Genomic DNA, 143,406 nt, shown 5'->3' with positions numbered 1-143,406 from the left:
TTATTTAATTTTTTCCGATAGCGATTTCGTAGCGTATGTACTTATTTCGTATCGATCTATAGATCGAAGCGTGCGGCGACACTTATACGATTCGACGGAGAAAAATGGGATGAAATAGTACGGGCGGAACAAAGAGACATTTTATAATCAATATACCGGTTAACATTTTTTATGTAATCTTAAACTATTATACAACTTTTTAATAAAAAGATATATTGTATTACGCATCTGTGTGGTTTTCCCTAGCGAGAAAATAAACATCTAGGCGACTGCGAAAATCTTGTACATGTTCATATTATGTTTTTCTCCGTCACACACCGACGAAAGATTGATAACGCTATGCCGTTGGGCTTTCTTCATGGCTAAGGTATTTCGTGTAGAATTCTTTTCTCGCCGATATACGTCAATTGAACTGCGTACTATATAGCACAGAAAAAAATCTATGGCGGATAATTTCTATTAATTAAACATGGGGGGATACGCTTAAAACGGTTTGAAAATGTACACTCTCTGGAGCAATTTGATGCTAAATGAATGTACGCAAGGGGGAGTTTATGACGAGAGAGAGAGACAGAGAGAGAAAAAAAAGAGAGAGAATTATGATTAGCAACAATAATCTGTTTACGTTATTTAAAGACAAAATCTCCTCAGGCGGAACTAATCATTCATGAAAGAGATTGAAGATTTTAAACCCAAAATACGGCATGTTTCTTGAACAAGGTCGTGACTACAAGCTATATATCTTTTTGTACCGCAAACACAAGAGGCAATACTATTACACGACCAAACTTTCGTCAGATGCACCAAGACTAAAATGCCGGGGTTTTTTCTACAACGCGGGAAAAAACGCTCTTTCCCTCGACATTTGCAAATAATTGCAAATCGTGACGATCGTTTATCCTCTTATATAGCTGCCCTGACGGAAAAGCGATATCGCTTGAAGAGCACGCGCGGAGCTCTTTTTTCCAGACTTTCAAATGACGCAGATTAAAATCGGTGATAAAAAAGCGGGTTTCTTCATAATTGCTATCAGAATGCACCTCAACAACGGCATCTAATGAAATCCCGCGCCAACGATTTTCAATCTTTATTAGATTTGTCGTAGCAATTAAACGGTGTCTTTTGAAGCGATTAGTTGTAATGTGCACCGGCCTCAGGTAAATTTGTTGTGGTAAATATTGATTATTTACGCCCAATTTTTACGAAAGATATGCCCATATATATGCAAGGGAGTAAAGTGCAAAACTCGATAAAGTCTATTTTTTAATCTGTTTTAAAAGTTTAAAAGGAAATAATTTGTCGTAAACGGGAAGCATTGAAATAAAATATACAATCCGATTTGCTCCTAAAATCGTTAGCTAGGTTACGTAGAAATTATTCTTTATTATAGAAAGCTTTTTTTTTGTATTCAGAGATAAAAGAAAGCACGATTTTTGCCTCTATAATTGCTACACGAACAATTCTTGTTTATCTTCTTAATCACACCCGGAACAATTTATTCCGTTTTCCGCCCCGCTTTCGTTGACATCCAATGCCTGCCGGAAAGACGGCTAGATGCATTACGGAAATAGATATATAAACGCGGAAGATGCGATTAACGAATACATAATCCGCACTTCAAAACAAACATTTTTCATCCAAAAAAATTCTCTGTTAAACTTTGACACTGTTCAAATTGGACGCAATAGCTCTTTTCTATTTGAATTTTGTCGCCTATGGACGAACATTAATAAAAAAAAAATTGATTTAACTTTCAATACCTCACGCATTCTTTATCCTATTTTTCTCTCGAACATTCACGTGTTTTGTCCAAGTTCGGCGGGAGAAAATGCCATGGGGACGCCGAGTTTTATATTGACGGGAGAAGTGAATCGGGGGGTTTTTACAAGACCTTTCTGAACATTTTTCGATAATCGAATCCATTTAGAACGGAAACACAATTATGGAGCGAGAATTTAATCTTTTATTTATTCACGGACCGTCCAAAGTTTCAGCGCCGTATCAGCAAATGCACGCGAAGTTTTAGATAACTCATTAAGATACACACGCACTCGGTGTATATTTATATATATACGACTCTTTGGGCCACTGGATCCAGCTGTCGCCCTTTAGTAAATTATTAATACACTGCCTTTTTCCATGATGGCATTGGGTTTCATAAAAAAGACCCAATATCTACTGGCTTGTGGTAAGATAAGTTAAACGAATAATTCTAGCGAAAAAAAAATCAAGTTTTTACATGACGGAAAAAGCGGATTTTCATAATTCCTTGTCAAATTTATAAAATCTGTGATTAAGAAATCGATTCGCGATCATTATCTCTTCGTGTTTGGCTAGTGGCCAGAGGGGGGAGAAAAAGTCAAAGCTAATTTCACAAGCGGAAACGATAGTTCGCATGGAAATTGAAAATTGTCATGAAAATATAAAACTAAATACATTATTTTATTCCGGTTAGAGACACGGCGTTTTTGTCTGTTTTCATTTGACTGTAACAAAGTAAAATGAATGCGACACGTCACGCTTTTTCACGCGATGCTTAGAAACCAAGAACGACTTCCTGTGGTATGTCGATTTCACAAAGAAAAGCTTTAAACGAGAAAACGGTGTTATGTTAGCTTTCGTGGTAATGATATGTATACATTCCTTTTTGTTTGATTTTCGTAATTCGCCGGCGTTCATAGAAAAAAAGCTGTTTTGAATTATTGATTCGAGACAAGTACAAGACAACACCCATAGCCATTTTACTAAAGTTCGTCACGGAGATAGAAAACATGCGAAACAACGATGTTCTATTATCAAACTTTTTATTGATTTATAAAAAAAATCTTTGAATTTAATCTCTACGAACACGCACAAGTGATATATACAGAAAGAAAATCTTCTCCTTTAATTAATGATGACGTATGCAGAAAAATTTAGTCGAAGCCAATTATGTTTCCCAATTCCGATCGTCTTGTGGATTTTATTTTATACATTATATTTTCTTTTCAAATCTATAAATTCTCCTTGCGTATCGTGTAATTTTCTCTGCCGCTCGTAAAGCCAAGTCATATTATTTCAGCACGGCATATTCGTAATTGATGATATTTATAAAATTATTGCGCGGAACCGGCGAACGTGCACAGGGAAATGTAAGTGCCTAATAAATAAATATTTGCAACGACGACAGACGGCGCGTCAGTTTTTCTCCGTTTTTCGCTCGCTGTCCGAGAGAGCCGGAATTGATTCTACAATCGAATCGCGACGGCTCCATTTCCCTATTGTTTCCACCTTAGGATTCTTGGATCAAACCGCTGTATCGAATGGTTAGTAATTATGTGAAGATACGGGCCGTAGCGTGACGTTCTTGCCTCTACAAATCAGACACGATTTCTCACTAGCGCACACAGAAAAAAAAGCGGTTTGTTTACGGAATTTCTATCGTCTGTCGGCGGAGAGGCGAAAGTCGTAACATATATAATATCTACGATAACACGTTCTCCTTGCTTTGAATAATATAAGCAAAAAAAAAAAAAAAACCTATCGCTGCCTAGCCTGTATATTTATAATTGTAAAAAACAAGTGAGATATGGTTAATATAAGGCATTTTAAATATTTGATACGTTTTATAACATTAGAGGCTTGTAAGAAAAAAAAATTGTGCACGTTCGTCGCAGTCTTGGGTCGGGGAGGAGTCGTTGAACTAAGCCCTTTTTCAGATGCCTTCTAATTGATCCCCGACACGCACGATAGGCCTTATCGGGGTGATTGATAACGTAATATTCTCCAATAATCCAGATAGATTGGGTTTCATTTCTTTTGTATTGACCGCGTTTCAAAAACGGAACCCGATTAGATATTGGTGACACGCCACAAAGCGTTGCACGTTGATAAAAAAAGAAATGTCCATAAGCCCCAAACCCCGGTTTTTTGAATAAACTAGATCAGTCCGATCTTCGAGAGACAAAAGAGAGGAATTTCCTCTCCGTTTTTAAAATAGCTTAATACTTAATGGTACGAAAATCCGTGAATATCTATTTAAAAACAGCGATTATATAAGATCGTGTTGTACATGTACATAAAGTTAAAAAAAACACAATCAAGTATTAGACTTCGTGTTCACGCTGCTTTTGGTAAACTCTTTAATTATAAATAGATCCTCGGGGCTATTGTCACGAGGCGCTGTACATCATATGTTTAGGAACTTGAATTATTATTTAATTTCTCCCACCTCTCTGGCTTTTTGTTACACTATCGCTGAATGTTTAATTCATTTACGGCCCGGTCGTTTTATATCGGCCGATCGATGTAGTCTCCTGTGGAAAACTAAGTCGATTTTCATTGTTAGGACAGCCGTATTCTTCTGCTCTTCAATCGAAACATTTATCGCTTGGAAGACATTAAACGGGCTTAATTTAACACAATAAGCAAAATAGTCCTTAACTGCGAAAAATGACGATGTCGTCTGATGATAAAGGCCTGAAACTGCGCTTTAAATACAACCATTCTGAAGCGGTGTTCTATTCTGCGCCAACAAATACTACGATATCTTCGTATTCCCCAAAGAAATTTATGTTGCCTGTTTTTGCCGCCCGATCTTAAGCAAAAAGCTTGTATATATTGTTTGAACATACAAGCTTAGGGGAACCTCTGTCGGAGACAACGCGAGCTGCGTCTGTATATAGGAATGAGTCGAACGAAAAACGTTTACGAAATTAATAGGTTTCTAATTTTGAAAATTACAGGGTGCGCAACACCGACGGAGCGAATGCTTGTTTTGTTTTCATTATTTTGTACTTTTGAACAAAAGAGTCAGCCTTTGCGTTATTTAGAATCAGAACCGGAAGGCGAACAAGGGCAAATTACGGTAGCAGACGGATGAATGTGCAACACACCAACGCGGTTTTTATCTCTGGCGCGAAAAAATGTGTCGCGCTTTTACAATTTTAGAGCCGGCGTCAATATTGATTTGGATTTAAATTGGGCTTTCAAGTCTCGTTTACCTGTTTAAATATTCCGCAAGGGATGAAATTTATATACGATAATTTATCACCCTGAAAGTAGTACGTGACAAACTGAAATATTACGGCATCGCCAAAGTTATTAATTTTGTTTGTTTGTTATATATATATATATATATATATATTTATTTTTTTTGGAAAGAATTAAATGATTGTGCAGAGAGTAAAACTAGAAAGAAAAATCGTTAACTGATGCTGTAAGTAGATTTGATAATGAGAAAAACCTCGTAGAAACGAGAAATTGATAACTTGTCTTAAATATTTTAAAAGACGACAAGAAACGTATTTAATTTGGTCTGTGTCGAGTCATTGTTTGAAACAATAAATGAGAGAGAGAGATGACTTTTTTCGTAATTTGCCTCTATATTATCCATACACATTCGATCAAAAATAAATCGCAGTTGACTTTAGAGGATAAAAAATGACGCACGGCACGAACTGAGACGAGGAGATAACATCAATTCGAACAGCGAGACCAACGTGATAATCGGGGACTAGAGCGACATTAAACATAGATTGAATCGGGAGGAAACTGAGGGACGATTAAAAAATAAACAGAAAATCGTTATAATAATACATTATTTAAAAGCGCACTATAGAAACTCATGCACCAAGACGGGAAAAATTTAAGTGATATTTGATTTTTCTTAAAGATGAAGAAAGGAAATAAAATAAACACGTGTGCAGTGTATGTTTCACCGACCGAAGAAAACACCGGATGTGAAATAAGCGAGATTTTTTTTTTTTACTGGTTTCACATCTGTCGTCGATAGTCGCGGGTTTAAGTTTTATGCTAATAGTTTTGGCAGACGCGAGTTTGCATTTCAATATTAAATTATCTATACGTCGCAGTTCATGCATTAAGATATGTACGTCATTCAAAAGATAAGCCCAGCTAAAGGGGAAAAAAGTCGCCTCTTTTTATATTACAAGGATAAAATTGTTTCTCATGACCATATGTTTAACATAATGAAATAAATTTGTTGTAATTATAGGACTGTAACATAAATAGACAATTTTCCGTAAATACGGAGTTTCATGGATTTGATCATTTTGTTACCTCATCTGTCACTACGGAAATGTCAAAATTGGTTGTCTTGGCAACTAAGGATATTGGAAAATGTCTTGACGTATATTGTAAATTTTTAATTATCATATTACCCCTGTATTCGGCGCCGTAATTTTGTTCATCCTTAACTTCCCGGGCATTATTTGATGATTAGGTATGAAGACTGTACTCAGAATAGAAATAATGAATTAATCGGTCATTCTATTTTCTCTTTATGCAGATGCCAAAGAAAAAAACGAAGTCGAAATTGGACAAGAAAAAATGCAGCGAAGAAAATGTTGTTAACGGTGAAATGAAAAACGCTTTGGTTACGTGTCCAGAGGCGGAAAATAAAGAAAATGTACAATTGGAGAATAAGAGCAGCAATGATTCTGACGATTTGAAAAAAGATGGCGTCAAGTCGTCAACGGACGACGACACCGAGAAAGAGGAGAGCTGGGAAGGCGGAAGTGACACGACAGAACCTGTCGATTATGATTTCGACAAAAGTGGATTTGACGAAGTAACATCGAATCTAATCTCCGAATGCGACGCGATTAAGGCCGTGGCTAAATTAAAAACAGAAGACGGCGACAAAACGAAATCAAACTCCGTCGTCTTAGATGAAGTCGCTCAGAAAATAACTCCATCAAACTCCGATAAAATTCTACAGAAAGAAGGGGATGACTCGGAGCGGAAAGCGGAAAGTTTTGATTGTAACCACATTTCTGCGAAAATCAATGGCGGAAAAAACGAGAGCAAAAGTGAAACGTGTTCAAGTGATAACAAAGCAAAAGATAATGACGTATCTGATGAAATCAAACGCTCGCCATCGGAAGAAGCGAAACAAATCTCGGCTGTTCCTGTCCTAAAGATAAAAAAGAGGAGAATCGCTAAGAAGAATAAAACGAAAGATCTGGACATAAAACATTCCAAAAAAGTTACGACTGAGAAAATTAGAAAGAGAAAGCGTAAATTGTCGGTATCGACCGCCAAAGCTGCTAAATATACTGAAGGCGAGAAACTTGCGTCAGAAGGCAGCGACGAGGGAGCAAACGGCGGGAAGGCAGCAGACGACAACTTTGAGCAGAGTGACAAAAACGACAACAGTGTTGTAGCGAATGACAAAATTAGGTAAACAATTATAAGCGCTTAGATAGTCGCAGTTTTTTTTTGTCTGTGTAGGATGAAGTACGTCATACAGCGACACTGACTTTTAAACTTGTCGAGTTTGTCTAATCATATTGAAAGATATTAAAACACGGGTTCAAAGGGACAGAAAAATTGAACGATGTAGACTTAGCTTACACACGAAGATATTAAAAAATCGTGCAGGAAACTAAATCGACGAATATTGACATTTTTCGAAACAGAAGGAAATACTTTCACTACATACTATATAACAACGAAAAAATTTTCGGCCTCGTAGAATTAAATTTCCTCGAATGTCCTTTAAGATTGGATTACAAAGATTACAGAAACGTACATTTCAGAAATGGGTTTGACATATATCACGTCCATAATGATAAAAAGATGGCGAATGCTTTAGTCGGCAGGCATGCACACGAGTTTTATCGCCCAAATGTTTACCCTATTTTGGTACACTCAAGTGCGGCGAGCAATACTTCTTTCCTTAGTGTCACTTTTTATAGCATAATGCAAATACAGTTTAATGTAATTATTTTTTCACGTTTGAAATATTCCGGAGTATGTATTTCCTCGTCACAAAATGAGATCGTATTTATAAAAGCGTGCGGACTCTTATAATGTAAATTCATATTAAAGACGATTTTGAATAAGCAACGTAAAATGACTCGCTCTCTCTTTGTTCATCGCTGTGTTTTATTGTATCAGATTTTTTATTGCGTATTTTCTAAGCGAGAAATGATATTTGGGAGTATTTGCGTTTTAAACGAGTTTTTATTAGACACATAAATAAAATTGTTGTTTAATATATACACCTTTAAGTACAGTATTGATGGGTCTCGTTTTAGCTGCTCGAGAGAGTCGAGACTTGGAAGCATAATTAATCAACTACGAGAAAGCAAAGAGAAGAGGAAATCGGATCATTATGACGAAGATGTTACCATGGCCGACTACAGTTCACCTGAATCAGGTACAAAATGAGGCAGATTGGGGATTTGAGCCGGCGCTCCATTTGAAATTTAATATTGACGCAAAGTTAGGGAGGTTTTTACACATAGCGCTTGTCAAGTATGATAGAGCGCCGATTAGTAGATAATATCATTGACAATGCTGGACCTATCTGTCACACGTGCGCGCCGACGATATTTAGAAACTTCCACGCGTTTTCATTGTTGTGCATGCAGATATCGAGTCCGCGCACTCCCTGGCATGCCTTGTTTTCTAAATTGTTTTATCACGCTTCATTTTGTGTGTTAAACATTTGCGCAGTAAAAAATGAGTTACGAAATGGAGGAAAAATACGTTATGTGTACAGCCGTACGCTGTTTGTATCAATTCGGCATAAATAATTTTACTTTTCAACGAAATATCTTTACCTTTATTCTTCTTTAATATCTTGTGGAAAAAATCTTTGAAAAATTAATTTGTATGAGGACGAGAGGCAAAAAATTGCAATTGTGGCGTTTAATGAGAGCGCGATCACCTGCGTATTGGGTAGTAATGCACGGTTCGGCATTGTTCCCCTGGCGGAGATTGTAAAATTTCTTCTAACCACGCTTTTGTTGTTGTATTGATTTATTGGGCTGATGGTTGCTTTGAGAGGTCGAAAGCACGGAAGAAATAAATCGAGCTTTAAAGACCAAACGACCTTGGTTAAACCCCGATCTTGCGATAAATTGCTTGAACGATCGACCGATTCTGCCGTACGACCAAACGGTTTTTAGTAATTTTGGGGTATTATTTTTTTTTAAATTAGTTTTTTTTTAAAGACGTATCAGATTGGCAATCCGATGACAATCAGAATCTAGGATGCAAATAAATTCGTTTTTGTGGTGTATAATATAATGAATAATGAAAACCTCAATTAAAAAACTTTTTTTGCTAAATTTTGACGTACTGCTAAATGATTAATGCATGAGAATTACAAGATAGAAAAAAATGCATTTAATTAATTAATTATGAGACTATTTATATCAATGATTATCATTTCTTTAGAGGAAAAGTCGGAAAATGTCATTACCAGCATTCCTACTTCAACCGAAACAAAGAGTGGCGAAAACGGCGGGAAAAAACACAGCTCTAATCGAGAGAAATCTCCCCGAAAACACAATCAAGTGAAGCGATCGCCCTACTACATGAAAAAGGAAGCTAAACAAAAGTATCTAGAAATATTCGAGAGAAGTACGGGGGCTTCTAGTGCTGACAAGAGCGAAGAAAAACCAGCAATAAACAACCCAGATACTGAAATGTCTCCGGAATCGCGTGTCAGAAAAGAAACAGATTCCACTTCCGTTTCAAGTCCGGGCCATTCAGAAAGCGCGCCAGTTGCCCCTACGGAAAAAACGGATGAAAATAGAAATCAGTCGTCAAAGCCGTGTAAACCATTCAGTATCGATAGCATTATATCTACAGCTCAACATTCGGCGAACAAATTCACATCAGTTCCCGATTCAACGAAAACAACCATACCAACCATTTCCATTCCGAGAACGCCTGCGTCATTATCATTATCATCATCCAGTTCAATTTTCTCGCACCATAGTCCCACCGAATACAATGTGTTTAGGAAATCGCCCAATTCCACTTCACCAAACAGAACAAATTCTCCTCTTTCAAGGAAAGAACATATCTTGCAAAGGACTGGTAGTCCCAGAAATGGAGAGAGGTCGCCGTTGCCAAACCCAAGCGACCCTTACAATGAATACATGAAGGCGCTTGCGGCTACATATCCCATGTAAGTCTTTCAAATTGAAATATATTTTCTGAGAATTTTTTTCCGCCTTTTTAGACTCTTGTTACGATATTTCTAGAACCTCAAAAAGGGTTGAATTTTGAATTGATTATAAATTTTGATTTTTAATTTAGATTGCCAGGTCCAGCGTTCTATGACCACTACTTCAGATCTCCAGAAATGCCACTTCATCCAGGATTCGTTCATCCCTACATGTTCCCCGCCTTTGCAGAACACAACCATCATCTTCAGTCCCTAGCAGCTGCGGCGGCGGTCCGCCCTCAAACGGCGAAATCAAAGTCCGTCACGTCCCCAAAGGTCGCCTCTCCGGCAGTGTTAGACCTGACGCGATTACCACACATGATGACGTCATTACCATCATCATCTTTCACCACAGCTAGCACAACGCCATCCGATTCGTCAAAAAGAGCGGGAAAACGTCCATCGGCGTCGTCTGGTGAGTCAGTTTTGGACCTCTCCGTCAAGCGACCCAAGCTCCATACCAGCAACATTTTTGACATTCCAAAGTGCAGTGTTGAAAATCCTTTCAATAGTCATGCATATCGTCTTCATCAAGAGCTATATGGTGCTTGGCAAAGCGAACATTCTTCTCTGTTGAATTCAAAACATACGCATGTCAGCAATGGTAAAGTGTCAAAGTACGACGGAACATCTTGTCAGTGTGCGGAGAACGTCTCCAAAGATGTCCGAAATTGGTCCGTGGAGAAAGTTGGACAATTTCTGAAAAGCTTGGATGGTTGTTCACCGTACGTTAAGGTAAATGTCCTATCAATTAGCGGATACGCTCAGCAGTAGACAGCAGCGATAGCGTCATAACTATCATTGTCATTGTGATAATATATTATTGCTATACTTCATTGTCCGTCTCAATGCAGTTTGTAAAGGTCGAAAATTTGTTTTGCAGATTTTCCAGGAGAGTAGAATATCCGGGAAGTATCTCCCGCTCCTGACGACGGACCAACTAGTGCAACACCTAGGAATGAAGGACAAACCAGCCCGAATTCTGTGCGAGGCCGTAACAAATAAGGTGCTAGAACTGAGGAAATACTCCATTCCTTGTGCGTACTGCAAAACGAAGAAACCCATGCAGTCTCGTGTGTGTTTTTAGTTTTTCAGCGTTTTTGTCAAATACATGTAATAAACATTTTTGTGTAGAATGATTATATTTTTTTTTTCATTTTAATTTTTCCGTGAAAATTTCAATGATCTCCTACAAATCTTGACAATCACAACACAATGTTTGTATTATTTGTTCTGAGAGAAGCATTTATAGGGAACGAGTCTCGTGTTCGTGTATGTATGTGTGTTTCTATTTGAATTCCATGAAGTGTATACGGTATGAAATACAAGCAGCAGTACATTACATAATAATTTTAACAAAATGTTGAATTTTATATGATTGTATGACGATTAAAAAATTCGCACTCACAAGAGGCCAAACTAGTGCTTAAGCCCTTTTAAAATATGTTCAAATTTAATAAATGAGAGAGTTTTTTTTTGGTCACATTCTCCTGGCGTTCGTAAGTTCGTAAATTTTCGTCCAAGAATATCTCTGTTATTCAGTAGTGGTTCTTTTTTTTCGTGAGCCGACGATTAGGACTCTGCTCACCTATAAACTTGCAATCAATTCTTCTTTGATACACAGCGAAGACAATGAAGAATGCTTTGTGGCTATATATATGTATCGATCAGTGGCTGCGGTGTAACAGAGTTAGAATGCCCGTGTTCATTACAATGGAAACGCAATCTCGTCAGTTTATATCGGCACACCAATGACGCACTATACCGTTACATATATTGGTTACAGATAATGTTTAATGCACGCAAACCTTTTTCCACAGCGGAAAAAATCCAAAAAATCAAAATCCTGTTTTTATTTTTAATCGATTTTGGTATTTTGTTTCTTTTGCTTGGTTGTTTTACCATCAAGAATTCAATTCGTTCCTATTTCGAATGTGTTCAACGACATCTTTGCAAGCTAGCTTGGCATATTTGTTAAATGAAAAAAATTGTGTATAGATTTGTTCTTGTATATTTAAAAGATGCTCTACTTGTCTTCAGCGTTTTGCTATGCAAGTAATTAAAGGGAGAGAACTCAACTCTGTGACGATAATAACATAGTTTAATGTACTAGGTTCACAACTTATTTAAAAAAATATACATTTAAGTCGACATAATTCCAGTTCAATTGGAATTGTATGTGTGTGAGTAGTTTTGTGTTGTCAACGGGATGTCGTTGTGAGTGCTAAAGTTAAATCGTACCTGATTTAATTCGTGTAGAACATGTCTTTGATAGTTTGTACATATGCAACAAAATCAATTGTTAACTGAAAAGATTGATGTCTACAAATAAAAAAAATTGAGAAAATAAGATGTTTATATTATCATTTTACAACAAGACCTTCACAATTTCTCCGTTTCGATTGTCTTTGAAGAAACCAGAACAATATATAATTATATATTGCAGACAATAAATTTCCCACAGAAATATGAGTTTACGATTTTTCGTGGAAAATTACCCAGTACTTATAACTAACCATTATCTGAGGAATACATTCGCTTTTCCTGATCTTCCGTTTTAATTGCAAGCACTAGAAATTATATTTCACGTAATGTGTGAAGGGTCTTAACACTTCAGCCAGTTTTCAAATGATATACTGATATCCAAAGCGGAAATTCTCATGTTGGTTTTTTTTTTTAAGCAATAACTCTCCCATTACATGTAATATTATAACTATATATGCAGTAACTGCATTGAAATTAAACAGTCTGGATTCTACATATTTGAAAAAAAAAATTGATTCTCTATATATAATACTAGTATATGTTGAATTGGGCATCGGAAGGCAGTGTAATAAAACACGAGCCGGAAATTAGCACTGACTTACACAATACTTTGCCTACAGTGGTCGACTGTTAATTTAATTTTTTTTTCTTGGAGTTAATTTATAGAGGCAAATTGTACGGTAATAAACATACTTTCTTAAAGAACAACACGATTGAGGACTTCATCACAAAAACAAAGAAGAAATAAATGTAGGTTCGTTTCCTCCAAATGTCCTTGGGCTGTTACGTGTCTGAATATTACCAAAAAAAAAAGCAAATGGACCTTGTACTCCCAAGCATATCTAGTTAAATTTGTAAATGAAATTCCATACATATTAATCAATTAATAGAAGATCATTGAAGCATCCAAAGGAACAATTTGACACCTTCAATATTGAGACGTACTTTCATTAGAAATATTAAAAAATACATAACATAAACCTAACTTTACTTTTTTCACAATTGAATTAATTAGATTAAGCATATGTATATATCGCCTTAGCCGCTTTGAAATTTTGAAAATGAACAAACTGTTTTATCCATAGCTCATGATGAAGTTGGAAATCGGTTTTAGATTTTATCATTTACTTTTTTTGACTTAAAATTTTATGACTCAGATTTAAAACCTATATAATTAACCTTTTTTATTTACATATTTGAAATGTTTTGAAGTGGTATTTAACAATGACTCGTATATCCATGGTTAAATCTTCAAATATAAAAATATTTAAACGATTGAAATCTATTTTTGCTGGTTAAGGGAGTCTGTTTTCATTGATATAGACCAAACTTTACAAGTTTGTGATGATATAAATCCTATGGACACGAGCTCTTTAAGCAAAGTAGTGTCCAGTGTCCATATTTTTGAGTGACAGACTCGCGTCAATATATAGGTATTTGTGAAGTGTGGTACATTGAATGTACATATTATATAATGGAAAATAATCATACATGAAACTTTTCAGTAAAAACGATATTTTCTCAGCTACCCGATACATATGTTTTCATTTTCGTTTTTTAGATAATATTAATCTGTCAAAAGTATGTTAACATGACGAAGCCCCCACGCTTTATCGCTAAATTAAATAAATAAGTGTTGTACATGATGTATTATCAAGTGTATTTTGATCATTTTTTATCATGATTTTGAGAGAGAGAGAGAAAGCACTATAAAAAAACTTTCCTTTTGAAGTTAAGGGGGCTGGGGGGTGGCTGCCATTTTAGACAATATTGATCTCCTTTAAAAGAAGAGCTCCATATAAAGGTAATGGAAAATGATAAAATTTTATATTAAAATATATGAAATTTTTCTGTAGTAGTTGATAGCTTCAGAAATCGCCTATAAAATTTTCAAATAAATCTGATGGTTTTATATTATATTATATTTTGACCCCCCAGCCTCCTTAATTACTAGTACCACAAAAGGAATTTTTCCTTCAGTTTACACGGATACTATCTGTGCTTACACACGCAAACTTCAACTACATGTAGTATGTACCTGCAGAACTGTAGAATGATAAAATTTGACAGTTCTGCACCAATTTTAAGCAAGCGTAATTTTTGCTAACGCAATCTACATTTACGGTTATTGCTAAGTTTGAAATTGATTTCACCTTTCCTATATAGCTAGGTATGGAATGGTTTAGCTATACAAGAGTTAAGTTTGCCCACTTATCAGTTCATTCCTAAACCTTCCCTGTAAGTATCTATGGCAAGACACACCTATATATGTTTTGGAGAGAGTAAAAATCCACATTTCCTGTCAAATGCTTTTTTTGTACATAGTTCAATAATATGAACATTTTTAGAACCATAGACTTTTTGGTAAGCAAACTTCCTTTTCATTTTAAACAAAAGTTCTTGGTTGTCTTTCAGAAGTTAACAATGTTTTTGTCCGTCCAAAAACCTTTATTGCAAAAATCACAAATTGTTAATGTGTTTGGGTCTAATTTGTTCATGCAGGTTAGGCGCCAGAAGACAAAGTAAAAGAGATGGGACTCTAAAATGAAACACAATCACATTCTTCTAGTTTATCTTCAAGATCAATGTATATAATAACGTTGGCCAAGTCTTTCAGGATTAATCACGCGTTACTGTGTGTGCTTCAAGGAAGATAAATTTAAATGGATTTTTACCAAAACGTTGAAAAATGATTTCCTCGTAAGGGTTAAGCTTGATTATATTTTTAGAATAGCGGTTACACCTTTTTTTTGACCAATTTAGAGAGATGTACATGTATAGATGCATGACTGGTTTACCAGTAGTATAAATACATGTACCAGTAATCAGATTATACTGTTAGATATAGGCTATTTAATTGTTAACTTTATGCATGTACATTTGAAACTATTTGTGCACCAGTTTAAATATTTTGTATTTTACATTGAATATTTTATTGTTTTCTAAAAGCGCAGAGTCTAAATATTTGAATTATTCAGAGATTAACGTAACATAAATTACCGTTGTCAATGCGTGCAGTTGCTGACAGAGTTTTCTACGCTATTATGTTTTAAGGTTTATGTAATGGAAGAACTGCAAGAAGTAAGGCGCACTCTAACGTTATGTATTAATCAATGTCTTCAATGATGAATTTCCCGTTTCATCTCTTATAACTGCGTATGCAAAACTTAGTTACTTAATATTTGTTTTTAGAATATCGGGGTTTTTTTTATAAAAATAGTAATTCTATTTTAGAGTCTTAGAGGGTTTTTTTAATGCTTGTTGCAAAAAACGTGCAAAATTTAATTAATCTTATTAGTGCTAGTTTTTGTCAGATATATGTATGATAAAGCCAAAATAAATGCTACAGACAGACAAACGATTTCATATTCTTATTATTGGGTTAATAATTTTATATGTTTTTTAAAGATATGATCGCTTTTAATGGACTGTTTTCATTTTATTATTACATATTTACATTTACATGTATATTGAAGATAAGTTTCATTTCATTCTAATATGTCCATTTTACAAAGAATACCAACAAAAAATATCAAAAGTTATGCCTTAACAAGCTCTCAAATTAAAATAGAAAATATCATTTTTTTTTTTTTTGGATTTGATAATATCCACTCTATTATCCTGTTTACCTGTTGCATTTATCTTTTCCATTTTATTATTCTCGTTATAATGCATTACTTTCTACAGACTAATTTAAGATTGTTATTATTTATATGTCTACATATTTTTGTATAAACTGTATGTGTATATGCATATGAATTTCTGGTATTAATAATGCATGATGATAGACTATCTCTATGAGTTCTTTTACTACTACTGGATACAAAGTGTGCAGACACTCGTTAATTATTTTTTGTCGATTGATAGTTTACATAAACAGAACAACATATTTTTTCCTATTTGGACGGTTACTACAACTATTTGACAGTCTGGCTTCATTTCCTGCAGCAGGCACGTAGCATCGTTTTTGAAAGTGGGGGGGCCAGACCCATCCATAAAATCTTGACAAGCAAAAAAAAAAAAAAGGGAAATTTAAAGTTTCCAAAAATCTTCAAAATCCTAATCCGTGGGGGGGGGGGGGGGGGGGGGGGGGTAGACTCAAATATACTTCCAAAAAATTTTTTTTCCCTACCAAAATCTTTTCCTCCAAATCATCAAATTCCTAATCCGTGGGGGGGAGGGGGGGGGAGGCGGGGCTAACTTTAATTTGACTACTCATTTCCTTATTTTCATATGAATTTTTTACTAACTTCCAAAAAAGTTGGGGGGCCAACTCCATTATAATTCAGTTTTTTATATGTAAATTTTAAAAAATTTGTTGCTGCGAGAAAAAGTGGGGGGGGGCCAGGCCCCCCCTGGCCCCCCCTGATGCTACGTGCCTGTGCAGTTCGTGCTCTCAAAATGCTTAAAGTTGCTCAAATCATGCATAATCATCGTAAGACTAAGAGGTTTGAAATAAGACATCATTTACCAATGTACTCATTTATACTGATATTCTAAGTATCAAACGTTGTGAATAAAAGAAAAGTGCTAAATAATGCCCTCTGAAGTCAGTTATAAACAGTTTATGAGGTCTCGATGGTCGCGGCTATATTTGACTATTTTAATCTCCTAAAGAAGAAGAGCTCTGTATAATGATATGGGAAAATGATCAAATTTTAAAGTTAAATTCATGGACTTCGTCATTTTTTGTCGCAGCAATGATTTTTTTTAATCTACATATAAAACATAAAGAAAAAAAGGAGTTGCCCCCCTACTTTTTTGGGACCATGCAAAAAATAAAAAATGAAATCTCTCCCACCCCCCTCCCTTACGGATTTGGATGAGTCTGTTCCCCCCTCCCCTTTCAAAAACGATGCTTCGTGCCTGAAATTATTTGAATTTCGCTATACAAAATGTTAGAATATGGCAAAAAATATCATATGTCAAAGTTTAAGTCAGATCTGACGGTTCATTTGTTAACCACCCAGTATCCTTAAGGAATGGGTGTATTTATAGACAAACTGAGTTACGCCGTTGTTTTATCTCTCTGAAACTCTGAATCTATCTGTACACAATCTGGTTTCTTAAGAAATAAGAAAATATATTTAGTAGACAAGATTAAAAAAATAAAGAAAAAAAATAACAAATGTATGGTGGCATTCTTCTGTCCTTTGCGTGCCAGTTATATTTTTTTAATCAAATATGTCAACATGCGAGATACATTTGTTGACATGCATATTGACAATTATGTCAATATGCAACATTAATAAGTATTTATTTCGATTTGGTATCTACAATTTTTACAATATGAGGTGGTCATACACATCATCAATTGGAAATTCCAAATAAGAGCTCTAAATCAAATACAAAACACTCGGATTTTGAGATCGATGCGGTTAGCGTTTCTGACCTTTGGTAAACATAAAATCTTTAAAATGATATGTGTAATACTTAATTTCAAGTGTGGAAAAGCGGATTGTATCAAGGAAGATAAACACAACGACATTTTCTTTTTTCCCCCGCTGACTCCGTATTCTTCCCGTTGTAGTGTTCCGGGCGAGGTTTTAGAGAGTTTTCAAGCTTTCATTTCCGCGTACCATTACGTAATGGCACAATTTGCGCTCCACGATATGCTTCGCTTTTTCAAGGAAGAAATATATATAAAAATTGGGTCTCTCATTTGTCGAGAAACCTGCGATATACGATATATGTGGGGACTCACAAAAACGTTTAACGAATGATTTTAATCAGCTAGCTAAATGATTTAAATGAATTCACTGTCAAAGCAGATATTTGGAGTATTTTTCCCCTTGAATTTAATAATATGACTTAATTAAGACCAACAGCTTTAAAACATTACAATAACAATATCAATTTTTGCATATCTGAATTATGTCAAACAGTTTATCAGATAAAAGAGTGAGATTCTCCCGCCTTTGTTGTTGGGTGGTTTGTTGGCGTGTTGTTTTTATTTGTTTCGGTTATTTTGTTGTTTTTGTCTTTTGCACGCGTGTGTATGTGGTTTTGTTTTTGTTTAGTTTTGGGTTCTTTTTTTTTTGTTTATTTTATTTTTTATTGGGGGGGGGGGGCTATATTGGAGGGAGAGAGGTGAAGGGGGAAGGTAGTGAGGTAAAATCAAAGTGTCGATATTAAACAGGTGGTCAATTTCATCAATGGAAAACTTATGAAAATCTGATTTGTAGGGTTTCATAAAACGTATAGTTTATCAAATTAAATGTAAAAAAAAAAACTGATATAAACTTATCATGACAGATTCAAAAATTTGCACCAAGACAAGCTTTTCACATGTATTGTAGAAACTGAATCTAAAGACACGATCATTTTTCAGCGTAGATCATTTTTATTGCGTAATTTTGTAAAAAAAAAAAAAAAAAAAAAAAAAAAAAAAATGTCCAATACGCGCACGATGTGTTGTTTCCTTAATTAATCGAAGTTTTTACGAAACTGAAATGCTCAAACAGGAACAAAGTGCATATCTTTTTTTTTTAAATATTGAAAATCGCATTATTGTAATAATAATAATAATAATTCTCAAATTAAAAATCAAATGCTTCCTTAAATTGTGCACGCGCTAGGAGTTTCCAATACAGAGGGAAGTGCAGAGGAAGTTGTGACATACACTTATATCAAATCAAGTTTAGAGTATATTTTTAAGGCTGTTGTTGAACTATTTTTTCCTCTTTTTATTCACTGGTTTTTTATGCGTTGTGTATTCTGATTTTTATATTTTTGGTTTCTTCATAAAAAGGTAAAAAAGTAATTGTTATCAAAATCAAATGTACGTCTTTTCTGGTACATATCTATGTACATATCTATGATTATTTTAGATATCATAACTGCGAAAAGTCTACTTTTATTTTCGCCCCTTTCGCCCTCGTTGTCAGCGGGCGAATTTACATATAAGACTGGGCGAATTCCAATGTTCCATATTATATGACTTTAAACAGAACTTTGTATATGCGTATTTAAGACGGGACGAAACTGTTTGCAAGTGAATAAGGGCGAAAACAACACGGGCGAAAATAACCCTGTATACAGTATTAACTATGGCGAATTTTCTGAAAAGAAATCGGAGAAGGGTGTGGATTTATTCAAAAAATGTAATTATAATTTGAATCCAAAGTGCTCTCTCTCTCTCTCTCTCTCTCTCTCTCTCTCTCTCTCTCTCTCTATCTCTCTCCCTCTCTCTCTCTCTCTCTCTCTCAGAATAAAAAAAGTTCAGTGCATCTCGAGGACATGATGCATAAAAGGAGTAATTTGTTTCCCGAGTGTTCCCTAGATGTATTGGTGAGTGCGTCATTCTCTTGGATATTGCCAATTCTTCTCCTGCATAAATGTCTTATTTATCCGCCTACCAGATGAAAATACATTTAAAAAATAACTGCGTAGTATAATATTTTGTGAGTAAAAATTGGTTCTGCTAAATATATTTCAACTAGATATCGATTTTTCGTTTCTTTGTTCTCTGAAGTATATACTGCGTTTTTGCAGTGTGTTTTTTCAGGCATTATTTCCACGTAGAGACGAATATGCCTTAATCACGATAGAAATCGTTGTTTAACAGGTAATATGAGCAGGACAAAGCATCCATTGCCGGAGACTTTTTAGGGAGAAGTCATTATTTCGGCAAATGAGACTCATCGTTAATTAAACGTCCTTATGCAATTGCTACAGATTTTTGTTAAACATATTCCATATCTGTGTGACCTTATATTACATTATAAATCAATATTTTAAGATTTTGATAATAGCATTTTTTTTAATTTATTTATCGTAGCAGGATGAAATCAAAGTACTGAAGAACTGACGGGAGTTGATTTTGTCGATGTTTTTTTATTTTAAAATCAATGATATGTTATTTTGCATGACAAGTACATGTATTTTCTAATTTGAATTACGCACATTTTTATAATATGAATTTTTGGACTTTTTCGACAAGAATGTCGAGGAACCCCCATATGAATAATGTTAAATAATTTTAAAGATAAAATTAATTCAATCAAACTATGTATCAGTGATAGAAATATTTCTCGAAAATTGTATGGATCCAAGCAATATTGAACTCTAGTCTCGTTCAACCAAACGCTCGGCTGACACTGTAAATCTCCGACAAGGATTTACGGAGACAGCCGAGCGTCGAGTTGAACGAGACCATATTGAACTCTATCGTAGGAATACATACGACTACAAAAAATATTTAAATTGTTCGTACCATTTAAAATCTGACTATTTTCAAGGTATTAAGAAATAAGTTTCCTTGAAAAACAATGCTTTAGCATACATTACATCGAATTCATCAATTATTTTCAAGAACTAAGTCTTGTCAGCAGCAATGGTTTGTGCTGAGGTCCAAACACTGTTTCACTTTCGGTTTGTCTGAGTAACTGCATAGGAGAGTTGATTAAAACCAACTCCCAAATATGAAAGAAAAAAAGGGGGATAAAAATATAGAGAATGAATATATGCAATTTCATATTCAGGTTAAGTATCGCTAATAAGAAACTTGAACTTAAGTTTACTAAAACCTCGGAAACAGATTATGTGTGTCAGGGTGCGTACCTATTACTCAATGAACTTTGATTTTAGAACTCATGCCATAGACCTGTTGCAAAATTCCCTTTATTTCTATCCCAATTTTCACATACATTGTAGAGCTTCTTTCTCAATTTTTCTACTTTACTTTTGTAAGGTACCAAACGTATACGAATTATAAACATTGTTGGAATTTAAAAGGTTACTAAATTAAAACAAAAAACACATTCTGTAATAATATACCCAATGCGGGGGGGGGGGGGGGGGGGGGTTCGTTGTTTGTTTGAGACATAGCGTTATTTAGAGTTCTAGTTAAAGATCTCGTTACTACGAGAAAAGATCTATATGAAATAGTGCGTTTCTGAAAAGACCCCCAAGCAGGGATGGTGTCAATTACAATGGAAAGTAATTAATTAAATTACAATTACTTGCTTAAATTCTTCAATTAGATTACCATTACCATTACAAGAGTTTTCAAATGTAATTAATTAAATTACAATTACTTTGCAGATGTAATTAATTAAATTACAAATTACATTTTGAAATTCATAAATATTTAATAAAACTATAATTAATCTACAACTTTTACACATAAACAGTTAAGGAGGTATGTCTATAATGTGAATAAAATTTCGTCATATATAATCAAAATATTTTCACTGTTTGAGAATTTGCTACCTACTTTAATTAGTAACAATTTTTGGAAAGAAAAAATATAAATTTTGTTTTATTGTTTATTTCATTCAAAACGCAGGTGCCGGTAGTCACAATATGGAGGTGTCCCATACCACCTTAATATTCAGTAAACATTTGGAAGTCATATCCCCTAACCTACACCTATCATGTCAACTAAAGTAATTCCTGCATGCAAAACTATTAAATAAAAACTTTATCCTTTGCATTTTTATACACTATTTTTTGTTATAAATAAAATGCCAAAGTACAGGTTAATCTCAGGTAGAGGGCAGACTTTAATTGTTATCAAAACACAATTCACACCTGTTGTTCTGTACCTACATGTAATTATCAAATGTTTGCAATAAGGGAACACACCATGTGGACATGTTAAGCATCAAAAACTTAAAACCCATTTGAAGCCATGCATTTTAGCTCTATGTATTTTAGGCTATCACTTACAAAACATGACTTGATAGTTTATATAATTTCAATAACACTGATTTTGTTTGTGAATTAAACAGGGATGTTTTAACCTAACTAAATGATAATTGACACACTAATTTTTCTAATAAGAAGGGAAATAAGTATTTATTTAAGAAAAAAGAGATCAAGCAAATCATCAAATACATGTACTTAATTAAATTTTATGATTATTAAACTTATGATTAAATATTGAATCACTGAAAAAAATTCATTCTGAAAAATATTTCATATGATATAACTACTCTTCCTAACTTGATCTTGTACCATTGATAGTGTGGGAAACAATGGGTAGTGGACAGCTTCATATTTATATTGTACATCAGTGTGTAATTGAAAGTAATTGAAAAGTGATTGGAATTACATGCCTTTTTGAAACTTAAGTAATTAATTAAATTACCATTACATGTAATTGAAAATTTGGCCAATTACACATTACTTTCAATTACATCAAAATTTGTAATTGATTACACTCAATTACCATTACAAATTACCATTACCCCATCCCTGCCCCCAAGTCGACTGGTTCCCCCTTTTATATTATCTTTTTCTTTCCAGAAACGTTGATTCAATTTTGATTAATTTTTAAATAACAACGATCATTATTCATTAATTTCTACATAAAATGATCGGATTTGACATTTTATCTTATATTAATAAGTAGAAAGAGTTTTCAACTTATATATTATAATCCCACTCCGAAGTAATTATCAGGTAGTCCTAGTCGTAAAACAATATTGTATTAGTTACAGAGGATGACTTTAATGACAATATAGCTTCAATCATAGATATACAGAATTTACCAGAATTGTGTTTTATATGTTCATACACAACCTATTTGTATGTTGAAAATAATTGATTTTGTATATTAACATTAAAATTTTTGGAGTCTGAAAACAAAATACATGTTTTATTCTGATAAATAGTTCAATGAATTCATTAATCAATCTGCTTTGCTACTTCTTCTGAAATATATTTAAAACTGTTTGGTCCGATTTTATATCAAATTATGCATACGAGAATAGAACAATGAAACGCGCCATTTTAAATAGATCTTTTTTTCGTAATAGCGAGATACATATAAACTCCAAAGAACGAGATTTTTTTTTCGTAATAAGGTGATAATTAACTCGTTATTACAAGATCTTTTCTCGTAATTTCGAGATAATCAATTCGTAATAACGTGATCTTTTCTCGTAATAACGAGATGATTAACTCGTTATTACGAGATCTTTTCTCATAATAACGAGATCTTATCTCGTAATAATGAGATAATTAACTCGTTATTACGAGATCTTTTCTCGTAATTACGAGATAATTAATTCGTAATAACGTGATCTTTTCTCGTAATTTAACGAGATGAGTAACTCGTTATTACGAGATCTTTTCTCATAATAACGAGATCTTATGTCGTACTTATGAGATTATTAACTCGTTATTATGAGATCTTTTCTCGTAATTACGAGATAATTAAATCGTAATAACGAGATGATTTTTTCTCGTAATAACGAGATAATTAACTCATAAAGACGAGATATTTTCTTGTAATTACGAGTTAAAAAAAAATTTATGTGGCCTTATTCGTCTTTCGTAATTTTTCCTCGTAATTTCTCAGAAAATTTTCGTTCACCAGTTGTCTTGAATTCTCTAACGATAACGATGTTAAACATACAAGCATTAGCAACTTCATCAAAATGATTTAACAATTATAACTTGATTTATGAATGTTTAAAAGAGAACTAACTACCAAGGGATATGTACACATTGACCAATGAATACTGTTAAATCTTAACTTACAGACCAGTAAATAATACCATCTCACTGACTGCCATAAATATTTGGCAATTTTAATTGCTAAATAGACTACATGTAGGCATACTTCTGGAACAAACGATGCTGCTTAAATCAAGCGCATGTTAAAATTTGAGACAATGATTCACTGACATCAAACGATAGATTAAGACCCGTATCAGAGAACTAAAAGACAATATGATGCTGGTTTATAATAGTTGGTATGGAAGCAAAGTCGGAAATGTGTAATATAAAAAGAAAGATAACGCAGTCAAAACGTGAAAAAAATGACAGATTTTGCAATTGGCATTGTGTAAACTTATTGATCAGTCTTTCAGGGAATCTGTATTGTTTCGTTGAATCTTTATTTTGACAAGTTCATTAAAAATAGTTTCAATGCTGTTTGATATAACAAAAACAAAAAAATAAAAAGAAGAGGGGTGAAAAAGGCGTATAAAATACCTATATGAAGAGAGATAAGATACTGCAAGATTAAATTATCAACACATCTGATAATTTTTCTTTGAATTAATGAAAAGAATGTACATTCAACAAAACATAGGTTTGTAACCATGAAGAATGCTAAATATTTGATATAGGTTGATTTACACTAGCGAATATGTGTCAAAACCTCCAAATAGTGGCACTTTTAAAACTTCAGTTTCTTTTCTTTTATAAACTGGGTCTGAGATCCATATTTTCGTCATGTCATAGTGTAAATAAGGTTTGATGGTAATCAACCCGATTTCAATCAACAAAATAAACGTGGAAAGATGACCCACTATACTTCTAAAACCGTCAGAATCGTCATTTTGTATCCCACCAATTGAACGTTTTAGATAAATAATACAATTCTGTAAATTCGTGGCCATAGTCTCACATAAAATTTAAACAACAATCTTTGTTTTGACTGAAATGGCTCAGTCATTAGAGCACAAGACTCTACACATTTATAGCACAATCCTTATTATATAAATTGTTTCCAGGACTTATTTTGCCAAATGTCATAAGTTTAAACAAATCTTATTTAAATGGTAATATTCTCTTCCACCATTTTTACACAACATTAAAAACAGTTTTTTTAAATGATGATGATATATTCACATTTCTTCTTTAAATTATGGAAACTCTTAAAAACTCAAGATTCCTGCAGGAAATACTTTTCTTCGATTGAAAATATGATTTCTATCGGAATCGAAGAAAATCATGTAGGATATTCAATTTTTCCTATAGATAATCATATTTCCTATGGGATTTCTTATTTTTCTATGGGATATTGATTCTTATAGAGAAACATGTTACCTGTCATGTGAAACATGCTAAAGACAAAAGTAGTAATATACTCTCTAGGCAATAGTGTATCATTTTGGTATTGTATGGATTTTCACGAAAATGCATCTTATGCAGGTGCAAAAATGGCATAAATATACGCCATTTAAGCATTGAATTATTATTTTTGGATGTCACTGTTTCTATATAACTAACAAATTGAAAACCGCATGCAAGCGCGGTACCATAATTTGTCTGCACGACCTGGTGTGATTCAATGAGAGCATTTAAACCTTCTGTGTATCTTTGAATTCTGCACTGATTTTCAATTTTGATTGTTCCATCTATGAAGTTTGTACATACATGTTTTGGGTTTTTTGGGGGTTTTTTTTTTGGTTTTTTATTTGTTACATGTATATCTTCATATCTTCCTTTGTTATATTTATCACGAATGATTCAAAAGTGAATATTTTTAAGATACGTCACTTGAAACGCTTATAATACACTACAAAAACCTTCTACACTTTCATAATACAAAACGAGAGTAACAGAAGAGGAGTTTTCTTTAATGATACTATTGACAAACTCTTAATGGAACACTATTATGAATTGCCTGTAGAGATTGAACATAGATGTATCTAACATATCTATATGAAACAGTCAATTGCTTCGATGTAAAGTATTTTATATTGTATTACGTTTACATGTACATCAAATCAATTAAAAATCCTTTAACAAGCAAACAATTGTCTTTTTCGGGTCTTTTATATACACAAGAATCATCAAAAATTGGCATGGTACACTTTAAGAATATAACAATAATATTTTACTGGTTATTTTTAAAATGAGAGTTACTTCTTGTGATTTATTAATTTATTTATCTATTTATTTATTTTTTATTTTCTTTTTATGTTTGAGATTGCATTAGAAATAATAGCCAAAGAGTTACACTGAAGAAATGATACATTATATTTATACAATGTTAAGTTTTCTGCGGTAAAAAAGAGAGGCAATTTAGTAACACTGTGAAAATGATCATTCATGTAGGTATAGTAAGTATTTTCAAATCTACATAATTATAATATATATTCAATACATAAATAAATCATGATTTTAATATCCAGGGTTATCAGCTTTTGTTCTATATAAAAAAAAATGATATATAATTTTTCTTCTAAAATAAAGAAATTGATAAATACAGAGACGTTTCGTTAAGATATTCTAATTGGTTGTCAATAATCTATGCATACAATTTCATAATACAACATAATACAACAACAAACCAGATGGTCTTGATTTGTTGGTAAGAGGCACTAGATAACGGATACTCAGAGTCATTGAGAGTGTTCCACATCTTGACTTGTTCTTTTCGGTAGTCCTTGCCGTTTGTAGTATTCGTCATACTCAGTTGTTTGAAGAATTGTAAAGAAGGCGTAAAGGGACGCCATTCCGAGAGACCGGGACCATTTGGATCTCTGAAAAATTATCTCTAATATTGACAAAACTTATCTTAAAAACAGTCTTTAAACAGTTAATTTGAATATTAATCAGATAAAATAATTATTTACCCTGTTTTGGCAAAATTTGTCCAGTAGTTTATTATGTCTCTCGCAAACTTCATCTGATCTGGTGATAAAGTAAAATTAGTAGGATACATATCTTTTGCAACAAACATAAAGGCAAGTTCGGTTCCATGCACCGCTCCATGATACCACTTAGGCATATTTGTGTAAAATGGGCGGATATCTTCTGAGAATATGTACTGGTAAGTAGATGATTTTTGATTAAAAGAATGAGCTTGCAATGCAGACACAGCCGAAGAAATGAAGGGGAAATCAGACAGCAAGTGGGCAGCATTCATACTTTGGGTATCCTTGTCATTACTTGAATATTCTCTACAGATTGTCTCTGATATTGAGGAACTGTTTTTGTAATAAAGTTCTACAATGCTTGGTATTACCCCGTCACATAAAAATCGTCTCGGAATCCCGTCTTTCCTACTGAAATTGTACTGTTTTTCAAATAAGGCAGCGTATTCTGCCACATAGCCTCCTTCTTCATCACAGTTGCCCACGATCATATCAATAGACTCAAAGAATTGAAATTCTGCGGAGGACTTATCGTGGATTATTTCTATCGGTGTTTTTTGAAACAAGTCCTTATCCAGAACTGGCGAAAACACAATTTCAGTTAAGACATTAATACCAAGATTAGAAGAATAATCGAGAGTACTGTTAACGAGTGATCCAGCATCTAAATTTTGAATGCATTTCAAAAACATGCGAGGATCTTGGTCCCTGCATCCCGCATCCATCCCAATTCTGTGTCCTAAATCGGAAGACCTTTTAAAAGCAATGAGAGAATTTGCAGTTCCGCTCTGAAGAATTGCACGATGAAACAAGCCTTTATTACGTGGAATCATCATAAGTAAATTGACAGAAAAACTACCAGCAGATTGTCCAAATATTGTTACATCACTAGAATTTCCACCATAGTCATCTATATTGTTTTTAATCCACTCCAAAGCTAACATTTGATCCCAAATACCTACATTTTCATCGACGTTTGGGTTTTGCATTGAAGGGAAACCAAATATACCTAGTCGATAGTTTATTGTGACCAAAATGACGTTTCCAAAAGAAGCAAACTTAGATCCATCTTCATCTATGGCAGAACCAGCCATATATGCTCCACCATGAATATAAACCATTACACTTCTCTTTACCTCTCTTGTCATGTTACTAGGAACGTAAATGTTCAACTGTAGACAGTCCTCTGATACAGATTTATATGGCACTGATTTTAACGATTGTATGCAAGGTGGGCCAAATTTGGTTGCATCTAAAGTTTCGTTCCACGATCCATAAGGCTGAGGTTTACGAAACCGTCTGCTACCAGTGGGCGATTTTCCGAAAGGAATTCTTGCGAATCTGTAAACATTTCCTCCAGGTGAAGGATGAATCACGCCATTAACTTTACCAAGCTTCGTTAAAATCTCATAGTTTTGAACCCCCGTCACTTGAAAAACAGCCACATTGAGAAGAATTGCAAGGAAAAACTGTAAAGCCATTTTCTGAAAAAATGAATAAAATGATTTATGCATAAAAACACAGACACGTTTTCGATAATTAAATTTGCATGTATTTGATTTCGCAAGTTACAAATTCAGGTAAGATTTAGGATGTTGACTTTGCTACACATAAATATCTTTTTTTAAACTTGACAATTCAGGTAAACATTTCTGAAATTAGCTACTGTAACATATAGACTGAAAATACATGACACTACACGGGGATTTTGCAATTCGAATTATTCATTATATCAGAGAGCTGAAAGGACACCTATCTACATTATGACTAAAAATAAAACAGCCCAGCATGAGCGTGGAATGTTACTACAAGTTACTACGTCCCTACATTTTTGCAACAAGGCGGCAATCGCCAAATTATTTTGTATTAGCATCATTACTTGTAATTCTATTTAGTAAAAAGTTCTATGAGTACACATTGAGAATCCTACCATCACCCTTGTCGTATACCCTGGGTCCACGTCCTGTCAACTAGGTACTTTTAAAATATGTTCTCATGAGTACATTAAACAATCTTTAAATTTATAGGCGACATCGTTATCTGTAAAGTGTAAATTCCATTGGTGTTAACCTGATCTAAAGGTAACTTTCAATAAGGGAAGAGAAAGATAACTCTCTAAATATACTGATCATATTAGAGCAATTTTTATGATAGATAGTAAGTAATCTGAGAGCGTTTTAAACCAAGTCTCATACCTGCACGTCAATTTATGCAATGCTGTTGTTTTTGTGCTAAGTGGGATTTGAGGATATTATGACACATATATCCATGTATGAAAATTTATCCCCCCCCCCTTTAGAATACTTATCATTCTAAGAGAAAAAAGCAAAGTTACTATCTTAAATGAAGTAACGAAGTCCTATTCGTTTATGATTTTAAAAATTGGCCTTTTAAATGCTCTAGGTTTTCATCTATAGGCATGCTTTTGTGAGTTAAACGATCATTGATTTAATTTAACGTATAATACAAGGTTATTTAAACACTACCAGGTGAGAAGTGTAAACCTTGTTTTTAACGATCTCTGATCCTCAGCAATGTTCGATAACTCTAAATCATCCGGGATTTTTTTTTCATACCATATCTGTCTTTTATATAGACACATTTAATTAGTCTTGAAGTTTTAAATTACAACGAAATGATTGGCTTTGTGGCTTCACGTTGACCTACTAACTAGAGAAAAAGTGGCTGAAGCAACCGAAGCACCGGTACAACTGTTTTTTCCCTCATTTCTATACGTTATTTATTCTATTATATCCACTGTGGCAAAATTGCATCTTCAATGTGGTTTACATTATTCTATATTGATTTCAGAAAAGAGAAAAAATCTGACAAAGACATTCGTAAAGGATGGTGTAAAATACAAAAAAATTGGAATTTCTCTTCTTATTCTACATGTATTTAATGTTTGATAAATGCACTCTTACAGAATACATGAACAATCACATAGAGAAAATAAATCATTATTTATGGTTGGGATACACTGTTTACACTCAATCTTCGTAGACGTTTAGCTCCATCTCACAATTTAAAAGCCTTTGAAATGCGAGGACCAATTTAGGTACTTTTGTCTCTTTCAGCTAATCAATGGATTTTGTCAAAACCTGCTTATATGTGAAAGGAGAAAAATGTACCTCACAGTGCTCATATGTAACTTCTAAAATAAATGCAAACGTTCAGGTCCTCCCCATTATAAACCGATGTTGTTTACCAGGAGTGAAATCGCTTAACCTATCATTATAATAGTTACTTGTCTGTATCACGCGTGTCATGTGACATATATTTAGGTAAGCGTGTTCGAACTTCGACGTGCCTTTATATGGCATTTATCTTGTATTATGAGAACACCTTATTTGTAAGTTGTATTTTTAACGGATTTCATTTTTTCTGATCACTATATTTCTCCCAAAATGGTGAGTATTTGGCGAATTTTAAAGGCACATGATATGTCTAGACCGATCTGCCTAAATTACTTAATAGACATATCGTTTAGTGCAGCAAGGGCCACCCATTGTCTTCACTTTTATTCATTAGAATGACACAGTATCAAACATAACAAAATTTACTGTTACAGGGTATGCACAATCATAGATACTACGTCAATTATTACTATACACAAGTGTCCATCGGATCACATTGCTCACCTGAGCAACACTAGAAAAATAGAATCAACTTTATGCAGTCATATACAATATATCTGTAATAAAATGTAGTATAATAGATCCTGTATCCCTGGATATTCTTATGTTTATCACTGAACCCCTTTCGTAATAGGATGATTTTATAATCATATTACATAATGAGCATTGCAGCTCTCAAGAATATCTATAACAACTATATGGGATGTAAACCTACATCAAACTTTGAACCTCTTGTGAGGCCCAAGACTTGTCCAGGGGCCAAAGTCTTAACAATTTTAAAGACTTAATAGTTTGTCAAAATGTTGCATATAATTATCAGTAAAACCATATATTTTAACATTTGAGTTTTTGTGAATTATTTAAAATGTTTTCCTTTAAACCATTGGACCCAAAATTTGGCTCTAATATTTATTAGTGTTGTCACGTTTAATCGATTGGCTTAGGTGATTTATTGGGGGCTTTAGTCGAGCGAAAGTCGAGTACTCGATGATTTATTTGAAACTGTGTGTTCTTTTTAAATCAAACTATGCTACTGTTACACTGATGCACCCTATTTTTAACTCTCCTTAATACTCAATGTTAATGATACTGTATTCTAAATGCAATTCATTTAAAATAAATTGAAAAGTAATGTCCGATGCAAAGCCGAGGGCAATCTATATATATATATATATATATATATATATATATATATATATATATATATATATATATATATATATATATATATATATATATATATATATATATATATATATATATATAATTATGAAGTGCGAACAGATGCATGATGTTCTTTTATCCACGTTAAAATCTCCCGATGTCCCATACTACAATGAATATTATAAATATTGTACTTTATCAAATAAATTATACTTATGTAATCATTCTAATAATTCACGTCAAGCTCATGAAAGTCTACATTGATCTTTACAATGTATTGAATATACCATGTTTTAATTGTTTTTGTTTTATACAGGACAAATAAAAATAAATATTATGATTAAAATACACAATACATTAATATATGGCTTTAATTGATATTGCAGCAATTTGTTTGGCAATAATTATTTTCAAAGACCAAATTTTATTTATTTAATTTTTAATCATATGTTAGCGTATATTGAAAAAATGTGAAATATAACGTTGTCGTCCATAAATAATTTCTAACCAAGTTATCTCTGTTACGTAGATCAAACTATGAACGTATAAAACATCTTTTCGTATCTGGGTGTGAGGTATTGAGGTGAACCATCGTAAATAAATGAATATTCGGTCAAAACTTGCACGTGTAATGAACACCTGATCTTATGAAATTTCCATTTTATATTGCAATATTACGGTGTATTTATATATAAATGATCCGAAGCAAAATACTCAGTAAAAAGAAACGGGTGCTCGCGAATAACACGGTAATAAAAAAGGGAATCGAATCAATAAGGTATGTGCATGCATTTCTAACGATTCTGTTTAATCAATATTGAAAATATATATCTAAATATAGCATTCTTCAGAAAGAAAAAAATCACAAGCATGAAATAAAATAAATAATTTCAATGGCTGATGATAAATATCATTGCTATCAATATTATCGGGGGAAACATTTTTTTTTTCAATTCATTTAGATGTAAGGTGGTCAACTTTGGTTTTCATTACATACATCGTATTTAACTTTTTCAAAAAATTACTTTTATACACTATTATATTTGATAAAAATTATTTTTTAAGTTATTTTAAAAAAAATTATATTTTCCATGCATTCATCAAAGATTTGGTACATGTTATGTACAGTTAAGTACACATTATTATTGTGCGTTTTATACATCTTGGTCTTGGTTTTAATCTCGATTGGTCTTTGTGAGCGAGTTTATGAGAAATAAAAGAAAACATAGAAACGTTTTGTTTACATATCATGCATTTGAAAAGCATGTTTTCTATTTATAATTGTTAGATGTGGAACTTGCTTCTTCTTGCAATAATGCTGACTTTCGCTTTGGAAGCTTCATCTCAAAGAAGTGAAGTTGAAATTCAAACAAGGCTTGGAAGAGTTATAGGAACACGTCAACACACGAATAGGGGAACGTCTTACCAGTTTCTCGATATACCTTATGGAAAAGCTCCGGTTGATCAACTAAGATTTCAGAAACCCCAAGCCTTTGGTGCTTGGTCCGGAAAACTAAATGCCACAGTGTTGGGTCCTGTTTGCACACAAACTACCATCCAACCTTATAAATACCCTGGCTTTACAGAAGATTGCCTCAAGCTGAATATTCATGTTCCAAATAATGTCAACCTATCACAAAACAAATCTGTTATGGTATGGTTTCACGGTGGAGCATTTTCCTTAGGATCAGGGGGCTTTTACGACGCGTCTATGTTGTCCCTGGTAGGGGATGTTATTGTAGTTACTATCAACTATCGCTTGGGCATTTTTGGTTTTCTAGCTTCAAGAAATAGCAATGTAAAAGGCAATGCCGGGCTGTGGGATCAGATTCTTGCTCTTAACTGGGTGAAATATAACATTAAAGATTACGGAGGAAATCCTGAAGATGTTACAATTTTTGGAGAGTCCGCAGGAGGCATGAGTGTGTCGTTACAGTCCTTGATTCCTAGTAACAGGGGTCTTTTCCATCGAGTCATTGCTCAAAGCGGAGTTGCCAATTCAATGTTAACCCTTTCTTCTTCGATTCTGTCTTCGATTGAAGTTGGCAAAATAGTAGGGTGTCAATATGACCATTTCTCCCTTAATGACCTCAATTTTATCGACTGCCTCCGGGGCGTGAATGCAGAAGATCTAGTCAGAGCCACCGACTTAGTTACCAGTCAACTAGGTTTTAAATCAATTATTTCCCTCCCGTTTGGACCAATTGTAGATGGGGATCTCATACGAAGACATCCACTCGAACTTTTAATGGATAAATCGTTATCCGAGTACAATTTTTTCCAGTCTCTGGATATTTTATCAGGGACTTGCACTGGAGAAGGATCACTGGTTGTTTCTTACTTACCAATTTTCCAAAACTCTATTAGTTTTAACTTAAGCCAAGGCGTACCTCGGCGTGAAATGAGCGATTCTCTCATCCCAATGTTCACAAAAGCGTTGTTCAACAATAGTAATGATATTTCAAATATGATATGCGAGAAGTACTGTGTATCAGCAGGTATTCAAGAACAGGGGAGAGAGTTTTTAAATATGTGGGCTGACGCTGCTTTTAACGCACCTACAACGCTTTTCTTGGAGCGTCATTCAAACAACATTCAAGGGAAAGCAACGTATCAGTATGTGTTTTCTGATGAATTGTCCTACACACGACCAGTTGGGGCTCCCTGGTACACGGGTTCTGCTCATGCCACGGATGTTTTCTACTTATTTCTTTATGAACAACTCCAGTCCGTCACCAATTTTACAGATGGAGCTGATGTTTTAGTTCAACAAATGCGGTCTTATTGGACGAACTTTGCTAAGACGGGGTAAATTACATGTAACATGATAATCCATTTTCTTATATTTCATAAGATTTAGAGATATTGATTTATATCATATATTCAATTTGATATTCAAAGTCACAATTCTAAACCATATGATATTTTAAATATTGTTTACAGGGATCCAAATGGACCTCATCTTCCCCTGTGGAGACGATTTGATGACGACCAGTTTAACCCCTATATGTGGTTGGAATCAAAGAAAAGTCACCAAGAATCGAGTTACAGAAAAGCGTATGTGGATCTGTGGACCCAAGAAGTTCCACATGCTTTGCAAAATACTTGTGGTCAAATTAATTGCGCCATACCCATTGTGGGATAAAATGGAATTGAATCAAGTTTTTTTTTCTCTTGACGATATATTAACTGATTTGGTTGTTTCTCCAAATATTAAAGTAATTTAGCGAATAAACATTTATAAATTATGAATGTATTTTGTTATTCGTTGAAATTCATGCACTTTGTCACTTATTGAAAGTTTACAAAATTATGCAATGATTATTGTACCGGCTTATTTCAGCAGTTAGCAACTTTTCTTCTGATAATGCTAGAATGAGATGAAAATCGTAGTCATGGGTATCAAATTGTTTCAATGTAGTCATATGCGTTACAGATAAATAAAATGTCAGGATAATTAAAGTTGACTGATTTAAAAGAAATAATTATGCAAAAATTGTTTAACATAAAAAAAAACCAAAAAAAAACCAGAATGCTTTGTTCAAAAGTTTTCGTTATAACTGTGGTAAAACTTAGCTTTCTGTTACCAGAGAACTTTCTTATCTTCCTTTAATTTTCATAAAATTAAAAGTAGAATTTTAAGTAATAGATATAGTCCATGCTTTGTCGACTATACAATCATCTTACATTTGAATGAGTTCATTGATGAAACAGTGTAATATATAATCTATAAAGAGTACTACTTTTAAAACGCAGAAAAATTAGTAAATATGTCATAGAACAGTGCCGTTGTAATCTGTAGAGTGTAGTTATTTGTAGTGATTTTATAACAAAATACAATTAACACGTAGTAAATTAAAATTCCCTTCACGAAATGTTTTGAAACTCAATTAATGACTATAATGTTGTAAATTTAGCAAGGATAAACATTTAAAAAACATTGTCCGTCTCAAAATATTAACGTTATTTATTTTCAAAAAAAGAAAATGTTATGCGACATTTAAAATAAAGCTATGCTGAGATAAACAGATAATATATGTTAAAAAGAGAGTAATATCTTCAGACTTGTCTTATTCATTAAAAAAAACTTGGCCTTTATACGAAAAAAAGTATTTTCTTTGATTTTATCGGTGGTTTTTTTTTCGAACTGTTTTTAAAATATTGTGGGGATTTCATTCATGGAGAATTACTTTGATGACGTGATGATATCCCGGAACAATAAATAGGACACATTACAAATGTATATATTTACGTATGACGAATGCAGCGTTATCATTGAGCAACAGTGTTTGACCGGGTTTGTGACCCGTTGTTTTTAATCAATAAGTAAACAGTCAGAGAAACAGTGGGTTTATGTAACATATATGATTAAAGACCATGTACTGTCTGCAATACATATAGTCTATATCTATACAAATGTATATTTCCAAAACAAAATATCCGTGAAACATTAGTTTATTATCAAAAAGACATTTGTGATATGCATTAAAATATTAGAACAAAAACTCATCATTTGTAATGTATTTCTTTTAGTGACTTTGTATCTATAATATCGCATGTCACATTAAAATCATATAAAAGGTCATGTTACCCACTTTTGTGAAATAATAAAATGATAAATCGTTTAAATTGTTAAAAATCCGTCGTACTTTCAAAAAGAAGTTAACAAACAGAACTGAAGAAAAAAATAATTTGTAACTGATTGTAATTGGTAATATAGGCGATTGGTTCTATTTTTCAAAATCCATAAACGCTTTCTAAATTTTAAAAAAAAAGTTATAATCAGGTAGGCAAATGTTGTATTACCTCATAAAATGGGGAAAAAGGACTCAAGTTCCCCATCTTCAAAATTTTTATTTGCGCATAACAGCGGCTTGTAATTCACACACACACACACACACACACACACACACACACACGCGCGCGCGCACACACACACACACACACACACACACACACACACACACACACACACACACACACACACACACACACACACACACACACACACACACACACACACACACATTGTACATACATACATACATACATACATACAAACATACAACACATTATCCAACAATAGGCAATGCACAGCTGTTTTCATCACATCTATGTTGAAATATGTACGGTAATTTTTGATTCCAGAAATCGGTATATTCTTTTCTATAGTTTGTTCCCAAAGATATATTTGAGGCCTGCAAGTTCATGAATGGATGATCTGTGTTATCATCAAATGATCTCCAATCTGCCAAATTGGGACCATTTGGGTTCCTGTTGAGACATAAAGACTTGTGTATTTTTAATAAACTTGAATAGAAAAGCGTATAATGATCTGCTTTTGAAAACGTACATATTTCAGAAATTCGTTTATCTTCTTTAAAATTGAATGTAAAATGTAAAGTCTATCATCACCTACATATTACGACATAGATATTTGTTTCAATTAATTATAGTAAATCAATATATCCAGGAGTAGCTTTAAAAATGATAATTTGTAAGATGTGAAAGTATGATGCAAACTACATTTAGAAAAAAGAGAAATGTGTGTCCAAAATGTCTTGACAAGATATAAATGAAATAACAAATAAAACTTACCCTGTCCTTGCAAAGTTGGTCCAGTATGATCTCATTTGGTCAACTAAAACATCAGTTTCCTTTGAAAAATTCGACTCTTTTTTCATATCTTCATAATAGAACATAAAATATATATCCGATGCATGTGCCGAGCCCTTATACCATGATGGAGCATCTGGGTTAAGAAAAGGAAGTTCTTCAGAAAACACAAATTGATATGTTGTTGATCCTTGAAGACTATTCGAGTGTTGTTTCAAGACAAGAGTTGCAGGAGCGACGAAACCAGCATCTCCGTACATATTCAAAAACATCCGAGCTTGTTCTTGATTATCATTTGTGACAGAATACTTCTCGGAAATTGCAGCTGAAACATCCCTGCTGTTGTTGTATAATGTTTTTGAAAATTCGGTAATAATGCTCTCACAGAACACCCGTGTAGGCAAGCCTTTGCTGAAATCTACATTTAATTGCGACTGAAAGCTAGACGATAACCCCAAAGCTTCAGACCCATCATTATCACAGGTTCCAACCATCAGGTCCAATGATTGAAAAAAAGTAAACTCGGATGAAGTACGGTCTTTTAGCAAAATAGCTGGGTTCTTGTGGAATAGTTCCCCATCAATTACCGGTGCAAAAGGTAAATCTGCCATAAACTTTAATTCGTTTCCTACGAATAAATAATCAGTGGCATTGACAAGATTGGCTGCATCTACAGATTGCAAACATTCAATAAAATTTTGCTCATTTGTAGATCTAACGTGTGAACAACCAACCATTTCAGCGATTTCAATGGTATGTTGAGCAGCTGTATTTGGGAGTGCTAAAAAAGAGTTAGCAACTCCACTTTGAGCAATGACCCTATGGAATAGACCCCTGTTACTAGGAATCAATGATTGTAAGGACACGCTCATGCCGCCTGAGGACTCTCCAAATATTGTTACATCTTTTGGATTCCCTCCGTAATCTTTAATATTATATCTTACCCAGTTAAGGGCAAGTATTTGATCCCAAAGACCCGCATTGCCTTTTGCTTTGTAATTCTTTGATTGCAGAAATCCGAAAATTCCTAGTCGATAGTTCATAGTTACTACTATAACATCACCGTTTAAGGACAATGAACTGCCATCGTAGTCTCCTCCTGAACCGTAGACAAATCCCCCACCGTGGATCCATACCATTACTGGTTTGTTATTGGAAGACACAACTCCAGTGGGAACATAGATGTTGAGCTTCAAACAATCTTCACTTATTCCTGGGTATTTTGTTGTTTGTTGTTTAGACTGGTAGCACATTGGACCCAGAATTGTTGCGTTTAAAGTCTGGGACCATGCCCCAAAAGGTTGCGGTTTTTGAAAGCGAAGATGACCAATAGGAGGTTTACCGTAAGGTACGTTGAGAAACTGATATACTGTTCCTTTATTTGTTACTTTTTGTAACCCTATTATGTTTCCCAGTCTAGTTTGGATTTCCACTTCGTTGGCCTCTGTCAAAATTACTGTTATCAAATTGGCTAGCAACGTTGTCGCTATTAGGAACGAAGAGGTTTTACTTGACATCTGTAAATGCAAACGTGTTTATCTATTAAAAAATATGAAAGCTGTTACTTTTTACATATGCCAAAAGACACCTTATAGTAGATATATTTTAAGAAGAGGGACTACAATGAGATACAAATTATAATTAGCTCTAATGGTTTTACATTCAAAACAATGCTTCAAAGAGAAATGGATTAGGTACAAAAATAACTTTTTACTTAAAGTATTACGGCAAAAAGCAAATGAAAACGGTTATGTGTTTTCGAATGAAATTAAAGTTGTCGATCAAACTCGTTTTTAGAAAATCCCATATTTTCATACAAAAAGCTAAGAGTTATTTCTATAAATGCATACATATTTTTTTTAAAGTGTTGACCATTTTTAAGATAAGTTTAGATATAAAGTACTTACCTTGAACATAAGGTGTTGGACATTCATTCCGATGCTTTATCTGGACAACATTTTAAATATTCTTGAACACATTAGAGCCGATAAGGAAATAACTCCAAACAAGTGCTGATTTCAGTAAAGTGCGTTTGCTTAGCAACATCATGTACAACAAAGATAACGAACTCACAACATAGGGTACTTTGACATTTAGTACATGTGCATGCGAAGCTTCACCTTTAAGTTCAAAATACAATGTATATTTATTTTAAACTTCAACTGACGTTGTTGTTTTAAATTATCAAATATCAGGAAATATGATCAAAATGGTTTTCTTTATGCAAAAATACTTAATTAATGAAGCTGATCATAATAAAATTTTCAACTATAAAAATCTCTATATCCGATTTTTTGGAATCAATCTAGCAGATTTAAAATAAATGTTTAATTCTTAAACGAAATGGGAAGGAGGTAGGGAATGTATATTCACATATTTCTACCATAGAAATGCGATAAAAATAATGAACAAATAATTTAAATAAGTTCATATTTTGGGACATGTTGCTCTTATCAAATGTACATCATATATTGTAAAACAAGAGACAATTGTCATTGCAAAACTTTTTATGGCGATACCATTAAATGCCAAAAATTATCAAACATCAATTGCGTTTTATGCGTAAATACAATACAATTACGTATTGAACATGCAATACACACTTTTCATACGAACTTTCATGCATCGCCATTATATAAATAGTGCCTGTTTGGGAGGGTGACAGTTGAAATTGACATCCCGAGGAAACCATTGTCAACCGAAGCGAATGGGCATACAAATCCATTTCCCCTTTTTTTCTAACAACTGCCAAAAATGTATCTAACGGTCACTAAGTGAATTATGTTATGTCTTCTTGATATTAATTTTGCGGCCACCAAATATTATGTACATTCAAATGTTCTCGAAACCTACTTAGCTGATAAAAAACAACGATCTATAAAAGTCGGGTTGTAGGTAGGGGAAATATATTACAATGTTCTCAGAATTTGCGAACTGGTTCTACAAAGTGTATCATATGCATTCTTTAATGATCTAAATATTTACATAGGTATCTTTCTCTTTACTGATCAATACTTGTTTTTAGTTCAGGTAAACAACAGAATTTACTCAAAACAGATTACGATGTCACCACGATTTTGGATTGTTAACTGTAATTGAGTAAACATTTAAGATAACTGAATTTGAAAGGACGGGGACTTGGGGAACACGAGAATTGTCATTATATATATAAATCCTTTTACTAGAATAGAGTCATATGTAAAACCTTAATCGAACAAGCATTCTGAGATTAGAGCATAAGTAATACATGTCCCCTGTCAGCAACCGAATTTGAAATGAAATGTCGATTATGTGCTTAATAGGTTTTGAGAAAGTTTAAACAAAAATGATTATAAGGACAAACGAGATTAGAACAAGAGGCCGATGGGGCAACAAATAACAAAAAAAAATATTGTAAAGTATTCGAATTTTACACTTTTTTTGCATATACGTAATCTTTGACATTGTACCTTTATGGAATACTATTTTAACCGAGAATAAGAAAATCATACACAAGATATAAAACTAAACATTAGGGACACTGTTAACTTCCAGTTCCCTATTTTTTCGTTCTGCCCCCTTCCCCACTTTAAAAAGTGATCAAAATATATGAGAGCATATAGGTACATTTTCTTCCTCAACTACTTACTTGTTATTGTACTTTTTAAAAAAAAATATAATAGTTATTGTATTTCATCTAAAAAAAATTCCCATAGATGCGAAGAAAAAAATTGTACCTTAATGCGCTCAATTCTACAAATAAAAACATTTAATTTGTCTTCCCCGTTATAATTTAACTTATGGCGTAAACTCGTATAACCTTACTCACACTTGATTGATGAATACGTTTGAATGGAAAATGTTGTCACATGACATGTTAAAGAGCTATAAAAATCAATGTATTGACAGGCATATAACTCTATTTTACTAAGGCCCACCCATTATTTTCATTTTTGTTCTAAAATAACAAATGGCTACAGACCAGGATAATTTTCCGCTGTAATGTTTTCTTAGGAATAGCGATAATGCCTTTATCCCTGTAACAGAAGTGGAAACTCTTTTAACGGTGTCGTTTTAATTTACTCGTGTCTGAAAAACTATCAAAATTGATGTAGATTTCATATTATTCATTGTATCAAGAGGGCCCCCCCCCCCCCCAGAGAGTAGTTTCAGCATATCATTCTTTAATTTTTTTGAACAAGTATTTAACGTTTCATATGATTATAAGCATTATAAGCAAGATACAGAGCTCACAATTCTGCTAGGCGTGAGTCATAGTTTGTTCACATGAGTTTATTACATTCATCTTAAGATTTTCAACTTGGTATTTCCTATTTAGCATTTAAAATGGAAACAAAAAAATGGCCTCAGATCTGTGTACAAACGTAGAATTGTGAGCAAAGCTCTGTATCTTGCTTATAATTCGAAGCTTAACACTCACATATGGTTATTAAATAGAAATTGTAAACAATTAAACATAAGAAACATGTACAATTTATTTTTCAGAATGAATCATATATATACCTACATATTTCCGTTAGCGATATTAAACTCTATTTAAACTGAATAAACTCGAGAAAATGCTGAGCATCTCAACAAAACACATTGCATTAATCTACCATTCCGCAAAAGATCATACCGAATTACCAATAGAATGAATTGTGTTACAGTACTTTGTTAATACACCAAATTTTGCTTAATTTGTGCAGGTAAACAGTCAATTGTCTGATTTACCGAAGTCTTTGTTTGATTTGATACCTAAAAATTACAAAATACAGGCGATAGTTCCCAGGTTACAAAGCATAAATGATGAAAACGAAACGAAAATCAAAACAAGCTAACACCACCGTCATATGTGAAATTGCCAACGCATTGAAATATTTAACCTCAATTTACTTCACAAAATCGGCACCAATGTTTTTTGCATGTTTCAAATATTCCCTTCGTACACGAACTGTCACACAACAAACAAATTTATCTTTGTCAGATCGACCTGTTTAGCATACGTCATGGCTGCCTGGTTTTAAAAGTATGGAATTAAACATGAATCATTAAGTTTCTTCTTAAATAAGTCCACAAACCCGTTATGCTTTCCCATTTTACTAACTTGGAAATCAACAATCGTCAATAAATTCCAAAATTCGCTTTGTTGTCTATCAATATTTACAGCGAATACAAATATACCGGTGTGTAACATCCTGAAATTTCAATGACATTGGTTGATTATTATCGACGTAAATTGAAAAATCTCGATCTGCCCAGGCTTTTATTTTGTCATGTTTTTGCCGGCCCGGATTTGCCTACCCATTTTATCAAGACTCGTATGGAATACCGAACCCATAGCTATAAACTGATTGAAACACGCCTTTCCTTTACTATTATTTTAGTGATAACTCAGATTTGAAAAAGAATTAGCCCATAATTATTGAAATATATATCCATAAAGATTATTTATGTTAAATTACGTTGCATTTGACTCAGTAGTTCTTAAGAAGAAGATTTTTAAAAATTCGCCCCATTTTTTTTTGGCAGTTTCAAGGTTTCCTCCGCTTTGAATAAAGATCGGTCTTTTACTTCTGCAATTTATATTTGGCTTACCATAAGAAGGCTTTGTGCCAAATTTGGTTGAAATTGGCCAAGCGGTTTTAGAGAAGAAGTTCAAAATGTAAAATGTTCTATCAGCTTTCAGCTCAGGTGAGCTAAAAAAAAAATGAACATCACCCGCATATGGTGTTTTTGTCTCTTGGTTAATTTGATACGCAGGGCATGCTCTTCGTATGAACAGTTTCTAAGGCGAGGCAAGCTACTGACAAACAAGATGATAAAATAGGACTATCAACAGTATCGTTTGAAGTTATCTTTTCGTAAGTTCTATGGTCAATACAACGATCTTGTCAGCAAATACAATCTTCCACTGGGTCGCGTGGTGACTGACGTTTTTCATACTTATTGTTAGACCATAATTTATCACCTCATTGTCTACGGACTTTTCTGTTTTTTTTCCCGATTACGACAAATAGTACACGGCGGGTGTGACCGCTCAGCAGAGGTTGCTCACTCCTCCTAGGCACCTGATCCAACCATTATCTTTTTAGGGGTCCGTGTTGCTCTGCTTTGAACTTGTATTTCGTTTTATGGATTTTTGAGATAATTGGCGGTTTGTTGTTGTTATTTTTCTTCTAATCTACAGAAGGCTCTTTCTTCAAACGTACAAAAATCCAATGGTATATGTATACTCGAGCAGTGCAGATGTACTTCATTTCTAGAGTGTACTTATTTTAAGATAAAATAGGATCAACCCATAGTAAAATCCTCTTCATGAAGTGTTTTAAACTTTATAAATGATACTAAAATGATTTAACTCTATAAATTGTTAACCGAGATGAAATATCTTGACGTATTATCACCAATCTTTCCGTAAATACATTTTTTTATTTCCAAATTTTTATTCATTTTTAATCATTTTTATTTTCAAAGTAAGAAAAAGCATGCGAATATTCATGAAATTCCACACTACGATGAATAAATATAATTTGTCTGAAGAATGAAGAAAAAATATAAAATTTTTAGTGCCTAATTCATTGATACAATGTATTACTTAACTGGAATACATATTTTTTTGTTTTCATTAGGTTTCTTTTTCTCTATTTTTCTGTATTATTATTTTTTTCCCTTGACATTTTATATGTCTTAACACTCATATACCTCAGAGATAGTACAACAGATTTTTATAAAATTTTCATAGATAATAAAGAATATCAAGATTTTTAATCACGTACATTTTTGTTGATGAAATCACTTCCGTTTAGCCAATATATTCGTTTATCTTTTTAAAAAGTGATTTTGTCCTCACTTTTTCTCAATAACGATTAAGGATAGAAAATTGAAATTTTAAGGAAAGATAGATTTCAGAATTTTTGAGTGCTATCAGATGAAAACATGATCGTTTGGCACTTCCGATCTGCTAAACTTTTTTGGAAAAATGTGTTTTAAAACATTTTCAATTAAAAAAAAAAAAATACGATTTTTTTCCATCAAAATATGTTTTAAACTTATCAAATTTTAATATGAGCAGGTCGTCCGTCACTTCAAGTCGTCACCGAAAGTGATTCCAAACTTTCGATTTTTGGAATTTTAAGGCATATCCGTTTTGTAGACATTTTTATACTGAATACAAACTAATACCGTTTTAAAATAGGACAACGCATTGCAGAGATATTGAAGTTTATAAAGTACCTTTTCCGGAAATCTTATTTTTGCAGGGTAGGTCCAAAAATTGGTTTAAATGGAAGTTAATTGAGTAGCTCGTACCAAAAGTCAATATTTTGATTTAACCCTATCATTAATTTATGATCGAACGGAAGACCCACTCGTTGCTCGCAACGAGATTAGGTCTAGTATTTCTTTGATTTTTATCTATTTGTGTTTTCAAAAAATTAATTGTTATAAATCAAATCGGTGAGGGTTTTTGTAATTATACAATTGACTTTTTTATAGAAAAGATATATTTTTCTGATTATAAGAAATTTACACCTCTATATCTTTGCATTTAAAATTATCAATTATAGTTTACCTTACATTGAAAATGATAAGATGTTGAACAATATTAACTGCCATACCGTTAATTGCCAATACAGGATTTAACAAAAAGAAAGTTAAAATGCCATATTTTATAGGCCTTTGGTTCCATCTACAAAATATATGAATGCTGTATGAATCTAAATTTAAAGAAAACATTTAAAAATATAAAATTTTGAAAATGAAATGCTAACAAATACTTTTAGCACATGATATCACCATTGTATTACATAAACATAATATTATCGAAAGGCCAGCTGTTTTCATCAAACTTAAAAATGAATGCAAACAATTATTTCTGGCGCAAGACAGCGGTTTCGAACACTCAACATCGTAATACATTAATCTAACATTATCCAACAATAGGCAACGCACAGCTGTTTTCATCACATCTATGTTGAAATAGATAAGGTACTTTGTGATTCCAGAAATCGGTATATCCCCTTCTATAATTTGTTTCCAAAGATATATTTGAGGCTTGCAAGTTCATAAATGGGTGGCCTGTGCTAGCATCAAACGACCTCCATTCCGGCAAACTGGGACCATTTGGATTCCTGATTAGATATAAAGACTTTTTTTTATTAATTTGAATGTAGAAAACTTAAACTCGATTGCATTTGAAAGCATATATATCCATTTCAGTTATGACAGAAACTTGTTCATGAGAATATTGAAATAACATTTCAAAAAATACCTGTTACTTTTCGACTTGTTCAAAAAGGAATGGAATAAAAATTGAATTTACCCTGTTTTAGCAAAGTTGGTCCAGTACGATCTCATTTGGTCGACTAAAGCATCAGTCTCTTTTGAAAAATTCGACACTCTTTTCATTTCTTCATAAAAGAACATGAAAAAAATATCCGATGCATGTGCCGAACCCCTATACCATGATGGAGCATTTGGATTAAGAAGAGGAAGTTCTTCAGAAAACACAAACTGATATGTTGTTGATCCTTGGACACTATTCGAGTGTTGTTTCAAGGCAAGAGTTGCAGGAGCGACGAAACCAGCATCTGCATACATATGCAAAAACATCCGAGCTTGCTCTTCATTATCATTTGTAACAGAATACTTCTCGCAAATTGCCGCTGAAACATCCCTGCTGTTGTTATATAATGCTTTTGAAAACACAGTTATAATGCTCTCACAAAATTCCCGAGTAGGTAAACCCTCACTGAAATTTAAATTTAACTTTGACTGGAAACTAGGTGATAGGCCTAATGCAAGAGAGCCATCATTATCACAGGTTCCGATCATCATGTCCAAAGACTGGAAAAAGTTAAACTCGGATGAGGTACGATCTTTAAGCAAGATGTTTGGAGTTTTGTGGAACAGTTCTCCATCAATAGCCGGAGCAAAAGGTATATCTACCATAGAGTCAAACCCTAAACCTAGGAATAATTGGTCAGATGCGTTGACAAGATCCATAGCATCTACAGATTGCAAACAGTCAATAAAATTTTGCTCATTCATGATTCTATCTTGAGAACAACCAACCATTTCACCAATTTCGATTGTATGTTTTGCAGATTTATTTGGCAAGGCCAAATGAGAATTAGCAACCCCACTTTGAGCAATGACTCTATGGAATAGACCTCTGTTACTAGGAATCAATGATTGTAACGACACGCTAAAGCCTCCTGCGGACTCTCCAAATATAGTTACGTCTTTTGGATTCCCTCCGTAATCTTTGATGTTATATCTTACCCAGTTAAGAGCAAGAATTTGATCCCAAAGTCCCGCGTTGCCTTTTGCCTTATAATTGTTTGATTGAAGAAATCCGAAAATTCCTAGTCGGTAGTTAATAGTTACCACAATAACATCACCAATCAAAGACAACGGACTGCCATCGTAAGTTCCTCCAGAACCAAAGGCAAATCCTCCACCGTGGATCCAAACCATCACTGCTTTGTTGTTGGAAGAAGATATTTCATGGGGAACGTATATATTTAGCTTCAAACAATCCTCGGTTAATCCTGGGTATTTAGTTGTTTGTTTTTCAGACTGATAGCAAACTGGACCTAGTTTTGTTGCGTTTAAAGTCTGGGACCATGCCCCAAAAGGTTGCGGTTTTTGAAAGCGAAGATGACCACGAGGGGGTTTACCGTAAGGTACGTCAAGAAACTGATATACAGTTCCTTTATTTGTTACTTGCTGTAACCCTATTATGTTTCCCAGCCTAGTTTGGATTTCCACTTCGTTGGACTCTGTCGCGATTACTGTTATCAAATTGGCTAGCAACGTGATCGCTATTATGGACGAAAAGGATCTCCTTAACATCTGGAATTGCAATGCTTTTGACAATTAAAAATATAAAAGCTACTTCCAAGAGCTATGTTTTATTTACCAAAAGGCAACGAGCGGTAGATATATTTTATGTGGGAATACATATATCAAAATGCAACTTTGGTCGAACGGACTTAATTAAATACAATAAAGTATAAAATATAAAACAAGGGCACATTAAACATCATATCTATGAATGTTCTGTCAAATAGTAAATGCAAAAGATGATTTTCAAACTAAATAGAAGTTGTCTTACAACCAGTGAAGAACTGATCCCATAGCTTAATACATACAAACTGAGAATATTTTAGTGGATTCATTGTTTACAAATTTATACATGACTTTTTAATTTTGGATTAATTTTAAGGAGTCAGAATATACTGCTTACCTTGAATATAAGTTGTTAGATATTAGATAGAAGTTCCAGTACTTATGTTGCTTTATCTTCCCAACAATTTAAAGACTCTTTAACACATTTAAGCCGATAACGAAATAAGGTCCTACTTTCTGTTAAAGTAGGTTTGCTTAGCAACAACATGTAGAACAAAGATAACGAACCTAAAATTAAGGGTTGCCTTGACATTGAATACATGCGATGGTACAAATGTTTGTTAAAGGCACCAAGTTTTTTTATTTCAAATTATTGTCAATTTAAACTATAAAATAGAACAAACTTTGCTATAATTAATTGTCGGTACGCTACAATACGCAATAAAGAAAGTTCATGATAATTTGAGACGTTTTAAATAATTGTAAATTAAATAATAATATCGCTAAACGTATATAAAGGAATTAAGCAGTTCGGATGAGACTTGTTTACATATCATATGACTTTATGTATCGCTAAAATCTCACCATTCTGGTGGAAACATAGCTATCAAAAATGAAATCCGTTTATTATACAACTTGCAAATAAGATATTCTCATGATTGATGGCGATTGGCATATAACGTCACGTCGAACACGTTTACGGAATCTATGTCACGTGACAGGCGTGGCACAGACGAGTAACATTATGATAGGTTAAACGAGTTCACACAAAATCGGTCCATAATATGGAAGACCTGAACTTTTGCTTTTTTAGAAGTTACATATAAGTAATATAGCATATTTTGTATTATTTTCATATTCAATTTAAAGTTAGGAGCATTCATATTTTTTATACGTCTTATTTCTTATATCAGCCCCATATTGTGACTACCTTCATTTTGAAATAAATAAAAAATAAAACGAAATTTATATTTTTTCTCTCCAAAAATTATTACAGAATAGTCAGCTATTTCTAAGACAGTGAAAGAATTTTGATTATGACGAACTTTTATTCACATTATAGACATACCTACTTAAATGTTCATGTGTTGTTGCTAAATCATGATTTTAGTAAAATTTAATAACAAATGTAATTTATAACTTGATTAATTACATCTGCAAAGTAATTGTAATTAATTATCTATATTCGAAACTTCTTATAATGTAATGTAACGCAACAGTAGAAGTCGAGTTCTACTATGAAAATAATGTGCAGGTCACCACTGTGGAAACTGACAATATCGTACCAAACTTGTACATGAAAACATTGGATATCTTCAGAAAGAAGGCCCGATTTTAGAGTCACATCATCCTTCACAAATGTCTTTGTCCGAATCTTTCTCTATTTTTAAAATCTATATAGCATATCGTAAACGACTTTGATTTGGGGGTGCATGTCTGAGATATGTTTCCTTAAAGCTTACTTTTCTTCGATGTGAACACGATCTAAATTACATTCTAATTATCGGGGCGTGATGCTAATGTCAAATAAAGCTTTGATTAATCAATTGATACAATTTACCATACAGAACAATTATCATAGGTAGAATCTTTAGGGAGATAAAATTACATATATTAACAAGTTATCATTTTTATAAAATATGAAAGAATTCTATGCATTTATACCGTAATTAAAAGCAAGGTTCACACTTTTCACCCGGCAATCTTTGGATAACTAATACTTATATGTAAAATTAATTTAATGATTATTAAACTGAAAAAGCATACCTTTGTATATAATGATAAGCTAGAGCAGTTCAAACAATTTTTTTTATTCCAAACGAAAATAGGCCTTTATAGCTTCATTAACGATAGAAACTTTGCAATTATTTATTCTACAATAATAAGTATGCTATGTGGAAAAAATAAATTTCCATACATGTATATCTGTGTCATGATACCCTCAAATCCTACTTAGCGCAAAAACAACAGCATTACATAAATTGACGCGCTTGTTTGGAATCCGTTTTAAAACGCTTGCAGATTGCTTACTGTTTACCATATGCATTGATCTATTGTGATCCGTATATTCACAGAGTTATCTTTCTCTCCCCTTATTGATAGCCGCCTTTAGCTCAGGTAAACATCAGTGGAATTTACACTGAACAGATAAAAATGTCACCTGCATTTTAGACTGATTAATATAGTCCGGAGAACATTTCAAGTACTTAATCGGAAGGACGGGGACTCAGAGTATACGACAAATATGTTGGTAGGATTATCATTAAGTACTCATAGAGCTTATTTCTACCTAAAAACACGTTATAATTCGAATAAAAAAGTGTCCGTCTTTTGGCGACTAATTAAAAATAACTGCCGCGTTGTTGCAATAATGTATGGACGTAAGAACTTCTAGTCACATGCTGGTCTGTTTTATTTTTAGTAATGATGTAGTTTGGTGTCGTTTCAAATCTCTGATATTATAAACAATCCCCGCTAAGTGTCAGGTTTCCGTAGTTTTAATCAATATATAGCTAATTTCAGAAATGTTTACCTGAATTATCAAGTTTCAAAAGAATGTATATATGTATACATTGTAGCAAACTAAACATTAGAAATTTACCTGAATTTTCTACCTTTTACGTTTCTGAATTTAATTTTTGAAAACTTGTTTGTTTTTTCGATTGAAAAAATATTTTAATCTGTTTTCAGAAAATGTCTTTGCCGTATTTCATTGCAATTCTTCTTAATCTGGCTGTTTTGCAAGTGACGGGGGGTCAAAACTTTGAGATTTTAACGCAGCTTGGTAAAGTTAATGGCGTGATTCTTCCTTCTCTCGAAGGAAATGTTTACAGATTCGCTGGAATTCCTTTCGGCAAACCGCCCACTGGTAGCAGACGTTTTCGTAAACCTCAGCCTTATGGTTCTTGGAACGAAACTCTAGACGCAACAAAATTCGGGCCACCTTGCATACAATCGTTAAAATCAGAGGTATTCAATTCTGCATCAGAGGATTGTCTACAGTTGAACATTTACGTTCCTAGTAACATGACAAGAGAGGTAAAGAGAAGTGTTATGGTTTTCATTCATGGTGGAGGATATATGGCTGGTTCTGCCATAGATGAAGATGGATCTAAGTTTGCCGCTTTTGGAAACGTCATTTTGGTCACAATAAACTATCGACTAGGTATATTTGGTTTCCCTTCAATGCAAAACCCAAACGTCGATGAAAATGTAGGTATTTGGGATCAAATGTTAGCTTTGGAGTGGATTAAAAACAATATAGATGACTATGGTGGAAATTCTAGTGATGTAACAATATTTGGACAATCTGCTGGTAGTTTTTCTGTCAATTTACTTATGATGATTCCACGTAATAAAGGCGTGTTTCATCGTGCAATTCTTCAGAGCGGAACTGCAAATTCTCTCGTTGCTTTTAAAAGGTCTTCTGATTTAGGATGCAGAATTGGGATGAATGCGGGATGTCGGGACCAAGATCCTCACACGTTCATACAATGCCTACAAAATTTAGATGCTGGATCACTCGTAAACAGTACTCTCAATTATTCTTCGAATCTTGGTATTAATGTCTTAACTGAAATTGTGTTTGTCCCAGTTCTGGATAATGAATTGTTCCAGAGAACACCCATTGAAATAATGCACGATAAGTTCTCCGCAGAATTTCAATTCTTTGAGTCTATTGATATGATCGTGGGCAACTGTGATGAAGAAGGAGGTTATATTGCACAATATGCTATCTTTTTTGAAAAACAGTACAATTTCAGTGTGGTAGACGGGATTCCGAGACGATTTTTATGTGACGGGGTAATACCAAGCATGGTAGAACTTTATTATAAAAATAATTCCTCAATATCGGACTTAATCTGTGAAGAATATTCAAGTAATGACAAGACCACCCAAAGCTTGAATGCTGCGCACTTGCTGTCTGATTTTGTCTTCATTTCTTCTGCTGTGTCCGCATTACAGGCTCATTCTTTTAATCAAAAATCATCTACTTACCAGTACATATTCTCAGAAGATATCCGCCCATTTTACACAAATATGCCTAAGTGGTATCATGGAGCGGTGCATGGAACCGAACTTGCCTTTATGTTTGTTGCAAAAGACATGTATCCTACTAATTTTACTTTATCTCAAGATCAGATGAAGTTTGCGAGGGGCATAATAAATTACTGGACAAATTTTGCCAAAACGGGGTAAATATTTATTATATCTGAATTAAATCTACATTAGATAAGGCTTTATTAAAAGAAGTTTTGACAATTTTAGAGATTTTTTTCAGAAACCCAAATGGTCCCGGTCTCTCGGAATGGCGTCCCTTTACGCCTTCTTTACAATTCTTCAAACAACTGAGTATGACGAATACTACAAACGGCAAGGACTACAGAAAAGAACAAGTCAAGATGTGGAACACTCTCAATGACTCTGAGTATCCGTTATCTAGCGCTCCCTTTCAACAAATCAAGACCATCTGGTTTGTTGTTGTATTATGTTGTATTATGAAATTGTATTCATAGATTTTTTACTATCAACAATTTGTTACAAACCTTAGCTGTATATATCAATTTCATTAAGAATTTTAGAAGAAAAAATACCATTTTTCAAAAATGAACAAAAGCTGATAACCCTTGAAATCAAAATCATGATTTATTTATGTATTGAATATCTATCATAATAATGTAGGTTTGAAAGTACTTAATACACCTACATGAAAGATCATTTTCACAGTGTTACTTAAAGCGGCTTTCCCTCTTTGTCTGAGAAAAATTTACCTTGTATAAATTTAAAGTATTATTCTCTAGGGTTACCTTTTGGTTATTGATGATTCTTAAAAACATCTCAAACTTTAAAAAGAAATAATTCAAATGAACTAACTCCCATTCCAAGAAAAGACTAGCTATATTATTGTCATATTGTTAAAGTGTACCATGCCAATTTTGGATGATTCTTGTGTTTATATAGGATACGAGACAGTCAGTACTTTCTTTTTTAAAGGTAATTTGATTGATGTGATGTCTATGTAAATGTTAAACAAGATAACAAACTTTATATCGAAGCAAATTGACTGTTTCATATAGATATATTGATAATCTATCTCTACGGACAATTTATAATAGTGTTCTATTAAGAGTTCTTCAATGGTATCATAAAAGAAATTTTTTTCTCAACTTAATAAATATTTTTGTTTTATGAACATATAGAATGTTTTTGTAGTAGATTATAAACTATTTCAAGTGACGTATTTCAAAGATACAGTCACTGAACAAACGTAAACAGTATTCAATTTACTGGGATGTTAATTGATATTAAGGCATTAAATGATCTTGTTCACTGTATAATAATTACTATCTCACTAATTAATATTTATGTAAATGTAAACTGTATTCAAAGCACAATCGTTTCTTCCTGTCTTGTTTCATTATTCTAAAATGTTTCTTCTCCCATTTACAATTAAGTTTAAACTACATTTAACAATAGGAATGCAACATTCATTCTATGCATAAAGTTTTTAACATTATAAAATAAAATCTTTTTGCTGAAATTTGAAAAATATCATGCAATCTATTCAACACTAAAATATGAATATCTTATTTACAACATTATAGAATGTGTTCAAATATTTAGGGGAGTCTCTTCCAAAAAAATTAATGGCTACATATTTCTAGCGGTTCTTCGATACTTGTCAATTATAATAGAAGGGGGCTTATGTAAAGCAATTTGGTACCTATTTTATAAACCCAATACATATTTTTGTCGCTTTTTGTTTTGTGTTTGGCAATTAAAATGACACAATCAAATCAATACTAATAACTTTATTGTGTACCAGTTAGTTATCTTGTAAAAAAGCATAACTTTCTTTTATACATTTAAGTATCTAATAAACCATTTTATATAAATATGTTTAATTCTAAAAGGCGTTCCAGCATTGTGTTTCTGTTTACCTTAAAAAAAAAGAACATTAAATTATTAGTATTTATTGCAGAACCCATTCCATTTAATTATCAAACATTATAAAAATTTAAAAAAAGTTTGAATCGTCAGTTATATTATGTTACATATATTAAATGTGTTCTCTTAATATTCAAATTCAAAAGTCTAACAAGACTTTTTGATGGTACTTTAAGATATATGATTACTATAGTAATGTTTTTGTATGTTTTAGAATCAGTGTTATTTTTATTGAGAATTAAAATTACGGTGACACAAATAATGACAAAATGAACACAAACAAAAATCATGTCGTGACTTTCTTTGAACTTAGTGACAATTAGCACTGGAGATATATGTCAAGGAGTAATACATTAAAATTAAACCACTCTCAATGAAAATATAAAATACTTCCCCATTATGGAAAGACAGGATTTGTAATAATAAAAATGATTTGTATAATATAAATCACGTGACTTACACACTTTTGTTGTAAGTTAATTTTAAAGGCCTCAGCATTTTAAAAGAAATATGGAATAACAATGACATTTCTTTTGAAGGAAAGAAATACATTTTTCACCGATATAATTAGTGGAGAGGTAATCAAAACTAAAAAATAATTACCATGACTGTATTATCCTTGCACTGGGGAGGGACGTTGAATACAGATGGATCAATGGAGTAAGGAACAACATTCATGACATCTAGGTTGATGAGTGTCCCACTCCCGCTCTCTACGCTGCCAACAAAGTACACCATGTGTACGGGGTTACAAGATGCTAAATACAATAAAGGTCATGACATTAAATAAACAACAAAAAATGATGTACTACTGTGGTTTCATTAATATTCAAGGGTATCAATTTTCGTGGATAAAGTGAAAATCACAGTTTCAAGGATACGTAAATTCGTGGCCAGTGACCCTTTTAATACAAAATGTTAATAGAAATTGCGTTTCAATGAACATTTAATTTCATGGATCAACTTAACAACGAAATCCACGAAAATTGGTATTCAACGAATATTGATGAAACCACAGTATTTCTTGTATTTTATGTATTTGTTTTCCTCAATCGTACATCTTTATATTTTAACTTTAAGAATTCAAACATATGCATTTGATGTTTACTATAGACCTCACAAAATTCTAGGTGAATGGGGCATTTTTCATTCTATTTTATTTTAACAAAACAGGGACCAACATACACTTATTTTCAGAGAATGTTGTCCAATATGCATGATATTTTAACGATAATGAATCATTTATATCTATTAACACTTTTTTCTAAAGTCATTTTTATCGCTAAAAAGAGAGCTTGCAATTATTTGTTGTGTCTGCTCTACCTCGCTTCTTATAGCACTGAAATATTAAAAATGAACATATAATAAAACATAGAAAAACCAAAATACACTGCAAAAGTTACGATTTTTAGACGGGGTCACGTGACCCCGTCTATTGGTTTACTGTCAGCCGAAGTCTCAAACCGGATGGCACGCGTAGAACACATGAATTGAGTCTACCCGAAAGAAAATAGTGCATAAACTTTTCATACATTTTTGTAAAAGTATATTATAAAAACACGTATTAAATCGTTTTAAGTCCTCTATGTGTAAACCGAATTCTATAAAGAAAATAAACAAATAGCTTTATTGATCAAAATATTCTTGCTCGGGTTCAATAGTTGTAGTGTTTTGTGGAATAGAGTTACGTTCCTGAATGCACAACGCCGTCAAAGATTCTGTTGGTGAACGAGCTCATAAAATCAATAGAAGAGGTTTAAGCTTGAATCGAAAGTAAAGTTCCCAAAAGCCGAACTTTAGCATACTACATGTAGATTGAAACAAGTAATTCAAACTCATAATTTTTGGAACATAATGGAGGAAAACGTGAACAATTACAAATTCAAACTTTCAAGACCCCGCCTTACAGTACTCTCAGTACTTTGATTTTTCATGGCAATGTGTGATGATTTTATACAAATTACGGTGTATGTCTTTACCTGGTGATGTAAACTGGAAGATTGTGGCGTCAACGTGTGCCGGGATATCATCAGTGGTTGTATATCTGTAGTTCTGGACTGTGTTCCAATCCGTTACCAGGGAACCCGTGTTCACCAATTCAGCATCGTCTTCAATGTAAAAATGTCATAACATTATTAATGTTCACTATTTTCTTTCTCATTAGACACTTAAGATATGGATATTAAATTCAAAACGAACTTTTGGAAAAATTCCTTTGGATGTCTTTTTAAAACAACACTTTAAACATTTAAAATGCAAAAACGTCCAGAAAAGTAAGAGAGTTTGTTATACATGTGCTTGAAAGTCATATCCGGACCTTTTTAACCCAAATGCAAAATTTAAGTCCAAATGACTTCGTATAATCACAACTGTGGGACGGTCCGGCACCTTACTTTATGTTTTTCATCTCAAATCGGCCACTAACGTGGGTGAAAATGCCCCAAATTTAAAAGGGTATTTCAAAATTGTTTTGGCTCAGCCCCTCTTAAGGTGGAAGGCTACATCGTCACAACATGTCTGACTTCCGTTCGAAACGCCATTGTGTTCCGGATTGATAACATTATGTCGTGGTACAAAATAGCTATACACCGTTTAATTGAACTCTTCTAACTAAGGAGATAAGATAGGAAATCACCAAAACGCTTAGAAAATATGTCAATTTTCTTCCTGTTGAAAGCTTTTAACTAACATTGATTATCAGCTGTTTTGTACGGAAAACGTGGAATCTAAATAATATACAGTTTCCCTGCTCTGCTGCTATATTGGCAATACATTATTGTCATGTCATCTGCAACAGACGATCATACATATGTGACGGATTATCGATATAGGTAAGCAGATGTCAAATTTTCATTTGAACTATATATGTATGATGAATATAAAACGAAAGTACCGTAGTACGATCTCTTGAATTGATTCTAACTTTCCAAATTAAAAAAAAAACATTTGCAGTAAAAGACTTTCGTTGAAACTTTGACATTAAACTAATGTATTTTGATTAACATAAATACAGCTAGGTAGCAATAGCAGTGGAAGCCCGGATTTGCAAGCCAAACGAGGGAAAGACAGAAGTCTGAAAAGGAGCATGTTTTTCATTTCCACACATGCATGTGTATCACTATGGACATCTAATGTATGTATTAATATGCGTATGGTTGTTGTTTATAATTGCTATTGTATATAAAAAAGTAAAAGGCAATTTATAATATAATTAACTACTTATATTTTGTTTTAAAGAGTTAAATATATATAATGCATTCATCAAAAGTATAATTTTTCAGCTTCAAACATTATCAGAAGCACTACTAATCTTATATCTACATATTTAGCATAGACTTGTTCCTTTTTTTAATTTTTCTTCGTGATTTTTATTAATTAAAAAATTGATCCCAAGATATTTGAGACCATGTAAAATAAAGAAAGACAACTCTTAAACAGGATCTTTCATACCAAGATTTTTGCAATAATTAAGTATTTCCTTTAATTTTTCAATTTCATTCAATTTCTTTTCTTCATCCCATTGACCGACGAATATTGTTTATATTTTCAGGCTTTTGTGGGATTTTGTCCAGCAGTTTGCCTTAAAAGAATTTTTTTATATTTTAGTTTCATATTTATGTGGATTCCAATAAAAATCATACAAACTTTATTCATGATTATTTTGTTTTTCATTTCTAAACTTAATAACATTTCACTTTCATAAGAATTTTAAAACAGAAATGTTTAAAATTTTGATAAATAAGGGGTTATCTGGAACCAGACTGATATTTTAAAAATTCTCTAGAAAATAGTGTATTGTATTTTGAGGTCTATTATTGTTGAATAATGTGCCTAGTATTGGTAACAAATGCATGCAACAAAAAACTCCTACGCTTATTTGGTGTAGAGATCCACCTTAAATTCCATCGCAAAAATGCTGTTGCGACACTTGCATTAACACAGTTGATTTCAGTTGCACGAAGAACTATACCTGGTATGCATTGTTTCGTCATGTTTTTGATTGCGGATTTCATACAACTTCCGTCCGACCATATGTTATATTGAATACCCTGTAGACAATGTAATTTATGAATAATCTCTTGCTAAATTTATTTCAGTTTATTGAAAGCTTCTCTCAAATAATGTTTAAATTGATTGGCCTTACTTTTTTGTAATCATTGATTATGGTGGTGTCGAATGGCATGGGATCCGGAAGTAAATGCGATACTTGCGCTCCATGAATTTTTAAGTAGGTCCTTCTGTTAGGATAATCGTACGTCACTTTTACTGTCCCATTGATGTAAGAGTAAGCTGATTTTGTAGCTTCTTTCTTGTTATCACTAAACACCAATCCATAGTCAAGAAACATGTCGGCCGTCCATTCATCGACAGTGCAACATTTCTGAGAGTTACAATAAGGTAGAATTCCTGCTATGCTTACCAATATAGTTATACTGTAAAGCAGATTCATTCTAGCTGTATTCATTTACCCATCCATTTGTACTATATTTGCTGTAGACTTCATTTTGAAAACTTTATCATCTAAACAGAACTGATAATACGTACTAAAATCAACAACGGTTATTTGCACAATTTTATCTCGATTTGTATGTGCATATTAAACATTACACAAAAATTTTTGATGATACATTCGTATATTAGAAAAAGCATGAAATGTTCATTTTATCATTTACTATATCGTTAATATCAAATATAATTTAAAACTTTTAGAGAAAGCAAAAAAGGTACATAAAATGTTTTATTCAACGATTTGAAAGAATGTTTCGAATTTCAGTCTCCAATTCCAAGTACATAATCTGGTAATAATCAAATCAATTATAAATTAAGTTAGTGATAAAAAAAAATTCAGAGCTTTGAGACTTTTCATTTAAGGTGGCATTGAACATTCTTTATTATAAGGTCAAAATAAAAAATAAAATCAAGTGGTTTTTTTTCCAAAGTTGTTATTTGACAATAGGTTAGAGCTTTAAATACAAAGCTGTAATTCGTGAGGTTTCTTTTTTAATTTTTAATTTTATCTTATCGAAACATCTTACATATTATATCATATTATAATGTAATTTTGTCTACATTAATATTTACATGTGTCCCATAACAGCATAATAGAGATTATCTCAAACATTTAATATATTGATTTAAAAACTGTGCAAAGTTTCGTTCCTGTGTCTTTTATTAATATTTTCATTCGAAGAGAGGATAATAAAGTTAGGTAATTCAAGAAAAATTAAGAAACCATTCACTGAATTTGTTTTTGTGGCATTTTGTAAAACTTTTTATTATAATTTAAAGGTCATGCAACTTGAAAAGTACTAAGTTCCGAAGTCGTAAACAACGTATATTCTTTATACTCATGCTGTCATTGATTATAAGATTATTGCACACAAGTGTGTTTGAGATCATATCCTCTCTCTTATTTTAATAATATTAAGTATCTTAAAAACGGTTAAGATTTTTCCGATAACTGTATATATTGATTGCTGTCGCTCTTAATGTAGTATTCTGTAAAGCAAGTGTCCTAGGGTTTTGCAAAGAATTGCAGAACTCTCAGGTGACCATAAAGGCCCATGGGCCTCTTATCAATTGGCTTTAAATATTTTTGTTCGCAAAGTAGGTCCAATAAAATTATATAAAATAGTGCTTCACTATCAAAAGTTGTACCACCGGAACTCTATGAATATGAATCATTTCATGTAAAGTTTGTTTGGATTTCTTAAAGTTTGTTTCAATGTCTCAATTTCAGAAACGTTTTAACTTTTAAAGATTGTTAAAACATCAATATTTAAATTGATATTTTATTCAAAGCAACGCACTAGTTACAATTTTGTCTGTCTTTACATCCTGGTTGTTAATGGGGTGTGTACAGCAAGAATGAAAACTCACTGGCAAAAGATCTTTTCTTAATTTATTTTGATTCTTAAAATGCAGACTTGTCAATCATATGAAGAGGAAGGGGGTTATTTAGAACTATTCAGTGTCCTTTATCCAAGCTATGTTTCATGTACACATGTTTCGATGCCTTTTGCATTCTTTTAAATTTAGACAAATCAGATGAAATAAACAAAATCAATATTTTTTTCCAAGTTTATTGTCTCTCTTGATTAGTCTTGTGAAAGAACAAAGAAATTCTTTCATACCTTGAAGCATGTAATGAACCATTCTATATGAATATGTTCAACTTAAATAGGCGATCCAACATGGAGTTTCTTTTTACCTTTTAAAAAAGAAACATTGGTTTATTTAGATTAATTCTGGTTGCATTAAATGGTCTAAAATTATACAATTATGTAATTTGAAAATTAATTTTCAATTGACAGGTACATTTAAGACATGATTTACTCTCACAAGTATAGAAATTTTGAGGTTTATGTGCCACCTTGACTTTTATCAAAAATTAAAGTTACTGTGAAAACACAAATTACAAAATTCATATTTTGAAAAAAACACAAATACAAACATTTTCAAACTCTACTTTTTTGGTTTTTTAGATATTTAAAAATGAAATATTTAAAAATTGAGAAAAATAGATGCCCACTCTAAAGGAAAAGAGTACTTTTTGGGAGTTGATTTTTATCAACTCTCCTATGCAGTTACTCTAGCAAAGCGTAAGTGAAACAGTGTTTGGACCTAAGCACAAATCATCACCGCTGACAAGACGTATATCTTAAATATAATAGATAAATTCGGTGTGCTGTATGCTGTACCATTGTTTTTCAAGGAAACGTATTTATAAATACCTTGAAAATAGTAAGATTTTTTATAGTACGAACAATTTAATTATTTTTTTGGTAGTCGTATGTATTCCTTCGCCAGAGTTCAATAGACTCTCGTTCAACCAGACGCTCGGCTGTATCCGTAAAACATTATTTGTACTCTGACAAGCAAAGAGTCTCTCTTGGTAGTCGGAGATTAACGGAGACAGCCGAGCGTCTGGTTGAACAAGACTAGAGTTCAATATTGCATGGATTTAAACGTGTACAATTTTTAGAAACATTTCGATTACTGATACACAGTTTGATTGAATTAATTCTATCTTTAAATATTACACAGCATGATTAATATGGGGTTTTCTCGAAATTCTTGTCGGAAAAGTTCGAGAATTCATATTATAAAAATTGTGCGTAATTCAAATACAGATTAGAAACTACTTGCCATGCAAAATAACATATCGTTGATTTTAAAATTGATAATAATCGATAAAATCAACTCTTGAAAGTACTTCAGTACTTTAATTATTCGAAAGAAAAAAAGGTGGAGATCGATTAAATCAAATAATTACCATGGTTGTAGCATTCTTGCACTGGGGAGGAACATTGAATACAGATGGATCAATGGAGTAAGGAACAACATTCATGACATCTAGGTTGATGAGTGACCCACTTCCGCTCTCCATGCTTCCAACAAAGTACACCATGTGTACGGGGTTACAAGATGCTAAATAGAATACAGGTCAAAAATATACTATTTTATGTATTTTATGTTCTTGTTTTACACATACATTGGTTTAAACTTAAACTTAAATGTACGTACACATATGCATTTGATAATTATTTCTTTTAAAATATACCAGGCAAATAGAGTACTTGTCACAATCTGATTAAAATCAGATCCTTTGATCCGCTCACAAAGATCGTCACTACCTAGTGTAGCAATTTTCGTGAGCGGATCAACGAATCTGATTTTAATGTATTAGTCATTATATCTGTTCTTGTTTCATTTTTATACATTAAAAATGGGTATGGGGCGATATCTGAGTACCTTTCCCAATATGCATGATTATTAATCGATAATGAAACCTTATCATCTCAATGAACTTGAAATTTGAAAATAATATATTAGACCTGCCCCATCTCGCTTTTTAAAGCATTGAAATAATATGTACACATCAATAAAATTGATAGAGATTTGTCTTTAGCTTATGGGAATAAAATTTAAATACTTTAATTAAAGCAATTAAACAAAAAGAATCTTGTATTCAAATTGCAATCTTCAGAATCAGCCAATATAGGCAATAATGATACATTATCATTAAAAAAAAAATATAGGAATTTCTAAAAAGGTACAGAAGAAAAATATGTGTCGGCCAAGAATTTGGACTTTGAAAAAAAAATTTAAAGTGGTTTTCATGCCCTAAGTAACTGTAGTTAAAATAAGCAACAGTTAAAGTAAAGTCCAAAAATATACTTTTGCAGTTTACAACCGTTACTTGTGTAATCTAATTGTTAAAGAGAACGTGTTAGTAATTAAAGTAGATTATAACACACTCGCTGAAATTACGAAGATTGAGGATTGAAGACAATGTGTTATGAACATTTTTATCAAAAAGTGCTGGTGTTTTTCCTTACGTGGTGACGTAATCTGGGAGATCGTGGCGTCAACGTCCGTCGTGATATCATCAGTGATAGTGTATCTGAAGTTCTGGACTATGTTCCAATCCATTACTAGGGAACCCTCGCTCGTCAATTCAGCATTGTCTACAATGTAAAGCTGTCCATTAGTTCAGTTCATTTAAGTTGTATTAATTAAACACATTGTTGACGTAAAACTATACCTGGTATACATTGTTTTGTCATGTTATTGATTGTAGACTTCATACAACTTCCGTCCGGCCCGATGTTATATTGAATACCCTGTAGGAAATGTATTTTATGAAAAAGAAAAACATTTCTTCTTTTGTTGCAAGGATTGATAAAGTTTTTCTCTACTTATATGTTTAAACTGACCTTACTTTTTTATAATCATTAATAATGGTGGTGTCGAAAGGCATACTAGGAACCGGAAGTAAAGGAGATACTTCTGCTCCTTGAAGCTTGAGGCAAGTCCTTCTGTTGGTATAGTCGTATGTCGCCTTTACTGTGCCATTGATGTAAGAGTAGGCTGTTTTGGGTGATCCTTGATTGCTATCGATAGCCACCAATCCATAGTCGAGAAACATGTCGGCTGTCCATTCATCGACAGTGCAACATTTCTGAGAGTTACAATAAGGTAAAATTCCTGCTATGCTCACCATTATAGTGATACTGTAAAACAGATTCATTCTAGCTGTATTCATTTACCCATCTTTACTGCATTTGAAATAATTTTGATGCAGACTTCATATTGAAAACTTTATCATCTAATCAGAACTGATAATACGAACTAAAATCAACAACGATTATTTGCGCAATTTTATCTCGAATGGTATGTTTATCAAACACTACATGAAATTTCTTGACGATATTAGAAAAACATTAATTATTGATTTTATCATTTTAATTTCAAACATAATTATATAATTTAGAGAAAGCAAAGCAAAGATAGATAAACTGTTTTATTCAACAATTTCACTTAATGTATCTAATTTCATTTTCCATACTAATCCGTGTACATGATCTGGGAATAATAAAATTGCAAATTAATTATGCATGTAAGGAAAATTTTAGAGCTTGGAGACTTCTTCATTTAAGATGGTATGAAACACCTACATATTATGACGTACTTCGATGGTCTAATCAAAATAAACATTAAAATCAAGTGTGAATTAAATTTTTTTAGGGGGGGGGGGTCCAAAGCTGTTGTTTAACAGCGTATCGCAATGGGTTAAAGCTTTAACTACGAAGTGGTTAGTCGTTAAGTTTATGTTTTAATTTTTCCTTATCAAAACATTTTGCAACATTTAAGGTATACGTTTACTCAGAATGAAAAAAAATTCCACTGATGATAATGAAAAACCATCTATTGTGTTTTATAGACCTTTTAGAGTAGTGCTATTTTTTACTTTCAACAAAGTAGGTCAATTACCTACTTTTTGAGTTAATGGCCATTGAATATTTTTGGAAAACTTAAATAATTTCCATTAAAATTTTACGCTATGATTGAGATTTTCTTAATTGTGAAAATTATTCAAATTGCTCAACAACACTTTTAAAAATAAAATACAGTTTATGAATGGCAATGTCACTAAATAGAAACAAAGCATTAAGTTTTCGTTCACATTTTTTATATATATTCCAGTCCGAATTTCCTCTATCACTTTTCATATTCCTACCTATTTTTGATCCAATTTTATAAAAAAAAAATGGAATGATGATAATACGAAAACATTTATGGTATTAAACTTTTTATATTGATTTTATTCTGTTGGCATATTAGTGAAAATAAAAGCTAGAAACCATTACCTTTTCACTGTATATGTTTTGGTGGCATTTTGTAAGTCACAACATTTGGCCAGTTGACAAATGCCCTTGGAGACATTCTAATATCTTTATCATTCTTTAATGGTAATACAACTTATAAACTTCTAAGTTCCGAAGCCGTAAACAACATATATTTATGATACTCATGCAAAGCTGCATTATATACTTAATGAACACAAGTGTATTTGAAGTCATATCCTCTCTCCCATTTTATTAGTATTAAGTATCTTGAAAACAGTTAATATCTTCTGTCCAAAAAGTGTATACATTCCAACCGCTCTGACCGTAGTATTCTGTGAAGCAAGTAGCGTAGGGTTTCGTAAATGCCCAAGAATTGCAGAACTCTCGGGTGACCGTAAAGGCCCATGGGCTTTTTATCAATGGCTTAATATATTTTTGTTCGCAAAATAGGCCCTATAAAAGTATATAAAATAGAGCTTTAGTATCAAAATTTGTCTGTACTACCAGAACTCTATGAACCATCTCATGTAAAGTATTTTTAGATTCATTAAAGTTTGTTTCAATATCTCAATTTTATAAAAGCTCTAAATTTTAAAGATTGCTAATATATCGATATTAGATGGGCATATTCAACTGCAACGCACTAGTCATAATTTTTTATGATGAATTTGTCTTGTATATAGTGAGTGTGTTCAGCAAAAACAAAACACTCACTGGCAAAAGATCTCTTGTTAATTCATTTTGATTCTTAAAATGCAGATTTGTCAATCATATGAAGAGAAAGGGGGTTATTTAGAACTATTCAGTGTCCTTTATCCAAGATCAGTACACATGTGTCGATGCATTTTGCATTGTTTTGGACAAATCAGATTGTGACAATCACTGTTCATATCGAACACACCCGATTTTATTTTTCCCATAATTCTTTGCAACGTGCTTGGCCGACGCTAACAATAGGCGCTAAGATATACCCGGCCGAGCTGTCCAGCGATTAAGACGTGCTTAGTGTGTGAAGGGGGTATCGTGTTAGAAGCCTGTGTGGCATGTTTTAGTTTCACAAGTTCAGCATTTGACGCGGACACGGATAGCTGACCGTGGTAAGTATTTATTTAGTTTGGTGTAGTTTATTTGTAAATTTTTGCCTTTTTATTAGTATTACGCAGTCGTCCTATAAAGTCACCTTGACCATTGTTCACTGTAGAGTTACCTGTGTGTTCACTGATGTGTGACTTTAGCGAGAGTGTTTAAATGGAATTCGTCTTTTTCTATAGTACAGTTTTTGCTATTGCTGTATAAAGAAACGGTGATTTAAAGGGCTATTTTCTATGCGTTATTTTATTTTACAATTTATTGTCACTTTTTCCACTTAACTACTTGGGCGGAAGTGCGTCACCGGAAGTCTCAGACGCCATATTGTTTACTGTAAACAAATAACTTAGTTACCATATACTTACAATATTTTGAGATGTTGCCTTTAATATAATACTATTTATACATTATCATAGTTTGATACTATCAGTGAGATACTTATATGATGTATTATACAATATTGTTTTTATTATGGTGTTATGGTGTCACTTGTACACTTATTGTAGTGTCATATTGTTGATGTTGAGAAGATGACGATGTGATGGTCATGTCGATGATGATGGTGTAGATGATGTCGTTCATGGTGAAGTCGATGACGATGCGATGTTCATGTTGATGACGACGATGATGTTATGGTGATGATGACGACGACGATGATGATGGTCATGTCGATGAAGATGATGTAGATGATGTCGTTCATGGTGACGTCGGTGATGATGATGAAGTAGATGATTATGGTGATGACGATGATGTCTTTTATGATTATGGTGTTGTAGGCGATGATGTTGACGATAGTGTCGATGATTATGATGGCGATGGTGATGATGATTGTGGTGACGAAACTACTCTAGTTGTGGTTGTCCGTAGTTGGTCCAGGACTACAGCCCCGGAGATTCGGACACTCTTCTAATATATTTTTGGTCATTTGTATAAACATCATATTTTTTCTTGTTGAGTGAAAGGTGTGTGAGTGTTTGTGTGGTTTAGTGTTTATATTTCTATCTTTTCTTTCCTTCTCTTATTTTTTTTGTTATTAAATTTTGTTAAATTTAAGATGTCTTGTTGTTGTTTGGAGTAGCCTCCGCTCATCCCGTTACAATTGGTGGCAGCGGTGGGAAGAGTTGACTCCTCCAGATACTACAAGATATCTTTATAAGTGAACAGTTGCCAAGGTTTATTTTATTTTTCATTTTTTGATCTCTTTTGTAGTACATGTAAGAGCAAGTGTAGGTCGTTGTTTCCTTTTCCCTTGGTGAGTACATTACGTTAGGCAGATTGTTTTGTTAAAAGTTGAGAAGTTAGTCCCTTTATGAGATAATTTTGAGGTAAGTTGGTCTGTCAGTCAATGCACCATGTCTACTGTCAAGGAGATGCTGGAGCTACTTGAAGTGGGGACCAAGATGGGGATGAAGGATGAAGCCCTTCAACAATTCGTGAAGGACGAACAGGCCAGAATGCGGGACGAACGTGAGAAACATAGAGTCGAGAGACAGGAGGAGAGAGACCAGGAGGAGAGAGACCGCGACTTCAAACTACAGATGGAGAAAGAGCGCGCCGCAAGAGAACATGATGAGCGAGAGCACGCCCGATTGAGAGAACATGATGAGCGAGAGCACGCCCGATTGATAGAAGAAAAGAGACATCAGCAAAAACTAGAAGAACTGGAACTTGATCACAAACTGCAACTCGAGAGATCTCACATGAAGCCGAGTGTTGTGACTAAAGAGGAGAAAGAAACTTCTCAAGTGATAAAAGGACCAAAACTTCCTCCGTTTGAGGATTCGAAAGACAACATTGACGCGTACATTCAAAGATTTGAGATATACGCAACAACGCAGAAATGGAATAAAGACACGTGGGGGACTCATCTTAGCGCATTACTCAAAGGAAAGGCACTGGATGTGTTCGCAAGACTCTCACCCGAAACAGCACTTGATTTCAACGAGTTGAAGAACGCCCTGTTGAAACGATTTGACATGACGGAGGACGGTTTCCGCAAGAAGTTCCGATTTTCAAAACCAGACGGAAGTGAAACTTTTATGCAATTTTCTACCAGACTGGACAGTTACCTTGAGCGGTGGATTCAGCTGTCTAAGACTAACAAGACATTCGATGATCTGAAGGACTTGTTCTTACGTGAACAGTTTTTATTGTGTTGCTCGAAAGAACTTGCCTTATTCCTAAAGGAGAGGATTCCTACTTCGATCCAAGACATGGCGCGATACGCGGACCAGTTTGCTGAGGCCAGAACAGTGACATCCTCTTCACTTACGCAAAAACCGCTCTTTGACAGACGACAGCAGTCCGATAGACAACCGCCGTACAAAGATTCCGTGCAACAAAACCAATCTGGAAATGCAGTGAAGTGTTATGAGTGCGGACGACAAGGACATAAAGCCTTTAACTGCAACTTCCGCAAAAGTCCGAATTACAGGCCGTTTAATTCGAGCGAGAAACAAGAAACAACACCGAAACATACTTACCCTAGTGATTTTCAACGTGGGTCGTACAATAATGGGAACCATGGATATCCAGGACGCGGTAGAGGTCGCCAAGGAGCCGCGAGTGTCGTCGAGAAACATGGAAACTTACCGTGTGTTGGTGATTCGGTTGCTTTCTGTGAAACGGAAATGCCAGTTGTGAAAGGATGTGTTGGCAATAAACTAGTGACTGTGCTAAGAGACACAGGTTGTAGTGGTGCCGTTATTCGTAGAGAACTGGTAAACGATGATCAACTAACAGGGACATCTCAACGATGCAAGTTAGCAGACGGTCGTATTATTGATTCAGATGTGGCTAGAATTGATGTCGATACTCCTTACTTTACCGGAAGTGTTGATGCTTGGTGCTTTGATTCGCCTTCGTACGATCTTATTCTTGGTAATATTCGTGGAGTAAGGAAACCACATGAACCAAATCCAGCCTGGATTCATTCCGTTGAAAACATAGCAGCTGTTGAAACGCGTGCGCAACTGAAAAAGAAACAGTCTCCATACAAACCATTGAAAGTACCGGAAGCAATACGGGATGTATCGCCGGAGGATATCTTACAAGAACAACGAAACGACGAGACACTGAAAAAGTTATGGAGCTTAGCTGAGAGTGGACAGCTTAAACATTTCAGTGACGGCGGATTTTCAAAAATGTGTGAACGGAAGCAAATGTTGTTCAGAGAATTTTGCAGTCCCAAAGTGTCCAGTGGAAAACTTTTCCGACAGTTAATCGTTCCTCGGAAATACAGAACTATCGTTATGAAGATAGCACATGAAACGCTGATGGGTGGTCATCTGGGATCAAAGAAAACAACCGACAGAGTAGTGTCCGAATTTTACTGGCCAGGAATTCAGTCAGACATTAGACGGTTTTGCAGATCATGTGACGTGTGTCAGCGGACTATTCCAAAAGGAAAAGTACCTGCAGTACCGTTAGGACATATGGACTACAAGATCGATATGGGAGGCAAGCTGAAAACTTTCCACGCAAATCTTCTTAAGAAGTATGTTGAACGAGATACATTGAACTGTGGTGTTTTGTCAACATGTGCAATTTCACTCATAGACTTTAGTGACCTAGATGATGATGAACAACAGGACTCTATTCTTATGCCACCTGTTACTCAAACCGAAACAGCAAAGGACATAAAGTTTGCAGACAGACTAACACCAGATCAGTTGGAAACTGCTAAATCACTGTGTGATTCGTTCTCAGATGTATTTACGGATATACCTGGAATGACGAACTTAGTGGAGCATAAGATTGTTGTGACATCGTCTGAACCTGTGCGTGTGAAACCATATCCAATTCCGTTCAGTACAGAGAAAACAATTACAGAAGAAGTTCAGAAAATGCTACAGTTGAATGTGATTGAGCCATCATCTTCCCCTTATTCAGCTCCAGTTGTCATAGCTCGGAAGAAAGATGGAACGAATCGATTTTGCATTGATTATAGACGACTGAACTGTGCTACGGTATTTGATGCAGAACCAATGCCCAGTCCAGAAAGCATATTTTCCAAAATGACCGGAAAGAAGTTTGTGTCAAAGATAGACTTAAGCAAAGGATACTGGCAAGTACCGATGGCTGACGAGAGTAAGCCGCTTACAGCCTTTTCCACACCATCCGGATTGTACCAATTCAGGACAATGCCGTTTGGTCTTGTAAACGCGCCGGCAACATTTAGTCGTATGATGAGAAAACTACTTCAAGGTATGAACGGCGTAGAAAACTTTATCGATGATGTCATTGTTTTTACAGATACCTTTGAAGAACATCTACACATACTGAAGACTGTGTTCGAACGACTCAGAGATGCGGGACTTGCGGCCAGACCGACAAAATGTTTCATCGGATTTGACAAGATTGACTGTTTGGGACATATGGTGGGCAACAAGTGTCTAGAACCAGAACAGGACAAGATTGATGCAGTCAGAAATGCGCCAATACCACAAACCAAGAAACAGGTTCGTGCCTTCCTAGGCTTAGCAGGATTCTACAGAAAGTTTATTCCGAATTTCTCTGCGATAGCCATTCCACTTTCTGATCTTACGAAGAAGGGCCAACCAAATAAAGTTATTTGGACTGAAAGTCAGCAACGAGCTTTTGATACATTGAAACACATGTTATCAGAAAGGCCAATATTGAAGTTGCCAGAATTTAATGAAACCTTCATTTTACGCACGGACGCTGCAGATGATGGGATAGGTGCTGTGCTGTTACAGATGGAGGATGACGAGAAACTACCCGTAGCGTACGCCAGTAGGAAACTTCAACCAAGAGAAAAGGCATACGCTGTTATCGAGAAGGAGTGTTTGGCGGTAGTGTGGGGAATACAGAAGTTCCACCAGTACCTTTATGGACGCGAGTTTCTACTTGAAACTGATCACCAACCCCTGACCTACCTTAACAAAGCAAAGACAGAGAACTCCAGACTGATGCGTTGGGCTTTGCAGCTTCAGCCATACCGCTTTAGGATCATTGCAATCAAAGGAAGCGACAATGTGGGTGCGGATTACCTGAGTCGTCAGTGAGATGTATAGTAGACAGTACAGGTATGTGTATAGGTTTTATTGTAAATACGTGAGGATTTTCAAAATTCAGTGATTGTTTATTTGAAATTGCAGGACAATTTTTTAAGGGGGGAGGTGTGTGACAATCACTGTTCATATCGAACACACCCGATTTTATTTTTCCCATAATTCTTTGCAACGTGCTTGGCCGACGCTAACAATAGGCGCTAAGATATACCCGGCCGAGCTGTCCAGCGATTAAGACGTGCTTAGTGTGTGAAGGGGGTATCGTGTTAGAAGCCTGTGTGGCATGTTTTAGTTTCACAAGTTCAGCATTTGACGCGGACACGGATAGCTGACCGTGGTAAGTATTTATTTAGTTTGGTGTAGTTTATTTGTAAATTTTTGCCTTTTTATTAGTATTACGCAGTCGTCCTATAAAGTCACCTTGACCATTGTTCACTGTAGAGTTACCTGTGTGTTCACTGATGTGTGACTTTAGCGAGAGTGTTTAAATGGAATTCGTCTTTTTCTATAGTACAGTTTTTGCTATTGCTGTATAAAGAAACGGTGATTTAAAGGGCTATTTTCTATGCGTTATTTTATTTTACAATTTATTGTCACTTTTTCCACTTAACTACTTGGGCGGAAGTGCGTCACCGGAAGTCTCAGACGCCATATTGTTTACTGTAAACAAATAACTTAGTTACCATATACTTACAATATTTTGAGATGTTGCCTTTAATATAATACTATTTATACATTATCATAGTTTGATACTATCAGTGAGATACTTATATGATGTATTATACAATATTGTTTTTATTATGGTGTTATGGTGTCACTTGTACACTTATTGTAGTGTCATATTGTTGATGTTGAGAAGATGACGATGTGATGGTCATGTCGATGATGATGGTGTAGATGATGTCGTTCATGGTGAAGTCGATGACGATGCGATGTTCATGTTGATGACGACGATGATGTTATGGTGATGATGACGACGACGATGATGATGGTCATGTCGATGAAGATGATGTAGATGATGTCGTTCATGGTGACGTCGGTGATGATGATGAAGTAGATGATTATGGTGATGACGATGATGTCTTTTATGATTATGGTGTTGTAGGCGATGATGTTGACGATAGTGTCGATGATTATGATGGCGATGGTGATGATGATTGTGGTGACGAAACTACTCTAGTTGTGGTTGTCCGTAGTTGGTCCAGGACTACAGCCCCGGAGATTCGGACACTCTTCTAATATATTTTTGGTCATTTGTATAAACATCATATTTTTTCTTGTTGAGTGAAAGGTGTGTGAGTGTTTGTGTGGTTTAGTGTTTATATTTCTATCTTTTCTTTCCTTCTCTTATTTTTTTTGTTATTAAATTTTGTTAAATTTAAGATGTCTTGTTGTTGTTTGGAGTAGCCTCCGCTCATCCCGTTACACAGATGAAATAAACAAAAACAATACTTTTTTTCCAAGTTTATTGTCTCTCTTGGTTAGTCTTGTGAAAGAACTAAACACTTTCATACCTTAAAGCATGTAATGAACCATTCTATATGAATATGTTCAACTTAAATAGGCGATCCAACATGGAGTTTCTTTTTACCTTTAAAAGAAAGAAACATTGATTTATTTGGATTTATTCCGACTACTTTAAATTGTCTAAAATTATACAGTTATATAATTTGAAAATCAATTTTCATTTGAAAGGTATATTTCAAATATGATTCATTTTCACCAGTATAGAGATTTTGAGGTGTCTGTGTCACATCGACGGTACAATCAGATTTTTTATCTTTATTGGAATGTTTGACGCAGTTTGAATCAGTGTCATTTTTATCAAAAATTAGAATTACTGTCAAAACCCAGATTACAAAGTCCATGTTTTAACAAAACCACAAACAAAAACATTTTTAGACTTAACTTTTTTGTTGGTTATTTAAATATTTAAAATAGAAATATTTAGAAATTGAGAACAACAGTTGTTTATTTTAAAGGAAAGGAGTACATTTCAGTCGAAAGAAAAGGTAAAAAGCAGTTAAAGAGGTTCGATCCTCTGATTTTGGGTAGCCATTTTGTGTCACCTCTAGTCTGGAAATTCTGTGTCATATATGAATTCTACTTGTAAATTCCTTTTTTACAATGCCAAATAAACTAAATTAAATAAAATAGTGAAGGAAAAATTCCATATTTAGAGAGTGTAGTAAGGGACTATATTTTGTGGCGGAAGGTTTTTAAGAAGAAAATGAACATTTTTCATAACTCAGTTGTTTTAGAGTACCGTCATTTTGGCTTTCTTATTTTCCGTGCAGACCAACTTTTCAGATAGTTTATGCATTGGGATATCTTCGTGTTGTTTCAAAAAACATATTTCAACAATATTTCAATATTTCTATCGACATATATTGGCATATATAAGTGATATTTCATAAAAGTAAAGAAAAAAGCAACTCCAATTTTCCCCTAAAATTAGCTTATTTCATGCCATATCTCAAAATTTACATTATAGACCCATACATTTGGTTTTATTTTCTGAATATTTAAGTTTCTTTTGACAAGTCTGTGAGAATTTGAGAAAAAGTTTGAGACTTTTTAATTATTTAATTGAATGTTGAATCGTTTATGAATAAAAATAGTATTTTTTCAGTGCAAAAAGGTCAAAATATCCATAAGGTGACGTAATTGCAAACTTTTTCACTATTATAATTTTAATTTTATTAATTCTAAATAATGTAAATTTGTATTTGATACCATGGTTCATTTCGATAAAAAATTATAGAGGGAAAAGCAATTTATGTGCAATTCGCACTTTCAGTGCAGAAAGGTCATATCAAATACACCGTAGTACCGAAAGGAGCATATAGACCCCAACATTTTGTTTTGAATATTGGTTTAGATATATGTGTAGATGTTAAAAAAATGCTTTATAAAAAAACTTAGAGACTTTTGATCGCAGGATCCAACGTCCTTAAAGATCGATTAAGTCAAATAATTACCATTGCTGTGGCATTCTTGCACTGGGGAGGGACATTAAATACAGATGGATCAATGGAGTAAGGAACAACATTCATGACATCTAGGTTGATGAGTGTCCCACTTCCGCTCTCTACGCTGCCAACAAAGTACACCATGTGTACGGGGTTACAAGATGCTAAATACAATAAAGGTCAATGATTTACTATTTCATGTATTTTATGTTATTGTTTTACACATACATTGGTTTTAACTTCATAAATGTACGTAGACATATGCATTTGATAATTATTTCTTTTAAAATATGCCAGGCAAATAGAGTATCTGTCACAATCAGATTGAAATCAGATCCTTTGATCCGCTCACGAAGATCGGTCACTACCTAGTGTAGCAATTTTCGTGAGCGGATCAAAGAATCTGATTTTAATCAGATTGTATTTGTCATTATATATTTTCTTGTTTCATTTTTATACATTAAAAATGGGTATGGGGCGATATCTGAGTACGTTTCCCAATATGCATGATTACCTAATCGATAATGAAACCTTATCATCTCAATGAACTTGAAATTTGAAAATAATATATTAGACCTGCCCCATCTCGCTTTTTAAAGCATTGAAATAATATGTACACATCAATAAAATTGATAGAGATTTGTCTTCAGCTTATGGGAATAAAATTTAAATACTTTAATTAAAGCAATTAAACGAACAGAATCTTGTATTCCAATTGCAATCTTAAGAATCAGCCAATAGGGGCGATAATGATACATTATCGTTAAAAAAAAACAGCAAAAATATAAGAATTTCTAAAAAGGTATGGAAGAAAAAATATGTAACTGTAATTAAAATAAGCAACAGTTAAACTAAGGTTCAAAAATATACTTTTGCAGTTTACAACCGTTACTTGTGTAATCTAATTGTTAAAGAGAACGTGTTAGTAATTAAAGTAGATTATAACACACTCGCTGAAATTACGAAGATTGAGGATTGAAGACAATGTGTTATGAACATTTTTATCAAAAAGTGCTGGTGTTTTTCCTTACGTGGTGACGTAATCGGGAGATCGTGGCGTCAACGTCCGTCGTGATATCATCAGTGATGGTGTATCTGAAGTTCTGGACTATGTTCCAATCCATTACTAGGGAACCCTCGCTCGTCAATTCAGCATTGTCTACAATGTAAAGCTGTCCATTAGTTCAGTTCATTTAAGTTGTATTAATTAAACACATTGTTGACGTAAAACTATACCTGGTATACATTGTTTTGTCATGTTATTGATTGTAGACTTCATACAACTTCCGTCCGGCCCGATGTTATATTGAATACCCTGTAGGAAATGTATTTTATGAAAAAGAAAAACATTTCTACTTTTGTTGCGAGGATTTATAAAGATGTTCATTACTTATATGTTTAAAGTTGCCTTACTTTTTTATAATCATTGATAATGGTGGTGTCGTAATGCACACTAGGAACCGGAAGTAAAGGAGATACTTCTGCTCCGTGAAGCTTGAGGTAGGTCCTCCGGTTGGTATAGTCGTACGTTACTTTAACTGTTCCATTGATGTAAGAGTAAGCTGTTTTGGGAGATTCTTTTTTGTCATCAATAAACACCAATCCATAGTCGAGAAACATGTCGGCCGTCCATTCATCGACAGTGCAACATTTCTGAGAGTTACAATAATGTAGAATTTCTGCTGTGGTTACCAATAGCGTGATACTGTAAAACAGATTCATTTTCGGTCTAGTTTTTTATTTACCCACTGTTACTGCGATTGTAATCTTTCAGCTGGAGACTTGATTATCATCTAAAAACTTTATTATCTAATCAAAGCCTATTATATTGACCAAAATCAACAAAGATAACAATAAAGTCAGGACTATTTGCACAATTTTATCTCGATATGTATATGTAGGTTATGATTGTATGCTTTGAATCAATCTTAAAATCGAAATGATTTCATCAAGACAAATACAGAGCTATGAGACTTTCTCTTGTAAACATATGATAGATTGATTTCAATACACTGAAAAGTTACCTCCCTTTGCCTGTTATTGCATTGTTTTGATCCAAAAAGAAGACTATCAACATTGAGAATGTTATGAAATATTGTATTCAGTATTCGAACAATTCTTATCAAACAATATAATTGGTATCATGAGCTTTTTTTTTTTGGGGGGGGGGGTTGAATGAAAATCTACTCTGTGAAAACATGATTCCAGGGTCGAGATAATGAAGATATTTATCTAAGTACTGACTCGCAGCAAATAATATTCTCGACAATGAAGTTCTGGCAAAGCTTGTAACCCTAGGGGTCTTTCCAACACCTCCATCCATTAATGTTTTATCCATTAATGGTCTTATAACTAGAAAATGTCCGACTTCCTTATCCCTAAACAAAAATATTACATTTGTGTTACCCATATTTAACTGAGTTAAATATAGTTGCATGCATGTTTCCTGTAGGTCACTTTGTTCCCTTCGTTTTATAATTGGTCAAGTATCATGAAAGCGGTTGAGATCCCCAGTCCATGAATACTTGCTGCTCTATCTGTTGTTTTCTGTAAGGCAAGTCATTCCAATCTGAATCTTATTTGATATAAAACAAATGTACGTGAAAACGGTCTAGATTCATATCAATTTGGTCAAAATATTTATCGTCCTGTTTCTCGTATTTAAAACTATTGTGTATTACGTCAGGCAAACATCTTATACGACCGATGAGAGGACTACATACCTCTCATCAATGGCTTGAAAAACTTCTATTCTTAAAAATTTACATAATTAGATAGCATCATAGACAACAACACCTTACAATGCAGCTATCAAAGTTTGGCTGTTTTTTTGTTTTAAGAATTCGGAAGGTAATCTTCTGTAAAGTCTGCTTAGGTTTTTTAAAGGTTGGTGCAATTTTTTAACTATACAAAAATTATTAATTGCAAGTTTGCTAGAATACCATTACCCAGAGAGACGGTTTGCAGAGTGCGGTTGTAATAATTTGGTTTGTTTAGTCTGTTTTTACATACTGGTTGTTAACGGTGAGAGGGTATAGCAACTGGAGAGCTTTCAATTATTTATGTCATGCTTATTCCAACTGCTTTACGAAAACCGCAACCTATAAACAAAAGCCAGATGAAATCTTTAGCTTTCAGTGCCTGACATATGGTATTCTGTGGTCTTTGCACACAATTTCATTTCTGGTTATGTAGAAAGAGTGTAAAAATTCATTGAATTTTGAAATTAAAGTATAAATAATTCATACACAATTATACCATTGGAACAATAATGACAATTCCCATATGGCTAACTTATTTGTCAGACACTAAAAAGTGATTACTTAATGGAGACAAAACGATCGTCTCTCATAAAGCAGTCAAATACATTTGTAAAAGGAGAAAATATCAATGCCAAAAAATGATTGTTTTTAAAAAAAAAAAAAAGATACTCAGCTGGTGGAAGTTTATTTTTGTGCATCAGCTGCAACACTCAACCAAGTATCTGCAACGATGTCAGCTCTTCTTAGATTTCGAAGTCGATGTTATCTGATATTCTGAATATAAAACGAGCAAAAACAAGAAGCTAAGATCGTTACGTGATACACTTTTTAGCTTGTGGTTGCACAAATCCTTATTACATAAACAAATTAATTGTGCTGCACTTGTAGAAACTCTACAAAGATTACTTTTTCTCTAAAAGGGCGTGGTTACTTGATATCAAGAATCCTTTAAAGTAATCTGCAAAAATGTTTTGTAGACTTGATGAAGATCCCTTAAATCCACATTCAAAAATTAAAACATGAAGTCTGTTTACGATTGTCTTATATTTGTGACAAAATTACATAAATCCCCTCCTGACCCCCCCCCCCCCCATTCCCCCGGGCATGGGTCAAATGTTTGAAATACTATTAAATATGGATACCTGTTATTTTATATTAAAAATTACTTAATAAAATTCATAAAATTCAATACTTGTGTTTATTTATAGTTCATGAATGTTATGGTGAAATATTAAACAGCATTTTTTTCAAAGTATGTCTGAATAAACATCTTGAATTCTGCTTATTAGAATTTCCATGTGCATTTGGTTATAATAAATGACACGGGGAGTAATCATTGCGTTTTTGTGATTTTTGTTTATTTGAATAGAACAAAATAGAGTGTGAGCTTGGCAAGAAAGGTTAAACATTACGTGCATAACCTACAATGAAAGCGCCAAATAAAAATAGTCATTTAGTCTTTGGTGATTCATGCGAATATTGCTGATAAATACATGATTGTATATATACATTGTACATCACCCGCGATAGTATACATAGTAAGTAAGAACCACAAAGACAAGGATTTATTTTTAATTTTCTCTCTCTCTCTCTCTCTCTCTCTCTCTCTCTCTCTCTCTCTCTCTCTCATGATATTGATATTACATAGACGGCGTATGGAAAGTTACTACAAATTGTTAAGAAAATTGACGTTGACCTGTGGAGTTTTGCTCTCGGTGAAGCTAAGATATTGTGTCGGTAGCAAAAAATCCTCGCATATTTAGTCTCAAAATTACTATAGTAATTATTGTGAGTAATTTTAAGTAAACGTTGTCAATGAACTAAACATTGATCATTGCCAGTTTGTTAAAAGTCCATGGGACACGTATAATCATTTGCGGACGGGTTTAATTATCCAGATGTTATAATTCTGTTTTGTTATTAGCTGTATGAGCACAATGCATTTTCAATTCAATTCAAATGTTTATTGACGTCATCATGTTGGCATAGTCAAACTGAAATCGAATGACAAACAATAGAATATTATAACACAAAGGCTATAGCATGCGATACAGTTTTATACAATTCTTCACAGTCCCTGGAACTGTTTTCTCTGCATAAAATAAAGCATTTATCTAAATAGATACATAGACGTTTTGTAGTATTATACTCACATGGATTAACAATTTTTTTAATGGGATCAATGCCACAGTATAATTTATCACTAAAAATATCACAATAATGAAATCGAATATTGCCATACACAGGACAGTAAAGAACAAAATATTTTCATTTCGACTAATAATTTATAAGCATAGCTTATGGATAATTGGTTTACAATACCTACCTGTTTCGTTAAATAGTGAATGTGCACATATTCTTAATCTTGTTAGCTGGGATCTTTCATGGTTTTTTTTTTTCAAGAGAAACTTTATGTAATCTTGCAACTTATACTCGGTAGAATTTAGTATTTTACTGTAAAAATGAAGTTTTCCTGAGATTTTGTTCAATTGTTCAAAGATCATATCAACAAACGTTTATTCAACTTTAACCTCAAATTCTTATTGGAAATATCTAAAGATAATAAGTTTAGTTTTGTTGAAGATTAAAACTTTTGCTTTGCCATAAAGTATAACTTTTTTCGAAGCTAACTCTTTGTCTTCTTTAAAGGGGCATGGTCACAATTTTGGACAAGATCTATTTTTCTGTTTTTATTATATAAAATGCTTTAGAAATGCATTTTTAATAATCAAGTGAAATCTGAGAGTCAGTCGTTGAGTTACAAGCAAGATACAGGCTCACAATTCTTTGTCATGTAAACAAGGCTCCTGCCCTGTTTTTGTTTACAAATGTTCAAAATACCAGTAAAAATCTTTTTCAAGCTAATTAATCTATCTCTTTGTTCATTTTAAGCATGATCAAACAGTTCGTAACGTTCAACATATTCATTTTAGGTCTAAAACTGGTATTTTTCTTCAACGTTCAAAAGGTAAACAAAAGGCTTTGTTTACATAGGAAAGAATTGTAAGCCCTATAACTCGCTTATAACTCGACGAATGAGACTGAAATTTTGGTTCCCTATTTAATACGCCTAACTGAATCATTGTAAACATTAAAATCAAAAAAATAATTTTTGACCAAAATCGTGACCTTGCCCCTTTAAAGGCTAATACTAAAAGTGCATTATTATATATGGTATTTGATTCCATATTTTTAGTCTGATATAGTATTTAAACATGTTTTCATAACATTGATAGTAAAGTGGATAAGAACCTAGTTCAGAATTGACTGCTAAATCTGATGCTTTCCTATGTACAATAAAAATATCTTTGAATATATGATTTTGAATTTTTTCGAATGGAAACATTTAAATTTAAATCTAATTTATAGTCTGTGATCCATATTTCAGATCCATATGTTATAATTGGTACAATCATTGAATGTATAGTTTAGGTAGCACTTGAACTGAAAGGCTATAACTTCCAGGTATACTTGACTTTAGTGCATTATATGCCTTTTTTCTGAAAGTTGTTCAGAAGCAAACCTAAGCTTTTTATTTGATGTAAACACTGGTCTTAAGTATTTATATTGATCTGTTATAGGTACATTATTATGTTTATGACAAAAACCATACCTATCTTTCACTGTTGTTTTTCTGGAGAAAATCATTGCGTTGGTTTTGTCCATATCAAATTGTAACTGCCAATCAGTTCAATATTTTTCCAAAGTATTCAGACAATGTTGAAGCCCAGAAGGAGTTTCGGAAATTGAAACTAAGTCATAAGCAGAAAAAAATGCGATTAACAGGCATTAAATCATTGAATCAGGCATTTTAAAATAAGTAAAAGAAAACAATAAATGTTGTTAATAACATCAAATTTGAAATGGAGATTTTTTTATTCAAATGTAGTTAAAAATGTCGACATATTTTTTCCCAAAATTGATAACCCATACTAATAATAATCAATTATATCTTAATAATATATTGCGTATTTCCTTTAAAATGGATATAATAGTTGCCAGCGATAATAAATAACCTTATAGTATCATATAATGGTCATTACATTTCAAAAATACAAAAACTCTTTATAGTAAGTAATTTTATTTTACTTAGCCTCTTTGAAATTTGGGCCGTATTTTTTAATGTTAGATACGTTCACTTATATACTCACACCTCCACACAATGCAGAAAAATTAGTTAGACAAGAACGAAATAAGGTGCAAATGAAATATTTCATATTCAAGTGAATCAATAAAAACGGCATTTTCTTTTTAATTTTTGATGCGCTATATTGATCAAAAAGTAATTACTGTGTGTAAAGCTCAAGGCTCCGTAAAACATCGCAGCTTCTATATTTGTCTACATATGTTTAGTGTCAAGTTCTGTAGGTGATCAATACCAGGTATATGTAGAGGATTCACAACAACCATGCCACGAGGAAAACAAATCATCTCTGTTTTTTGTTTTCTTTGGAAGAAAACGACTTTAACAAAGCACAGAAAATTGTTGATGGTATGCATCAATTATTTTTCGTAGCATTGATTTGCAAAGCGACAATGGTGGCTATTGTACACAATCGCCAGAATGGTAAATAGTGATCTACCAAATCAATTATTCATAACTGTTCTCTGGGTGTAACTTTCATTGCTGACATGGACTACATTGTCAAGAGCGCCCCTTTTGACAGTACACGCAATACTTCTGTCCGCCCGGAACCTAACCACAATATATACCAACGCGTTTCCAGGACGAGGTGAAATGGTAAAATTTGTCTGGCAACTAAGTTTGCTGCTGCTGTTGCATCGGGCTAATAGTGGGTGAACTGACAGAAAACTTCGATGATAAACATGTATATATAAATACACTCATATTCTAACCTTCATCTTCAGTGTTACACATTTGTCTGTACAGATGTTGCTTCAAAGGCTATCGGTGTACAGATACCAATAAAGATGGAGGATTCGCTGTAGTACAGGTATGTTAATGTTTGCATGATGGGGTAATTATTTTTTAATTAATTATTTTAATCATAATAACTACATCTGTTCTCACAGATGAGAACTAAGATTAATCTGATTTTGCATTTGCTTGTTCGTGTTTCGAAACACATTGAAAAAGACTGTATATATTTTAAGAGATAAAAGATTTGTTTCTATGCGAAAATGTTTGTCAGTGTTTAAATTTCATCACGTTTAATATTTCTACACTTATTATACTTATTATGCATGCCAACATGTTTGAAGTGAAACAAAAAAGTCTTCATAACTCATACTTCACAAATCACTTCATCTCAAAATAATGCTTGCTGTGATCATTTAATGTTGCTTAGAACACAAGACAATCGGCCCTCCCACCTTCAAAGCTATAACATATGCGTTTCTTGCCATGGAGTTGTTCTTTTATCACAAAAGATGTATATTCTAAAGCTTATTTCATCTTAAACAATGATCCCAGCAGTGTACTACACCACCAAAGATTGTTGGTTCCTTTAATATTACTGACAGACATCTCCTTAAGTAAGAGGTGTATAGTCATATTGGAAACATTTAACAAACCTTATTACCTCAAGATCGGGGTCAGAGCGTTAATTCTGCTATTTGTTGAGCTTATTGTGTTCATTGAGTCAGAAACCAAAATTCATGGCGTCTTCTGTACGTAATGAAAAATGTTCTTGTTTGAAAGTGACTTTTCTTTTTTTCTTTTTTATTTGCATTTGATGTGTAATTGTATTTCAATGTATCCAATCTCTGTAGTTGATAAAAATATAACTCCAAAAAAGTTTTAGTTGCTATCTTTTTTTTTAGTTGTTCAGAAAGGAAAGCTTACTGCACAAATCTATTACAAAATAATCTGCAGGGTCCATGATTTTCAAGTATACTCTTTATTCGCCAGTTTATAAACGGAAGTATATCTAGTTAACATCGTGTAGTGAAGTGATTTTCTTTATGTGCAAATATGAAAAAAAAAAAGAAATGTCATGAGTTCAAGAATATTGATTCAAAAAAATTACTGCAACGTGAATATTGAAGCGATTAATTGATCATAAGACAAAAAACAATGTGGGTCAATACAATACATCGGCCTCATTTTCTGTTTGAACACCTTGCATACACACCAAATATCACGAATAATCATTAAAACACAAAAACTTTAAAAGCTTTCAAAGAGACTGGAGGGTATTATTGTTTGTTCTAAATCACATCACGTTATGCTTTTCAGGAACAATTGCTCAAAAAGCAATATTAAAATTCAAACAATAATGGCAAGTGCCTTATTGATTTGATTTTTGATTTTCATATTCGATATGCTATGTTCGATACATATGAAATTATAAAACGGAAATGAAAATTGCAGTGGATTTGTTTTTTTAGGGGGGGGGGAATTTTACAACAATCCGAAACAAAACCCTCTGTAAAGATTGCAGATGACGAAAACCATTCTTAAGACATTAGTTAAAAGCTGATTGTTTTGTACTTACATGTAACATGGTAGCCTATGTATTCAACTCATTTCTGATGACATTCTGTTATTTCTGCAGTTTAACTCTCGATGTTTTGTTTAATCATTCAAACAAAGCTTTCCCTCTAGTTATGAATCAACGATGCTCTTAATGTTTTTTTAAAATGCAAACCTGTTTACATCACGAGCTCCCAAACAAAGATAAAAAAGTATGGACATTTGCAGTTTCCAAAGAAAATTCGCATGTCTTGAAGAAAAAGTCTACTAAATGGTAAAATTGTCTGCGAGTCAAAGTACCTATCGATTTGCATCTTCGAGATTTTTTTCATCCCCTGTTTTAGAAATATTGTTAGGCAGAAAGCATAGGCTACATGGCTAAGACGTGGTTCATTACGGATATACACTTTGTCATTGTTCATAGTGTGTTATTTTTCTCTTGACTTGTCAATATTTTATGAGTGTGGCTCATCTTTAAGCACCATCTCCTTACTCTCGACAGGAATGAAGGTTTTCATGCAGTGAGTATCCAAAAATATTGACATATCTAATCTAATGTACCACAGAGAGTTTATGTCATATCTTTTACGTCGATATTGTTGCTGCAAAACCACTGTATTGTAAAGGGGGAAAACACCAACAAGTGTAAAGTGTAAATTAATTTTTTAGATGATGTATTTTTTTTATTTTTAAGCTTCATATTTTGCTAAAAATTTACGGTAAATTTGTTTTATCCAAAATGAATTCAAAAAAGTAGCATTTTTATCAAATGTATAAAAAAAATGATTCAGATACAAATTGATATAATGCAATGTATTTTAAAAAAGCTTTTACATGCTTTTTTGGATATAACAACTAAATGAGATAAAAGTGGGGGGAAACTAGATATTGATAATGCACTAGAATTATATAACTTTCCTTCTCAAATTAATGGTTCAATATTGTATTATCAAAAAGCGATATATGATATCTGGTGGTTAGCAGATCTGCACTATAATTGCCTACATGTTGTGGAACAACCTTTAAAATTCATGATTAGATAAGTTTTGTATCTTTTTCTTTGGAACCAAATGATTGCAAAGCAGATTTAAACTTTTTGTGCAGTACACCTCTCTGCTCTCAAATACCTCTGTAACGTCGACAGTCTGTATGTAATCTGTTATCAAGAAATCTACGTCTCTATAACGTAGACGTTTGGCTTCCTATTTATATTTTTTTTAAAACAGTAATAAAAGGTTTATACTTGTACCATATTAATTATGTTGCCTTAGCGCAATATTTCTCTCCTAAGCAGATTATAGTCCTTTTGAGAAAGTGAAACTATAATCTAATCTACTAGCGTTTCAGAATAAAATTTTCTCAGGAAAGGAATGCAACATTATTAAATTTAGCAAAGAAATTTTCCTTTGATAACTTGATAAATCCCATGCGTTGCGTAATATAGATGATGCTCTAAAGGTCACTTACATACTCCACTCTGCAATGTTTTCATTAATCATGATGTATAAGAATCCTGAGTCTTCATTCAACTAAGCGCAATAATTAGGTAATGACTCGGCATCGTGCTATCGCAATAAGCGGATTAAATAACACTGGGCCAATCGTCGTGCCGTCTTCATCGACACGGAATACGCTAATCAGCAGTTAATCAGGATTAATATCTCCCGGGAAATATAGAGAGTTGAGTGTCAAAAAATCAATACACTTATTTCCAAAATTGGCATTTAAGGAAATAAGGCCATAATTGTCAAAAAGAAGTTCGCAAGTTTCACCTTTTTGTTAAGGGAACATCGAAACCTCGAAACTTTAATGGACTTGCATACAATTTAATTACTATAAGTGTGACCATGAAAGCAGCCTTTTGATTAGCTTTTCTATTGCTCCCATATGAAAGATAACAAATCTTTGTATCTGGCGTGTCACTTCAGAAGTTTGAACCTTCTCGATTTGGGAACAACAAAATTTTAATGAAATTGCAATTAATTAACTTTTTAAAGGTGTGATAATGAAAGCAACCAAATTTTAAGATATTTTTTTCTAATGGAAGAATCAGAGAGAACACAAATCTTTGTATCTACTTTGAGTCCAATTATTATTGGGTATACTACATGATGACCTGCCGCTCTATCAATGGCAATCTAATGAGAGCCGCTGGCTCGTCTATTATTGAGGTGTTGTATCTATCCCCCGTGTTATTTCCTGGTAATAGAGTTGGCGGCTATATTGTGACAGAGTTGGGGAAGATGAATGAAGATGTTATAAAGGCTTTGGTTCATGTAGTTTTTGTGGGAAGAAACTTTATATAAAAGATTAAGATTGGCAACTGCTGATGAAGTGCAGATAGTGTAGATTAAAAGGAATCATTACCTTTAACTTCAAAAACCGTTCCTTTCTATGTCCCTTAGGTTTTGAGAGCCTCAACATTTGTATACAAACTTTGCTATTCGAAGCGTCGAATATCAATTTCTTTTTATATTTTCATAAAACAGCGCATGGTTTAATACTTTTCTTTGATGAAACAATATGATAGTTAAGCATTTTACGTTCCGTACGTTCTTTTAAGTTAAATAAAGTTTTGGCATTTATTTTTGAAATGAAATAAGTAATTTTCTTCATGTAACACTTAATTTTTATTATAGGTTCATAGACCCCAGAAAAAGTGCGTAGAAAAAGAAAACAACAAATTAATCTTATGCTAGGGTAATTGGGCATATTTTATCTATCGTTATATACCTTATCAGACTAAGGGGAATCAATCCTCGATGGTTTCCTTGCTGTCTGCATACAAGTGGGTCTGATTCCTGGAGCTAGCTATGTCAGCACACGTAAATTGTCGTAATTGTTTAACCTTTTATCCTCTATATTATACATGTATGCGTTTTAGAGGATATTGTAATTGCTAAAAGAAGAAAGCAATGTCCTAAAAGAAAAGGTATTCTGAAAGGTTTTAAGAACATAAAAATGTTCTCAATGCTAATAATAGTTTTAAACGAACTATTTTTCTGATAGATAAAACATTACCAAAGCTTGAAATGGTATCCGTTCTTAACATGCTATCCAAGAAAAAATCATGTAGACATTTTTTTTATCTTCATGGATAATCATTTCACTTTCTATGCATCTTTACCTGTACATAAGAACATCTGACACAGCCAAATATCTAAGTATCTCTTTACTCAATAACTTCTCTATGTTTCCTCTTTGAAATAAAAGATCTAATTTTCCAGCTGCAAGGAGAGCAACATAAACATTATAGCAAATAAACTTTTTGAAAGGTTCACTTTGCAACATCATGGTTAAACGTAAATTCAAATATCAAAGTCTTCTTTATACCTTGATGGAAGATGCTTTGTTCCAATAAATGTAATTTTGCATATTAGGTTCTTGCAATATTCATACCTTTGATATATGGTAAGGATATAATGGTTATATGATTATTAGATTCCAAACTGTATGCATTTAGTGACCGTTCGTTGAACTAGATAGATACCAAGGTGAGAGTCCAGTGTTTATATGAACAGTATGGAAACCAATATGTTTCGATACAAAATACAATAATTTCACATTTATTATATACATGTATGACAGGTTTCGGGCAAGATTGAGAACAGGAAGTATGCGAAGATTCTAAATTGTTTGCTGTAGGTGCTCGTAGGTTTTCATCGCCTAAGTTCCATCTCCTCAGAACTTGGGGAAATAAATTGACTCAATGGGCTCAATGGCCAGGATGATTACATCTGGATGTTTCTAAACCTATATTAACAATTGGGCAGAGCAAGTAATGTGAAGATACTAGAAGCTTTCTTTCATATTGCGTTTGTTGTAATTTATGATAATGTCAACATGTTTACATATACGCGATATTAAACCAATTAAGCGACTGAGTAGGGTCCATCGAAGTATAATAATCTTGAACGCTAACCTACGTCAATTGTCTCTATGTATGATGCTCAAGTCCGTATATTTGAAAATTTGCTATTGAGCTTAACAAGTAAATAACTTGGGTAGATATTGGTTTTTCGAAAGAATTTTTGCCAGTGAACTTAATATGCTGCTACAATATAACTTGTGTCTGGAAAGTTCAAATGAAGTTCGATGAAGGGACAGGATAGAAATAAGTTGGTGTTTCTTAAGCTATTTTTACAACTTTAAGAATTGACAGTATGTTTATTTAAGCGTTCACGGAATTGCACGGGGTCTAGCAGGTGGACAAACTGTGAAATTTTCCTTTTTATGGAAATAAAATTGATTTGAACATTGATTATGCTACAATTTTGGTGTTTAATTTATTCAGAGACAAACAGAACGCTGGTTTTGAACTTTACTTATGCACACATCAAAAAGCGTGGAGGAAAAGCATGCACTGAAAAAAAAAGAAAGTTAAATAATACTTATTAAATGTATCTGTTTAAAATATTATTGGATATTTCAATGTTTGGTTTTTTAAGTGAGGAATGTAGCATAAAATTAAAACAAACAAAGTGATCTGGCTGTGGGGGTTTATGCTGACTTGGTGTTATCGTTAAGAGCAAGTGAACCCAAGCAATAAACAAAAAGCAAAGGATGAGAACCCTTTGAATTACAAATTGATTCTATTCTGCCCTTGCCCTCACTGCTGTGTTATCTTCTTTATTAATAAAACACCATGGCCCGGAAATTAGAGACCTTCTGTTTACAGGTTATTGGCTTATCGAATAAAACAGAATGATTTTTTTGTCTACACATGTTGCTAAATAATGGTTTACTCTAACTACAACCATTGATTGTAAGGTGTCGACATTACGGTGAAGGAACGTGGAAAATATGATGTAAGTTTATCGTTACTCACGCTGTTTTATTATTCTTACATATTTCTATGTTTTACAGTACTGTGGTTTCATCAATATTCGTTGAATACCAATTTTCGTGGATTTCGTTGTTTAGTTGATCCACGAAATTAAATGTTCATTGAAGTGCAATTTTTATTAACATTTTGTATTGATAGGGTCATTGGCCACGAATTTACGTATCCTTGAAACTGTGATTTTCACTTTATCCACGAAAATTGATGCCCTTGAATATTAATGAAACCACAGTATTTATCAATTGACGTGTACACGTGCCTCTCCATTATTGCCATTGTTTCGTTTCTTGTTTTAGAAGCCATATATTGTCATTTATTTAGACTAAATACGTCACCGAGCATATACGAGCGAAGACAAACGTAAAAGCTAATAATGAGTGATACCATAAGCTATTCCCTTTAAAAACATGAAAGGAGTTTAAATGGGTTAAAATCATCACTTAAGACATATTACTATAAATGATTTAGAGATAAAGGGATTTTTGTTTACGGCTATTTACCAACCAAATTCACAAACAATCTTGGAGATATAGAATCGTTGGTTACTTGTTTTAAACTCTCTCTCTCTCTCTCTCTCTCTTTCTCTTTCTCTCTCTCTCTCTCTCTCTCTCTCTCTCTCTCTCTCTCTCTTCGATTGGCTCTGCTAGAAACATATACTCTATAGGTCTATTTTGAGGATACAAACTCACAAGAAATAATCTGCATTGCATAAATGTCATCAGTACTTGCCTCTTTTTCCATACTGATTACATCAAACTGTTAAATTAAAATACAAGGCTACATCGAGATTTTAAAAAAAGTTGGGTTTTATTAAACACTTAATCCTAACTCGCAAATTTACATCTACGTATTTTCATATATCCTTTATAATCTATAGGAATGCTACTATGATTGCATTATTCATCATGAAATTTAAAGATACTTCCATGTAAATTTTATACAAAAATGCAATCATTCATTTGTTTAATAATCACTTTATAAATTAACACACCCGATATAAAATCGTAGAAGCTATTATTTATTCGTGGGAATATCGTATCAATCGTATAACTTCGTACGCATTCGTAAAAGTATCGTATAAAAATCGTCTTCCATGTTTACTTGCTCGTAGGAAAATATCAAAACGTTCCTTACTTAATCGTTGAAATTCGTACATAAATCGTCACAACTCGTTCTGTTATCGCACAGACATCGTACATTGTCAAGTAGATATCGTAGTCGAGTCGTACTAGATTTAAAAAAGCACCTCTGTAGAACCATCGCAAGACTGATCTGGCGAATTATGGCGACTTTTTGCTTTTAGTAATTCGTGGGCAATTGTAGTATAAACCGTGAAAGTGTGACAGGGGCTTTACCTAAGAACAACAATAGGCAGTTATTTTAAATGTTAACATGTCCAATTCAGTTTCAATGTTTAAAAAAATCAGAAAACATGTTAAAGTAGTTTTTTTCCTAAAATTGTTGTTTGTTGGATATATTGTTTTGTATATCTGACGTCATCTTAATGAATACGTTATAATGATGATGAATGAAATTTTGATAATCTTTCTGTATTTATTTTTAACCCCCTTTGCCTAAAATTTAGAATTGGTTGGCAATAATCAATAGATATGAAGATAAAGAAAAAACCTGAGTTTTATCTTCATCTCCATATCTAGCTCATTTCTGTATTTGTTAACTGAGGTTATGAAAAAGGTACATCATATTTAAAAATTTCTCATTCGTACTGTTCGGTGATTCAACAACAAACTGAACTCTCTGAAAATTTTCGGGGGGGGGGGGGGGGGTTGCATTGTTTAATTCATTGAGTCATTGATACACGTAGATTGATAATGAGTAAGCGAATGTTCTTTGCTGCTGCGTAATTGTCCATTTGGAATACGAAAAACGCAATTTTGTTTCACGTACATTAATTTTTAATTATATAATTCTCTCATGCTATAATGGATAATGGTTTAATTTTGAGAGTCGCAGAACGATGATTCCTTTTGATATTGGTTGAGATTTTACAAAATTAACGGTGATGCTGAAAAATCGTTGATTAAAAGCACGTTGTCAACATTTTACTAGCATTAAGTCTTCCCGCCTATTCCGAAATTTGTTTAAGCTAGGCCTCACCTAAAATACTAAGTATGCTTCATCCTAATATTTATATCTAAAAGGATTGTTATTTGTTCTGTTTTACTAACAATGGACAAATTATTTGGTTATATTGCCAGCTTCAACTGTTGTTAACCGTAAACGTTTGTGTTAAATTGGTTTTGTTGTGTACAAATATTTGTTTTTGTTTAATTAAGATTTTGCAGCTTCCATCACATCCTTTCAAACTCGGATTAATGAACAACATTGATCAAAATCGTCAGCAATAAACAAAACCACCAAACCAATTTCCTCTCCAGTAATCTATCATGCAAATCTCGACTAAATCTTCATCGATTTCGTTATGTCTTAAGGGTCTCTTTGACCAACTTTGTACTCTAAAGAGCTTTTCTTTTGTTTACTGTGACATAACAACAACGTTAACGTTTGCAAATGTCTTTCCTTATATGAAACTACTGAGAGACTTTCATAGACCATCATACATTGATTTTGAAATATTATATAATATAATACAGCGTCTCCGCTTTGAACCGTTTGTTTAATCGTTCTGATAGTTTATCTTACTATGAAATTTATTTTACTTTTTGTTAAATCTAAATATAAATTCCCTACATTCAATGTACTCGGTAATTCCTTATATATGTTTAAAACTTCATAATAAATTTTAAATATAAACTCAATTATATGTTTCACTTGTCTGTTTTATTACAACTATTTACATCGTTGTTTGATTTCAAATTTTCCATGCTTGAACACTAATTATAGTGACGTGGTCTAAAATACTGGTAAACCCACATCTGATGTCAAATATTTTTCTCATAATAGAAAATATATACCCTCTACCTAGTGTTATAAGGTAGATGGTATATATTTTTGATAATGAAAAAATATATAACGTCAGCTGCCTGTGGGTAAACCCTAAACTACTATTTAAGGATTAAGGAATCATTCTTTGAGTATTATGAGATGATAATTTTGGTCGGGGCGTGGTCAAATCCAATAAAGCCTGAAGGGCTTTATCATAGATTTGACCACACTCTGACCGAAATAATCACCTTATAATATTCAAAGAATGATTACTTATAACTTATATTCATATTATTTCCAATGTACAACTACTTTTTTTAATGTAGCACATGCTATATGTATTACTACGCGGCGCAGCCAATTTCGTTTTTCGGTTACGCTATATGACACGCCCATTAATTTTTGTGTCACTCATGTTTTATGAAGTCATTGGGTTTTAGGGTTCAAATGTTATCACAGACAAAGACAGTTGAAAATGTAAATATCGAATAAAACCTTAAACACATCCGCGGCTCAGTTCTGCTGCTACCTTGCTTATGAAAAACAATGGCTTCTGTGACGAACATTTAATCCTTATACCAGACTATAAGTTATAATAGATATAAACATGAAAATGTGAGACTGCATACATTTAAGTAAATAATCAAAAAGTCGGCAAAAGATTGGGGCCAAAAAAAAAAGGAAAATAACCAGTCAACTCAAACAATACATAACATATAGTAAGGAAGAATGAAGGGATGAAGCTAGACAAAACTTGCAAAGCACACCGATTTGGAGCCAAATAGGTCATTAGTAATTATACAATACATATTTAATACATGATAAATAAAAACTATAAGTATTAAGTTCACATAAATTTGTTTATATACATGTACATCAATACACTTTAATTAACTCTTATACAAAATACTTTATGATTCCAAAATAAACAAAAATGTTTGCACTGGCTAAAATAATATTAGTATTGTTTGAAGACAACAAACTTTCATTTGTTTAGAATATGTAAGGAATGGTTTACTTTGTGTAATCAAGCATTCAAATAAATCCCCTTTCGGGACATTACTATACCATACCTGATATATCACGAATACCAAATATTTAACAAACAATTAATGTATCAGTAATTCTATTGTAAATATTTACTCATAGCAAACAAAAAACAAAAAACAAATGCCAATGAGTTTTCCCTTAAGACATACAATAAAAAAAATCATTTGTTTTTAAAGAGATAGCATACACAATGCGACAGATTGCTGGATTAAGACTCCATTTCGTTTTGCAATTTCGTGACCATTTTGATATTTTTCCTAAAAGTATGTTTGATAATAATTAATTTTAATATAAGTTTCCAGCAGTCTTGTATCAAATTCTCATTAGTTTTTCGCAAATGGTTGCTGATTTTATTAACAACGCGTCGGAAAATGTCGACCCGTATAATGTAGCCTATAATTGAATTGTTTTCAGTTTGCAAAAACATGTCCCATTACCAGCCATCTGTTATTGATCAATGATTTTTCTTCATTTTTACCCAACATCTCTGTCATCATATGAATAATTGATCTACCCAACTATTCAATAAAAATATTATTAATTACTGAGACGGTAATACCACCCTAATCATTGTGAATTTTTTTTCCAATCTCACAGGATCAAAATGAGAAACCAAGCCTTAAATAAGGAAGAATTGTTTTATCGCGTCGGATAAATTTAAAATATACGTTCGTATGACAATAAAAAAAATATCGGCCATGAAGAGTTTGTCTCTTTATTGCCTCTTGATTATCTTTTTTTCTGAGCCTTGTTTATTTATCCACTAATGGATTTACTATCTGTTTCAGCCTGGGAGAATGCTCTTTCCGCCAGCTAATTAAGATGGTCCCCTCTCGAAATGCGACTCAGATATGTAGCAGTGAACAGACAACGCAGCCCAATATAACTCAGAAGGACTCAGAAATCGAAGCGGTGCTCTATATCGTTGTAACATTGTTATTTTACTCGCTGGGAATAATCATCGGCATTATTTTGTATCTGAAGAGAGAGAAGCAAGAGATTGAGGAGGATAAATGGTATGACGAGTTTTTATCATACGCTGAGGACCCAAATACGGCTTTACGGTATTCAAGGGTTCAGCAAGTTGTGGCTAGGCTTAATTACTTGGAACAGCAGAAACTGAAGAGGGAGAGAGCACCAACAGACAAAAAATTATCAATAATGGAAAACAGACGGACGACGTGTGAAAATTTAACGATTGTGGAAAGTGAAAAAGCAGACGAGAGGCAAAATGTGTGTGACCAACAATGTTGTGTAGTGGACGAATGTGGAGAAATGGCGGATTCCAATGTATTTCAGCAAGACGGAGAGTCGATCTCGGCCGTTGTTGCCAAACTTATAGATCCCGAAAAAGATAAGTATCTACTCGAGGATTCCTTTGAAGACAATATTAAAAAAGGCATTCCATCGTCCTGTTCTATGCAGTCTATCAAGGATTACGAAGAGGAGCCGAGACGTAGCGAGCGTTCTTCTGTGTCGTCTGCCAACGAAGAAACTTTGATTGGAGAAGAAAAGACTAAGTTGCTAACAGAAGGCGACAATGTATTTGATGATTCCTGCACAGATCAACAACAGAAGAAAATCAAAGGATGTATAGTCACAAATGTTTAGCGGACGTCGATCGGACGTACCGGAGATGTCTTGAAAAAATTAAATTACAGACCAATGCTGCCCATGGCAGTTGCAATTTGTTTACGACGTTTTAATACTCGTGTGAATTTGGCTGTGCGTGTATCGATTGGCTGCAGATGTTAGATGGAAATATTTGATATGTGTTTTTCACATCGACCAATGTTAAAACGATTATGTATACACTATTTTCATCGAACGAAAATAATTAACTTCAGTAAGCAGTAATTCATATCTGAATCGAAACAACTGTTTTGTTTTGTGCATATTTTGTATGTTTATATGTTAAAACCAGTATTGATCTTTGCACGAATTTGTGAGTAAAAATATGAATGTTATTGTATTTATGCATATTTTTTTCAAAGCTTGTGAATTTGAAATGATGAGCGGTTGAGAACATTGGATTAATCCCTTTTATACCCGCAAATTTACGCTGTATTTTGCGATCGATAGCGAAAAATATAGAGAGGTCTTAATATCTTTTCTTTTTTATGTTGAAAACCCTAACTTTTTCATTAGTGAACACTTCTTAAGTTTTCTACAATGTTTTAAAAAACCATGAGATACTACAACAGTAAAAAAAATTACACAGTCTAAAACTCTTTTCCATGATGTATGCAGCAAATATTTAACCGACCTTGTTTTTTATACGCAATGAAATACATGTATGCTGTGGTATTAACATGTTCAATATTTTAATGATTTCATCGTTATGGAACAATATAGATTCTAATTCTACGTCTTAAAGTTTTCTAAATGTTTGACTGAGCGAGATTTATCTCTCCAAAATATGCAGTACGAGAAATATGCAGTAAGAAAATCTTTAATTTAAGGAACATGTTTACGTAAAATCGCTGCAAAAAATGCAATGTGAGAGTTTCGAAACAGAATAGAGCGTCTTAATTCAATTATTCTGAGAAGAGATAAATGTTTAAGACTGAAGTTAACAAAACTTGAAGTGCTTTGTATTCAGCACTAACATCCTGAAACTCTCCATTTTTCTAATGTATTGAAGATTCGCTAAATTCAGAATTCTGAACAAGACATAATTGATCTCAAAACTATCATTAGGAAGGCTACAAAAAAGTAAATGGAAGATCCATTTTAATAGAATATAATAGACTTCAACATATCTCTCTCTCTCTCTCTCTCTCTCTCTCTCTCTCTCTCTCTCTCTCTCTCTCTTTCAGCGTTTGTTCATTTTCTCAGATTGAAAACATTAACAATGTTCGTTGGAATCGAAAAAGATACAAATTAATATACTGGTATGTCAATCAACCTGATTGAACCTCATAGTTAATCAGACTACCTTGGGAATATGCTTAGATGTTCTATCAGAGGAAAAATATTTATTTTAGTATATCTCTTGACAGAAGCAGATATTGAAGAAATAAAAACATACCTTTTCTGGGTTTCTTTATTTTATTTTTTTTATCATTTTTCAATCTGACAATAACATATATATATATATATATATATATATATATATATATATATATATATATATATATATATATATATATATATATATATATATATATAAAGATTACTGGACAATAAAGATTACTGGACAATATGTACTTAACTCTCAAACACTTTCAAAATGTACATAAATGTTCGAGACACACAGATGTAATTAAAATCATGTTCGCTGAAGAGAGGTTAAAAATATATGCGATCAATTCCTATGGTGCAGGAAAATACAAATCCTACACGAGAACTTATAGTTAATAAATTTGAACCAAATATTTACATATACATAGTAAGGTTATTGTCATAAGCTTAGTATGTTCAAGACTTAATAAGAAGCTGCTTTATGGTCCTCTAATATGAATGGAGTTGATTTTCAACAAAACGAATCTTTCATTGTGCATTTTACGCTAAAACTCTCGATCTCTCAGTATTTTAAGTTTAATGTTTTAATTCATATTTCTCAAATCAGAAAAAGGTGTCACTAAAATCGTTCAACCATAAAAATATTACATTTAGAATCAATTTCTTGCATTTTCACAACAAAATCTCCCCTTTCTAGTCCTTAACAATCAGAAACACGAAATGTAAACAGGGAACAATCTCGGTTTTTCCGCGTGAAGACTTAGATTTCATTTGCTCTTTGCAATCAATAGAAGAAGAACATACTTAAGTTAAGAGAAGCCCTCGATTAATTGCGACGCAGTATCATACATCGTTCTTGATTCGGATTTTTTTTTTCTCCCTAATCGATCTTCTGAGTTTTTTGGGGAGAAAAGGCAACTGGAGCTATGGTTTACCAAACGTAAGAATAAAAACCTTTCTTCGGCAGACAAGTGAGGAAAATCTAATCATTGTAGTTGAGATTTCTTTAATGGCAAGTTTTCGGTCGAAACCATAACTTCAACTTTTTTTAGTTTTATGATCTTTTCTTCGTCATAGTCTTTTGTTTTGCTGAAAATCAATTATTTGTTCATTCATTTGTTTTTCAGAAAATACATTGCCATTTATGATAAGGAGTATTTCTACAGAAAGTAAGGCCTGTCTCTAGTGCTCAATTAATTCTTTGGCTAAATCTCAATAAGTGTGAGGAGTTTTTATAAGACAAAACATGCCTATATTAATAAAAAACAATTGGACAGTACAAATGAACTTCTCATATACATGTAGAAAAATAAAAGAATAGAAGTTCTTGCTAAACAACTAATCGATAGAATCCAAATCAAGCACACTCTTTATGACATATAACATGTTTGTTTTTCTAGTTGAACTTTTTATGTGTCGATTTTACTGGGAGAGAGGGGTAGTGTGGATGTGAATTTGTGTATTTTGGCCTACCCTGATACTGCTTTTTTCAGCAAAATCAAGTTCAACCAATCAAATATTTTGAGAATGAATTCGTCTGAGAAATAGAAATGAATGCCAAAAATAGCATCTTCAGTAAATGCTTGGAATCAAGGGTGAAGATTCAGGGTTGTCTCTATATGATTGCAAAAATGTTTCTGTTAAAAGTACAAATACGTCATTACGTTATTGACTAACTAAAGTTCGTACAAGTTAACACCATACAAGATATCTTGCTACAATTGTAAATATACAAGCTGGGGTTTTTTTCTATGTGAGTGTCCAATGTTGTTTCATAGCATTTTCATCCTTTATATTTATATATCGTTATGTTTTACCTTCATGGATATACTATATTATTTCAAATACAAACATTAAATAAAATATAAGCTCACTTAGTTTCTTAGTATGACAATCTGACACCACGCACATGTTCCCATGATAGATTTTATTAGATTTCGTTACTTAACCGACTTACATCTCCCAGTGGTCTCGATTTTATTTATGGAGTTCAACAAGTTTCCTCGGTATGACCTTCTTGTTCTACTTTGCTATGAACAGATATTTTGAACGTTCTCCGAGTGCCGCTGAACCATTTAGATATCTGTCTTTGATGGTAGTGCTTATATAACCATATATTTAGATATCTGTCTTTGATGGTAGTGCTTATATAACCATATTCAGATAGCGTGTTACATTTTCGTACACATAGCAATAAACGGCTGAAGATAATGGATTTGCATTTCATACATTTCAAACTGAAAGCCTTGAAGACTCACATATTGTATAGGTCGTGTACATAAGATTGTATATTATTTTTGATGTGCTAGTGTTTGACTTTCGAATTTCTTATTGATATCATAGTTTTGATTAATAACGCAGGTCAAATATCAAAAATGCCTTAAAAACAGTATAATTTTTAATCAAAACAGGGCTTAGAACGAAATTGTGTCTTATTTCATCGTTAGATCTTTTACTCCTACCAATCATGAATTGGGTGTAGACTCGCCATATGGTTCATGAATAAATCCGGATGAATTGGCAATAATGTTTAAGAAATATGAAAGACAACCTGATAAGCAACGATACGCGAAATAATGAATTGTAATAAAGCCCATGCAAATGGGAGAGCTGATATACCGAGGACTCCGTCTAGGTTTATCCTGTTTGTCAGATACCCCTTGGATGTATAATTATGATAACTGTTTCATATTATGTGATATTAGTCTCCAAAACTCATTACATATTTGCATAGTAGTTTGATACTGATTCTTACTCTTTTGATCTTTATTTTTGGGGGTTTTTTTCGAAAACCAGTTGCATCCATACCTGTTAGTGTTCTTATTAAAATCTTGGCAAATCATCATTCTTAGCCAAATATCTCCACAATCTAATTAAAATTTTGTGAAGCAATCTATTAGGAGCGGATCAAAGCGGATCAAAGATCTAATTTAATTTAAATTATATCTCCACCGCCTCGTTGTCATATCCACCAATGTTTGCTTTGAACGTGTCTGTAAGTAGCATTCCCACAAATATTGACTACAACTGACGTTAATAAACCATAATAAAATCATTACAATTGCTTTAAAATATATCCAATCATATCAATGGAATTCCTGCCAACATTATATTAAAGATATGTCTAGACAGTGTTAGTTGATATTAGAAATCATCGACGTATTAAATATCTTCATTTTGCAGAACAATCTCCATATGGTTTATAATTTCTGTTTTATTTCCCAAAGGGACATTGCTATGGAGCGAAATCCTACAATGGCTTGAAAATTGTACCTCAATATCATCAACTAGTCCATGCAGTCGGCCATAGAACGAAACAAGAGTAAACTAATAAACAGTATTAGACTATATGTGACATGTAAACTTGATACTTAACATTTTTTTTTCAAAACCATGGGGACCATCTTTGGCAATTTCAGTAATTTTTAACTCACCAAATCAAAGTTCATGATTAATTTCCTGCTTTTTAGCGTCTGTCGTAATTTTGAAAAAAAAATTAACGCTTTCTTTTCCTTCTCTCGAACCACTGAGTCAATTTCAACCATTAGGGCAAAGGACGGGTTCCTTCCAATGCTTTATAATTAGTTAATTAGGATGGAATGTTCAACACAAATTTTCGCCGATCAAACTCCCATTGTTATTGTACACATAGACATTTTGCATTATTGACGAAATGTCCGGAAAACAGAAAAGATCTGTCAAAAATCTTATATAAAACTATATATATGTAATTTCAATCTAGCTTGTGGGAATATAATATGATTAATACCTTGTTCATGTATTCATATTCAGCATAAACCATTTAAAAATAAAAATATGTGTTGCTAACTCTGTATCTCGCTTGAAACTTGAAAACTTCATTATAAATTGTGATTCCCATTAGAAATTATATCCCTTAACCAGGCATTGTGAACTATATAAATAGAAAAATAAAATTTAGAATTCCAGCTTCTATTGTGACAAAGCTATACAAGAATAAAAAAAACCTCTGTTAAATTATTTTTCCTCGCCAAATCCTGAGTTGAGTTATTATCGTTACAGTGAAATGCGGGGTCCATATTGTACATGTATTGCATTTACGAATGGTAAGAGTTATATAATGAGCAATTGATATCTTAAAGAGCATTTGTTATGAATAAAGGAAAAATGATATATTTCTATTTTAAAAATAAACAGAGATGCCATGGGAAATGAAGGTCGTTGCAACTTTAGTCATTTATTTTACCTTTGTATCTGTGTCTTCCGGTAATGATCATACTCGTACTCCAATCCCTCAAGGTAAGATAACCTGGAAATTAGCATGGTCACGATTTTGGTCAAATTGTATATTTTTTTTATTATCATTTACAATGCATTAGAAATGCATTTCTAATGATCGAATGACTTTGAGAGTCAGTCGAGGACTTATGAGTCAGATACAGGGCTCACAATTCTTCGTCGTGTAAAAAAAGGATCGTGTCCTGTTTTTGTTTACATAGGTTTAATATACCAGTAAAAAATGTTTTTCGAGCTGATTTCTCTATTTTCCTATGCTAAAAACAAAACTATGAATGTTGCTATTCTGGTACAATTACTACACTTTTGACTCAACACATGTGAGCTGCTTGAATTTCACTTCATATTTATTCTTAAATTACATGTTTAAATCTAAATAAAAATCGTTAAAAGACACAGCTGTTTAAAAAGAAAGAGTGTTATGCAATCATTGCAACTATTTTGAAGCCTTTGTATTCGAAGACAAAAAAATCAGACGACATAATATTTTACGTAAAAATTCATTGAGTAGTAAAGCAGAGAAGCAGATGCATGGTAATTTTTTTTATTTAGATGATATATGAAATGGCAGACATCATAAGAATCATTATTCAAAAATGCAAGAAATGAAGTTCAAACATGTGGATAAAATTAAACTACGTTATTTCACCTACAATTAAGGTTTTTGTATACAGGTATTTGCTAAAGTAACATTAAAATGATGTTGTTCTGTAAGTAATTTATACTAGATTTTGCAGATCAATATATCAAGGCTACAAAGTGAAAGTGAAGTTTTTTTCTCGGTTGATGTGATTGTGAAGAGAAAAATTGTTACGTGATATGCATATCTTTTACTAATTAACAGTTCTTAATTGTCAATGAGTCCATGACTTAATTAAATTAAAAATTGTTAATAAGTAAAAGACATGTAGACGAGTCATAACCGATCTAATTGATATCTTCACACGCATACTGTCTACTTTTATAATACTCACATATACTTTTCATCTTCGCTCATGTAACGTTATGTTTTAAAAAAGATGATAAGAAACAGTTATAATCGTGCATGGTAAAATAGTATATATACAAAATGGTTTAATCATACTTGTTAGCATTGCGTTTTACCTCAAATGTGAATACAAACTTGAACATTATTTTATTAGCTACTGCAGTTCAACGGATATGAGCATCACAATTCCCCTTCCCTCTAGGACGCCTAGAATCGCGCCGGGTATAGGACCTTGTAACAACTTTAAAACGACCAGTGACATCAGCCTCAACCCTCACCCAATGACTGATGGGTATACTCTTCTAGATACGTGAAATGTGAAAAAGGTTTTTATTCTATGTTTATATGTCTATATACTAGGACATCATTTCATAAAGCTAAGTTGTTTCTCTACAGTCGATAAGAGGTCAATATAATTATCGTAACGTTCACTGAAGTCCCTTAATTTCTTATAATAGTTTACACAACAAAATTGCCACATAAAAGAGAATCCGATTCCTCTGTCAATTTTGCCCAATATGCATTTTTAATTCTTTGATTTCTTTATATGAACAAATTAATCCTATGAAGAGATGTTGCACCTCTACTTAAAAGTGGTGAATTGAGATTAATTAATTTTGAAAATGGTTTCACTATCTTTCCATATATTTCTCTCAATTTTTTTTTACTATTTTCAGAGAAATGTCAAAATTTACGGATCAAGTCGTATCCCTACAGCAACACCGATAACTGTCGCGCCCACTGGGCTTGCAATTTTGGAAAAGCAACGACGACCTGTTGCCCAGTGGGCTTTAGATACATTTCATATCGAAGTTGCGTGGAAGACCTTAAATGTAAGGACATATGTCCCCCAACATTTCACCAAGAGGGGCAATGCGACATCAGGTTGATGTTTAACAGCCCGACAAATATGAGCAGTACGTAGACAGTTCAGGGTGGGTTAAAAACGAACAGCCTTGCGCACCAGGAACTCAAATTGACCCTATCACGTGCAAGTGCTCACAACTAATAGGAAAAGGTAAGATAAAACTAGTAACTCTTAAAAAAGACTAATGACACATGACCCATCCACCCTCTACCCCTGAAAAATCAATTCGCATAGTAAAATTTTAAATTTAAAAATTTCCAAATCAACTCCCTAGGAACTCCCGCCTCCGATTGGAAAAATTGTTGGATCCGCCAATGTGAAAATCATATCCTGTGGTTATTAAACCTTAACAACCTTTTTTTTTTATCAAACTCAACCTCTTTCTACGATATACATACCTTCCTTTTGATGAAACTTATTTGATATCAAGCTTTGTATAGCCAACTTCCAGTGTCTGGTGGCTTATCTCAATTAAAAAATTTATTTTTTTATCTTTACTTTTCAGAATGCAAAGCGGAGTTGTTTATACCGTTTTGCAATGACACTAATGACTATTCGGGAAATAACGTCCACGTGCTAAACCAAAACATCTTTATTTTTGGAAACGGTCAAGGTTACTTCAACGGTAAGAGTCGACTTATAGTCGACCTGTTCTCGAACATCGACCTATACACTGGTTTAGTGATCAGAATGGGGTTTATTCAAGACATGAATGCGGGCGGTACCCATGTCATTTTTAGCTTTGGCGATTGTTGTGATAACCCGGCTGCCATGATGATGGTCAGTAGCAAAGCCAACCTTCATTTTAAGGCGAAACAATACGACGATCGATAGATTTATTACATTTCATTTCCCAGTCCTGGTAAGATGTCCTTATTTTCATTATTGGTGACAAATTCAAAATATTTCGAAAATACTTTATACTGTGTTTACACTTTTTCTCCATTAAAGATATGTCTAATGAAGCTATAAAGTTAATTGCATGGAATCGTTGAATCGTGTCATATTAATGAACAGTTTTGCTCACTTAAAGAAGACTGTTCGGTTTTGCGAAGTCGCCTTTAATTCATGAAGAAGGCTGGTTTCTCGCCCTCGGATCTACCTTAGAATATTTAACAATGATTTTTAGCCATAAACTATATCAAAAAGAAAAGGAAAAAATTCCAAAATTTTTAGGCTTAATATTTTAATATTTTTCTATATCTTTATACAGAGCTCTTTAGTCTTGAGGAGAGTGATTAAGTCTAAGAATGACCATAGCCGCCCAGCCCTCTTAATGGTTGATTATGCTTAAGTAACCTGAAATACCTATGTATCATCTATGAATGATTATATACCACAGAATGGTAAATGGAACGGGGCGTATTACATGCTTAGTACAATGTCACTGGAAGGAAACGTGAATGGAATAGGTCTAGAAAAGAAGACGAATGGATCCATTAAGCAATCACAGGCGGCTCCTCGTATTGGATAAGGAAGATGGTTTCAGAACTTCAAGGGTTATATGGACTATGTAGCGGTGTTCCTTTGCAGACTAACGAACCTGTGAGGAAATGCACTCCAGTCCATTTTTGAATTTTGAATTTTTTTATTTAACTCATGAAAGTCGTGGTCAGAATTTAAATGAGTGCTTATAAAACATTGAAATATGTAGTCTTAAGTTGAATATCTTAAAATTTAAAAAAAACGAGTTTGTTTCTGTTTTAAACACCATCCCTTAATGACATTAAAATTGGTTTATTATCATTTTCAGTCTCATATACGGAATTTTACGTGATTATCCTCCATAAGAAAGCCAGCTGGATTTTATACATACATACATGTGTCATCCAAATAAGAAAATACACCGAACAGCACCGTTAGCCGTTCCAATCACAACTTTACAGAGTTCAATATTTGCAAATTCTCCAAATCCCATTTACGACTTTCTTGAAATTTTTGAACCAGTGAATCAGTTGGTTTTGAGTAACATTTCTTCAGTATCAATCTGTTTCTTACATATGCAAATAATTATTGAATTATTCATGCGGATATATTTACATCTATCAAATATTATTCCCTCTATTTCTTACGAAAATTTATAGTTAATTCATAGCTCTATAGAAACAGCCAGACTGAAATCTACACGCCCCGTTTATCGATTAGTCGAAACCTACAGCGACCTAAGAAAAATCACGGACTGCACGAAATAATCATGCTGGTGTCAGACTCCAATTCTCACAGGAGACGATTTGGCTGTTTCTTTTAGCTAACGTACTTATGTACGTTAACAGAAATTTAGTGAATTTTACTTACTTTTCATAATCGATTTATTAATTTGTTAAATGAAAGATGTTAATATAAACAATAAAATGCCAAATGAATCACCAAAGAAAGCATTTTATTGTTTAAATAATACACTCAGTACCGTTAAGGCCAGAGGGCTGTTTAACCCTTGGACTAGTTAAGCCTTGAGGTCATTTTCATACTGAGAGTTGTGTTTGGCAACAATAGCTTGAGCCTTTTACTGCTTAGTTCTGAACAATGTTCACATCTATCGTAATGTTCATACAAATGGATTTATACTTATTTAGAGAGATCATTGCAGAAAAAGGTATTGTTACGGTTGATTGCTTTCAGTTCAGTTTTTACTTTTTCATAAATGCCTTCAATCATCTTCCCAAGTCAAGGGTTTCTGATCCGCTCCGCTCTACATAAATGAAGAGGGATGCGGATCAGAAACTCTTGACTTGGGAAGGTGGAGCAAAGGTGCATTAAAGGAAGGAAATCGGAGTAAAATACAAAATGCACAATCCTGTAAAATAATAATAAAGATGTTTATACAAACCGATAATTTTAAGAAAAGAAAATAATGCCAACAGATGGAATCGAACCAGGATGCAAAAAAAACCCTTTTAGTATGCGACAAGTTACAGCGGTGAAAATGAGTTATTCAAACCGCACAAGATAATACATACATGTAATTATATATAAACCACTATAATACAAGTAAGTTTTAAAAAAATTGTACGGTTTTTTTTGCAAATTTTGACCTCCGGACAGGAGTGTCACTACAAAAATCCGACCTTAATATATTCCTTTTAATCAAAACCTATTAAAATATCATAGTTTTTTTTAAAGGGAAGGCCTGATGAATTTCTAGGCCAAAATTATTGCAGAAATATACCGTTTTACTGCTAAAATGATGTTTTAGCCAACTTTAAAGGTTGATTTAAGAATTACAAGCGCAATATGCTAGGTTTTAAATGAAAATTCGTTCAGTAGAAAATATCAAATGAACTTTGATTTTTAAAAGTGATTTTTTATTTTTTCCGGGAAACCGATCTCCCCTTTAGGTCAATTCTTCTGTTATATACAAGTGATCCTTTATTAAACGGCCGCCAGATGGAATATACTTCTCAACTATCAACGGGCTTCCGTAGAATTTGAACTCACTTCACGAAACATCCCGAGGAAGACACACAATTCGTGTCATGCACGAGTGATTTCCCGGGTAGACATCGAAACAACAGATGAAGTTTACAATGGAGTATTGATAGAAACAAACAGGAAAAGAGGAGGGAGGAACTATCGTTTTGAAAAGTGTGAGTGATATTGAAATGTTTAAACTGTAAAAACTCTAATAATCACATTACGCCATATTTTGTTGGGTGTCTTTTATTCACTTTTTTTAGCGAGATAGTTTGTCGGAATGGAGGAGGACTCGATTGTGATTTCTGGAATATCATGTCGGCTTCCACAGGCCGACAATGTGGAAGAATTCCACCAGAATATGATGAAAGGAAGGGATATGGTTACCCACATGAGGAGCTCACTAAATGACTCAGGTTCGAAGAGAAATCTCGTTTTAGTTGCAAAATTTCCGTGTATTTGTGATCACTTCTATCAACTTCAATTTTTTAAGTAGATGTAGACTTTTTATCCCATTTAAAAATATACAAAAATAGATATATTCCACATATGATATAAAACGCAAAGGAATTATGATTTTTTTATTTAGATGTCCACTTTTCTGATTTTATCAATATACATTGTATATAATCTAATGCTTGTAAAAAATATAACATATACAATTCAAATTCTCCATAACAACTAACAATTACTGTCAATGAAGAAATTTTATCAAAATAATCATAAGTATTTGGCTTATAAACTTGTACATAGTAAAATAACAAAAGTGTTCTCATATTTGTGTGGACTGCAGACTATGACATGACCCAGCCCTACAGTGGAACCATCAGGGACCTGACAAAGTTTGATGCAGGCTTCTTTGGTGTCCCCCCCAAGCTGGCCGATGTGATGGACCCACAGCTCAGGATGCTGATGGAGGCCACATGTGAGACATTTGTGGATGCTGGTAAAAAAAATTGTAATCCTCATTTTGATATTTAGCTCACCTGGACAAAAGAAGACAACTAAGATGAACATGTAGTAATCATTTGATATTCTCTTTGTTAGGAGTAAGCATTGAGGCAATGAGAGGCTCCAACACAGCAGTCTTCATTGGTTGTGGACTTTCCGAAGCATTAGAGGCATATGTCAGTGATCCAGACCATGTCAATGCTTATGCTCCAATAGGATGCAGCTCTGCCATGCTTGCCAATAGAATTTCTTATGCTTTTGATTTGAAAGGTAGTAATTTAAAGAATTGATATATTGCTTTTAATTCAACAAGTGAAAAAAAACCTGGAAGTATTTTTAATTGTATGTTTTTGACTCTGTTCTTATGACCATATCATAATTACATGGCAGAATTCACTGAAAAAATATTTATAGTTTGAATAACCTGATGAGTGATAGATTGTTTGTTATCTCAATTTTTTATTGCTCTTCTCTTTTCATTCTGTTTTGCTTTGGGATCCTTGTTTTCTGTAGATTACCTGGAATCAAAAACCAAATTCCTCAATAATCAGTTTGATTGGCCTTGACATGCCTAAATCATAACTCTTTAATCTATAAACAGGACCAAGTTATGCCCTGAGGAATGGAGATGCCTCAGGCTTTCTGGCCCTGGAAAGGGCAGTTCTCAGCGTACAGCGGGGTCAGTGTGAGGCGGCGGTGGTAGGCGGTAGCAACCTCTGTCTGAAGGCAGCAGCCTCATTTCAGCTGATGATGTTGGATCTTCTATCCCCTGACGGAAAATGCTGCTGTTGTAATGAAGACAGTCAGTAAATAGAATAGGGTTTAATTATCTTTTAAAAAATGGAAACTTATGTGTGTGAGGTGTATAGAATTATCATCAAAAGACAAGGCCATTACACATTTTGTAGGTTATTTTTTTATGTTATTGGTTCATTGTAATAGGTTGTGGGACAAACAGAAGTGAGGGAGTAGTTGTTATGTTGATTCAGAAACGGAAGTCTGCAAAACGGATCTATTCCAACATAAAGCACATCAAGTGTACCTCAATGAAAAGTGAGTATGCGATATTTGAATATTGTTAAATGTACCTATGTTGGTAATGAATATATTATGTACGTAAAAAATTGATAAGTTGACAGCTTTGACATTCATTTATTATTTTTTCTTAACATCGGGGGAAAATTGTTTTTGATACAGATTCATTTTATCCCTCATATGAGGAGGAGACAAAGTTGCTGAATGAAGTGTACAAAGAAGGCGACGTTGATCCGACCAAAGTGAGTTACGTTGAAATCAGCGGAAGTTGTAATGTGGATGCCGATGCACAGGAAGTGAATTCAGTTGCAGACGTCTGCTGCAAAGACAGGGAGACACCGTTAAGGATTGGGTCTGTGAAGACAAATGTAGGAAACACAGAGACAGCGTCAGGTGATGTTTTTAAATCAGTTTTATTTTCATACAATAAAATTTCAAGAATTTTGTGATAACCTGGTCATACTGTGGATAAAACATTAATCAGTCCCTTGAAATTTCTTATATTTGCTTTTTTCGTTGAATTGTCCTGGTTACAAGATAAGTTTCAAATGACCAGTGTGTTTATCATTAGTAAAACTTACATAAATACTTCAACAGTTGAAAGGATTGAAGAAAAATTGAAATCACTCTTGATAATACAGATTCTGAATCTCTCTCTCCTATTTTTACTTGATGGTTATTCTAGTATTAACCTTAATTACAGGTTTAGTCTCCATTCTGAAAGTGCTAATGGCAGCTCAAGAGGGAATGATTCCATCAAATCTTCATGTTGGGACCCCAAACCAGTGCATTGAAGCACTCCATGATGGGCGAGTAGAATTCCTCTCGGAGAGGAAAAGATGGACACCTGGAATTGTAGGCGTCAGTTGTAATGGCATGGGACACATGCACGGCCACTGTATTTTAGACTTTACCTCAAATCCTCCTGATGCAAATAAATCTCAAGAGAAAAGACTGGCTGTTTTCTCAGCTACCTCAGAGCTCGGAGTGAAGTCAGTTCTGAAGCACTTGGAAAACAATTCAGATGATTTTGCTCTTCACAGCTTGCTGAATGAAAATTCAAAGTTGCCTCCTGTTCAGCATCAATTCAGAGGATTTTCTATTCTGAATTCAAAACAAAGTTGTCTGGAAATACAAGTAAGTTAAGGGTGCCTTTTTCCATCTTTCAATTTGTATTAAGGATGAAATTGGTTTGGATGTTCATATATGCGTCATTTTTATTGATTTTTTTGAAATTGGTTTGGGTGTTCTGAAGGTACTGAGTGTTCTTGCAGAAGTGTGTAAATACTGGTAGACCCCTTTGGTATGTTTTCTCTGGAATGGGATCACAGTGGCCTAATATGGGAAGACAAATGATGAAGATGGAAGCCTTCAAGAGGTCCATTATGAGCTGCGATGCCATTCTCCAGCGCCATGGTGTATCTTTGCATGACATCATCATGAATGGAGGAGATAATGTTTATGATAAGTGTCTGAATTCATTCCTTGGCATTGTTTCAATTCAGGTGAATTGATAGTTTATGATTGGTTTGAAATTCATTTTTGCTGGCAATAAATGATATTTTTGAATGATATTGACTTTGCTGCATGCAATAATTCATTATTATTTTTTAAGTATTTTTTACTGTATACTTTTATTAACTTAATCAGCTGTATACTAGTAAAATTTTACCCCTCATGTACCAGTTTTAAAAATATCCTGTTTAAAAGATAGCCTTGGTGGACCTATTGAGAAGCATGGGCCTAGAGCCCAATGGGATTGTGGGTCACTCTGTGGGGGAGCTGGGCTGTGGGTATGCTGATGGCTCCCTGACCGTCGAGGAGACAGTGCTGGCAGCATACTGGAGGGGAAGGTGTATACTGGAATCCAACCTCCCCACTGGGGGAATGGCAGCTGTGGGTAAGATTACAGGGGAGGGGATTTCAAGAGTAAAATGGAAGCCTTCCTTGAACGAGTCATATATGTAATTTCCATATACTCTCCAAGAGTAACAGTTACTTCCCATCAACAAAAGTAACCTCCATTATTGACAGTAGCTCTAGTCAACAGTAGCTCAAAATTAACAACAGTTGAATCCCATTATCATCTGTAACTCCTATTTAACAATTGTAATCTTTGAAGTTTTAAAATATAACTTTTATCACAGTTATGTTACTGAAGTTTGTGGTTGCCTATTGTATCAGAGTCTGTGTGCAGCCAGTAAAACCTGTTAAATTTCTCTTCATACACAGGTCTGACGTGGAAAGAGGCAAAAGAACAGTGTCCCAAAGGGGTGGTTCCTGCCTGTCACAATACAGAGAAGACGGTGACCATATCTGGTCCACTTAAAGATGTGCAGGATTTTGTTACCAGTCTGAAGGAGAGAGGGGTGTTTGCAAGGGAGGTCAATAGTTCTGGAGTAGCCTTCCACTCCTACTTCATGGATCAAGTCGCCCCTTTGATAAAAGATAAACTGAGCAAGGTTGGTATTTTAACTTTGAAACATTGTTGAGATTTTTAATGGAAAGAAAATATTCTAATATTTTATATTTGTTCAATCCACAGATAATAGTTCCAAAGAAGAGAAGCAAAAGGTGGATAAGTTCTTCCATCCCTGAAAGTGACTGGTCTACAGACCTTGCGCAGATGTCATCTGCTGATTATATTGCCAATAATGTGACCCACCCGGTGCTGTTCCAGGAGGCCCTCAGACACATACCAGAAGGCGCTGTTGTCATAGAGATAGCACCACACTGTCTGCTGCAAGCTGTGCTAAAAAGGTCCCTGGATCCAAAGTGTACAGTGGTACCACTAATGAAGAAAGACCATGAGGACAACACAGATTTCTTTTTGTCTAATGTTGGAAGGTAAATGAATATCTCTGCTTGGTATGTACAAATAACAAGATACATAAAATGTTGTTACTCCAGTTTGTGTTCTGTAATTTTTTTGCAGGTGTTACAACCTTGGCTACAACATCAACCCTCTAGGAATTTCAAGTCAGCTCTGCACCTTCCCTGTCCCTCTAACTACACCAAACCTGTCCTCCTACATCAGATGGGACCACTCCGTCACCTGGAGAACTCCCCATCCAGAGGAATTCCTCAGTGGTCAGTCCGGGAGACAAACGGAAGCTATCTTTGAGGTGGACATCTCTCCTGAGGGCAAGGACCACTACATACTGGACCACTTTATAGATGGGAGGGCCCTGTTCCCAGCAGCAGGTTACCTAGTACTGGGGTGGAAGATGCTAGCCAAATCAAAGGGGATGGTGCACACTGATACGCCTGTGTTATTTAAGAATGTCAGCATCCACAGGGCAACTGTACTTCCCTCTACAGGTATAGAAGAAAGATTCTGATGTGAATTTTAATTGTTACAACTATTATTTGCCATTAACCAGTTGTAAAGTGGTTTGTGACAACTAATTTTCAGCATCCAATCCAAATTTTTTACCATTATAAACAAACAAACAAAAATTTAAAATCAAATGATTGGTTCACAGCAAGAAATGACTCTAAATGAAGATGCTCTCTCAAACCTTGTAAAATTTTCTCACATCGGAATAGATGTTGGTTTACGATAATGGAACCCTTCATGTGAAATTATTTATAATCCTAACTTTAACTATTTAACCTTGACAGGAATGATAAAGTTCACAGTGTCTGTGGTGCCAGCTACCGGGGAGTTTGAAGTGTGTGAAGGTGGTGCTATGGTGGCCAGTGGTGAAGTATCCGCCCCCTACAAGTCCCTCCACACACTGGACGATGAAAGTAAATGTATTCTATCTCCCAGGAAGTCAGCCAAAACCACTGGCCCAGACCTGATGGCAGATGAGGTTTACAGAGAGTTCAGACTGAGGGGGTATGAGTATGGACCCAAGTTCTGTGGAATTCTTCAAGCTGCAGGAAATGGTAATTTATGGTTATAATCTGTCCCTAGTTTCAATTTTCATCACTTTTTGCAAGATATCCAAACTTCATGAATTCTTTGGAATGAAAATAACCCAAGAACTCTATTCTGAATTGTTCTCTCTCACTTCTGGTGAAAAGGCACAGCTAAAAAAGTCTATAGGGAATTTGCATTACAAATTACAATTACCCAGTACTTGAAAGTACCCAAATGATAGAGTATTTCAAGAACCAGTAAATGAGTGACAGATTTTTGCATTATAAAACCACTTTCAAAAAAATTTTGTGCCTTCTGATTTGTGTTGCAGGAATGGAAGGCCATCTCCTGTGGGAGGATAACTGGGTGACCTTCATTGATGCCATGATGCAAATGACTCTCCTGAGTAAGCCAGGTAAACACTTGGTCTTGCCGACTGGAATAAGGTATCTGTCAATCAACCCAGAGCAACACCGTAACAAAACCTTGCCAACCAGCAGCAACAAAACAGGTATAAATGTACTTGATCTCCAAGTCATCTTGTTTTGTTTGAATATGTTTGAAACACAAATTTACAACGACATTTTTATTTTTAGGTATTTTGGCGACTGTGGATAGGTTAGTTGATACAATTGTTTGTGGGGGAGTAGAAATGCAGGGGCTTGCTACAAAGAAAGCACCTGCGAAAAAGGTTCTAGATGTCCCTGTCTTAGAGGAGATGGTGTTTGTGCCCTATGTTGAGGAAGGGACAGATTCTTTAGTCCCAGCTAGTCTGCAGAAGTACTGTCAAATCTGTGTGGACCAAGTAAAGCAATTACTGAAGAAGTTACAGAGTGTTGGGTTGATTAGTGCCAAGGGTCCTTTGATGTCTGTCTGCAGTGAAGAGTCCAAAGATGATGACACAAAGAAAGAAGAAGACATCAGGCAATTCAAAAAGAGCAAGAATTCTGTGCTGTTTCAGACTTTATTAAAGGTTAATGCAGTGGCATCAGATGACAATTTTATGACCAATGTAAAGAATGTTCTTTCTGCATTCAAGAATGATCTAATGAAGGACATGTTACTATCCAACCACTTGCAGGCAAGATCTCTAAAACCCTGTATAGACATGGTAGTGGAGAACTCTCCTGGTCATATCCGAGTGCTTGAGGTACAGATGGCCGAGTCAGGACTCTATAAATCAGTCATGGGTTTCCTCAAGGTCTCTCCAGGTCTTCATTTTAACTACACTCTAGCTGTATCTTCTGCCAAATCTCCAATTCAGTCAGAAATGACAGAGATGGGAATGGAGTCCATTGTGTGGGATATTCAGGAACAGTATGATTGGGATCAGGTCTATGACTTGGTGGTAGTCAGTGATGTTCTGCATGAGCAGGAAAATGTTGAAAAAGTAGTGGAAAATCTTCACCAATCAGTGAAAGACGATGGCTTCCTATTGGTTACTGAGATTACCCATAATGACATTCTGCCAAAAACTTTAGATATCCTAAACTCTGTCTCAAAGGAACATCTAGAGGGATCACAGTATAGGGGAGTGAAAGAATGGGAGACTTTATTTGAAAAGAGTGGCTTCCGCCCAGTTGCCAGGAAAAGTGATGGTCTGCTGATGACGACTTTCTTATTCAGAAAGATGGACAAGGACAAGGACTGTAAAGTTTTGTCTGTAAATGGACGCTTCAACTTGTGGCTGGACAAGCTTAAGGAGGAAATGGCTGCCCTGCAAGATGAATCCAAGGGAACTAACTTATGGCTGACAACGGACACATCAAAACCTTCTGGCATTGTAGGTTTAGTCAACTGTCTGAAAAAAGAACCTGCTGGAGATAGAGTGAGGTACGTATATATATGGTTCATAATTATTTTACAATGGACGGTAATTTACTGTAAACATATTACATTTGGCTATGTATTCTGTTTAGTGTTTTTGGCGGAATGCAGCTTCCGCTTAATCAAGTACATGGCTAAATGTTATGCATATATGTATAAGAATAGTCACATTCAGTAATACGCTAATTCAAATCAACGCCAACTTGTTCAAAATCTAGTTTCCGCCAAATGTCGTGGCAAAAAATAAAATGTTTACAGTATTTAGCACAATAGCAGTTGATTCTTTATAACTCATACTTGGATCTCTCGCTAAAAGTGACTATCTGGCTGTTCTCAGTTTTTTTCTGAACAATGGTAGAAAAGATACACCTTTATTTTAATGAAATTAAATTTTTAAGGTCATATTATATTTTATGCATTGTTTTCTACTCTTGATACCTCAAAGTATTTACTAATGACAAACAATCAATAATAGAAGAAGAAATTTAGCAAGTTTAAACTAATGAAAATAATGATTGCTATTTGATTTTTCATAGAGATTGAAAGATTGAGGTTGGTGTTCCAAATACAACTTCATGTAATCAAATTGTACAATCTGACAAACATTACTTTGATATATATTCTTTCACTACATAGGTGTATATATAACATGGACCATAATGCAACCATTGCTGAAATTCCTGTAGAATTGAAGAAAAAAGATCTGGTGATGAATATTTTGAAAAACGGACAATGGGGTTCTTTCAGACATGTTCCAGGTAAATTTTAAAAAAACACAATACCAGGTACTTGTTGAAGATATTATATCTTTATGAATTTGATTTATAAGAATAAAATTATTTCTGGTATACATATTATTTAGTCAACACAGTCGAAAATCTAGCTCCCAAGAAGAGTGAGAAATGCTTTTTGTCACATAACCAGTCCGGGAAAGGTTTTGTGTGGAGTGAGATACCGAACAAGACAGCTAGTGAGAGGGAGGAGGTCTGTCATGTGATGTATGCAGCCCTGACCTCCCAGGACCAATACAAGGACCAGACCCAAACAGGGATGGGCAAAGAGTTCTCCGGGGTCACCAGCAGTGGAAGGAGGGTTATGGGAGTGCATTGCCCAGTAAGTAGTAATTTTGATTTGATAATTTTATAATCCAACTTGTAGGAGCAATGAATTTTAAAGAGAATTTTATTTTAAATTCCAACTTGAAAGGAACAAACTTTGGCTTAAATTTTTTTTTTACCAATGTTTAAAATCAAAATTGAAAAGTGTTAAAAGGAATCTTTGTTTTGAAATAGTAAATTCTTCTGCTTAGTATATATTTTGAAATAATTGAGTAGCTTGGAGTTCAGATTTTGAATTGAAGTTGTTTGTTTTTCAGGCTGTTGCAACAGCAGCAATTGTAGAGAAAAGGTTTCTAGTTGATGTACCTGAAAATTGGACCCTGCAGGAGGCCTCTTGTGTACTGTGGTCCTATGGAATAGCCATCAAGGCATTGGTACTCGAGGAGAAACTCGCTGCGGGCACTCAAGTGTTGATTTGTGATGGTCATACAGACATTGGGATCGCTGCAGTCGCAGTGGCCATGGAGTTAAGTTGTGATGTGTTTGTGACTGTCCCCTCCACAGAAAAGAAAAACTATCTGATGTCCTATTTTGAGAGACTGAATTCAAGCCAGGTGCTTGTGGTCAAAGAAAATTCATTTGCTGAGTTTGAAATTCTGAGACTGACCAATGGACAGGGTTAGTTTGGTTTGCTGAATATTTATTAGAAGTACATGTTATCTTATCTGATAACGAAGTGCACATTGATTAACAATTACAGTGTTCACATGCACATTGTTAAAGAAATCATTATAATGTCTTTTTATTCCAATAATTTATTGTTGTAGGCGTTGAGCTGGTCATGAATACCATGTTGGACAGGTCCGTCTCCTTTGATGACACCGTTTTGTCTTCTGGTGGCAGAGTGGTAGATTTCATTCAGAACAACTCGGAAAAAAGTAACCACTGGAAAATTCTATATCATTTTTTTTTACAGCCTGTTTCAAAGATTTCACATGTAAATAAATTGTATACAGGTTTAATTAGTTTCAATAATTAACACTTGTAAAAAATATTTTACCATTTTGAATTAATCTTGAATATTTATGTTTCAAATTAAGGGATATGAATAGCCATAATAAACAAAGCCTGTTTTTAACTTAATCACTGAGAATTAATATGGCAAAAGTAGAATTAGAGCAAAAAATCCCCAACCATACAGTAAACTTAATGTTCAAACTGTAAAAGTACGAAAAGGGGGTTTTGAATCTGTGGAGCTAAATGAAATATGTTTTTATATTTATATAATACTTGTTTGTTTTGTCTACAGATGTGATCAGGATAGGTTCCTCCGTAGAGCATCATAAATGGAATTTGGAAAATATAAAGACCAAGGACTTTGAAGTGCTTTGGGGGCACTTGTCAAGAGGAATAAAGACAGGGGCCTATAGGCCCATACCTCAGCACTGCTTCCGCTGTGATGATATACAGAGAGCTATTGGAGATCTAGAGTTCATGAAAGGATACCATTCCAAAATTGTTATCAAGGTACTATACTAAAGTTTGCAGCCTTGTGTTTGATAAGTCACAATATACTGTGTCAGTTTCAAAATTTGTATGTAAATAGGGAATTTCTATGTGCAGACTTTTTGAAATAGAAGGCTACAAATTTTTTGAATTTGCTGTGAGATTATTTGGTATCTTTTTTTTTTCTAAGATTCGAGATGAGAAGGATTTGGTTGGCAAACAAGTTGCTCCACTTACCAAACCAGTCATAACCACAGCCAGATGTAATCCGGACAAAGTGTACATAATTACTGGAGGTTTGGGTGGCTTTGGTCTGGAGCTAGCCAGCTGGTTGGTGAAGAAGGGGGCCAGAAAACTGGTTCTCACATCCAGGTCTGGAATCAGAACTGGGTACCAGACAAGAAAAGTCAGGCTGCTGAAAAATCAGGAAGTTACTGTGTTAGTCTCAACAGAGGACATTACTTCCCAAACTGGCTCTCGCTGTCTGATAGAGCAGGCAACAGAGCATGGCCTTGTTGGTGGAATTTTTCATCTTGCAATGGTGAGTATGACATTTTCATGATCAGCTTGAAAACTACCAGTACGTATTGTTGTTGGAACAATGATTTGATGCATTATTTAATGCATTATTTAAATGATGAAAATTGTATGCGAGTTTTACAACTATTTTCTTGCTATTGTAGGTGCTGAGAGATGGAATGCTAGAAAATCAGACCCTAGAGAATTTCAAGGAAGTGCTAGATCCTAAAGTGCTTGGAACAGTACATCTGGACAACTGGAGCAGGACCCTATGTAAGGCCCTGGACTGGTTTGTTGTGTTCTCCTCAGTGACCAGTGGACGAGGCAATGCTGGACAGAGTAATTATGGATACGCAAACTCCTTCATGGAGAGGATTTGTGAACAGAGACAGAGAGATGGATTCCCAGGTAAATGTGATAAGTAAAACATCATCATATAAAACCTTCTGTTGATAAAAAAATGGGGCAGTTTCTGAGGAGGATTGGGGCTACAATTGTATGATGCCAGGATGTGTGGTGTCTTTGAATAATTTTATAGAGTCCTTAGATATAAACGCTTACCAGACCGTGAATTTTGATGCATTTCTTCCATTTGGTCCAGCAATGGCCATGGGAGAAGGGAAGCTGCAAATTTATGATGCTAGCTATGTGTGGTGTCCCAGAATAAGTGGGCTTACCAGAAAATAATTTTGACATCTCCCTCTTATTTGTTCCAGGTTTGGCCATTCAGTGGGGTATGATTGGAGACGTGGGTGTTGCTGTGGAGAAGTTTGGGAACAAGGTCACTGCTGTGGGAGGAACCTTACCCCAGAGAATGTCCTCCTGTCTGGACTCCATGGACCAGTTCCTCTGCCAGTCCAAACCAGTTGTATCCAGTTTTGTTCCAGCTTCAGTATCAACGAAGGTTGGGGGATCAGAGACAGAAGTTGAAAGGACATTGATGGAGTCTGTTTTGAGAGTTCTAGGTAAGACCAACAAAAACATGGAATCAAATTTTATATGAATTGTGCCTTTCTTGACTTGTTTCTTCCATATCAGTTTCAAAGAGATTAATTTTATTTAGGCTCACAGGATCCTTCTTCCTTGAGGCCTGAATCCACACTCCTTGACCTAGGCATGGACTCATTGATGGGAGTGGAAATCAAGCAGATTATGGAGACCCAGCACAGCATTGAAATGTCCCTACCAAACATCAGGACACTCACAGTCCAGAAACTGAAAGAGATGTCAGAGGCCAAGAGTGGAGGTAAAACTACCTCACCTGATGTCAACCTCAATGTGGAGAAGGAGGTCAATGCCAATGTGGATCTGGAGATGGAGAGGCCAGGTTTGTTCACCATCCCCATGGACTGTTTGGTTCAACTTTCTCCAGGACAAGAAGACAAAATGCCTGTCATCATTCTTCATGATTTGGATGGTAAGCAAAAGAAGAAGCAATAATTATGTGATATCAGTAGATCCATTTGGTAGTACATTTTATAGATCTTATTGATAGTGTATTCTTTATTATAGGTTCTTTTGGATCATGGAAAGCCCTTGGTAAACTTTTGGACAATCCAGTCTATGGAGTCCAGAGTAGTCCTACAACTCCCATGGCCTCTATCAGAGCTATGGCTGGATTCTACACTCAGGTAGAGATACAATTTCCACTGTCATCTCAAACCAAACAATATATTTACACATGCAATTCTAAAATATCTTTACCTTTTGTTAAAAGAACTATTTAAGTAAAGGTAATTTTTCATATATAGAAACTGGCACAACACTTGATGAGAGGTTGCTACCTACTGGGCCTGTCCTTTGGTTCCATGTTGGCCGTGCAAATTGCTCAGAATATCCAGACCTACTGGAAGTCTTCAGACTGTAAGATAGTAGCTGTAGACAGCAGTCCCCAGATACTTCCTGCCCTGGGGGGTCGGTCACTGCAAGAGCTGGAGGGAATGGACCGCAGCATGTGTGATGACATTATACTGAGGAGCTTTTACCAACACATTGGACTGGATGCATACGTATGGAGTTTTTATCATCACATTTATACATCTACAGCAATATAAAGTTATATTCATTGAAAAACTCCATAACATTTTTTTAAATTTTCTAATATGTTTATAAAGATTTATGGATTTGTACAGTACTGTGGCCTAATTTTTAAACCATTGTGAAAAATCTGACCTTGAATAACTTTGACCTTGACCTTGAAGGTTACTTAGTATGCTTTAGGTAAGTAAGACAGAATTCACCAAATAAAAAGCTTTACATTCACCTCGACCAACAATGATTTAACATTAACCCTGACAAAACTTTATAAAATTCATATGAATAATCCGTATTCCTAATGCCTTAAGAACTTATATTTGCATTTCCATTGTTCTTTCCCACTGTAAGCCCATACGGAGGAGCTGCAATTATTTCTCTATAATCGCAATTGCTCTGTCAGTATACTATGACGTCATAAAGGTGTAACGTTATATATATACTTTTCCATGACGTTATAGATTTAAACCACTATACGATACATCATGTGTTTTTCTCCAACTCGATTAAAATTGACGTATTTACATGTAATATTTAAGCATGTTTTTGATAACATTTTAAAGGAATTACTGTTATAACATATCATTGATTCTGTTAACAAATCTATGTGAATTAAAAAGATACATTACAGTCTGAATGTTTACTTTTGATGTAATAGCTAAATGTCAAGGTCTAGGCTAATACAGGGTATTTGCGAGTGGTAAAATGCAAATATAAGTTATAAACAACGATTATTTAGTGAACATGGCGTTATGAATAGCAACTGCTCTGCTGGCATATTTTCCATGATGCGCTAGCGCGCATCATGGAATATGCCAACAGAGCAATTGCTATTCATAACGCCATGTTCACTAGATAACGTTGTTTATTTCTTAAATAAACCACTCCCATTTGAAATATATCTGCAGGAATATCAAATAGAGACTTCTCTGGATGAGAAACTGAGACAGACGGTTCATGCTGTGATGAATGCAGGTTTAGCCAGTGGGGCCCCTGAGGTGTTGTACTCGGTGCAGAACTACCACAAGCGAGCAATGGATGCCATAAAGAGTCCAACCCCCAATGTGAACTGTGATGTCATCCTAATCAGACCTCAAATGGCTGAGCACGAGTTTGGTCAACAGAATAACGACTACAAATGGAAGGAGGTGTGTATTATTGACTTCATTAGCATTTTACAAAAAGAGGAAAGGAGAGAAATATATGTACTGTATACAGGGAAATTTTCACCCCTGTTTTATTTTCGTCCCTTTTGCCCTTGTCAGTGGGCAAATTTAAGACTGGGCGAATTCCAATGTCTCAAATAATCTCTCCTTTAACACAACTTTGCTTGGGCAAAGCGAAATCAAGGTGGGGCAAACCCGTTTGCAAGTGTAGAAGGACAAAAATAACATGGGGCAAAATTACCGGTAACTCTGTATACTACTATTTCTAGGAAAAGACAAAAGCATACTGGTACATTTGATGGTACATGTATGTAACTAGCTTCAATAAATCAACTCTCCTCTGGGTTTTTTTTTATTCAATGAAAAAAATTGGAAAAGGACATCATTACTGCAGCTAGTTTATGACAGATTTTACCATGTAATGAAATGCTACTAAATTTATAAATAGATAAAACTTCAAAATATATTCAACTTTATTATTTTTTAAAGTTTTGTATATACTGACAATACTGGTAGTATTCTACATAGATGATTAACTCAGAAGAATATTATTTTACATGTATTTTACATATATATTTTTCAGAGCTGCAGTGGAAAGGTGACCGTTCACACACTAAATTACACTCATACAGAGCTTGGCAGGAATGGAGAGACCTTCAGAGAAATCGCAAACATCATAGAAGGACTGCAGTCTGTGGAGAGTGCCTAAAAATGTTACTATGAAAGATTGTTGCACTCTATGAACCTTGAAAAACCTCTATTTACAACTATTTATTGTTGTTCAGAAGAATTCATTGTATTATGTAGGCAGAATAAAATTGTTCAATGTTTAATCTGTGAACAAAAATGTATATCTATCATTTTTGTCTTTTTCACATGCACAGAAATAAAAACTGTACATGTTCTGTTAACTGTAATTACACATGGACGAGGTCTCCTTCACTCAATATGTCAAGAGGAAAACAGTGATGATTTTTTTCTGAGCAATTATTTATATCATCCAGTATATGTAAGATTTATATTAAAGGTCTCTAGAGTTGATTTTTTGTTTTTATTGAAAGCTTTTCCATTAAAATGCTAGTTGGAAAGTGATTGGTTTCAAAGAGGAGAAGCTTTGCTGCTGTGATTCCAAGAATACATACTTCTTGTATGGTTTGGGTTTTGACAACATGTAACCTTTGTACAAACCAGAGTTTCTATTTAATAAAGTACATGACATTTAAGACAAAAAATAAACCAGAGAGTCCTGATTTAGTTTATTGCACAACAATTATGCTACATAAATAAACATATTTCATAACAAGATTTATACCAGTAAATAACTTTGGAATTTCTTGCAAATTGGATTTCATTTTCAAAAACTTAGAGATTCACAACAAAAAGTTCACATAACAAGATGTAAAACAAAATATAATAAATTATAAAATTTAGATAAACAAAATAACAAAAATGTGTCATACATTAATTGCCCCTGGAATGTAACGAATAAAATTATATGTTTTTCCAAACAGGAAGCTGTACATGTAGGATTGCCCTTTCAATCACTTCCTGTCAGTCATAACACTGTACTGCAGCCTGTCAAAAGTCACAGCATTTTTTATTGCGCAAATGCAACTATTGTTTACAGAAAACAGCTGGGTTTTTGTCAAACACGTTTACTTTTATCAACATTATCTGTCACGTCTTCTCATGCTTAACAACGAGGGGCACCAATAAGGGAAAACTCAGATCTAAATAAGAGACTTCCTAGATCATGATAGTCAATGACACCAGGTAAAATTGCACAACACTTGCCGTAGTTTAAAATTTCATGAAATTTTGCACACTGGCTGCAGTCTAATGACAAATGAGCTTTTATTTAAATGTAATTTTGTTTCAGTCAGTACTTATGAGATCCCCCATTTGACCCTCATTCACCCTGTCAGGGGCCTCTTCAACTTCTTCCTCTTCTTCTTCATCTTCGCCATCATTAAACTGATTACTTGTATCATAAGTAAATGTTCCCCTTGAGAGGTCCACCTCTATTGGGAAGACCACGGCTTCCTTCATCACTGTGTGACAGTCGTTGTGATATTTGGCCATCGCTGACACAAATCTCTGAAGCTGGAACACGATGTCTTGTACTGAAAGTTAAGTTAACGTAAGTTACTGACATACTGATTTAAAGTAATGATTCTCCTCAAATCAATTACAAACCAGGAACAATTATCAAATACTTTAAAATTTGTTTTTAGGATCAAATGCATTCTTTGAAGTCTCCTTGTTTTATGGACAGTACTGTATTTTTCTATGTAATTCTTTTTTCGAAGGGCTTTCGACTGGCCTTACCAGGTATATATCATGCATGTTGTGCAATAGATGTACTTCACAACACTAAAAACTTGCCCTTCTTCACACTTAATTTTGTGTGTTGTATTAAAATCAAGTTAAGGTATCCCACTCCTCAATGTTGTTGTATCAAGATTTTCTTGAGAAGTATATCATTGAAATCTGTAGACAAAACAAACTTAAAAAATACAAAGATAATGGGGGATCAGTATCCATCCCTCTGAGTTATGGCCCATTTAATTTGACCTTTTTGCACCTAAAATGCAATTTCATCCTATTTAGGATTTGTTGTCAGTAATTTTGATGAAGCAAACTTATTTCTTCAAATATTGTTTTTAATTATGCACAATGGTCACACTGAATAGAGGGATTACGAAAAAAAATTGTACAAAGCTGCATAAATTTTTTTGTGACCTTTTTGCACTTAAAATAGACAATTTCTTTAATAGTTACAATTGGATTTGAAATAAAAACTTTTTGAATATCAAGAATTTTATAAGATTAATCCAGTTTGCCTAAATATGTATTCAGTATCATTTTGACATAATATAACATGGGGGTCAGTGATGTCAAATTTTAGATATAGGGCTTCAACGGTAAAATTCTCGCAAAATTTGGCTTAAAAAAATTCAGACATGTTCTATATATATGCATGATTTTATGATAAACGGCTATCACATTCTCAAGATTTGATTTTGTACATGTCACACAGAACCTATAAAATATGTTACAAACCTATCAAATGTTAAAAATGTGAATAATGATTAAAGTATAATAAAAAGAAAAGTATATTGAAAATTCATAAAATTGCTTGTTTCTGTCATTTTCGTCTAAAAAACCTTCCGCACGAAAAAATAGTTCCCCTAAAAAACTTGTTTGTTTCTTGAATTCAAATGGATTTTCTTATGAATGTTGTGTAATTATGAAATAATAATCTATCTGTGATGATTAAATAAATAAAATCATATTCATTTTAAATATAATGATCATCTGCGCAATGAAATCAACACATGAGGAGTGAGATACCTTAAATGGTTAAAAAAGTCATTGGACATGCAAAGAGATGTATGGTAGTAAAATTCTGTCATAATGAAGTTTTGATTAAATACTTTTTATGATTAGAACCTGTGCATACAAAAACATATTTCACTGTATGCCCCTAAATTATACAGATGTCTTAATTCCTCCTGCAGTTCCAAGTAATATGGTATACATATATATCTTAAACTTGAAAAGGTAAAATGAAAAATTTGAGGTATCACTTTACAGCACAGTGTTTATGGCCAAACAGACATACTGGGATTTATCTAGGGCACCTGTCTTTCATACCCAAATGAAGGTCCCTAAAATTGACTAAAAACAATAGATTTGGCTGCTTACTTTTTAAAAAATAAAATAATTGAAATTCAATACCATGCTTTTGATCCAACAGTTCAATTTTCACCAACACATCAGATCTCATCTTTGCAAATCGCACCCTAGCATCCTGTCTGCATCTTAGAACTAGTCTGGAAAAAATAAAAGGGCTGCCTTTGAGGAAATAATTTAACATAAAATAATTGTTAATACACAACTGTACCTGCATAGATACAATGAATCACTTTAAATATTGATAATAACAACTGTTTTCACCTACTAAATCACATTTTTATCAAAAGCAACTGTTTTCCATGATCAATAATCACATAAAAGTGGCTGACATAACACAATACAGCATACTAACAGTGAAGCAATTTGAGCATTTACAAACAACTGCACTATATCATTTATTGACACTTGCTTTCTCATTGTTCTATTGTGTATTGGTGTGTATCAGTGGAATCATGCCTGTAATGAACCATTTATCTTTAAAGTGATCTACTCTGACATCAACTATACTTTGTCCCATAATATCCTCCATTCACACCATGCTTATTTACTTGATATTTATAAATATCTCAGGGTTCAAACCATATTTATTCAAAACTATGAGAAAAATATCCAAGATTTCTCCTTTGAAATGCCTTCACTGGCTTATTAGATTTCAATACATGGCTAAGAATATTCCAAGTGACTTTGAATGGTGAAAAGATGTCAACATTTCCCCATCATAAATTTCCATAAGAAATCTGTTTTCATTTATGTTAATTTTCCCTGAGTAAAAAATAATAATGTGTCAAAAAAAAAAATCTTGGATTTTTTTCTCTTCCATTGGTTTCTATTGTATTCCTTTCAAAGGTATGTGTATTTTTTATCAAAAATTGTCCAAAAAAGATGGAAACAATAACTTGGCACAGACTATACATGTATTTTCATCCAAAAACAATGTGTAATATTAAATTTACACAATCAGGATCTGTGATTGATTTTTACAATAACTTTTCAATATGAATAAAACACTGACCTGTATTCATAGTTCCCCGTTTCCACCCGATACAGCGGCTCTTGTAATGCAGCATAACTGTATTCTTCATCATCCATCTCCTTTACCTTCAGACAATAGGCCTACAAAAAGAAAATCATTGATCCAAATATAAAATGCCATCCAAATCAAGAACTTGACAAGAAGCACGTGTAATTTTCTTATTCAGATCAATATAAAAAAATTTATTTTTTAAAATTTAAATTATTTCATAATTGAATAAATTTTTGCTTCAAACTAAAAGGGAGAATTAAAATTGAAGTTTGTATCATCCAAGAGGGTACTTTAATGAATATAAGATTCCAAAACCTTAACAACCTTCAAAACATATCTAATCATAATCTTTGAAAAAAAAATGCCTTTTTTTAAATTTCCGTCCAAAGAGAATTTCAAGACTTACCAAATATTCAAACTTGACATCTAGGTATTTCTTAATGGTCAGTCTAGTGTCAGGTACTGCTTTGTTTAAGTAGGTGTTCAAGTCACTTATCATCTGGAAAAAAATTATCATGGTGTATTGAGAAACAGTCAAAATAAAGGGCAATAACTCTTTGCAAGTTCTTACGTTCACTATAATATTGACCTTAAAATTCTCATTTTAAAAGAATATAGAAACAGCACTTATTACATACATTTTACATTGCTGCAATCATACCCCTAACATTTGGGTGAAACTTACCGGCTTGACTGTCCTTAGCATTTTGATAGCAAATCTCTCCATATTTCTGTGTGCCTCCCCAAACTTTGTGAAGGCCTCACTGGCTGCTGGCTGGGGTTCCCTCACTCCAATAGAACTAAACACTTCTCCAAAGGCTACAAAATATGTATAAGATATACAGTATTCAAAATAGAAATATCCCATTCCAGTCTTACTCTATGCCTATTAAAAAAAGATTTTTCATATATCAAATTAAATATTATTTCTCTGTCCGTGTATACCTTTATGTGATTGGGAAAGTTCAAAGGTGGCTTTCAGCAGTTTCTTGGTGTGATCTATTAATCCTTTGTAGGTGTCTGCTACTTTTTCCAGTTCATCTAATTTCTTCACTAATCCATCTGCAACAAAGTGATATCAAATCAATAACTCCTAATCCATATTCCTACTAAATACACAATACTACTTGAAATATTCAGATTTCTGATAGACACATGTAACAACCAAATATTATACAACTTAAAAATCATTTTATATTTCATATTGGTATATTTTTCTACAAAATTTATATTCAATCATTAGAATAAAGAAACTAATGCAATACTGTAGATTCCTTATCAAACACGAGGAATTTGAAAATATCAGCGTAAAAACCTTCGCGGATTTTAAATCTTGCTTTTACTTTTCAAAAAGTTTTTAATCATATAAAATCATAACATTTTTGTGTTCACAATTTTATATTCTCGCTAATAGGGGTATTTGACACAAAATAATGAAATCACTGAATTAAGTTCTCTTGTAAAACCTACCATTGCACAGAATTGCTCTGCTTAGACCCAAGGCATCAGCCGTGTTGGAACTCATATTCTCCACAACTCGGTGTTTCACTTTCTTCAAGACTATAAGGTAAATTATTGTGAATGATTAGTTGCATTCAACGTCTAATACATAAGAATTCAATTCCAATATTTTAACATAATTCAAAAGTTACATGTATATGATTGTAATATTATAAAAATAGTGCCTGTTTGGGAGGGTAACAGTTGAAATTGACACCCCAAGAAAACCATTGTCAACCTGCACGAAGCAGAGGTTGACAATAGTTTTCATGGGGTCTTAATTTTAACTGTTATCCTCCAAAACATACACTTTTTATTTTATTATACTGAATGTTGTAATTTTAAAGAAAACTTCACTGCTGACAGTCAAAGTTCGTTATCTCGAACCAGATGGAATTGTTTAAAAAATTCAACATATCCCAGTATTCGAGATGTCGAGGGTAAAATACTTAAGAAATAAATGGTTGGGACACTCAAATCACTTTGACATATCCTCTGTATTCGAGATATCAATGTTTGAGATATCAAAGTTCAACTGTATATGATATTCACATCATGGTGAAGGAAATTTTTACCAATATCCAGTGATTTCCCTTGTTTTGGATCAGCATGAAGTTTATTGTAAGAAATAGATACTTCACCCTATCAAAGAGAGTATATAACACATATCTTTCAGCCATATCAAAATTTCAAATAAAATATCAAATAAATAAACATTATCTATGATAACAGTTTTTTAAAACAATATTTTGATATAATATTGAATTTATTGTCTTACGACTCTAAATCTGTTTGTTCAAAATTTACCTGCTTACTAACCTTGATTGACTGGATCATTTTGGCCACCTCCACTTTCGTTCGACCTTTTGCTGTCTGTCCATTAACGGCTACAATTTCATCCCCTGAGGCTAGAGTTCCATCCTTGGCTGCAGGAGTGTTGTCGAAAATTTGCACCACGTACAGACAGGGACAAAACGGTGCCCCACCACCAATGCTAATGCCTATCAAGTTTTGGGAGTCCTTTTGTAATGTGACAATGCCAGAGGTCACAGTCATTCCCCTGTGAGAAAAATTATTATCAATGAAAAAATTCTGTTACATACCATTTTATTGCAGAAACTAAATAAGCAGAGGATTTTTTTTTCAAGCTTGGCATTGTAAGCCCAATATATTTTTCGGATGGTGGCGGTCTAGAAAAGAGACAATTAAATTATATCAGTAAAAAAGTATTGTGCACAGATGCAGTTACATGATCATAGGCAATACTTAAGATTAATTAATGATCAATATAGTGCAATGTACTATCAAAAATACTGAATAAAGTGTGATGAATATTACAATATGATTAAATTACAGACAGAAAAACAAACATAAGCTAATATCATATTTTGCAAAAACAGAAGAATTTTCACTTCATGTACATTGTGTCCTCTGGCAAAAACTCAAAGTATCCATCTTCCTCTGGATCATATTCATCAGGATCAAACTTAGGAACCAGAGAGTATTCATATTCATGTATGTACTCATCCATGTTTGGCTTTTATATGTTTCAATTTGTACCCATATCACTAAATATAATCATGCATTCCTAAAAGAAAGAATGATTTCACTTTTACATATTTTCCTTATACTTGTCATGCACAAAACCAGAGTAACTTCATAAGAATACATGTGCCTCAAGATAGATATTTTTACGCCACGTCATGATAATGTCACCAATACACAATGAAACACATCTGCCACCAAGACACATATGACAAGCTTGAATGGTTTTCAAACAAAGACACCTGGGATCACATGACTAAATCTTAGCAAGAGCTACCGAATATTGACTTATCAGACCGCTTGGTTGCTTTAACTTGTCTTAAGAATCCGTGAAATAGATGAACAGCATCATCAACATGTCATAATCATGATAATGCAGATGTGCAATTCAAGCAATGTAACGTTAAAAATTATAAAATCAACATACAGTTTATCCTCCTCCAGCTCAAAATCTTGACTTCCGTCATAATACATGTTTGTAACTTAAAATTCAAACATATGATGTGTTATGGCCCCAGTGAACCGGAGTTCTTCAAGCCTATATTCCAATGTTGATATATTGGAAAAATTTACTGAAAAAAAAGAAAAACGGAAGTTGTCATTTGGATCCACACCAAATGCGCATGCTTAAAGGGGTGTGCCATTTTTGACCAATCATGTTCGGAAAGTGTTTACTGTTGACAAAATATGTCATGTTTAAGGGGTAAAAATAGTTTTTGCGTTCTAATTGCATATTCTGCATAGAAGCAATAATACAAATGTTTTTTGAAATGCTTGGATTAAAATTGTCATCTTTAATGTGCCAAGGACATACGATGTAAAAGTAAACATTGCACACGGTAACGTTATACGGCCTACCTTATAAAGGATAGATAAGGAAAACAGTTCTCAGTTTTTATTTCGACTGGCCAGGGGATTAACAGACGTAGAGACGTGTAAGTAATAATGGTATTAAGTTCGGGGAATATTTAGGCCAGTTTTATTTGAATTGACCTCTCTGTGAAAAGAATATTACATTTTGAATTTGTACCCGCAAAAATACATGTACATAATGCTCTATATGGGGTGTATTTTATACACATGTATCTAAATCTGGTGTACATGTACACAGGCTAAATGTATTCATTTTTACAAATACATTTCGTCAAGTGTTTTCATTTAAACCCATATACAATAATTTGGAACGTGATTGCATGGTCTATAATCCTATATTTACATGTACATTACAGGTGTAGCATGTTGACTGGATTTCAAAGAGAGTCTTGGGTTTGGGATCAGATTACCAAATCTCCAGAAGTTCTGCTTTCCTCTGATAGACACAGTGCATACTTTTATATTGATCCTATCTATGAAAGCACAGGAACTGCTGGTAAGGATCATATATGATTGTACAATACATGTAATTGTCCATGCAATTGAAAGCTGTTAGCTGCATGCCTAATAAGTGCCTATCGAGACTTTTTCCAAAAAATATGATAATTGGTTTTATTTCACGCATTCTTGGTTTCATGATGCCTAGTATCTTAAATATATTGACTTCAAAATCTGTATGATTTTTTAAACCACAAGCTGGCATGACTCCAAATTTTCTTTTAGCTAGATGTGAAAATTTAAGGACAAATAGTTGTTAATATCAATTATTTTTACACTATATAAATCTCTCAGTCCGCTCTCTCTAATTTGATTCTTTAAAAACTTGCAAGTTATAACCTGGTCGAATGCTCAAAACAAATATTAATTTATGTTTTGTTTGAAAAATCAATAAACTTAATACTACAAATAGTGCATACGTTTTTGTGAATTTTGCTATCTCGTTTATTTAACCCAATAATGGTCAATATAGTCACATTTAATTTTATCTCAATGTGATTTCTCTTTAGCTAGTGCAAACCGCATTTAACTCGATCCAATTATTTCAAGGTTTGTAGTACAACTAAAATACACCCTTGTTATCTGTCAATTTATTCATACAGGTGTAAGAGGAACAAAGGGGTTCACAGAAGGGGAACACTACTGGGAGGTTGTTTTTCTGGAGCCCCCATGTGGAACCTCAGTTATGATTGGTGTTGGAACAGAAAATGTAGCTCTGCACAGAAGTAATTTTGAATATATTGACCTTATTGGTAAGTTTAATAAAAATATAGAACTTGTGTTTGCTATGTGCATCTGTGTGTTTTTCATAATAAATATAATTGTTACTATGGTTAATATTATGTTGTTAAAGTAGAGTAGATTTTTAAAGGAATTTTGTTCAATTTTGAGATTGAAATTAACATACAAATGTACATGTATAATACATCAAACTTAAGATTAGCATAAAACATTGACAAATTACAGATGAAATGCTGAGGTAAAAGTACTGAAATAAACTCTTTTTTCTGGTTTCAACAGGATTTGATACAGAAAGTTGGGGATTATCCTATAAAGGGACGGCTTGGCATGGAGGCCAGAAAGTTCAGTATTGTGAGCCGTTTTTCGACAAAACTACAGTGATCGGTTGTCATTTGAACCTGTACAAAGGTACGCTTGCCTTCAGTGTGAATGGAACTTACATGGGTGTGGCCTTCACAGGTGTGAACAGTGTGTGTGGCCCGCTCTATCCAATTGTCAGCTCCACGGCCTCAGAGACCGAGCTAGGGCTGGGAGAACAGTACTGTCGTTATCTTACCCTGCAGGAGAAGTGTCTACAGACAATCAAGAGACATCTTGAGTACGATGATTCTGTGGACTGCCTACCTCTACCCAAAGTTTTCAAGTCCTCCATAAAGAATATCTGAACATGGGCGTTGATCGTTGTCCTCAATTTGTTGTTTGTTTTCCTCAACTGCTGATTAATTTGTGATTAGTTTATGTTTTTATGTTACTTTCATTTGACTTTTTGTCCGTCATTTTATAATATTTACGAATTTTCATTGAATGAGGAATTCAGTTAAATTGTTTAGTTTAATTTGAAAATAATTATACATATATTACATGTACTAGTTGTACAAATATTTGTTTAAGGTATGTGCACCTATTATTTCTTAACTTTAATTAGATCATTATTTATTTTTTCCTATTGAAATACATGTATAAAAGAAAAATAGGCCAGAAATCTGTAATTGTTAGTTTATATGGGACAAACATCTGTAACTGTATTGAAAGGGGGATAACTTTAAAATCATTTTCAAACTATGACATTGAATCGAGTTATTTCCCTTTTTAAATAACTTAAACACAATTTATATACGTAGTTGACATAAAGTGAAAAAAAATCTTTACTTACTTAAATTATTTATAACATCATGGAAAATGTGTTTTGTTTTCTAAGTATAAAAATGTTTTGAATGAACTAACGGTAGTCTTACTACATTTAATACTATGATAAGTAGCTACATTTTATGCAGGAGTGCTATAAATATATACCAGGTATATTATTTTCCATAGAGTTTCAATATACATTTTCTGGTGTGTAAACAAAACAGTGCAGTGCTATTTATGAAAAATAATTTATTTGTGGAAATGACCAAGGAAATTCATAAATGGTAATTATTTTTACACACAATAACAATAACATCAATGGTTTTGATTTTGAAAAGATGACATGATTCTTAACTAAACATATCAATACATGTACTGTTCTATACATGTCTATATCATTAACAACTTTGTACAAAAATCATAACGTAGATGGTATAAATTTTTTGTACAAAATGTCATTGTTGTTATTTTTTTTAAACAACCCTTTAACAATTTTTGGAATTTAAATCCCTGTACACAATTATAGAAGTATAAAACTGTGTCACAGTGATTTATTCTTTTTTTTCTGCTGATTTCTCCAAACAGAATATGCCTTGCATGGGCAAATTACCATTTTCATTGTAAATCCATTTTTCATTTTTTGGAGAAAACTTTGAAACTATACTGTGTAGTGAATACAGGGGTATATATATGTATAGCATGTTCTGATTGATGAAAGTTAAATTATTAGTATATAATTAGCTTGTTCTTTTTTTTAACATTTCCAGACTTTTTTAAAAAAATAATAAACGAAATGTATGGTATGATCATCTGTAAATTTCATTTCAACGTTATGCTGAAAATTATTGTTTATGGAATTTATGGAAATATCATTACTATATTGTGTTTAATGTGAGATGCACAAATATCTGGATGTCCCACAGACTTTTTCAGAGAAGTGGATAGGTATGGCCATCCATTATAGATGAATGGAAGGCTATGGCCTAAACAGAATGTCAGTGCACAAATAATGCAAGAAAAAATGTGTCATGCATTTTGATTAGTTAAGTTCTTTTCAAGATGAAAGGTTTTGGTGTTACAAATATAAAGACGGCATGAAAGATTTGATGTTTAAGTGAAGTTTGAATGTGTTAATACATTTGTAAATATGTATAAACAGCAATTATATGTACATACATGTATTTGAAAACCAATTAAAAGGGTAAAACATGCAATGTTAAGTTTTTCATCTATCATAATCAGATAATACGAAGAAGCTTAGACCACCTTCCTTGAAACTTACATGGATGACAATGATAATTAATCAGTTAGTATGGCTGTCACTCAACTGGAACCCCAGAAAAATAACTGTGATTTTTGCGTATTTATGAACAAAATACATATTGCGTGTTTGTTATTAATCATAAATTATCTCGTCTGTTGTTAAAACTGTTGTGAACAAACGGACTCTCGTCTGGCTTTGGATTGTACACCGACTTCCCGTTCCTGTCGTAACACAGGGTGTCCCCAATGTTCAGATTGTACTGACAAGTTTCGTATCCCAGATTGAAATTGTAAGAGCAAGACTCGGCGAATCCACATTCTGTGTTCACCTTGCATGGTTTGGCGGGAAAGCAGAGTCCATTTTGACAACTTCCGTCAGGGCACGTAGGCTCGCAGTGAATGACGGGATAGCAGATTTTGTGAAACGCACAGAATTCGTGTGGACAGCATCCCTCTGCACAATACTTGTACTATATGAAAGATAAAAAGAAAATTTTATATAAATATATAGACAAGTACTTTGGTTCAAAGTGAACACAGCAGTCTGATACTAGCATACAATATCCTGCCAGAGTCTATATTCTCCATCAAAAGGCCACTATCTCAGTGCCCATTTTCATAGAAATATACATGTATTTTTTTTTCATTCATACTGTGTACAGTGTTATCTTCACCCTGTGGTTTTTTCCTTGCCCTTCTACACTTGGAAACGATTTCGTCCCGTCTTTTAACCCATAATTATAGAAATATTAACACTTTAAATATAATTGGATTTCGCTTAGTCTTAAATTTGCCAGCTGGCATCGATAGCAAAAGGGACGAAAATGAAAAAAAGGGCGAATATTTCCTTCTATACTGTAACGTATTGGAATATGAAAAGCGCCATGCCAATGCATGCAAAGATGACACTCGCTGTTATATTGAAGCATGTTGAAATTGCTCACTTGATATGAACGTTTTCACATTTATAAACGAGTTGAATGGCATAAACACTTTTAAGAGCAATTTATTCCTAATGGAGCAATCGACAAATGTAGAATACATACTTGTCTATAAAATGCAAATCAGACTTACTTATATAATATATTTCATTTTGATACCTTTAATCTGATTCAGTAAGATTTGTTGTTCGTGCAAAATCAGTGTTTCATAAATTGCATTGTATTTCAAGCAAACTTTTAGAAGAGACATTGCGGGATTTGTAACAGCTATATAACGTTATACATGTACTTTTTATTAAGTTTATAGAAATTGCATTAAAACTCGGTTTCTTTAGATTTAGCAGGAGAAAAACGAACATGCTCAATTCTTTTTTTCGAAATCACAAAAGTATTTCATTTGCTTTCTTTTCATTGGGTTACCGTTTAAAACGAAGAAATTCATTATTGAATTGATCAAGAAAAACCGCCAAGGAGCTACAAGGCAGATGAGACACTTATTGGGATTCTTTGCATACACCGTATAAATATCCATTAGCAGACGGATTTGATCGGGTCTAAAGGATAACACTCATGTCAACATGGTTAGCTCGCATATTGACAAACTTGTTATAGAATTTCTTGAGTTTAGGGGAAGAAACTTAAAAAGAAAAAATCATTAAAAAAAGTCAGGAGACATAATAAGCTCGCATTTTGAGATGAATTACTTGATTGTGGGGGAGAACTTTTTAAAAATCATAATTCAACTCTATGCAGCAGCTTCTGAAAGAGACTCGAACTGGGCATACTCATGAGGTCTTTAATGTTGGAGTAAGTCTTATCATAAACAAGCAACAAGGTTTCAAAATGTCTAGTAACTACATTTGCCAAAATACCTTTTACTTCATTTCATTTTTTTGTGTGAAATTGGATCACAATGGCAATTGCTGTAACGTTGTAAACAAACTAAGTTAAACCGATGCAGTATTACACATAAACCATTGCTAACACAATCAAATTCAAATATTTTTATTTGTTGTATAAGATATGAACATTTTTGTCTTGCATTTTGGACAAAGTAACCGGGTTTTTTTTAGGTGGGAGTTGCATGTCAGAAAATTTGAAAACATGGGGTAAATGTGCAAACCTTTTTTTTAACTTGCGTCAGTTATTTTTTGCTAAACGCAAACAATACCAGTTTATCGTTAACAAACTCCAGAATTATCTCTTTCGTTTCAAAATGAGACAAACACGCTTGTACATTGATGCATATGCAGATTACGTATATCCAAGTAGTTCTTTCTCTTATCATCAAAAGTCATATTTACCAAAGCAAATATGATTTATTGTTCAACCAATATGGTGATGAACAAAATAAATTCAGCTCAAACAATGTGCGAACAATTTAACCATTAGCTGTATGTCCACAAAATTTTAAATATCCGATATTCGCTCTTTCATAAATTCCAGTTTCAAATACTGATGAAAAGCTAGCCGTTACCGAAGCACCTATATTTTATCCCACCGTGGTACTTAAAATATTGCAATAACGGATTCTGAAAGTGACTCTAGATCTTTCCTTAGTCTGACCTCGCCAAGTTCATGCCTTTTTATACTTTCTGGGTCCTTTCTACGATTACAAAGACCAAGGAATTAATAGTAAATATAAATCTTACATGTTAAGGATAGTCTGACATCATATTTCTTTAGTTACTCGTAGCAGCGACCAAGGAATTTTATACTCTATACCTAACATGACAGGGACACAATATAACAACAGATTCATTAGTCAGCAGCTCAGACCTTGAGCTCAGACGCTGTATGCTTTATCGTGGTCATTTGCTGCTTAGTGGAAGTTGAATGTCGTGGTTGTTTTTTTTAATCTGCTTTGCTTCGGAAAACCTTGGAAATCTCCTCTTACCAAGGCGCCCTTGAGATCAATACGACTGCATTTAAAAAGAGATATTTCTCCAAACACTCTGATCAATGTTTGAATATTTCTGAGACTGGCGTAATTGAAAATTGATAATTTTAATGTTTAACCACATTTTCTCTCTCTGCCTTTAAGTTGTTTAACCCCAACATCAAAGCATCGTAAACCATATTTTGTTTCACCTATTTTTGGTTGTCGTGATAAAGTTGAATACGGTTCTCGTGACATAATGGTATTTTATGGCCAGACCAAAAAAGGAACGGTGGGAAGAAACAGATGAGACAAGTCGGTCAGTGGTTGTAAAATATGTCTCCTTGTGGTATTTGTGTTTGCAGTAAATTCTCCAACACAAGCCGCAGAAGGGTTCAGCTGATGCGGTTCCAAATATGGTATATAAGCTCTATAGCCGATGTTTGATAAGTTGTCTGATAATTCTGATAATTCTATACTTACACCATAGCAAAGAAGAACTCAGATGATTTATTAGACACTTAATGTACTGCATTAATGTTACTGCAAGCATATCTCACAAATTACAATGCACCTACATATATCATATAATATTTATAGAATTGGCGATTGAATGACGAGTCTGATAAGGCGAAATAATTGGTTGATATAGCTTCGTCGGGTTTTTTCTCTCGAAGTATTTCCATTTTTAATTTTATCCTTCAAATATGATGAATATTGAATACTAATGAATATATTTTACTTATATCTGTTTTCAATGGATGGAGTCATACAGAGTGGACTTGTGTTCAAAACTTTTACACCCATCTTTGGGCAAGGGTTTGCAAGAACCTTAAAATAAGTTTAAGTTAAATTTCGGGTTCATGTCAGACCTACTTTAAAAAATCTTGACATGTTTTCTTCTCCTTTGGACAAATATGGCTCATACTTCACCCTTGAAATGCGTTGGGTTGGAACAAGTATCTTGGTCAAAGGTCAAAGGTCAATGTCATTGTAGATAGAGGTCTTATGAAATTCCTTCCCTGGAGTATTTCTCTTCCATTGGCCCCATCTTGCTCATGCTTCCTATAATCAGGGTATTGCGGTGATGGACTTTGCAGTAATCTTGAACCTAGGTCTAAGACCAAAAATTGAGGTCATAATAGATTTCTGTAATATCATTGTTCAAAGAATATTATTATTCCTCTTGGCAGTATCTGTTATCTTTTTCCCCATTGCAGTTGAGTGATTGCTTGACGAATGAGGTTAAGATCTCCTTTTTATAAATCATAGTTTTAAGTAAAAGCATGGTATTTTATGAGTGATTTTTTTTAAAATTGAGACCTTTGAGATGGTTACCATCTATAACTGTCGTCTAGCTATTACTTCGCTAATTTACCGTATATTTTGTACGAGAATGGAGATATAATTAGAGGGGATTTCTATATTTCATACAAAACTGTAGCCCCAACAAAGAAATTTCACAACACTAGAGCAAATAAATGTGATGCGTGAGTTTTGATCGGGAACACAGTTTGGTTTGAAACGTCGGATACAGCTGTTCACAAACTGACCGGCTGTCCACCGACTTAAATGCCTCCGGGATTTGGAACAAGCAATGTATTCACTAAAGAGACCCTCATCTCCTCGGAGACGAAGTTCCGAGAAACAATGTAAACAACTAAACAGCAATGCACTTGACGGAGTCTGGATGTCACTAGCGGCCCTGTCCAACAAATGAAAGTTTATTAGCCTCTGTCAGGTTTACGACTGGATGTGGGTATATTCCTACTAATCTAATCACATTCATTTGATCGATTTGTGATTCCACAAGATGCGATATCATCCGTTTGGAAACACCGGAGATTTTCCCTTCTTGCTCCGAGGGAGTTTTGGCATTCACATGCAGGGAAAGACTTTTGGGTAATTGTCCGTAATTGCCCTATTAACCACGATCTAGAAATGACAGGGTTTACCAATGACGGTGGCGGTTTGGTCACGGGATTTAGTTAATATGGTTTCATAGTTTGTAAGGATATTAATCCAAAGTCAGTATATGTTATTTTATTTAATTCACAACATTGGTAATAATAACTGGATTAGCGTTGTAGTGGTATTTTTACTTTTCATAAATGTACATAATTTTCTCTATGTGATACTGGAATCTTCACCATTTGTTAATCTATACACACGAACTTCTAATTCATGAACAAAGTACTTGTACTTTAAGTACGCCAATACTTTCTTAGTTGTGCGAAGTAGAAACCATAAACTTTCTAAGACAGATCTAAGACAGAAGCTTGACAACCATAAAAAGTTGGGGTTTTCTGTCTTTTCTTCTCTATTATTTCAAAATTTGGTTGGTGTACTAGTTTTTGTGACTTTTTAGTTGCACCATTGGTTCCTTTTAATTTTCACATGCTTGTAACATTAAAATTTTGCATAATCGACATACCATCTTAACCACATGTCTGTTAATCAATTGTCTGTTAATCAATTACGCATAAATAAAAAGTTAATTTCAACAACCCATTAGCTCTTTTAACATATAGAACATATAAAAGTTATAACTTTAAACTGTTTGCGAAAAAATGTGACAAGAAAGTTTTGTTATACTTCATGCATGACTATCATTGATGGCACCTACCAAAAGCTATACGCCATTGATTATAAAATGCATGTGTGCGAGAACTTAAAAAAAGGTTACACATTAATTATTAATGATACAGAGTGCTTTAAGTATGTGCCTTTTTCATGGAAATTTATCTGTGTGATCTTAATGCGTTGTGCAGATACTGCGCAATCATAGAACTATGAATATTTCATGACCGTGAACTACATTTGAGGACCACTTATCCATTCTAGGAAGATTGCTTGGTTTTTAAAGATGCAATCCTTTTAAGAAAATTCTGCATTTTAATAATGCATAAATTTTTCAGGTTTTTTGTAGATATTAAGACTTCGAGACACTTACTTGATATTTCAGAAAGTTTTCCGATTTAAAAGATAGTAAATTGTATATTTGGAATTGTTTACTTTTGGGAATATCAACTACCGGTACTTTTAAATTCTTTTATTTAAGCGCAAAAATATCCTCCCACGCGAGAGCTTGGTTTCTGTGAATACGCAATCACTTATTCCTCAAACATTTCCACGTTTGAAAGTTGTATACTGAAAAGAACATCGCACAAGTTTAAGAAGGGCGCCAGGTTTTTTCGCTATCCATAAAAAAGGTCGCTGCATTTCCTTCATCAATTTCATGTCACGCAATATCAGGATATGTGAAGTTAATTTGCTCTTGACACCTCCTTTCTTCTTGTGATGCCGTTTCTGTCTTATCAATTGGAAATAAAAGAGAAACCGAGAGAACCAAATACAAAGGCAATGAAATTTCTGTATTGTCATGCACGGAACATCGATGTTACTCTTCATAGACAATGTAAAATATTATTGATAGTTTCCCACAAACAAAACTGATATGGGTCAGTTTCTCATTTGATTTATTAAGTGGGTGTTTCTATTATACCAGAGCACAAGTGATGATAAAAGCCCATTTCCTTTGTAATTCATAAACTTTTCAAAATTATTGGTTTATAGATTTATGGAACATCAGCCCCATTATTGTATGCATGCATTTCATTTTAAAGTTCTGGTTTCAGTTTTTATAACGGTTTGATTGGAAACCATTTACAAATATCAATACAAAAGATTTTTTTTTTTTGGAGAGGGGGGGGGGGGGGGAGTAAGTTTGGTTGGCATGATTTCTTTAAAGGATTCTTGTTTTTGTTCACACGCTTTTCAATGGTTTTGTAGGATTAGCTGTTATCCGTGATTCATTCACAAATATTATTTAGACGTACATATCATAAGTTATATCGTTATGATTACAGAAAATTGACGTTGCAAACACTTTCTTTAAAATTAAATAGTATTTTACATTAAAAGAAGCACCTACGTGTACCTATAAAGATACATCTTTATAACATTAAGTGACGACTATCCAGACGATAGGTTACAATTTCGTCAATTGACAATTGTTTTGTATTGACAACTGTGCTTCATAAGTACATGTAACCGTTCTCAAAGGAATGCATCGGCCCTTCTTTAAAAGTTAGACAAGACTGGTTGACAATCTTCGATGGGTTTTTAAGACAATGTAAATCAATTGCTTTTTCAATGGTGTATGTCCCAGAGAGAATCTAGTTTGTGACAGATTAAGACGTCTAGACTTTAATTATACACATTATTTGAATTTTCATTGAACATACCCATACTCAAAGGAACGTAATACAAGGAATACTATTTTAAAGGGGCATGGTCACGATTTTGGTCAAAAATTATTTTTCCGGTTTTAAACAAAGCGTTGGTGTACATTTTGAACGTTGAAGTAAAAATTCCAGTTTTAAACCTAAAACGAATGTGTTAAACGTTAGGAACCGCTTATCTATGCTTACAATAAAAAAAAGATAGATAAATAAGCTGGAAAAAGGTTTTTTACTGGTATATTGAACCTATGTAAACAAAAACAGGGCACGAGCCTTGTTTACATGACAGAGAATTGAGAGCCCCGTATCTTGCTTATAACGCTACAAATGACTCTCAAATTTTATTTGATCATTAGAAATGCATTTCTTAAGCATCGTAAATAATAAAAACATAAAAATAGAATTTGACCCAAATCGTGACCATGCCCCTTTACGAAACCTTACCTGTAATTTTCAAGCTATGGTGAATATAAAACATGTACACTTATGTTGTTTATGAGTTGTAGAAGTGTTCAGTATACATGTATACCGGTACTACAACACCTGTTGATTTACGAACATCACGGAAATAAAATTGGAAACGCACTTCGGATATCTCGAACCCCCGGATATCTCGAAGTTTTGTTGACCTCCCTCAAAGTTCGAGATACCAATGTTTACCTCTACTGCCCTTTCCGATATATTTCATTTTATCAAATAAAATATACGACATGACTTCTTGGAAAGGACAGTACTTCATAAAAACTTGATTGGTTTCGAAAAAAAATCAATAAGGTACTGTTTACCATTATTTAAAAAAGAGTGCAAAAACTTACCCTGTCTTATCAACATCAGGCACTCTTAATATCTATAGTATTATCTATCTGACAACTACCCGCCATTACTTACCCGTTTTGAAAGAGATATTCCAATGAAAATGAATATGGAAATAATCCGCACATTCCAAACGTCTATATTCATTTTGTCCTTTTCACCATCTGTTCATCCGAGAGATTAGTACTGGGAAATACCGTGTGGCTTTTTCCAAGTTGGTCCAACTATTGATTCTGGATGAGCGGAATCAAATGGAAAAGCGCGCGAACTTTAACTCACCACGTGTATGCCGTATACCTTTTTCTTTGAAGTATGATAATTTCTATAATTAATATTTTTATTTAGACAGGATAGCACAATTATATCGAAAAAATGGTAATTTACGTTGTGTTCCTGTATAAAACATATTTACAGACAAACAATTAAATGAAACAGAAAATAAAGAGTACAAAAGAAAGAACAGTCTCTCTCTCCTGTCTCTCTCCCTCTCTCCTCTGTCTCTCTTCTTTAAACTATATTCTTTCATTTATTTATACATCATGCTCCTTGTCATTAGATGAGGAAGAAGGAAGAAAAACTCACCAAAAGACATGGTTCTTAACTCGGGAATCAATATTTTGAAAGCCTGATTGCCACAATTTTGTCCCTTTGACATTTTTGCCTAATCCTCTGTGGATGGAACGTCTCTCATATTACCCGTAAATTATACATCTTTCCCTGTATTTTTTAAAAACGGTATGAAATACTTTATGGAAAATACATTAGATTATGTGCGTTAACGTCGCTCTTCAGTTCATCCCACGATGTCATTAGAGAATTTTTAACTTAGTTCCATTAACTAAAATTTATATGTACAATATACAGAGGCGATGATGTCAATGAAATTAGATAAATCAATTAATAAATAAATGATGGAAAAGTTGTACAGGTGGGGAAAAAGAGTATTAAAAATATACAGAGGAATAAGCAAATTGAATTATAATTTTTTTAAAAAGTAGAATTAACTGACATTAAAGGGACTTGGACACGATTTGTGATAAAAAATTATTTTTATTTTTTATGTATAATATGATTTGCTGGTGCATTTTAAATGATTGACCAAAGTATTGAATGTTAAAGTCAAGTTACAAGCGAGATACAGAGGCGAAAATTGATTGTTATGTAAACAAAGTTCGAGTCTTATAGTTGTTTACAAAAAATGTAATGTAAAGCATTACCATTTCTTAGACAAAATGACACGTACAAAGTACTAAAAACCAATTTAAACTACTAGTAATCCAGTATCTTCATAAATACTATTATCAACAAAAATCAGATACATTTGATTGAAACTTACACCAATACTATACACATATAAAAAATGACTGTTTACAAAACAAAGAATTGTGAACTCTGTATCTTGCTTATAACTTGATATTTGACTTTCAAATTTTGACATAGCATTATAAACGGTTATATTTATCATTATAAACATAGAAAATGGAAAAATAAAATTTGAAAATTTTAAGACAAATCGTGTCTAAGTCCGTTTTGTTTTTTTCTTTTCCTTTTTTTATAGGCTATATCAAGGGATTCATATATTATAAACGGTTATATTTATCATTATAAACATAGAAAATGGAAAAATAAAATTTGAAAATTTTAAGACAAATCGTGTCTAAGTCCGTTTTGTTTTTTTCTTTTCCTTTTTTTATAGGCTATATCAAGGGATTCATATAAACCACTACTTTCTCTGTTGTCAGAGCTTTGTCTTCTCTCCATCTCGCTTCCCATAAATTGAAACTGGAGAACTATAATTGACATTCGCCACCAATACCTAATCTTTAACATAGGAAAGGTCTGTTGTTTTCCTCCAGTGCAGGTTTTTCTAGTTAGTCCTAATTATCTCCATCCCTCAGAAGCGAGAGAGAGAAATCAAATTACGTTTTCAGTTGTCGGAGTTTACACAAAAAACTATACAAGGTCTGTTCAGAACATTATCCTTTCTCGTTTGTCAAAGCTGAAACTTAGAAGGTCGATGGACTTTTGATAGAAAATGGAATTTCCTGGGTCCTGGAGAGAAAGTTCTTGCTTTAAGTGACAGGTGCCAATTGTGCTTAAGACCAGCAATTGCTAAATGCGATGGTTATTCCCAGGCGCTAACTTTCCGAGCGTTCAATCTGCAACATGATGAGCGAACATTGATGTTGCACAATGTTTATCGTACTAAACTAATTAAGCTTTAAAATTTTAAACCCATAGTTCGAACACGCCCGTTTTCTTTGTTGTGGGGATTATATTTTTTTTTTTGCATGTTAATTAAACAATAAAATAGTATCTATGTTGGTCAATAAGAATTTTACGGATGTAGGAATTGCAGAGAAAATGTACAGTCAGCGTCGCGTCAGCGAGTTATGTAATGTTTTCCCTTCAGTATTTCGGCATTCCCTTCAGTATTTCGGCATGTTTTATGCTCTTATATGGAAACCGTTTATATCCTTCAGAATTAACAACGAAATCATTTTATTGCTTATATTAACATTTCATATTCATAAAACAGGGATTTAAGTGTGTTGAATAACAACGTATCATCCGCAAGTAAATATGCCACAAGTTTGGCGAATCTCTTATCTTGTTCATGTCATACTTTTGCCATATATGTACTCCAAGAAACCTGCATTAAGTATACTCAGCTATTACGGTTTGAATACGTATTCTGTCGATGAAAGGCCGCGAGGGAATTAAAATGTTCATTTATTCTATAAAAATAAAAATTCGTTTTCGAAACAAATAATAAAAAAAAAATCCACTACATGTACTAGTAATTAAAATGTACCAGTTTAAGGACTGTAGTCTGTCCCAGGTTATTGCTTCCATCACTTTTTGACGATTTTTAATAAAAATACACATACCTGTGAAAGAAATACAGTTGAAATCAATAAAAGGGAATATATCCAAGATATTGAATAATTGAACATTTGTCATTTTTTACTCATAAAAGTTCACAGGAACGAAAACAAATATCTTACGGAGATTTATAATGGGAAATGTTTACATCTTTTCTCCATTCAGAAGTACTCGGGATACCTCGCGCAAATTTTTCAACGTTATCATCCGGGCTTATTAATGGTTGATGCAATGCAAAATCCCCGTATACTTTTTATTTTTGGATGTGTATTGAAACCTGAAGCTTCAAAATAGATAATCTGGACATTTTTCATATTAGTGGATGAAGGTAGTTTGAGCACAAAGGTATTTTAAAAGATTATCGAAATATCAAGCAAAAAGTGGTGGAAGCAAAAACTCGGGACAGAGTATAGTATCTCATAAATTGAAGTTCGTTCGAATTGTACTTCTGTATGTTTTCTATTGTCTCCCGACCTTTGTACGTAGATATTTGAGAACGAATGTAAAAAGTCGTATTCTAAATTATTCATCAAGGTTGCAAGGCCTATTGATTCTTGTCAATGGAATCTCTATTAAAGCATCACGGTCAAGTAAAAGAGGGAACCTAATGAAAGTTTGATTATCAATACGACCCTTGCTAAGCTTCAACAAAAAGGAACGAACTCTATAATCCCGCGTTTGATAAGGTCGCGCAATTTTGCGGGGGTCCGGCGTGAAATATCAATCTTTCAATAAAACATGATGAATGAGGATCGGATAGCCACGGAAACGAGAAATGGTGAAGAATATGCGGTGCGTTTTGCTATATTGACCGATGGGTTTCATTACCAAATATAGAGGTCTAAACATTGAATCCCATGGTATCTAAACTCACGCATTTCTCAGTCTTTGGGGAAATCTATTTTATCAACACAGGTTTCTCGCGAAAATCTCCTTCCCCGAATTTGTTGATTGACTGTTTTTAATTAGTAGCAGGTAAAAATGGGACAGCAATAAGTATCTTAGGTCATAATATATATAATTCAATGGGGTTTTTTGGAACGTTAGCCAAGACCAAACCTCAAAATTTTATCAAAGAATGAGACAGACGAAACTGTGCGTGAACTGGTCACATTGATTTTTATCAGGAATATCCTCGAAGTGACAAAACCTCAGCCTGTATATCAATCAGATACTAGTAACAAAAAAACCCCACTGCATCATTTGCGAGGATTTGCAAGGAAGAATACTGCAATTACTGGGAAAATATACAAGAAAACAGAATGACGTACTTTTAACTATCGTGTGCATAACTCAAATCAATTGCGTAACAAACTTGATTTTCTGTCCTGAATGCATAGTTGTAAAGCTCGTCCTTGACTTGTATACCCAAGACTGAAGGTAGAGAGATTTAACACTTGGGTAATGCAGATATCAATAAAAGCTCCAAGTTCGTTATGGCTTTATGGTGCACAGTTGAATTATTTATTGGGGTAACATCATAATTTGACTAAAAGTTCTTATTCCATACGAGAGAGAGAGAGAGAGAGAGAGAGAGAGAGAGAGAGAGAGAGAGAGAGAGAGAGAGAGAGAGAGAGAATTTTTGTGCAATTGAAAGTGTTTGCTATGTTCAATAAAATGAACAATAAAACTGAATATTTACATTTTCCAGTGTCTTTGCCTGTGATAACACTACGTATCGATTTTGTACTATATAACCCATAATAATACAAAATTATGACGCCAAATTTAGGCGCCAGCGGGGTGTGCTTATCTATATTTAAATATTTAATCGTACGATGGCTTAAACTTATATAAATATAATTAATAAGGAATCATTCTTTGAATATTATGAGGTGATAATTTCGGTTGGGGCGTGATCAAATCTATCATAAAGCCCTTCGGGCTTTATTGGATTTGATCACGCCCCGACCAAAATTATCACCTCATAATACTCAAAGAATGATTCCTTATTCGTTATATATTGAACTAAATGCACTTGAAATAGTGACCATCTCAATTTCACGAGTAGCGCACGAACAGAAGCGCAAAATATTCGTATGGCCGAAAAAATTTAGATTTGAATTTTAAAATATTGCCAAAATGATCGCATATGAAAAAGTGTTTGCGCGATCTAAAGCGATCTTGCGTTATTTTTCGTGTCTATATGCGACTTAAATTAAAGTTGATGCGATAGGATTGCGCGAGTGATCAGGTGATCGGACGATTGAATGTGCGCCATGCGGATTTGTGCGGCAGCACCCAAGGTCAAATGTGGTCTGAAATAGAGATGCTTATACAGGGTATATATACAAGTGGCAAAGCATGGCAAATTGAAGCTGATAGATTGCGCAATGGTAGTACAACATTGCAAAATTAAATGAGACACGTCGAGGAACAGTCTCATAGTCGCTAAACACACGCATAGACAGCTGCGATTCATCTTACAACCTTTAAAAAATCGTGCATCACTCTTTGGAGTATCTGCATCTGAAGCTATCTCTCTACATTACACATCAATAGTTATATTTAGTTTGCACATCTGAATTGAGTATGAACAGTATTTACTCAATATTCAATCAGCCCCAAGACTTTAACGCAATCTGAATTGTTCTAATATCTTATAACTGCCTTAGCAGGACCATGAATCAGTCTTAGTCAAAATTTGTACACTGTCTTATTGTGTTGTGATTAAAAATTTCGAAGAAAAAAAAATGGAATGCTATTATTTAAAAAGAGGCTCGCTCCTCTCTTTTTGGGTAACTATTTTATGTCACCTCTTATCTAAAAATGCTGCATCATATATTGATTCTATTCGTATATTTATATTTCAAAATGCCAAATAAACCATATTGAATAAGATTATTAAAAGAAAATTATATATTAACAGTGTTTAGTATAAAGGGTCTATATTTTGTGGCGGAAAGTTTTCAAGAAGAAAATGAACAATTTTCATATCTCAATTCAATCAAAATCAGTCAAAAATTGACTTTTTTAAAATCATTTTTTTCGAATCGGAATTATAGAGCGACTCTTTGAACAAGAACGAACTCTTTGTCACATATAAGTACTGGAGAGATACATCTTTGGTGAAAATATTTTGTTTGTTCAAGCAGTCGCTCAATGTTTCTTTGAAGAAAAACTGCCTCAAAACAAGCCGTTTTATGCTAAAAATGCAAAAATGGCCGGAAAAGGTAAACTTTATGCTGTCATATTTTTAAACTGTGGGCACTAAAATTAAAATGAAAATTATGAAAAACTTCAATTGCATATTTGTTCAGAAAAACAAAGAATTACAATAAAATGACAATGTTCATTTAAGGGGGCCATTTTTGGCTCAAACCATACATTTCTTTAGTCATGAAATTTTGACTCAAGTCTTTAAATGCTTCATGTTTCCGAGTCCTGGAAAATCAAGACCACACTCTGTATCTGAAACTAGCTCTGCACTATAGATATATAATTTTATCAGCCATGCAAGTTTGACCAGTATTTCCAGTATGACCAGTAATACATTAAGATATTGGACCTGCTCCAAAAACTTTAACTGCACCCTGACAACGATAGATTAGCAGAAGCTTTTCCTGACTCTGTCTCGGTGAGCTAAGAAGGGGGGGGTGTATCAATAATAAGCAAATATAATACACAGAGATCTGTTTTTTACTTTGATCCTTGAATTTCACCATGGAGATAGAAAATATGCCAGGTACAAACATCTGCTGTGACCTTGACCTCCAATTAAGAAATTTAAATGAAGGTCACAGCACACTCTTTATCTAAAGTCACCATGTGTGAAGAAGAGCAGGCCCAACAAAACAAGAGATGTTTGTGAAACACTTATGCCCCCCTCCCTTGGAAACATCCACAAAGAAAATGAAAGGAAACTGCAAATAATTAGAATTTTTCTAAGTCAAAGGGGCATAACTCTGTCGAAAATTGCTCGAACGTACCCAAAATCGAACTTGACCTAGATATTATAATAATAAATGTGTATACCAAATTTCATTTCAAAACGTGCAACCTCTGCGCTGGAAATAACAGAAACTGCAAATGAGTGATATTTTACTATGTCCAAGGGGCATAACTCTGTCAAAAATTGCTTGATCGTACCCAAAATCGAACTTGACCTAGATATTATCATGACA

General features: G+C 33.6%; 14 protein-coding genes and 2 long non-coding RNA genes across 29 annotated transcripts in view; 9 read left to right on the top strand and 7 right to left on the bottom strand.

Annotated features, from left to right (window-relative positions):
- The window catches only part of LOC105334050 (uncharacterized), a 13,420-nt gene extending 1,980 nt beyond the window's left edge, over window positions 1–11,440 (top strand). Inside the window, exons 2-6 of the mRNA XM_034457599.2 lie at window positions 6,290–7,182; window positions 8,043–8,164; window positions 9,190–9,928; window positions 10,060–10,702; window positions 10,851–11,440. Of these exons, the coding sequence (XP_034313490.2) occupies window positions 6,290–7,182; window positions 8,043–8,164; window positions 9,190–9,928; window positions 10,060–10,702; window positions 10,851–11,054 (2,601 nt within the window). The 3' untranslated portion in view covers window positions 11,055–11,440. The remainder of the gene's footprint in view (window positions 1–6,289; window positions 7,183–8,042; window positions 8,165–9,189; window positions 9,929–10,059; window positions 10,703–10,850) is intronic.
- Window positions 11,441–25,546: 14,106 nt separating this feature from the next.
- LOC105334048 (fatty acyl-CoA hydrolase precursor, medium chain) lies at window positions 25,547–28,644 on the bottom strand. Of its 2 annotated transcripts, none has more exons than XM_066066375.1 (3): window positions 28,505–28,644; window positions 26,554–28,058; window positions 25,547–26,460 (listed from the first exon to the last, which is right to left on the bottom strand). In XM_066066375.1, the coding sequence occupies exons 1-3, from the start codon at window positions 28,505–28,507 to the stop codon at window positions 26,226–26,228; spliced, it is 1,743 nt and encodes a 580-aa protein (XP_065922447.1). In that variant the 5' UTR covers window positions 28,508–28,644; the 3' UTR covers window positions 25,547–26,225. The 2 variants fall into 2 exon arrangements, with proteins under 2 accessions (XP_065922447.1, XP_034313489.2); XM_034457598.2 differs by having other exon boundaries at window positions 28,491–28,582.
- Window positions 28,645–31,521: 2,877 nt separating this feature from the next.
- LOC105334047 (cocaine esterase) lies at window positions 31,522–34,123 on the top strand. Its single transcript, XM_011437342.4, has 3 exons — window positions 31,522–31,653; window positions 32,164–33,683; window positions 33,819–34,123. Exons 2-3 carry the CDS (start codon window positions 32,164–32,166, stop codon window positions 34,018–34,020), a joined length of 1,722 nt encoding a protein of 573 aa, XP_011435644.3. The 5' UTR covers window positions 31,522–31,653; the 3' UTR covers window positions 34,021–34,123.
- Window positions 34,124–34,929: 806 nt separating this feature from the next.
- LOC105334046 (carboxylesterase 1C) lies at window positions 34,930–38,559 on the bottom strand. The gene is made up of 3 exons (XM_011437341.4): window positions 38,399–38,559; window positions 36,474–38,008; window positions 34,930–36,149 (listed from the first exon to the last, which is right to left on the bottom strand). The coding sequence occupies exons 1-3, from the start codon at window positions 38,423–38,425 to the stop codon at window positions 35,948–35,950; spliced, it is 1,764 nt and encodes a 587-aa protein (XP_011435643.3). The 5' UTR covers window positions 38,426–38,559; the 3' UTR covers window positions 34,930–35,947.
- A 5,566-nt stretch (window positions 38,560–44,125) lies between these two features.
- On the bottom strand, window positions 44,126–46,850 carry LOC105334045 (carboxylesterase 1C). Its single transcript, XM_066066373.1, has 3 exons — window positions 46,723–46,850; window positions 44,794–46,328; window positions 44,126–44,602 (listed from the first exon to the last, which is right to left on the bottom strand). Exons 2-3 carry the CDS (start codon window positions 46,326–46,328, stop codon window positions 44,401–44,403), a joined length of 1,737 nt encoding a protein of 578 aa, XP_065922445.1. The 5' UTR covers window positions 46,723–46,850; the 3' UTR covers window positions 44,126–44,400.
- Window positions 46,851–48,713: 1,863 nt separating this feature from the next.
- Window positions 48,714–53,232, top strand: LOC105334044 (fatty acyl-CoA hydrolase precursor, medium chain). 2 transcript variants are annotated; one of them, XM_066066749.1, is made up of 4 exons: window positions 48,714–48,855; window positions 49,296–50,800; window positions 50,887–51,078; window positions 53,093–53,232. In XM_066066749.1, the coding sequence occupies exons 1-4, from the start codon at window positions 48,850–48,852 to the stop codon at window positions 53,118–53,120; spliced, it is 1,731 nt and encodes a 576-aa protein (XP_065922821.1). In that variant the 5' UTR covers window positions 48,714–48,849; the 3' UTR covers window positions 53,121–53,232. The 2 variants fall into 2 exon arrangements, with proteins under 2 accessions (XP_065922821.1, XP_065922820.1); XM_066066748.1 differs by lacking the exon at window positions 53,093–53,232 and having other exon boundaries at window positions 50,887–51,905.
- On the bottom strand, window positions 52,367–61,629 carry LOC105334043 (uncharacterized). Of its 3 annotated transcripts, none has more exons than XM_011437335.4 (5): window positions 56,698–57,021; window positions 56,524–56,602; window positions 54,533–54,661; window positions 53,157–53,311; window positions 52,367–52,546 (listed from the first exon to the last, which is right to left on the bottom strand). In XM_011437335.4, exons 1-5 carry the CDS (start codon window positions 57,016–57,018, stop codon window positions 52,493–52,495), a joined length of 738 nt encoding a protein of 245 aa, XP_011435637.3. In that variant the 5' UTR covers window positions 57,019–57,021; the 3' UTR covers window positions 52,367–52,492. The 3 variants fall into 3 exon arrangements, with proteins under 3 accessions (XP_011435637.3, XP_065922822.1, XP_011435639.3); XM_011437337.4 differs by lacking the exons at window positions 52,367–52,546; window positions 53,157–53,311; window positions 54,533–54,661; window positions 56,524–56,602; window positions 56,698–57,021 and adding exons at window positions 58,629–58,764; window positions 59,830–59,984; window positions 60,896–61,024; window positions 61,102–61,180; window positions 61,279–61,629; XM_066066750.1 differs by lacking the exons at window positions 52,367–52,546; window positions 54,533–54,661; window positions 56,524–56,602; window positions 56,698–57,021 and adding exons at window positions 60,896–61,024; window positions 61,102–61,180; window positions 61,279–61,629 and having other exon boundaries at window positions 53,142–53,311.
- Window positions 55,039–56,202, top strand: LOC109619901 (uncharacterized). Its single transcript, XR_010707850.1, has 2 exons — window positions 55,039–55,384; window positions 55,567–56,202. It is a non-coding gene; the product is annotated as an uncharacterized lncRNA (long non-coding RNA).
- Window positions 61,630–63,558: 1,929 nt separating the features above from the next.
- On the top strand, window positions 63,559–64,828 carry LOC136269974 (uncharacterized). The gene is made up of 2 exons (XR_010707596.1): window positions 63,559–63,783; window positions 64,282–64,828. It is a non-coding gene; the product is annotated as an uncharacterized lncRNA (long non-coding RNA).
- Window positions 64,829–65,127: 299 nt separating this feature from the next.
- LOC117690977 (uncharacterized) lies at window positions 65,128–70,190 on the top strand. Of its 2 annotated transcripts, none has more exons than XM_066066016.1 (2): window positions 65,128–69,145; window positions 69,914–70,190. In XM_066066016.1, exon 1 carries the CDS (start codon window positions 65,128–65,130, stop codon window positions 68,800–68,802), a length of 3,675 nt encoding a protein of 1,224 aa, XP_065922088.1. In that variant the 3' UTR covers window positions 68,803–69,145; window positions 69,914–70,190. The 2 variants fall into 2 exon arrangements, with proteins under 2 accessions (XP_065922088.1, XP_065922087.1); XM_066066015.1 differs by having other exon boundaries at window positions 69,644–70,190.
- A 70-nt stretch (window positions 70,191–70,260) lies between these two features.
- Window positions 70,261–74,733, bottom strand: LOC117684639 (uncharacterized). Of its 2 annotated transcripts, none has more exons than XR_010707849.1 (5): window positions 73,194–73,856; window positions 73,017–73,095; window positions 72,812–72,939; window positions 71,790–71,944; window positions 70,261–70,399 (listed from the first exon to the last, which is right to left on the bottom strand). XR_010707849.1 is itself a non-coding variant. In XM_066066747.1 (5 exons), exons 1-5 carry the CDS (start codon window positions 74,219–74,221, stop codon window positions 71,900–71,902), a joined length of 579 nt encoding a protein of 192 aa, XP_065922819.1. In that variant the 5' UTR covers window positions 74,222–74,733; the 3' UTR covers window positions 71,786–71,899. The 2 variants fall into 2 exon arrangements, 1 of the variants encoding a protein (XP_065922819.1); XM_066066747.1 differs by lacking the exon at window positions 70,261–70,399 and adding an exon at window positions 74,187–74,733 and having other exon boundaries at window positions 71,786–71,944; window positions 73,194–73,485.
- Window positions 74,734–79,020: 4,287 nt separating this feature from the next.
- On the top strand, window positions 79,021–91,745 carry LOC105334040 (hypothetical protein). Of its 4 annotated transcripts, none has more exons than XM_066066608.1 (2): window positions 79,021–79,497; window positions 90,567–91,745. In XM_066066608.1, the coding sequence occupies exon 2, from the start codon at window positions 90,601–90,603 to the stop codon at window positions 91,387–91,389; it is 789 nt and encodes a 262-aa protein (XP_065922680.1). In that variant the 5' UTR covers window positions 79,021–79,497; window positions 90,567–90,600; the 3' UTR covers window positions 91,390–91,745. The 4 variants fall into 4 exon arrangements, with proteins under 4 accessions (XP_065922680.1, XP_065922677.1, XP_065922678.1 ...); XM_066066605.1 differs by lacking the exon at window positions 79,021–79,497 and adding an exon at window positions 81,358–81,499; XM_066066606.1 differs by lacking the exon at window positions 79,021–79,497 and adding an exon at window positions 85,673–85,786.
- A 10,534-nt stretch (window positions 91,746–102,279) lies between these two features.
- On the top strand, window positions 102,280–117,099 carry LOC105334039 (fatty acid synthase). 2 transcript variants are annotated; one of them, XM_011437330.4, is made up of 29 exons: window positions 102,280–102,457; window positions 102,548–102,700; window positions 103,078–103,230; window positions 103,332–103,505; window positions 103,837–104,037; window positions 104,178–104,288; window positions 104,433–104,663; window positions 104,974–105,407; window positions 105,545–105,775; window positions 105,981–106,170; window positions 106,503–106,732; window positions 106,816–107,117; window positions 107,206–107,591; window positions 107,895–108,164; window positions 108,470–108,649; window positions 108,735–109,971; window positions 110,602–110,723; window positions 110,828–111,078; window positions 111,341–111,701; window positions 111,851–111,961; window positions 112,333–112,550; window positions 112,720–113,070; window positions 113,213–113,456; window positions 113,765–114,013; window positions 114,112–114,465; window positions 114,561–114,679; window positions 114,800–115,057; window positions 115,991–116,230; window positions 116,832–117,099. In XM_011437330.4, the coding sequence occupies exons 2-29, from the start codon at window positions 102,565–102,567 to the stop codon at window positions 116,955–116,957; spliced, it is 7,470 nt and encodes a 2,489-aa protein (XP_011435632.3). In that variant the 5' UTR covers window positions 102,280–102,457; window positions 102,548–102,564; the 3' UTR covers window positions 116,958–117,099. The 2 variants fall into 2 exon arrangements, with proteins under 2 accessions (XP_011435632.3, XP_034313472.2); XM_034457581.2 differs by lacking the exons at window positions 102,280–102,457; window positions 102,548–102,700; window positions 103,078–103,230; window positions 103,332–103,505 and having other exon boundaries at window positions 103,894–104,041.
- Window positions 117,100–117,491: 392 nt separating this feature from the next.
- Window positions 117,492–124,624, bottom strand: LOC105334037 (PRKCA-binding protein). 4 transcript variants are annotated; one of them, XM_066067706.1, is made up of 10 exons: window positions 124,444–124,624; window positions 123,279–123,531; window positions 123,047–123,113; window positions 122,442–122,531; window positions 121,917–122,033; window positions 121,657–121,790; window positions 121,378–121,470; window positions 120,960–121,060; window positions 119,990–120,084; window positions 117,492–118,371 (listed from the first exon to the last, which is right to left on the bottom strand). In XM_066067706.1, exons 1-10 carry the CDS (start codon window positions 124,488–124,490, stop codon window positions 118,124–118,126), a joined length of 1,245 nt encoding a protein of 414 aa, XP_065923778.1. In that variant the 5' UTR covers window positions 124,491–124,624; the 3' UTR covers window positions 117,492–118,123. The 4 variants fall into 4 exon arrangements, with proteins under 4 accessions (XP_065923778.1, XP_011435629.3, XP_065923777.1 ...); XM_011437327.4 differs by having other exon boundaries at window positions 123,291–123,531; XM_066067705.1 differs by lacking the exon at window positions 124,444–124,624 and adding an exon at window positions 123,893–124,284.
- An 86-nt stretch (window positions 124,625–124,710) lies between these two features.
- On the top strand, window positions 124,711–128,468 carry LOC105334038 (SPRY domain-containing SOCS box protein 3). The gene is made up of 4 exons (XM_011437328.4): window positions 124,711–124,951; window positions 125,246–125,385; window positions 125,990–126,139; window positions 126,408–128,468. The coding sequence occupies exons 2-4, from the start codon at window positions 125,253–125,255 to the stop codon at window positions 126,791–126,793; spliced, it is 669 nt and encodes a 222-aa protein (XP_011435630.1). The 5' UTR covers window positions 124,711–124,951; window positions 125,246–125,252; the 3' UTR covers window positions 126,794–128,468.
- On the bottom strand, window positions 127,489–136,713 carry LOC105334036 (uncharacterized). Its single transcript, XM_066067707.1, has 2 exons — window positions 136,472–136,713; window positions 127,489–128,989 (listed from the first exon to the last, which is right to left on the bottom strand). Exons 1-2 carry the CDS (start codon window positions 136,541–136,543, stop codon window positions 128,657–128,659), a joined length of 405 nt encoding a protein of 134 aa, XP_065923779.1. The 5' UTR covers window positions 136,544–136,713; the 3' UTR covers window positions 127,489–128,656.
- Between the last annotated feature and the right edge of the window lie 6,693 nt (window positions 136,714–143,406).

The sequence above is a fragment of the Magallana gigas genome, chromosome 7 (assembly GCF_963853765.1).
Source record: "Magallana gigas chromosome 7, xbMagGiga1.1, whole genome shotgun sequence".
Taxonomy (NCBI): domain Eukaryota; kingdom Metazoa; phylum Mollusca; class Bivalvia; order Ostreida; family Ostreidae; genus Magallana; species Magallana gigas.
The sequence above is the reverse complement of the archived record's forward strand: the minus strand, read 5'-3'. Positions and strand labels throughout refer to the sequence as shown.

Coding starts and splice junctions, on each gene's coding strand:
- LOC105334048 (XM_066066375.1), bottom strand. Junction 26,461..26,553: donor ACAAATTTTGCCAAAACAGG/GTAAATAATTAT, acceptor ATAATTTTTCAG/AGATCCAAATGGTCCCGGTC.
- LOC105334047 (XM_011437342.4), top strand. CDS start 32,164: ATGTGGAACTTGCTTCTTCTTGCAATAATGCTGACTTTCGCTTTGGAA. Junction 33,684..33,818: donor ACGAACTTTGCTAAGACGGG/GTAAATTACATG, acceptor TATTGTTTACAG/GGATCCAAATGGACCTCATC.
- LOC105334046 (XM_011437341.4), bottom strand. CDS start 38,425: ATGAATGTCCAACACCTTATGTTCAAG. Junction 38,009..38,398: donor TCCAACACCTTATGTTCAAG/GTAAGTACTTTA, acceptor TTGCATTTACAG/ATGTCAAGTAAAACCTCTTC. Junction 36,150..36,473: donor ACCAACTTTGCAAGGACAGG/GTAAGTTTTATT, acceptor ATGTCTCAACAG/GAACCCAAATGGTCCCAATT.
- LOC105334045 (XM_066066373.1), bottom strand. CDS start 46,328: ATGTTAAGGAGATCCTTTTCGTCCATAATAGCGATCACGTTGCTAGCC. Junction 44,603..44,793: donor ACCAACTTTGCTAAAACAGG/GTAAATTCAATT, acceptor ATATCTAATCAG/GAATCCAAATGGTCCCAGTT.
- LOC105334044 (XM_066066748.1), top strand. Junction 50,801..50,886: donor ACAAATTTTGCCAAAACGGG/GTAAATATTTAT, acceptor GATTTTTTTCAG/AAACCCAAATGGTCCCGGTC.
- LOC105334043 (XM_011437337.4), bottom strand. CDS start 61,602: ATGAATACAGCTAGAATGAATCTGTTTTACAGTATCACTATAATGGTG. Junction 61,025..61,101: donor GACAAAACAATGTATACCAG/GTATAGTTTTAC, acceptor TTTACATTGTAG/ACAATGCTGAATTGACGAGC. Junction 58,765..59,829: donor GCAAGAATGCTACAACCATG/GTAATTATTTGA, acceptor CTTTTTTAAAAG/GTAAAAAGAAACTCCATGTT.
- LOC117690977 (XM_066066016.1), top strand. CDS start 65,128: ATGTCTACTGTCAAGGAGATGCTGGAGCTACTTGAAGTGGGGACCAAG.
- LOC117684639 (XM_066066747.1), bottom strand. CDS start 74,221: ATGCATGCAACTATATTTAACTCAGTTAAATATGG. Junction 73,486..74,186: donor TTTAACTCAGTTAAATATGG/GTAACACAAATG, acceptor TCTGTTTTACAG/TATCACGCTATTGGTAACCA. Junction 72,940..73,016: donor GACAAAACAATGTATACCAG/GTATAGTTTTAC, acceptor TTTACATTGTAG/ACAATGCTGAATTGACGAGC.
- LOC105334039 (XM_011437330.4), top strand. CDS start 102,565: ATGGAGGAGGACTCGATTGTGATTTCTGGAATATCATGTCGGCTTCCA. Junction 103,231..103,331: donor TGAGACATTTGTGGATGCTG/GTAAAAAAAATT, acceptor TCTCTTTGTTAG/GAGTAAGCATTGAGGCAATG. Junction 111,962..112,332: donor TCAGAACAACTCGGAAAAAA/GTAACCACTGGA, acceptor TTTTGTCTACAG/ATGTGATCAGGATAGGTTCC.
- LOC105334037 (XM_066067705.1), bottom strand. CDS start 124,002: ATGGATGAGTACATACATGAATATGAATACTCTCTGGTTCCTAAGTTT. Junction 121,061..121,377: donor ATGTCAAGTTTGAATATTTG/GTAAGTCTTGAA, acceptor TTCTTTTTGTAG/GCCTATTGTCTGAAGGTAAA. Junction 120,085..120,959: donor ACGGGGAACTATGAATACAG/GTCAGTGTTTTA, acceptor TATTTTTTCCAG/ACTAGTTCTAAGATGCAGAC.
- LOC105334038 (XM_011437328.4), top strand. CDS start 125,253: ATGTTGACTGGATTTCAAAGAGAGTCTTGGGTTTGGGATCAGATTACC. Junction 125,386..125,989: donor TGAAAGCACAGGAACTGCTG/GTAAGGATCATA, acceptor TTATTCATACAG/GTGTAAGAGGAACAAAGGGG. Junction 126,140..126,407: donor TGAATATATTGACCTTATTG/GTAAGTTTAATA, acceptor TGGTTTCAACAG/GATTTGATACAGAAAGTTGG.
- LOC105334036 (XM_066067707.1), bottom strand. CDS start 136,543: ATGAATATAGACGTTTGGAATGTGCGGATTATTTCCATATTCATTTTC. Junction 128,990..136,471: donor GAATATCTCTTTCAAAACGG/GTAAGTAATGGC, acceptor TCTTTCATATAG/TACAAGTATTGTGCAGAGGG.